Below are 143,217 nucleotides of genomic sequence, written 5' to 3' on the forward strand. Positions count from 1 at the left end.
TATATTATGGATTACAATTACAATTTAATCTATTGTGAATTTCCCGTGCAAGACACCTCATATGCTGTGCATATTTAATTAACAAGATTTAAAACAGGCATTAACAAGAACGAGTGATTTCATTAAACTGTGCAGTGTTTGTGTCATAATGCAAAAAGGCTAGCCCTGCGTAAATGCTAATTGCATCTTTTGATGGGATGCAGCTTCCCTCTGTTATCCATGTCTTTGTCTTTCTGAGCAGAAGGGGATAGGTGTGTTATCATGAGTCACAGCAACACAAAGCCATTCTCTTTGGCTCCCTGTACAATGACAGCCTCAATTCAGCCCAGATGTATTTGCTTTACCTCTGTCATTACGAGGCTGCCCTGACTTAAAAGCAATCATTCAACCAAGCAATGAATAAATAGTCTCTAATTTGTTTATGAGTGTATGCATATTTAACGCCTGGAGCTTTCATTGAACATTTGCTCTCCCACCATGATTGGAAAATATAATATAAGAAGAATAAGACATTTTTTTCAAATTTATTGCTGAATGCTTTTTAGTTTTCCACTTCAACACCACAGTACATATTAGAACAGATAGGTATGTAGAATCACATACATCTTGCAATTAAATATCAGTATAGCTCTCAAATGTGAAGATATATACATTTCTAAACGCAATAGGTTTCTACGCAAAATTGATGTTATATTCACAGTTGCAGTGTGCAACGCAACATATTCTGTGTGTGGGTGAAAAAGGAAGTCACACTTATCAGAGAGGTGCTGTGTGAATCATTCCACTCTCTCACGCATAGGAATACCAGGTGGAAAAATAGCAAAAACACCACAAGACGCATTCAAATAAAGCCACATTTAGCACTACTGCTGACTGGCTGCAATCGGCGAAGAATCTATCCCATTTTAGGGATACAGCCCCTAAATGTTGCCCTTGAGAATTGAAATATAGTGTACATGCTGTTCCATGCTTTCTCATCATGGGATCAGTCTAATACCTCTCAGATTTCAAGCCCTGGCCACTCAAGGCAGCATGAGAAGCTATGAAATGCCACATCACAGAATCTGGCTAAAAACTAAAATCATACACATATATTACAGCTGTTTTATAGCACACATTGTACTGCCAAACCATCAAGGAATAGCATGTGTTTGCCCCCCATTACCCCAGTGTAAATCAAGATAAATCTGCCGTGGTCTTCTCTAAGTTTTCTCTCAAAATACTGTACATGTTGCAGTTCTGTACAGAGTAAAACTAAGTGCATTGCGAAGGTCCTAACATAGAGAAGATTGGCTTTGTTCTCTCCAAAGCAAATCTGCCTTCCTATATATATATATATATATATACAGTATATACATATGTATTAAGACTCACTTTTCTGTGTTCAGTATTGATAAATTGTGTACTATGTTCTACCAGTGTACTAACTGTATTCTTGTATAATCTGATGTTGTTGATCATTTTGCATTTTGTCTGCCACTGTGCTACTGTTAATTGTTTCAACATTCAAGTCTTGACCATAAATGTTTATTTTTTAAGCGGGGTGGGGTTTAGTTTTTTTATTGACATATGATGTATTTTACACTTGACTCTCCTGAACAACATGGTTAAACACAAAATATATATTGAGCATGTATGAAAAACTGCACAGCAGGAGTGCCAGTTTTGAAATATTTGATACATCCTAATGGGCAGAACGTATGTAGCCACCAGTTATTTTCAGTCAGTATCATAAAGCCACAAGGAATTCAACAAGAAAGCACAGTGCTTAATTAGATTGGTGGCTATTTCAGGTGATGTATGGAGTCAAAGGTGAGTTCTCAAACGGATAACATTACAACAATTAAAGCAAGAACTTTTCTGTCTACAAGAAATGTCGAAGAATATTTTATAAAAGCCAGGAATGTAGGGAAATTAAGAGATCTCTCTACCCACACCAATGAATTCCTGATACACAATGGGGTTTTGAATGGATTTGAAGTCAGAGGGTAAATAAATCTTCTCAGGACTATGTCAGTTTTAAGTTCTAATGTAATACGATACACAAATGTTTTCACATTTGCAGCATCAATAATACTTTGGTTTGAGATCTGTGCAGTTCACAGGCCAGTTTCCATTTGCATTAATTGTACATTAACTGTTCTCTTAATGATGTAGTGGAAATTACGGAAACATCCCTGAGGTGGTCAGGCTAAAAGCTTGCTGCTTTAACAGTGTCCACAGGACAATAATGGAGATTTTAACAGCATTAAAAGCACTGAGTTCATTGACCACGGCTTCAAAGATGAGCTGGTTGGTCACTGCCATAAAATCAGAAAGGTCTCACAGCTAGAGTGGCATGGCTTTGCATGGTTCGCTTAAGAGCTTCTCTGACTGCAGGTTGGTGCAACCTAGTAGGCATTAAAGATAAAGAATTGCTGATCATTTGACTTAATAAAAAGATGAAGATTTAAAAGTTGTGAGGACTCCATTCTTACTGTCGTCTCTTACTATTTCCAGAAATCACCTGTGACATGATCCTATTTTCATTTGCTTCTAAATCTTTGTGGCTGATATCTCATGGAGTATTTTAAGGACAAAGCGGTGACATTGTGCCAACATTTCTATGACTAATGTTTAGAGCTACATACACAATAAACATAGTTACCATTTGGGGATACTTTAGATATAACGCCATGTATTTCCTTGGTTAGTAACTGACTACATTTTAGCTACATTTCATCAAAGAGCTGTACAGCAAGTCCGGTCTGCACAGATCACGTGCCACATATAAACTCCCTGCAAGTTATAACTGTTTATCATGCACAGATTTAAGCTTTTTATTACCTTCACACGACCACAATATTTACAATCTGTGCTTATATAACTTGGTGGAAAAGCTAAAGGTTCATCATGCTGCTTTTTCTGAGAACATTGATGGCATACCACCATCTAGTGGTAAAGTTAGGTAGTGACCTACTGTATGTAAACACTGCCATTTACTGGCCACATCTAAATTATTGCTAATCAATAGAGCTGACAACTTTAAACAGATTATTTTGCCTGGTTTATACAAGTGTACAAATAGTAGAAAATTCATTAATGTTTTTCAAATTGTCCATATTAAACTACTTTTGATGTAGGAATCTAGACTACAAACCTAAGCATAACACATTTTTAAAACAATTTTGAATAACTGAAATAACCTGTATGGATGACAGGTGCAACACAATTTTGCACTATAAAAGTGAAAAAAAATGCACTGTATCACTGATACACACATAATTAGAAATGAGGTACATTGTACCACATTGTATCACAAATGCACCTAATTCCGGTCTTCCGATTGGATCATTTACCCCCCCTCTTTATACGTATATATAATATACAGTTGTGTTCAAAATAATAGCAGTCCAACATCACTAACCTCATAAATCTAATTTTTTGGTAGAAGTGATATTTCTACATGGCAAATAATTTACTAGTAAGTGTTGTAGAGTCATAGCAAACCAACAGACCCATGCTGCTCATTCTGTGTAATTGAATCTGTAATTGAAAGGGGCATGTTCAAAATAATAGCAGTGTTGTGTTCAATTAGTGAGGTGATGGATTCTGTGAAGAAACAGGTGTCAATTATGGCCCATTTTTAAGGAAGGAAGGAAGCAAATGTTGTGCATGCTGGTTATAGTGCATTTCACACTGAAATACTCGGCAAAATGGGTTGTTCTAGACATTGCTCTGAGGAACAGCGGACTTTGATTAAAAAGTTGATTGGAGAGGGGAAAACATATAAAGAAGGGCAGAAAATGATAGGCTGCTCAGCCAAAATGATTTCAAATACCTTGAAATGGCATCCAAAGCCTGAACGACGTGGGAAAAAACGGTCAACTACCATTCAAATGGATCGAAGAATAGCCAAAATGGCAAAGGCTCAACCAATGATCAGCTCCAGGAAAATCAAAGAAGACTTAAAGTCACCTGTGAGTACTGTCAGAAGAAGGCTATGTGAAGCAAAGCTATCAGCTAGAAGCCCCCGCAAAGTCCCATTGCTGAAAAAAAGACATGTACTTAATAGGTTGAAATTTGCCAAAGGACACATTGACTGGCCAAAGGAGAAATGGGGCAACATTCTGTGGACTGATGAGAGCAACATTGTTCTTTTTGGGTCTAGGGGCCGCAGACAGTTTGTCCAACGACCCCCATGCACTGAATTCAAGCCACAGTACACTGTGAAGACAGTAAAGCATGATGGTGCAAAAATCATGTTATGGGGATGTTTCTCATACTGTGGTGTTGGGCCTATTTCTCGCATACCAGGGATCACGGATCAGTTTCAATACATCAAAATACTTGGAGGAAATGCCTTTGAAATGGGTCTTTCAACGAGACAATGACCCAAAACACACCAGTAAGTGAGCAAAGTCTTGGTTCCAGATAAACAAGATTGATGTTACGGAGCAGCCAGCCCAATCCCTAGACCTCAATCCCATAGAAAACTTGTGCGGTGACATAAAAAAATGCTGTTTCTGAGGCAAAACCCAGTGATGCAGAGAAATTGTGGAATGTAGTTCAATCGTCCTGGGCTGGAATACCTGTTCACAGGTGCCAGAAGTTGGTCGACTCCATGCAACACAGTTCTCAGAAATAATGGTTATGCAACTAAATATTAGTGCAGTGATTCAAAGTAAAGCAAACCCTTGAGACATTTTTTCAGTTCATACAGTAAATGTTTGTAAAGAAAAATGCAAATACAGCAAGAACAGCTTAATATTCCTTTTTCTTCACTTTCTGTAAAGTGATAACACAAACTTGATCAATTTTGGTCATGTTTTGATTTGGAATTGAATGTGCAGTGTTCCCAATGCATTGATATTATGGAATTAAACGCTATTCTAAGGATTTTGAGCATTGTTCACTTTTTTTAAACACACTGCTATTATTCTGAACACAACTGTATATACGTGGGAGTGTTGTAATGCTTGCATACACACTGAAATGTATTATTTAATTTTTTTTATAAGAATTTTAAGCTTTATCGTGTCTACCTGGTTTAATGGGGACAAAACAATGCTTTCTGCTCAACTACTCAACTAATTTTCCAAAATACCGGATAGCACCAGTGTTAGAAGCAGCAATCGGGACAATAAGAAAAACTTTCAAATGAATCGGCCAATTTTCATAGTTTGAGTAATTAATGTGTGAACTAAACTCACCAAAAAAAAGATTAAAGAATTTTTTATTGTTTTTTCATGGAATTACTTTTCACTTTAGCAGCATGATGAGTAGATTGAGGTATCTTTACATTCTTACAGCTAACAAACAGACATTTAGTCACTTAGAAAAATAGACATTTTGCAAAAATACACACAGACGGTAACATGCAGACAAATATTCTTTCCTGAAGTCTGTGCATAAAAATGTGAAGACATAAACCAACACACACACACACACACACACACACACACACACACACAAAGAGTTAAACTGCCGAGCCTGTTGTTGAACGCACCATCCAACCGGGCTGTGTCGCTAAGGGAAGATAGGCTACTTGTGAAAAAAGCAAAGTCCCATTGCTGAAAAAAAAGACATGTACTTAATAGGTTGAAATTTGCCAAAGGACACATTGACTGGCCAAAGGAGAAATGGGGCAACATTCTGTGGACTGATGAGAGCAACATTGTTCTTTTTGGGTCTAGGGGCCGCAGACAGTTTGTCCAACGACCCCCATGCACTGAATTCAAGCCACAGTACACTGTGAAGACAGTAAAGCATGATGGTGCAAAAATCATGTTATGGGGATGTTTCTCATACTGTGGTGTTGGGCCTATTTCTCGCATACCAGGGATCACGGATCAGTTTCAATACATCAAAATACTTGGAGGAAATGCCTTTGAAATGGGTCTTTCAACGAGACAATGACCCAAAACACACCAGTAAGTGAGCAAAGTCTTGGTTCCAGATAAACAAGATTGATGTTACGGAGCAGCCAGCCCAATCCCTAGACCTCAATCCCATAGAAAACTTGTGCGGTGACATAAAAAAATGCTGTTTCTGAGGCAAGACCCAGTGATGCAGAGAAATTGTGGAATGTAGTTCAATCGTCCTGGGCTGGAATACCTGTTCACAGGTGCCAGAAGTTGGTCGACTCCATGCAACACAGTTCTCAGAAATAATGGTTATGCAACTAAATATTAGTGCAGTGATTCAAAGTAAAGCAAACCCTTGAGACATTTTTCAGTTCATACAGTAAATGTTTGTAAAGAAAAATGCAAATACAGCAAGAACAGCTTAATATTCCTTTTTCTTCACTTTCTGTAAAGGTATAACACAAACTTGATCAATTTTGGTCATGTTTTGATTTGGAATTGAATGTGCAGTGTTCCCAATGCATTGATATTATGGAATTAAACGCTATTCTAAGGATTTTGAGCATTGTTCACTTTTTTTAAACACACTGCTATTATTCTGAACACAACTGTATATACGTGGGAGTGTTGTAATGCTTGCATACACACTGAAATGTATTATTTAATTTTTTTATAAGAATTTTAAGCTTTATCGTGTCTACCTGGTTTAATGGGGACAAAACAATGCTTTCTGCTCAACTACTCAACTAATTTTCCAAAATACCGGATAGCACCAGTGTTAGAAGCAGCAATCGGGACAATAAGAAAAACTTTCAAATGAATCGGCCAATTTTCATAGTTTGAGTAATTAATGTGTGAACTAAACTCACCAAAAAAAAGATTAAAGAATTTTTTATTGTTTTTTCATGGAATTACTTTTCACTTTAGCAGCATGATGAGTAGATTGAGGTATCTTTACATTCTTACAGCTAACAAACAGACATTTAGTCACTTAGAAAAATAGACATTTTGCAAAAATACACACAGACGGTAACATGCAGACAAATATTCTTTCCTGAAGTCTGTGCATAAAAATGTGAAGACATAAACCAACACACACACACACACACACACACACACACACACACAAAGAGTTAAACTGCCGAGCCTGTTGTTGAACGCACCATCCAACCGGGCTGTGTCGCTAAGGGAAGATAGGCTACTTGTGAAAAAAGCAACAGATCCCCAGCTGGAAAATAACCCCACATCTGGCACGCGAGCTGAGCAGGGAGAACTGGAGGAATATCTCAGCGCGTGATTAAATGCGTGACTGGATCATTGTCAGGCTTCCTCCTTGTGTGGAGAAGAAAGAAGAGAAAAGTTGTCAGGAATAGCTGTGCATTTTGGCGTTGCATTATTTGGATAACATTTGTCAAAAAAAGGGGGGGTGAGGAGTGACACATTACTTGCCAAGTGGTTCCAGGTGGTCTTTTTAAGGCTGTCCTCTTTATTGGCTGTGAAGTTAAGAGGTAAACAACAACAACAACTGTCACCTACTAATGCATTCAATGTTGTTAAAACATACAATCCAGTTCAGATCAAGAACATGTTCAGTGCCTTTCATGTCATTTTAGGCTTAAAGGGATTGATCCACATCATCAAAACATTGATGGTATGCAACCTACAGTATTACATGTCATTGCTAACTAGTCTACTCACTCTTCAGGAGTCTGATCTTTTCTCCAAGCCCAAAGCACGGGCGTCCCCGAGCGTTGACACTTGGGGGTTCTGGATAGTGAGGAGCCTAGGGGCGGTGACTCATTGCTGCCTTTGCGCTTTTGGGCAAGACCCTTGTGTTCGTAGCCTACCACCTTCTGCTGAATGCCTGGGGGCCTCCCTCTGCTGCGGGGGGGGCGGTGGAGAGGAGGACATGGCTTTTTGCCGTATGAGCAGGTACCATTTACTGGTCCTTGAGAGGAGGGGACGTGTGGCTGGCCCTTCTCATTGAGGGGAGGATCCCTGATATATTTGGAGGATTTGTCCTCACTGCTGTGTGACAGCTTGGCAGCTTTCTGTGCTGCGCTTGCATCTTGCATAAGCTCCTCCTCCCTCAGTCGAGCCTTGCTGGCTCGCCCAACAGGGTTGCGCCGTCGGCCAGGCCCAAGTCTTGCAGATGTAATGGAAGAAGGCAGTTTGTTACTGTGAGAGTTGTGCTGACCAGTTTTGGTTTCCAGTTGTCCCAGTGAGGTACACTCAAGGCTGAGGGAGCCAGTGGAGTTGGAGGGTCTGGCCCCAGTCCTGACCGGTGATCCTACAGTTGGAGGTGTTACATGACGTGACCTGAGACCTGATGATACTTGCGGCATTTTCCTGTAAGTAAAAGAAGAAGAAAAAAGCTGATTAGGATTCCTGTTTTTTATGTAAATGAAAAGAAAGCAGAACATCCAAGATATTTTCACTTACCCTGAACCCGGTTCTGTTGGATCAACTGCAGCATAATGTCGTTATAAAACAGATTATCCAAAGGCTGACCCCTCTCAATCATCACTTATGACCCACTAGAAGTGGCAGTGTCTGTATTGCAAAGACTCTACCCTCTGCCTGTATTTTCCCTTTTCTTATTATTTTGCTGTGTGCGGATGTTCATGGGCGTCAGCCGGAGCCTTTGAAACCTGCTCAAATAAAAGATATTTCTATAGTTTACAGTAGTAATACTCACTTCCACAAGTGTGTGCTGACATGGTGCTCCAGCATGGCACTGAGGGCAAACCGCAGGTGTTGTAAACGGCGATCGAAGGTGAAGATGCTGCAGCCCAATGTGCGGCATCCAAAAGTGCATAGCTACAGAACAGAAACAGTTTTATAAATACAGACGCACTAATGTGTCCTATTAAGAGGTGTAAACAGCGAGTTTAAAAATAATTCATAGTCAAATCCACTGAGCCCCACCTGTTGTTTTTTATTTTCATTGAGAAAAGAAAACTTAATTAGCCCAGTGCTTTTCAATCCCCAAATCCATACATCACGACTACTTAAAATTACATTTCTTCCACTTAAACAATCACATACAAAACTACTCCTGCACTCACCCTGAGTGGTTTAGGGTGCCATGGTGTGGCAGGTAGGTCTGTGGCTTCCTCCTGCTCATAGTCTTCGCTCTCCTCACCTGACAGCAGACTCGGGTTGAAGGGATATTGAGGGTGTGCCTGCACTTCTACAGTGCTGTCACTTTCCTCCTCTGGAACACTTTCTGATGGTTCCCCAGACCTGCTTAGAAGGCAATAGAATACAAAGAGAAACACATTAACATCAAAATGGTACCATCTCACCATTCAGAACGTGCATTTTTCAAATTGATTGATGTTTTGTCTGATCAACACAATCATTGTTTATTTTCTATGCTTGTCATGTTTGCCACTTTCACCTATTGTGTCAACTCATGATGCATAATAAAAACAGGTGTATGTAGAGATTGGTAGCAATGCTCACAGGTTAGCTGTTGGACCAGATGGACATTTGGAGATCTGCTGTTCTGATCTACAACATTACTTTGCATCACTATACGACACAATAAGTATGTAATTATGTTGTTTAGCTTTCATGTCATTGTGCCCTTGTTTATCTCAACCCACGATTTAGAGAATTACAACTTCATCTCCGGCAACAATTTGTAATGATTACTCGAGAGGTATTTTGGTGAATCAAATTAACCTTTTTTTAATATGAAAAACAAATCATATTTCATACCTGAGAATGTGACTGTTTTTACTGATCTGAGTTATTTTTTCTTTAAAGGCTTCCAGGTGTTGCTCTTTGTCTTTTGATTTGACAAGAAGCTGCTCTATATCTCGACCTGCAGAGGCTATTTTCTGCTCCTCTGCCAACTGATCAAAGGTCTTAGTCCTTCCCGATGCTTTCTGCTGCTGGTGGATGGAATCAGTCTGTGTAGAGAGAACAGCACAGAAGAGAAAAAAAGAGGCATTACATCCCATAAAATAATCTTCTTCGTTTTTGTATTGAGTAACAAATGCAACCTCTACGACAAAAGACACATATCTACGTTAATAATGAACAACAATAAAGATATTGGTAACAATATTGGACAAAAGGCCATGAGGCACTGAGAGTTTACATTGCATATACGCTCCTGGCTGCACAGCTTCTTTCCCTCTGGATCCCCAACTCTGCACTGTTTGTTCAGGTCACATTCTTTCTCTATAGGAAAGTAAACAAACACAGTAGTCAGTGAGCATCAGCAGGACACATACAGACAACATGATCCATGCTGGTGGAGAGATTACGGACCACCATATGGTCATTTTTCCAAAACAAAATAATAGGCAACTATTATGCATACAATCTAATTATACTATAATGTAAAAAAAAAAACTGCTGCATACAACATACCATACCCCGGCTAATACACTTAAAGTTGAATGGTCATTGACCGTTAAGAGACATGCTAGAAAAGCAGCAGGGGAAGAAACAACAGATGTACAAACAGAAGACTTACTATTGCTGTTTTTGTAAACTCGGCTGTAGGTTCTCGTTCCCCGCAGAGGACTGTGAGACTCACTGGACTGCCCAGCTGTGGGCTTCTGCACTGAGGGTCTCTCTGACGGTGAAGTGGAGGAGGAAGAGTGGCCAGGGGGCAGGGTTCCTGAGTGCCATGGAGGGACCCTGGGGCGAGGCGTGGAGGAGGAGTGGTGTGGGAAGGGAGAAATCTCCTGAGGGACCTTCTCCACTGAAGGAAAACTGCAGAGGTAGTTAGAGAAGTAAACTTCAAAATTAAGAGATTTATGCACCCCGACTGTTTGCTGTCCTGGCTCCTAAATAGTGAAATGAGCTCCCTATTGACATCAGGATGGTTGAAAGCATATGCATCTTTGGCCGAAGGCTAAAAACACATAAAAAATATTAATAATAATAATAATAATAATAATAATAATAATATACACAAATAATACACTTTTCCTGCATTGCTATGAACTAAACAATCTTCAACAGTACCTCACTGCCTCCTTCTGGGCCTTGCTAGGCCTGTGCTGGTGTACCGAGGATGCTGCTGAGGCGGGGGCACTGGCTTCATGACGTCTGCCATCTTTCTGTCGCTCTCTAGAGGAGGAATGATTTGAAGGAGGGCGGGCAGGGCAAGGTCTCTGCTGTGGAGCCAAAGTAGAAGACTGTCCACACATCTTAGTGAGAGGACCATGCCGCCTCTCACAGTGCTTTTCAAAGGCTTGAGGCTTCACCACCTGGCCACAGTGGCTGCACACCACCAGATAGATCTCATCGTATGCTGGGCATTTGCCAAATGTGTGCATATCTGTGGAGGAGAAAACAAAATGGAGTTATCGTGAAATACACGAACCTGAGGTGATGCTGATGCACTCAGACTAATTGGGTTTCATGAGTCACCTTCTTTCCTGAGGGTCATGGTCTCAGAGGGGTTGCTCCCATTCTTGCTGCTGTCTTCAATATTAGAACCAGCTGCACGAAAGGCAAAAAGAAGTCAGCATGACATATTGGGATGGGACATTCCTGTAGCATCTTACAAGAAGCAGGTTTAATGATATCTAGCTTTGCTGAGTAAAACCTGCAACAGGTCGTTTAAATCAGTCCGTGTCCCAGATTTGAGGGCGTTTCAAAGGATTTTACTCAAATTAAAAAAATATCCAGATAAAATTCACTTCTTGAAACCTCTCCCAATATACACTCACTGCCAGCAACTCGCTTGTTATGTGGTCCACTTGCACCTGTTGACTAGTACATTTTGCTGTTAGCAAACTGGACAAATCCTACTTAAGTAACATTAACGTTAGAGTTGTCGTTAACGTTAGGTGTGACCGTAGCAGCTAACATGCATTTACCTGTCCACAGGTAAGAAGTCCGCGTTGTATTTACTAGCTAATGTTTTATCACTACATTACAAAATACCAAAGAAACAATTATTTAATTAGTTTGTTTGTATGTTGCCACTTGCCAGTTAACATTCCTAGCAAACTCACCCTGCACTAGGACCCAGCGGGTCTTTTGTTTGGGTCGCCCTTTATGCCGCTCTATGTGTATGTAACGTTAACAACAAATAAATCACAGGACATGGGCACCGTGACATGATGAAGAACAGGTCCGGGGCAGGGAGAGCGACTCACCGTCAGATGGTAAAATATTCACCCTATTTACCCAACTACTCCAATTTAATCCGACAAAATCGTCGAGATTAGGATTTCGCCGATCCAAAGCGGCCATTGCTGCTCTTGCGCGTTGACGAGGTGATCCGTCAGTTCACGCGCATCACATCCGCGTCACGAAGCTCGCGGCCGCGAAAGTGTGTGGTCGTCGTGTACAAATAAAGGACACATTTACAAAATATCTATTCCCTTGTTCGTTACATTAACAGCGAAGGTCCCCCGCAAATGTAGCTAGAATAATATCTAATAAACTCAGTTTTAAAACTAGCAGAAAAAAATCTAGACACTATAATAGAGTGTGAGATACGTCAGTGGCCATTCATTGATGCTACATCTTTCTTTGTTCATGCAGCAGATAGAAATTAAACTATTTTCCTTGTTGGATTTTTAGGGTATATGTGCATCACAACAACCACTAAAGACATTTCTGATTATAAAATGTAATGTGGATAGAGATTGTACACACAAGCAGAAATAGGGCTATAACACAAAGGGCACTTAACACCGTACAAATACCTGCTTGCTGCTATTTTCTCAGTTGAAAAGCATTATGGATTTATTATTTTAGATATAATTTGTAGGGCTGCAATTAGTGAAAGTTTTTCATATATTTTTTCCCTGATTAATCGATTAGTCTATTAAATGTTGAAATATAAGTGCGCAATTTCACAAAGCTTGAGGTGATGTTGTCAAATTGCTAATTTCATCTGTTAAACCTTGACGCCTAAAGTATTAGCAGTAATGGATCAGGCACTGATGCTTTCACATCTGATAACTTGACTGGGGAGGGTCAGGAGGTTCATTTGAAGGGTTGTGTGTGTGAATGTTTTTGGTGTCAGAAGATGATGATGTCTGATGGGTGTCAAGCTGTATCACATGATACCTGGCCTTCCTTCCTAAAAGCCTCAACAGCACAAAATAACAAAACCTAGTTCAGCTCTTCAAACCATGAAAACCACAAAATGTGGCGTGACTGATCACAGTCCACTTTGTGAATGTTATGCTCAGTGGGTTAGAGGTGTAAAATCTTATTCACCTGTCTGATAAAAACATTATGTACAGTGTGTGTGTGTGTGTGTGTGTGTTTCCACCAGTGAAACAAGCAGGCCTAAAATCAGACACATAACAACAAGTCCACTTCTTCCTTTTAATGATGCACAGCATTTCATGTCCATGCAGTATCTTCCTGGACTTTAACAGAAACTGCAGTTTCTATGTGACACTTTCATCAACAAAGTGGTGGATCAAACTAGAAACTTTGAATCAAGCACGGCTATATCAAAGTAGGGAATCATTATGATGGCAGTAATAGAGAAAAACAGCTTGTCTTATAACAAAGTGGAGGTAGAAGCCAGGCAAAAACAAGAAAAACAGTTAATTAGTAACGGGTTAACGAGATCAATCAATTATTACTAACCACTAGCTGAGGCTATACAATTTATGGTACATCGTCTTTGAAATACTGTAGGACCTTTTGTTTTGTTTTTAGAAATGTAAATATAAACATCTACGGGAAAGATCCCAAATTCTTCCTAAAAAGTGTAATAGTCTATTTGCACCTGGGTGAGAATATTCACGTGGCGGCTATTTATACCTGGCCCCTTCACCCCCTGCCTCCTAGTAGTATAAAGAGCAAAAGTTGTTAAAAAGAAGCATAACTGACTTATTTTCGTAATTTGGTTTAGGCAACAAAACTAATTGGTTAGGTTTAGACAACAAAACTGGGTGCAATTAGCATTGTTGGTTACTGACACCTGGGTGCAAATAGCATCTGCCTAGTTTTAAATTTAAAATTCATAAAGAGCGAACATGCTCTGAACGAATATATCCACTACATTCAACATAATATTCAGCTGTTAGGCTAAACTAGCTACTGAATTTAGCCTTCCACAGTGAGATAAGACACAACGTTACACAAAAAAGATGCAATAAAATTGCTTTCACCCATTATAAATGATCTCATAATGGCAACTGGATTAATTTTCCAATTAACTACTATTTAACATGAATTCATCATAACTACATGTTGTACATGATGCCTACTATACGTTTTAGGATTAGACTGACATTTTAGTTTGTTTAGACTTGTCAAAAATAAATGCACTTCAAATATTTAATAATTTATTAGCTATACTGTATTTTGTACACTCAATAGCCCTGAGTTGTTTTTTGTTTTTTTTAAGAAAATGCTGATGGCAGAAATGATTCATGGTACAGAAATACTGTTGGCAGTTAAGAGGTTGGCAGTGTTGGCAAGTGATGATTCATTCTGATTTATCGCAAACAAGGCTGCACAGTCCACATCTGCAGTACCACTTGAGATAAGGGACACTTTGTTTTGGATACCTGGGTAAAAATATGTTAAAAAAAATGCAAACTGAGCATCTATGAGAATAACATTTTTGACTGCTACAATTTCCTGTATTGATGTGACTATGAACATCTTAAGTTTAAGTTCCTTTCCTGATTGTATTTGAGATATTACAGCCCTAAATGTAAAATTAGTAATTAGCAAAAAAGGAACAGTAAGTTTTGGAAATGTATATCTTCTAATCTACTTTATTTTTCCTAACAATTAGTACCAAATTGACTCATTCAATAACACTACATTTTCAAATGTGGAAGCTGGTGAGTTATGATGGCCCGACTCCCCCCGCCACATCTGCAGGTGGGTTGGCTGATTTGTGGAAAGGGGTTTCCTTGTAAATGAACCAGCAGTTGCCACCCCACAGGATGAGGTTAAGAAAACCAAAAATCTGCCAAAGAATAAGACATAAGTCAAATATCCCAGGCCGTTGTTATGTTTAAGCATGTCTGAAAAATACTAATTTGCGTACAACTTACCACAGAGGCATTTAGTCGGCCCATGTGAGGCACAGCACCTGAGGTGCACTTGTTGCTGACATCCGTGCAAACCTCAGATAAAGCTACAATTGTTGAAGGTTTGGTGGCCCACTTCACATCAGACAAGCCTTTAGCCCAAGCAGAGGATGATGCCAACCACATGAAGGTCAAGGCAGCAGTCACTAACAGGTCCTTAGAGATAAAATAATCAGTTTAAAACCATTAAACCGACCACAGTGATAGCTTTATTCAAGCAGCATTCTTGGACGGACACTACCTAGTGCATTATGTTCCTTAGTTGCTTGAGAACCACACCCTTCCCTCTTTTTCATTTACACAACTCCGTTAAATGCACTTTTTCTGACCTCCAGTTGTATTCCAGGATGAACTGGACTTATTAAAAATCCAGTGGCTGACGTCAGATGCAAAATTTTACACACAAAGCCATATAAATTCAAATATTGCCTGCACAGATAAAACTACATTCATCCATTCAGATCAGCGGTATCTCTACTGACACAACAGCTCAAAGAAAACATGCAACACTTTCCTGCTTCAAATACAAGCTCTTTTAAGTCCACACCATGTAATTTCATCTCACTCCATTTCTGAGCCATTTGTAGATGGAGAGGAGGACCTGGCTAAGCACAAGCATTTCAACAAAATAACTGCAGAATATGGAGAATCCAGACAAACATACCACGGTGGGGGCACGACTACTTTCTCTATACAAGTGCTGGTAGCCCAAGTACAGGACGAGTGTGGCAGTGGTGTAGAGAAAGGCCAACACGCCAATGCAGACGAAAAACTGTGCCGAGGATGTGTGGTCTCCAGTCAAGTAGTACTCAGTGGTAGTGGTTTGATTGATTTTGCAGTCAGGAACATTATAGGGATGCTGCATCAACCTGTGTAAACACATATGCATTTTTAATTATGACAACACATAATTAACACACACACACACACACACACACACACACACACACACACACACACACACCTGAATGGGTAGTTAAAGACTGCCTTTATTTCTTGACTGGGACTCCCATGGCACTGCACATTGATGCTGGTTGTGCCGCTGTAACCTCCAGTCGTAGCAAAGGCAAATATGGAGAACACCTGTTACCACAGACACAAGATAAGAGGAGACACAATGGCATACCAGTGCTGATTAAACTGTCACACACACTTTTGACAGGAAACCGTCTATATTACTGGATGCCATAACTGCTGAGTTGGCAGCGAACCATATCCCTAACTTTAAAAGCAGTAACGTTAGCTAAGACTAATATACGGAGACGTTTTATCTGAAAGGGGAAGCACATATAACCATACCGGTACAAATCCCCCCCTTAACTTCTATACGTGCAGTTTAGTGTCACAAATTCCCCATACAATGTCCTTAATTAATTATGAACCTGCTAAACCACCTGCTACCCTAACCCTACCCCTAACCTTAACCCAGGGCCGGCGATTGCTATAGGCGAACTAGGTGATTGCCTAGGGCGTCAAATGTGTTGGGGGCGCCGTGTCGCCCTTAGATCTACTTCTCATTAATAATAGAATTAGAATGACAAGCGAAATAAAACATGTTTATTAAAACATGATCATCCTAGGGCGCCCCATCAGCCACACGTTTACTTGTCAACCTGATTATTAGATTGAATTGATGATTATTGTCGATCATTTCCTAATTGGGGGAAAACTTCAAACTAATGATTTAGTTTGACGTTCCCGTGACGTGACGTTTCCAGTCTATGGGTCAGACTCAAACACACGGAGCTCTGAAGCAGACCTGTGCATCGCTTAGTGTCCACTCTCGCTGTAAAAATAGAGACGAGCATCGGCACAGACCACGGAGCTGCTGCAGCGCACCTTCCATGGTCTGTGCAGCTTCAGGTTTTATAATGGATAAATGCTGTCGACATGCTGCGGCAGATGTGTCCCGTTTGTGTCCCTCCGTGTATTTCTGCAGTAGTTTCGGTTTTCCACCTCCAATGTAGAGCAGCGTACAGCCACTTCCCTAAACTTTGTGTCATTCAGAGACAGACCAGAGTCTGAAACGGGGCTCTGTGTCTGTCAGGAGGTCTGAGATCTACCGTATCAGCAGAGCAATCACGTAATGCACAGCAGACTGTGGTGCAGGTGGATTTTCTGAAATATTGTGACTTTATTCTTATAATAGCCTATTATCACTTTATTTTTCTCAAAATATCAGGATTCCTCCAAATCTCAGAGAGCACAGATGAGATATATTTTGAATGTGCACAAAGTTTTGAACATGAGCAGAAATCTTGCTCAAACACATCTGAAATATTACAGTCCAGGGGTTTATTAATTCATTAAAATAATTCATGTACCATTGAGGTGAATAACTGTCATATGCACATTAAAGGAGGTTAATTCCCCAACAAAAGACGCAAAAGAGGAGGGAAGAGTAAATTATGCCTAGGCTACATGTGTGCTGACTCAGATATAATTAGAAAATTCGATCTACAGGAGAATAAATAGATGAACGCAATACAGAATGCCTGAGAGCCTTACTGCTAAATATTCCATTATGTTTTTATATTTGGATTGTAATCTAGGTTTCCCTTTACATAAAGATATTTCCAGCATAAATTGATTCAGAAAAAGGTAGAAATATTTGCATATAAATTCACCTGAATGCAGGAAATTAAGTGTTTAATGCTCAAAATGTTCAGGGGGTAGACCCCCAGAACCCCACATCATAAGTCACCATGCACACAAATCTGGAAACAAAACACTGGCCTTTGGGTTGCCAGACCAGTTATGATTAGACCAAATGTTGGTGCCATCTAACTTTACATGCAAGCTAGAAACTAAAATGAACATACATTGCTACTCTATCGCTGACACAGCACTGTGGAGATCTGGCAATGCGAGACAGGGGGGGCGCGCTATTGACGCTAACACACATTAGCTATCAGTTTGTGCCACATAGCTTGTAGCTAGCTAGTTTACAGCTAGACATTTTGATGATCTAACGTTAGATACTGACTGGCAGTCGCCCCCTGAACTAACGTTACATACCATATTTGACACGGTGTTACAGCTCAAAGGATGATCTGTCATAGCATTACCAGGCGTGCAGTGGGTCACAAGACATCAACAAAATCGATTTGTAAGATATTTTTGCTACCAGGAATCGACAGCTCATGTATAAGATACCCCGCCATATGACATATGGTAAAAAAGATTTTGAAAAAACGTACCCATTCTAGCAAACGAATGAAAGCCAACGGTTCTTTCAGAGGTCCCAAGTCAAGAGTGAATCCCGAAGACAGCACTTTCTGATGAGAAATAAACATACATTGTGAAAAAGACGCTGTAACATTGCAGAAGTCGCACACAAGTAGGCGTGTTTGCCCAAAAAACAAAAAAAGTATATATACACTTTATTTTTTTATATGCGCCATTAACCGTTTTTCGCGCTTCCTGCGCTGTTACCTGGGCGACGGATTCCATCGTGTGTTTGGAGATAAAGAACCGTTAGTATCGATGTCTCCTTTCTGGATCTTCAGCAAATCTCTAGCTCTCTTGAGGATCTTGTCAAACTTTTCTCCAACTTCAGCGAATCGTAGTGGACAACACGTGATCACTGACGTTCAGGGCAGGCGTCGATGGTCGACAGGGGCGCTGCTGGGACAAATATGTCACAATGTGGTTATGATTTCAGTATGTTTGAGTCTGTGTATAAGTGTAGCTAGCTAGATAATAGGCTATGGCTACTGCACGTTTTGTAAACTGTTGATCGTATTGGTACAGTATGTTTGTTTGGTTGTGTGTAGTGTGTAGCTATGTATGTAGCCTATGCAGATATATGCTTGGATAGCTGTTTATTTGCACATTTCTGCTGTGTTTTTTCCCCCCCAGTCTGAACTGCTTTTGTATCAAATGGGGATTATACAAATACATCTGAATTTGAATCACATGTAATAGTTTGTATTAAAAAAGAAGTGATAGGCCTACAATGTAAACCCAAGTAAAAGTTCTACAATCAAATTTGACCAGAGAACAGATGGATATTAAATCAGTTTTATTGGCCAAGTAGCCTATGTGTTACACATGGACAAGGAATTTGACTCCGGTTTTATGTTGTGCTCATTGTACATACACAGAAATAACATGGGCAAAGTAAGCATAAACATTTTACTATGTACAGATATAAATAAAGAGTATCTATATAGCCTATAAACCTCAATACAATGACATTTGTAGACAGTAAAACAATAGTGCAATGGTGCAGAGTTCAAAGGGTGCTGGAATGAATACAATTAAAATATATATATAGCACATACTACCACATTAATAATTAAACATGTAATTTAAGTATTTATTTATATATATATATATAATTTATTTTTATATATATAAATAAATAAATAGTTCTATTACATGTTTAATTATATGTATGAAAAGTAAATGTTCTCACTATGCGAATGACCCCTGTCAGAAATTAATGGATACATTAATGAATGAATAAATAAATACTATATCATTGCATTATTATCAGTAGTGGTATGTAACTAAGTGCTACTTTTACTCAAGTATCTGAATACTTCTTCCCCCTCTGATTATTATTACTAATATATTAGTATGCAAGCAACATTTAATGTTTAGTCAAAGTGGGACTAATTTAACACTATACAGTACTTACCTCATATTATATAGTTTAGGGATTGAAGACTTCCTTGTGACTGATACTATACAAGGTACAATATCAACTAAATAGGTTGTGTGCATTATTCTCTAATCTTGTCACACTGTCTTGTAGACAGGACCTTAGTTATTTTAGTTCATATTGTGTTCACATGTTCATAATTGAGTTTTGCTCAATCAAATTACCATAAACTGACACAAAGCAGACATGGGGCCACTTCTTACAAGCCCAGGAGTACTGGTTGGTTTCTCTGGTTTGTGTTTTTGGGTGTGCAGTTAAACCATATGTTGTCTTCTGTGTGAACTGTACCTATTTGGAACTTGGAGGTGACAAGGTACTTAGGCCTACACAATGCGCAAAGGACAGGAGATATGAGTAGGGGCTCTATCAGGGCCCAACAACAATCTTTAATCCTGGAGCCCCTTAACAGGTTAATCTGGCCATGGTACTACTCATATATTTGTTCAAGACATGATGATGGTAACAGCTGCAAAGAAACAAAACTCTTCATGGGGCTTCCAAAAAGGTGACATGCATATTTTAATTCCAATTTGCAAAAATGTCAATGCCTGAAATTATTCAGGTACAACATAATTTCTGTCTTAAAAAACAAACTCAGGGTGAATATGTGTATTGTTAATGATATCTCAAGTCATTTTAAAACAAGTCTAATGTTGGCAGAGTGTAAAATGTCCAAAATGATCGAGGAGTGCACAGTGTACGCACTGTAATGGTAATTACTTTTCACTAGAGGTCACCATTTTTAGAGACACTGCATGAGTATTACTAAACTAACCCTTTTCATACAAAGCAAAGCCTAGCCTACATGATTGTGTACTTGTGTTTCCAATGATTCCCATCAGTGTAGGCTGAACTCATTCACACACACAGGCTGTTCATGTAATTCCATTAGTTTGGGTCAATGGAAAGGCTTGGTAAACCAGGACATTTAGGTACGCTTGGTTCCATCCCTTAATTTGCCCACTGTCTCACAACACACTGTGCAGCCAAAAAGGAAAATATGGGTCCTTGTAGAAAGGCATGGTTCTCATTCTAACAGAGTATATCTTGAAGGAATAAGAGTGGCTTTGTTCTCCACCTTTTAATAGTTGGCTGGGCTGCCATGGGGGAGGGGCTGCATCTCCATTGTACGGTCCTTTGTGGAGGAATGCTGCTCTACAGATTAGATTGTTTGGCTTTCTGAGTGAATCTGGAAATCAAGAAATACACAAGCAAGACTTGATACATACAATTGGATATTCCCGATGCTCAAATGCACATTTGAGTGTAGCTCTGTAGATCCAAATTCAGGGCTTCACGGTTTTTAGTCAGGGTTATTGAAACTTGTTCAACAGCTTATTCTTTTCAGTTGTGATGTGATGACACCTTTTTGTTGTTGCAAGCGTGCAAACTTGTCGAACAGGTTGTGCCACACCAAAGGCTAAACATGAGCATAATCAAATACTCAGCATAACTCTAATCAGATCCTCCCATCTTCTACTAAACAGAGTTGCAACTGTCCCACTGCTGACAGGCAACAAATCTCATCCCGCCCAACTGGAAGTTCACAAAATACATGACCTGCTGGCACACTACACGGGAAAACTTAAAACTGTAAATTATTATATTTGGTGTACAGTTTGAGGTCTGTAAGGCAAGGCAGCTTTATTTGTATAGCACATTTCAGCAACAAGAAAATTCAAAGTGGTTTACATGAAACATTAAAGAGCAGTTAAAAATATAAAATTGAGAAAATACAAGAATAAAAGTTCAGTAGAAGTGCAGTATAAGAAATGTATTTGATACATTTGTATGAATATGTTCAATCAGGCCCATGGCGGCTATAGGGTACTGGATTTTTTTCTGCATCACATGACCAGTAGTCATGGGTTTATTATGACCCACTGTCCCATCACATGCACTAATTTAATCAAGAACTCATTGCAACCAACAAAATGAAAAAAATATAATTTAAGAATTCAGCAGGCTATACAAAACATCCACTCTAATTTATTTGCAGGAGTGAAGATAATATGAGGTTCATTTTCTACTTTGACCCTGTTCTTCTTAAATACGATGAGCCAAATCACAGCTCACTCTTCAGTTATCTCGAAATTGTTAATAATAAATATTGTCAAAAATATCAGCCATAAAAGGGGCCAAATAGTCATTTGTTACAAGACATTTCTACAACAAATGTCAATATATCACGTTTTTTTCTCCAGTGTTTTACTTTTCAATTCATTGATGGCAAGACGATATTACAGATTCAGTGTGATTTAATATATTTATTGAGCCTCCCAACATCACACCAGACCCAAATGTTCAATCCCTGACAAAGTGATGGCACAAGTATGAATAAATGATTCACGTTACACATTGTATATGTAGTTTAGACTCATTCAAGAAATTTACCTCATAGTCATTACACATATAAACAAAGGGTAATGAAAACACACCTTTTAATTCAAAGCATGTATGGTTTTTGGACATCTATTGGTTTTAATGTGTGGACATGTAAGATTTCCCAGGGACATTTTCACCTGTGAATTGTGTGCTTACTTTACTTACCTATAAACTATATACAAAATACAATAAACGAATACTATGATACGGCAGGTGGCCATATTAAAATAGGAAAGAAATGCCATTTCAGCTTTAAATGAAGTGGCTGGATGGAGTTACATGATAGTATTGCTCAACCTATATTTGACAGCTAATTGTGCAGCTCCTCTGTTTGACACTGCCTTTTCAGAATTGATCCAATCAAAACAGCGGATAGTTGGACAAGAACAGAAGATCAGCCAATCACAGCGGCTCCTCTCTGCATAGAGCGATACGACTCGCAGACACAATTTGTGCGATCGTTACACTGTATCATGTTAGCTAGGGAGTTGCAGTGCAATAATTGGTGTTAAATACTCCGGTCAATTTTGCAAAATTGCGATTGTTTTTTCTGTTTTGATCATTTTTCTGCTGTTGTGCAGGGAAAAGTCGGAGCTTTGAGGGCGCTCCGTGTTTTCAAAGCCCGAAATAATCGCTGTCAGGAGGACTACTGTTTTGTTGATGTCATCCACGGCAGAGCTGTAGCGACCTTCAATTTTTAGACAAGACTAAGATAAACAAAGACTGGTTTTGAGGTGGTATTTTTCGTCTTTGTTTTGTTTTATTTGCCAGACAACTGCAACGAGGATGGGACTTTTGCTGCACTGTGTCCTGCTGTTATCTGTTTTCACTTTCACAGCCAGTTTAGATGTTCAGCAGGGATCCAAACCCTTCGGACAGTCGTTTTTTTTGAAGCATTCAAACATTGGCAAGAGAGCTGCGAACATCGTAAAAAGGTCTCTGCCTGCCTGGCTGGCTGCATCACCAGGTCACAAGATAAAACGAAGAAGCACCGAGCAGGGCGACTCCTGCATAGCTCTTCAAGGATCTGACACCAAGTTAGCAGACAACACCCACAGTGTAAGTTACCAGCTAAGGTCCTGTTACTCTTCGCACGTCTGACAATTAAATGAGCCTATGATGCGCAGGTGCTAACCAGGTGCACGAGAATAGGCCTAATCAGCTACCCAATGTCCTCAGAAACCTAGCTACTGATGGGCTGTTTTTCATTCATCTGTAAGCCCTAGAGCCCGGGATAACAGTTAGTAGATAGGCCTATTGCACTGTAGATTTATTTCCATGCTGTAAAACAAAAACATGACTTCAGAGTGTGTCATGTCTTTTCCTACACATTTCCCCAACCTCAAACAGCCATTAAAAGTGACTGGCATCTTTCCTTTTCTGTTGGCTACCAGTTTAACTGCCATGCATATTTATTTATTTTTTTACCATTTGGTGCTGTGAAATACGGTGTAGTGAAACAGTTGGCTAACACCGCCTAGTTTCCTCATGCTTTAAGACCTACGTAGGCTCCACTGAAGCACTACCAGACTGGTTCAACCTCTCAAATGCTCCACTAATGGCCTTGGCCTATATGTTATTCTTCTCAAGGATGCAGTAGCTGTATTCTGTAGGCCTATTTGAGGATCCCACTGCCTGAATCTGCCTGAATGTTGACAGGGAAATTGGCCTAGTGGGATCCATGTGACTGGCTGTGTGGTAGTTATTTTGTAATTTAAAAGCTTTGTTTGTGTGGTAGTGAAAGCAGTTAGCAAGCAGAGGGCTATTTCACAAAACCAAGATAAGGGATTAAGCTGGGATTTCCCAGTTACCCTGGCTCAATTAAGCCTTGACTCGGTTTCACAAAAGCAGAGGCACCTAAGTTACCATGGAGATTTATTCTTTACAGCTAGCCTGCTCCCGACCAGGCTAACAGCCAGGATTTGTTAATCCTGGAGCCTTTTCTGTTCACTCCGCAGTGGTTTTACCCTATTGTTATCAGCCTGGATAAAAATACAACATGTGCATATTGCTGTTCATTTACATACTGTTATTATTTAAAGTTGTGCACATTATTTTTTATAATTATTAATGTGACAGTCATTGTTACTGTTATATTGCTGTATGAAGACTGCTGTTCATATTGTTGTTAGAAGTTTGGTGAATATATTATGGCGGTTGTTGAGATAATTAGAAAAGGCTGATAAAGTTGCCAAATGTGTGTTTTTTTTTTAAATGAAGTCAGTTACTAAGGGCAATATATAAAGTGATGTACATGTGTAAACACACATGGTGGACCAATGCACCTTAAATTATTTTAGTTGATTAATTTTTTTTGTATTCTTTAACAATAAAGGATTCAATAAATTGGCATTCTTAGCACACAATTTGTGTTGTCCAGTAAACTGGGACTATAATTTGGGAGGATTGTACAATTATAAAAACCTATCCTAATTGGAAAGGGAAGTTTGGGGTCCCCTGCTGGAGCTGCTACCCCCGCGACCCGACCCCGGATAAGCGGATGAAGATGGATGGATGGATGGATATCCTAATTGTACAATCCTCCTTAATTATAGTCTTAGTTCACTGAACCAATAACTATATAGTGTAGACTACTGTACATTCATGTAACAACAGGGAGAGGACACCCCAATGGTCTTTGTCCTTATATTTTGCTGGGGTGAAATAACTGATTAATATACTCTGTTACATTCATGTTTACAGTGTGCATTATATTTATCACTTAATTATCTTTATAGTTTCTAGATTTTAGAGTCCAATTTCTTCAGTGTCTTTCTTTTATGTCCATACATACAAGGGAGCAAAGCATATAATATGTAAAGAAGGAAACTCGTCCTATTTAAAAAATAAAAAATAAAAAAAAACACGTGAAAAAAAAGCAGATAATAGCGGACCGACTGAATGATAGTCTAAAAATATACATTTACGAAATGTACTTAACTGAAACCATTCATTGAGTCACTTGTCATTTGCAAAAATGAACAGTTGTACACTTTGCATTAAAAGCGAGCAGTGGAAGTTAATATGACTTAGGTAATTTATATTTTAGCCCATGAGAGAGAGGGAGAAACAATTTATTTACGCATCATATTCTAGAGTTGTAGAAAATAGATCTTCATGGGAAATTTCCTGAGTGACATTATCTTCTGCTTATTTTTAAGGCAAAGAGTACAACGGTTAATTTGTGCAAATGATTAGTAGCCTAATCCTTGAATGGTATGATTATGACGGTTTCAATTCAGAGCAGTGGTCAGTAAATGTATATTTTTAGGCTACATACGCATTCAGTCGGTCCGCGATCGTCTGCCTCGCTTTCTCTCGCTGTGTCATTACAGCGCCCGTGTTTCTTTTTTACAAATAATGTGTTTCACGTTATCATACTTCACCCCATAACTCCACAAGAAGATGCTGCTTACTCTGTATAAAGTATGAACAATGTGTATTCTCCATTTTAGCATCAGTAAATCTGTTATCAACCTTGCGGTCTGTTAAGGAAAGCCATGAACGTGCATCTATCCGAAATACTTAAGCATGGCTAGGGCTGGGCGATATGGAGAAAATCAAATATCACAATATTTTTTTACCAAATACCTCGCTAGCAACGATATTGTAGTGTTGACTATTGGTGCTTTCACAAAATATTTACATATATAATCATCAGTAATGTGGATATAATGTCTAAGTGGGTAAAGGCAAATAATAGAACAGTTACAACAGTCTGGTAAGTTCAGAAAATGACATCACTTTACTGTAATGTAGCCTAAAACCAGGAAAAGGCAACACTTATGCCAAATCACGATATTACGATATCCAAAATGTAGGACGATATCTAGTCTCATATCACGAAATCGATATAATATCGATATATTGCCGAGCTCTAAGCCTGGCTTGACCTAGTCGCTCCTCCTCAGCCTGGCTTGGCCTTCGTGAAACGCACCAAGCCTGGCTGCAGGGATTAGACTAGGTCAAGCCTCGCTTTATTGGTTATCCTGGATTTATAAATTCTGCTTTTGTGAAACAGCCCCCAGGGAGTCTGTTAGGATACAGAGAGCCTACAGTGTTTTGTTTTTACTTGCACTTAAATCCTGGATAGGAAAGTAGGCTAAATTTGGTCTCACCAGATGTGTAATGGAATTTACTGTTTTAGCAGAGACTTTACCCAGGAAGTAAACACATCCAAATTATTGCTGCTTAACTATGCAATGCTCTCCTCAAAACAAACAGGAGGCTGACCTCAGTAGAGTCTGTGCTGCTTATTTTCCTAGCTCCTCATTTCCATGTGATCAACTTTGCATTGCAGTCTTTGTATACTTGGCTCTGGTAATCTAAAGTTGACAGAATTCCTTGAGGCTAAGCTTCGTCGTTCCCCTCGAGGTTACGGTTGCAGGTCCCATCGGTACTGGAGCTGCTGAAAGAGACCTGCCTTGGACAGTTTGCGAATTTTCACATGGTTGAAAAACAATGGGCCACTGAATGTGTTTTTCAGGAATCAACTTTTCTATCAGGGAGCTGGACTCTAATAATGAAAGCAAAAGTTTTTTTTGTTAGAGCCACACTGCTAAATTGACGGGATTCGCACAAAACTATTGTCAGAGTGAAAGTCTGACCTCCTTCTTGACCTCAGTTTTTAAGGTGGTATTCAGTAGCTGCATTCAGAAGTATGAGAGCTAAGAGCAATTGGCTTGAAGCCTTGTGCTTTCTGAAATGCTTGTCGGGTCTGGGAAGTGGTACTTCACTTTTTACAGTTCATCTAACCTATATACTTGCTTGACCACATGGTGAGAGGAAACACGGTGCCAGTCAAAGCAAAAATACAGTTGAGGCAAAATTCACAAATAGGGTTTGACTGCTGTTTATACTTCATCCCTTCTTGCACGTTAGACTCAAACTCCTCTCTTAATTTAGTAGCATTCACACAGCTATTTAGTAAATCCGCTCAACTGGTGTTGTGATTATTAATATGTTTATATTTAATGTATTATAAATCTTTTCTCAGTATACCTTCAATGACCTGAGTGGATCAGTGTCGTTGGCCTGGGTTGGAGATGGAACAGGGGTGAGTGTTATTTTCTCACTTGTCTCTCATACAGTGTTGTTCCTTTGTGACATGAGTAGGACAAACTTGGCTGGATTATTCAGTGAACTGCATCTGCATGAAAGTGACAGGGTAGTCTGCCTGCAAAGAATCTTGTAGATTACATAATGAGTTCCCTCACATCAGGGTCTCATTCACATTAATAAATGTTCTATGCTCCACTTTCCTTAAGCTTAACCTTCTTTTCTTGGCAGGTCATCCTGGCTTTGACAACTTTTCAGGTGCCCTTCTTCATGATAAGACTCGGGCAGTCCAAACTCTATCGAAGGTAAGTCTTATGATCTCACCTGTTGGGGAAAAAAACACCATAGTTTGTATTTAATTTGCATTTAATTCGTCTGCAACTACTGTATTTTGTCTGCCAGTGAAAACTACGGGAAGACATTCGAGGATGTGACCAACCTCATCAACAACACCTTCATCAGATCAGAGTTTGGCATTGCTATCGGGAACTCTGGGAAAGTATGTCATTCTGTAATGTGTGCCTGCTGTAAAGAACCTTCATCATCTTGTACGGTTTAATCAGTCTGAATTTTGGACTCTGGCTTGTAGGTGATCCTGACAGGAGAGGTGTCTGGAGGTCATGGGTCTCGGATCTTTGTCTCCGATGACTTCGGAAAGACATTCACCCCGCGGGACCTGCCCTTTAACCCCCTGATGCAGATCACGTACAGCCCTGACAATTCCAATGTGCTGCTGGTCCTCAGCAACAGCGTAAGTAGTGAATGTAACAGAGCTAAAGATTTTGTTTGGAAAGTAACCAGTTTGGATGTAAGTTAGCTTGTCTACATGAACTTGAAAGATCCAGTACTGTTCTGTTCTGCCTCTTAACTTATCTGTCGATAAGTTAAGAGGCTAAGCTACTTTTTTCATGGCCTGTTGTAAAACTCTTAAGCTTAAGACTCCTAGGTAATCATTTGTTTGCACAGAGTACATATATTAAAATGGCTATGGTGTTTATGTGCAGCTCCAGTATACCAAGTTCTGTGTGACCTGTGTAAACAGTGGTGTCATTGCAGTTGAACCACGAGTTCATCATTTAATCAATCTTTTTTTCTGTTGTCAGTATGAACTGTGGCTCTCTGAAGATTTTGGCAGCAACTGGAAAAAGATCCACGACACAGTGTGTCTTGTGAAATGGTAAGAGACGCAACAAACTTTTTCATGTGCTTAGTGAACAAACAGTAATGATATTCAATAACCCCAAGTGTCTCAGGGAAATACTTCTATTCTTGGAGATTAGGGAGGAGTGTAAGAACGCCATTATTATTGGTCTGGTGTGCAGCAAAGATTTTAAGAAGTGATACGGTATCTGTTAGTCGTCTGTTTTCTAGACTTCGTTCCTCCAACAAGCTAATTATTACAGGTAGTTGAAGACCCTGAAGTTCTACCTCTCTCTTTACTGTTTTGGTGTTATTCGGTTTAATATGTAATAACCTTAGACAAACATGTCCCTAGATTTTCTCACGTAGACTTTTATTGTTGCTCTACCTTGGTAAAATAGGCAGTAAAACTGCATTGCAGTGCAGTCAGTGGCTGTTTGCCTAGCTCTGTCTTGACCAAGCCCTCACCACACTCTTGTGATATTAGAGGCACTTCCTGGTATGTATCGCTTAATAACCTTGGCAGCTCTAAATATCTTTTAGGCTGTGTTTTCAAGTTCACTACCTGAGAAAACTGTATGTATAAAAAAAACAGTCTTTCTTTCATTACTATGCCAAAGACATTGTTCTGAACAGGCTCCAGGAAAATGGGTCATTTTAATCTGGGGCAGTAAATATTTAGAAAGGGCTTGGCTGTATGCTGGTTGCGTTTGATAGGCCATGTCATGTGATGCTTACTTTCACAATGAAGCAAAACCTATAATGGGAATAGATGGAGAATGCACAAAAATAAATTGATTTATAATAATAAAATAAATATACATACTTTCCACTCTGATTCTAGGGGGAGGAAAAATACCATCTTCTTTACAGCCAACCACAACGGATCCTGCAGTAAGTGATCCCTTTAACCTAAAATGAAAATGTAGCATGTGTAACTTTTGTGTCTTTTTACACACACAAATGGTATCAAGATTTTTTCTCATTTAGTCTCATATTCCTTGTAAATGCTATATCTATTAGTTACACTTGTACATTTTCATAATTTTCTTGTCTAAGTTGTCCTTTTTAGCTGATCGGGGAATGCTGGAACTGAAAAGATCGACAGACTACGGTAAAACTATTAAGACTGTCGCCAATAAGATCTACTCCTTCGGCCTGGGTGGACGCTTCCTCTTTGCCTCTGTAATGACAGGCAAGGTCAGTATACAGTATGTGCATATCACTAGCAGATACAGAAACATGATCAGGCATCCAGTGGGAAAATATTAATTGTTTAGACCTTTTTATGTTTGTAAGAAAAAGCTTCAGTCTGCTCAATTTGAAATACAGTAGACTCTGGTGAGGTGAGATATATCGTGCTGAACCTCTAGATCGGGATCTCAACAGACCTCTGTAGCCCACTCCTCATCTCTGCTTGAGGCTAGCGGCTCAAGGCTACGTTAGCTGCTTCTAGCACAACACACCTAAATCTCCAGCCACAGTTTCTGTGGTTGAATTGCATTGTGGGTAATGTTTTCTCCAGGTTTTGACAAGGACGAAAAATATATATGAGCATATATGAATAGTTTGCTATACGTGTGCTCCAAGGCGAGCTCATGTGGTTATTGTTACACTCAAAATACGTAGCGCTCACGACACATATTGTGTTTCTTTTCCTTTGCCTGGTTTTATAAATGTAAGTTAATTGATTGCTCTTTTTCTCATTATTTCCTCTTTCTTTCTTTCTTTCTTTCTTTCTTTCTTTCTTTCATTCTCCCTGTTTTTCTTTTTTCCCGCCTCTTTCTCTGCAGGGCACTCTGAGGATGATCCACGTGTCAGTGGACCAGGGTGAGATGTGGAACATGGCCCAGCTGCCCCCTGTTGGTCACGAGCAGTTCTACTCCATCCTGGGAGCGAACGATGAAATGGTCTTCATGCATGTCGACGAGCCAGGAGGTCAGTCCATAAAAAAACCTCACCGGTTTGCAGTAATAATATTTAAGAATAGGGGGCAGTGTGTGTTTGCCTGTGTAGAGAATGCAATTTTTTAAATTACATGTACTTTTGGCCATGTAGAGAACTTTCACCATATAAACTCCAATATTTCATTATTTCAAGTAACCATCTCTGAAACTCTGCATCTGAATTATCTCTCCAGTATGTGTGAACTAATTTGTTTCTTTTCTACGTCCACAGATACCGGATTCGGCACCATTTATGTGTCAGATGACCGGGGCACTGTGTACTCCAAGTCATTGGAGCGCCACCTTTATACCACCACGAATGGCGATACAGACTTCACTAATGTCACCTCCCTGCGAGGAGTTTTCATCACCAGTGTCCTGGCAGAAGGTAGCTCTATTCATGTGCCTGTGCTTAGATAAAGGAATAACAACACGTGCCTGTACTCAACTTCCACTCAGTAAAACATACACATAACTTCTCCATACACAACTTCTCCATTACATACCGGGGGGAGGGTGTTAAGTAAATATTTAATTAGCTGTTCAGTGTTAGATTTGCTGATTTTTGATGCGGCTGACTGACACTTCTCCAGAAATACCACATCACCAGCTAAATCTTAACTCAATCATGTCTGCTGCTCACTGTATTTTCTTTTAAAAAAATCTCCTCTGTCTTTCTCCTTATATTTTAAACTACTCTTTTTCTTACCTCCACTCTTCTACACGACCATTCTGTGGTTACATGATTATTGCCAAGGTTTACTCTAGCTTACTTGTAATTTCGGGGCAACTGAATTTAAGCTTTATTTACACACATTGTTTTTTGTTAGGAGTATCAGCTAAATGCTTAAGACTGTATTGTATATGCTGCCTGCATATATGATGTCTTGTTGTTCCAGATAATTCTGTGCAGTCTGTGGTGTCCTTTGATCAGGGAGGGGAATGGGTTCCCCTGCGGAAACCTGCCAACAGCAAGTGTGATGCTACAGCCAAAGACCCAGACAAGGTAAGGAGAGGAAACTGGTGTGTCTGGAGAAAAGAACAAAGATGGAAAGTTGATCAGTCTTGATGGAAACTGTGTACTTTGATGAATTAAGTTTTGATAAACCTAAATTTACCAAATAGCCAAAAAGCGACCTCTAGCTCACCCAGTAAGAGAGTGCGCCCCATCTAGGCTGAGGCCTTTGCAGCAACGCGGGTTCGAATCCGACCTGTGGCCCTTGGCTACGTGTCATCCCCCATCTCTCTCCCACCTTTCCTGTCTATCCACTGTCACTCTGAAATAAAGGGAAAAAAAGCCCCAAAAAAATAATCTTTTATAAAAAATAAAAAAAAAAGGCCAAACAGTACATTTATCGTGGCAGTATTTGTTCTTTTTCATGTTATTTCTCCCCCCCCCCGCCTTTTACAGTGTTGGTACTATAAACACTCAGATACCAAATGCTGCTTGTGTTTGTGTCTTTAGTGCAGTCTCCACATCCACGCAGCCTACAGTATTGCTATGAAACTGAACGTCCCCATGCTGCCTCTGACTGAACCAAACGCTGTGGGTCTCATCTTAGCTCATGGTAATTTTCAGTTCAGAGTTTTCATACCAAATTTTACTGGAAGTTATTTAATTGAATAAACTACATATTTTTTGCCATCTGACCATTTCTGTGTATCTCATAAGGGAGTGTTGGTGATGCCATCTCAGTGATGAAGCCTGATGTGTATGTGTCTGATGATGGGGGGTACACCTGGATGAAGGCCCTCGATGGGCCCCATTACTATGCCATTTTGGACTCTGGAGGGCTGCTGATTGCTGTGGAGCAAAGCCCCACTCAACCTATCAACGTGATCAAGTGAGTTACAGTCAGAGGAGGCGTTTGTATTTGCTGATGCTTGGAGTCTGTTTTTCTTTATGTGATTTATATGTTATCTGAATTTAATTGAAATTGCATGCTATACAACTCCCTCTCACATGTTATTGCTTTACTTTAAAGTTTGTTGGGGTTATGCTAATGTTTGGTTATGCTTCAATGTTCTGACAGATTTTCTACTGATGAAGGACAGTGCTGGCATGTTTACACCTTCACCAAAGAGCCCATCTACTTTACTGGGCTGGCATCAGAGCCGGGAGCTCGATCCATGAATGTCAGTGTCTGGGGCTACAGAGACTCCCTGCTCAGCCAGTACTGGATCTCCATCACCATTGACTTCAGGGATCTTCTCACTAGAGACTGTGAGTGACATGAGAATATGTTTGATACAACAAACTGACTTTAATGCATTTGTGTAAATGTGAAGATGATTTGTCAATTTTCGGTGATCTGTTTGAGATTATATGTAAACAGAGTGAATATTGATGTACGTAGGTGATGACAAGGACTACGTGCAGTGGTTGGCCCACTCTGATGACATCAGTGACCCCAATGATGGTTGCATGCTGGGCTACAAAGAGAAGTTTCTGCGTCTCAGGAAGGACTCTGTTTGCTGGAACGGACGAGATTATCAGGTCAACACCCAGCCAACCCTGTGTCCGTGCACCCTGGATGACTTCCTGTGGTAAGACATTCCTTGTGTCCCAAATCCATACAACATACTAATTATATACAGCATATGCTACATGCCAAATGTCATAGTATACTGTTTTGCAGTTAGTATACAAAATAATTCATTTAACCACTTCTAACAGGAAGTGATGCAATCAATCGTGCAATGTTGGACGTCCATCGAACTCCAATTTTAAACTTCACAAATAGAAAACAAAATATATTTAGCCTTGTCACCACTATACACAATTTTGTTTTTCCATCATTGAGCAGCTCTTCCATTGCTTTTGTGCAATGCATTGTGAGAGAATATTATCCATCAACAGCAGGGCATTCAAAAATCGACTGTGTTTAGCATGCATTTCTGTCTGGTTTGAGTATACTTCACTTATACCAAAATATCCTGCTAACTGGCTGTGATAGCTTTTTATTAAAAGTAAAATTACTGGTGTAAATGTCCTCTCTGTAAAGCTCATTCAAATGTGATTAACTTCAAAATCTGACATGGCAGTGTTCATACAAAATGGATTCACTTTAAAACATTAAATGGAGCAACTTGAGGAAAAGTCCACATTGAACATGCCAAACTGGTATTCAATAGCAGTGTAAAAGTTTCCTGGAGAGGATTTTCCCTTCAAGTAAAAAGGAACTGTGAAAGTACTGAGCCAAATGATTGGTCATTTACAGACACTAGAGTAAAAAAGTAGGTTATTTCTTCCACCCTTGCTTACCATCCTGGCATCTTCCGATCCTTTGCAGTGATTTTGGATACTACCGTCAAGAGAACAGCTCGGAGTGTGTGGAACAGCCGGACCTGAAAGGCAAAGTGCTTGAGTTCTGTCTGCACGGCAAAGAGGAACTTCTGCAGACCAGTGGGTAAGTGAATGTGTTGACCCTTTCCTTTGATCATAGATGTGATGTCACACAATTTGCTTGTTGATTAGCTTCAACTTCTCTGTAATTGTGTCATAAATATTAATATTAAAACCGATACTGTGTAAAACATATATTGTACAAGGCCAACACCACTGCCACATTTTATGGTAGAGAGAGTGACAGAGAAGTTCTCGGTGTTTGTCAGAGGAGACAAGTGATGAGGAAGTAATTGTCATGCAGAAGTCAGTCAGAGATAGCAGATGGGGTGAAAGTGAGTCTCATGTTTTCAATGAGGAAGAGTCAATACTGCCCATAAAAGCAAAGGACATTTTTGGTAAATCGTGTTTGCTGCACTGCACACAGGCTGACTTAATAATAGTAAATGAATAATTGTTAGACAGAAGGTTATGAAAATCCAGTTAAACCATTATGTGCAATAGGGAGGGTAGGCTGTTGCAGCATTACAGCTTAATTTATATGTATGTAATTGTGATCATGAATACATTTGCATAATAATATATAAGACTTTGTATGATAACTATGAACCGTTTTAAACTGATTCGCATTTGAATGAGACAAGTATACAGTTTTTTTTTAGTCACAGTTGCAAACCTCCAACTAACTGTCATACACTCTTGATGTGCCTTTGGTCCACAGCTATAGGAAAATCCCTGGAGATAAATGTGAGGGAGGAAAGATGCCCGAGCGTAAAGAGATAGATCTCAGTAAGAGGTGTGTGAGTGACCTGGTGGGCCCTGAACTTCTGGTCAGTACCTCTGCCTGCTTCTGGAAAATGTTATGAATATAGATTTATCCATACTGTATGTTTGCATACAGTATATACATCTTTACCTACTTTTGTTGTCTGCTGTTGTTTTTTTACAGATAGACAGTCGCTCCTCCAAGTCTGTACCTATTGTGATGACGGTCATCGTCGTCATGCTGCTGATTATTGCAGCCGGAGTTGTCTTCATCAAGAAATATGTCTGTGGTGGCAGGTTAGTGTGTCTTTCCACAAATCGTCCAGTTCATAACCAAAACCCATCTATAGGAGCAAATGTCCAGGTGTTGAATGTGTTTTCCAGATGATTTTAAGTACACTGACAGTATTTTGAATGTGTCCGACAGGTTCTTGGTTCACAGATACTCGGTGCTGCAGCAGCATAGCGAGGACAATGCTGTTGATGGGATGGACGACCCGCTGGAGACCAACCACACTCAAAATGGCAAGATAGAGTTTCATGATGACTCGGATGAGGTACAGTGGATACCTTTTCCTCACTCACATTTGGGCTAAGATAGACACATGGGTACCAGGTTTTTCTTCTAAGACTGAGCAGTGGAACAAATAGCATGTGATATATTTTCAAAGCTTGCTGCTTGCTTGATGTCATGTAGAAAAGTAGTTAGACACAGTAAACAACAAAACCACGGGGCGACCTCTAGCTCACCCAGTAGAGTGTGCGCCCCACGTGGGCTGAGTCCTTGGCAGCGGCCATGGGTTTGAATCCGACCTGCGGCCTTTTGGTGCATGTCGTCCTGCCTCTCTCTCCCCTTTCCTGTCTTCAAGCTGTCCTGTCAATAAAGGCCATAAAAGCCCAAAAAATTATCTTAAAAATAAAGAACCAAACCAGACCCCAAATAATCTGAATCACACCTTGATGCTGAAGACAAATATCTTGAATCACTGTTGTTAACAACAACAGAGAATAATTGCTAAATCAACCCTAGAAACTGTTTTTTTTTCTTCTTGGGTTTATTGATGTAGAAAGAAAACCCTTCCGTGTCATGGGCTTAATTTCTCAACCTATTAAACATTAAGGACACTACAGTGACAAAGCCATGATGTCCCACAGTGCACTTCTAATGTACAGTCCCACTACCTGCTGTGATTGACGAACGTGTCCTATATAAGTAGTCAAGGTTTAGAAGGGAAGACTGCGACATAATATAATATGATACAATGATAATCTGATATTAGCTGATATTCGTTCTCTTAAGGCCCAGACACACAGATCGACAAAGGTCAGTTTAAAAGATTTTCATCAGATGTTGAGAGACTCTAGTCACGCTCATTCCGCTCCCCATTTCCGGGTTAGCACTCTACCAATCAGATGGGTCATTTGAGTCCGACTGCAGACCGAACAGACTCGAGTCACTGACCTCGCCAGACTGTCCAACGGCCGATTATCGGCTCTGTGTGTCCGGGCCTTTAATGTGACCAATGGTTACAGTGGAAAAAACCTCTGGTGGACAAACAAAGTAATGACACTGTTTCTAAAAAAAACTCTAACAAATCTTTGGCATTTCTGTACTGCAATTTGTGGTTATTTAGCAGTCGACATATCCACTGATACCAAAATAGCTCTGATAAGCTAACATAGCTGATACATCACCCTGGAATCAAGACACCTGGGGGGGGGGGGGAGTCCTGCATTGCAGCTTTACACTCCAAATTTCTGTCACATATAATTTTTTAACGAAAGTGAAACTGTTTGAATACGACCGTAATCGTCCAATGTAAGGGTGAGTCAGGGCATTGTAGCTTATATCGGAGCATGGTTTTATGTTATTGCTGCAAAGTGATGACCTAAACATGAATTCACCTACAACAAGGCCACTTGAGTAACCAAGTTAGGCACATCAGCTTCATTTCTATGTTCTTGTCTTTACACAGGACCTGCTCGAATAGCAGGCGCAACCTGCCGTGCAACTGAGCAACAGGTTTCCAGTTCCCTCTGTGGCCGGCCGCTGCTCCTGTAATTCTTTTGTCTCCAGCTCCTTCTTCCTTTCACCTTTTAGGTATGAGGTTTGGCCTCAGCTACCAAAAGAAGAGTCTGCATCACTCTGCTGTCATCTGTGAAGTATAATGACTGTTAGGAGGCTTCCTGTGACTAATGCCACAGTTGAGGAGGAGGAAGGAGGGGTTGTAGTGTTGTGCTTCAGTTATTAATTACAGTATGTTGATTGAGTTTGAATCTCTAACTTATTTAATTTAGGAAACAAAGTACTGATGCAGTAATTTGAACTGCTGACAGAGGCAGAGTAATGGGTTCTGAAGCCAAGCTAGTTGTATAAATCTACCACCATTGCATTACGGGTCCTGCCTCTCCCATCCCCTGGGGGTGCTCCTGGAAATACTTCTCACTTCTGTTGAAGATCTGTGTCCTTTTTTTCATGCACTTGTACATAAACCTGTTTTTCTTTGCCATTTTTGAGGTGGTATCAATTTGGTTGGTGTTGAAAAAGATTGCTGTTGGTAGCTGGTTAATAACTCTCCCAAACCACTTCCCTACTTTTTAACAAAATATTTGTTGGTCAAAATGTGTGCCCCAAACGGCCAAGAGAATGTAAATGTAAGGTTTTCAGCCTCCTTATTTGTGAAATCCCCTGTTGTAAACTATATTTGGAATACAATCCAGAATACTTTGACTCTGTGGCATTTAGAACCACGGGTTGAAGTAATAAGACGTAAGTGGAAGTGTCCATTTATATTAGTTTTGATAGCAATAACAATGTTTAGAATCATTATGTTGTCAATGCAAGTTAAGTAATCCTATTGGCACAATATCTCTCAAGAATCCAGTTTCTCTGTTTTTATGGATGGAAATGTCATTGCATGAAACATTTTACCCATCAATGTATAGGGTGGTAAAGTGTGTCTGTTTCAAGACAGGATTTGTTCCAAAATGTATGTCTGCAGTTCTAACTGCCTAAAGCACAATGTCCTTTGTAAGCTTAGTTTGTTTAAAAGATTAACGTGATAAGACTTTAATAATCACTGTAGTCTTATACAAGTCGTGTTTTATAACCATTTGAGCAGTTTTTGTACTAATGAACTTTTAAACTTGTGTAACAAATTGTGGTTTGAAGGTGTTCTGAAATAACAGAAATAATAATGGTTTAATAGTAAATATCTATAGATATTTTTACATCAAATTCAGATAACTTAGTACATTGATGTGATTCGGCGATAGAAGCAATAAGTAAAAACAATTGAATCATCTTACTGTAGCATAATTAACACTGAAGCCTATAAGAGTTAACAGACACAGTTGTTGGGCTGTTTTTGGTTTTTGAAAGGTTCTCATTTCACAGTGAACTGCTATTTCTCTTTAATCATCTTGATACTGCTGTCATTTTGAAGTTAAACTGGATTGGCCAAAGCCTCTCAACAGATGTGTCCTCTCTATCACGTCGTCTTACCAGGTTTTTTTTTCCCTCTTTTAAGCGTTTGTTGCACAGTTATTTCTCTGTCTTGTGTTAAATACATTGCTTTCATACAGGTTCTTATTTATTTGTGATTTGCAGGTTCAGAGTGCAGTAAATTTGGATGTGGTTATATAAGTGCCTGGTGTGAGGATATGATGCGAGGCTCTCCCAATGTGTGGCCAGCATCTATGTACTGATTATTTATACCAGCTGATGTGTAACCAGTTCCATCCAGTATGTCAGTGACACCCCAAAGTTGCACTTGTTGCCTATGATGAATCCTTGAGCAGTGACAGACGTGTGTTTCATACGAGCTCCCATTGAACTGCATGTTAACCCCCTCTAAATCCACAGAGCTTTGTAAAGAAAATTGCCTACAATAACCTGGTTATTCTCTCTTTCATGACTTGGCACGATACATAATTTTGAGTGAAACTATGAAAAAGTAAATACAGGGTTATTATGTAGCAGCTATACACTGGAAGACACTAGGTGATTTCTTTTGATGGTTTATTGCATTAAGTGAAGGTAACACATTTTTCTTGCAGTTTAAAACTGCTGTATAAATTAATAAATTGTGATGGTTCTGTAAATATACAAGGTTACAGATTTGTATCTGCTATGTTTCTTCTGTATATTTGAGGCAATTTTCTTTGGGTTTTCAAATAAATTTATGTTCCTCTATTTTTGTCACCCGATTCATATTTTACAGCACTGTAAAAAATGTTTACAAAGGGATCAGTTACCAAAACACATTATGGTTGTAGGATGGCTGCTGCAAGCAGGTTGAGATACTCTTTAACTAAAGTTTCATTTGTGTCAGTAATAATCTGTTCAGAAAGTTATAACAACCTGAACATCACACAGGAAGTTTTCAGATTCTATACAAAAAGTTGCCGTCTGCATCAAAGAAGTCATTCCCAACTTGCACAACAGGGTAAGGCTTTTCCATTTCCATAAACTCTTCAAGTTCTTCGTCTGTCAACAGCCGTCCATCCCAGCTATCCTCGTCCTCTTTTTCCTCCTCTGTAGGATTTGTGTTATAAGTGCTGTCCTCTTCTTTTGACCTTGTCACATGGACATCTTTACCAATACCAGCTCTGAAGGTTGTGGGCAGAAGAGTAACTGGGCCAGAACTCTTAGCCAGGAATCCAGAGCTTTCACCTCGAAGCATCAAAGTCTTGTCAGCCACAGGCACCATTGCACCTTCACTATTTCCAGATAGGAGTATGGCTGCCGTTTGGTTTCCAGGCAGCTTCAGCCCGGCCTCCCCTGTCCCAACACCTGCAGGCAGCACCCGCTGACCCAGTCCAGCCATTACTTTGGCATCCTGCTGGACTTTTCTATCAGGAGCGGGGACAAATTTGCTCCTGAGCACTCTAAGGATGACATCAGGGGTGACAGAGTAGCCCTCAGCGAGACGATCTACTGTCCACTCATCTGGCTGCTCTTGCTTCAGATATCTGAAAAGTAACAATTTAAGCCTCAATTATGCAATTATCTTGAAGACAGGAAAAGCTATTTAATGGGTGAGTGATTAAATTGAAATAACAAAGCTATTTACCTGATCTGCTTAATAGCATCCCAGGTAAGCTTCCTCTGTGGAGCTCCTGGTGTAGTCATCTGCCTTCTCAGTATATGATATTTCACATTCTTCTGCCCCTTTCTCGCCTCGCTGAAAAACATGGAAGGTGGCTTATTCTTTACATAGATTGTAAAGACAGCACACACAAAGCATTGTACATTATTGTATGAACTAGAATAATGTTGACTCTTACTCAACCAAGGCCTGGAGCTTGTCTTCTACCTCCTCGGCATCCTTCAGTCCAAGTTCATCATCAGGCATTTCATCGCTGTATCTTGGAGCACTGTTTGATACTCTGTCTCTGTGCACATGGCTCTGTCCCATCCGTGCATTGCTGGCTCCTCTGCTCGCAAATCGACAGCTGTTAATAGAAACTGAGGTCATCAATGACAGATCACCAAGCCTGGAGAGGAGGGAGAAGACCTGCAGAGATCGGGCCATGCTCACAGACAGTGTGCCCTCTCTTTTTGAGCCTATATCATGAACTTGTTTTGCCAGAGAGGAAGTTCACACACAGTCAGACACAAGTTTCCGGGCATTAACGCACGTGCAATAGTCAAACTGTTTACTGACAGACCTTGTTCAGACCCTGCTTGTTGTGCTCACTGCTCACTAAGCCTAACTAAATTTCTGAAACTCGTGGATGTACTTCCGCAAACATGACTCATAAACGGTGCGGTACGCGAGTATTTGTTTTCCTAGGAAGGCGAAGGCATGCGCCGCATCCATCTCACTCCCTGTATGTTTCTTCCGGTAATGTTAAGTAATTCCCCCTTTTTGGTTTGTTTTTGTTGTTGTTGTTTTTTTGCTTAGGTAATTCTTTCTTGTACATTGACAACATTTGTATTGTATCTACTCATGTATATTCTCTTTCCCCTACGAGTTTTGTATGTTGTTGTTTTTTTGTCAAATAAAAAAATTAAATAAAAAATAAATAAATAAAAGAAGGTATGTCCCGCTATACTCTGCCTCTGATTGGCTTACCCTGAATCGTTTTAACCCTAAACCTAACCAACCAAACCAAAGCAGGCAACGAGTACTAGCCATTCAATGGGAGATTAGGGCGGGTCAGGCCTTCGCCATCCTAGGAAAAATAAATTGGCCTTTGGCGTTTGGCGTGCGATGTAAGTTACTGTCATGGATGTATACTGCCCACTATCGGTATGGAGGTGCAGTTCTTTGCTAAGTGGACCTGCACGGAACAAAGAGGCGCAATAAGTATCACCCAGTATATGATTTAACGGCTACTTGTGTCATTTAATTTCCAAATAATGCGAGAAATAGACCTATAGAAGGAATAATATATCCCAAGGGAGCTGTCATAGAAAAATATATACCAAAATGGCGACATCTGCCGGGCACCAAGGCCTCTGCACCATTCTAAACCGTATTATGCAACCTAATCTGTCCCTGTGTCACGCAGCTGCGCACCTCCTCACAGGCGCCGTTGTTTCATTTGCGCCATTTTGTCCGCTCACTTTGTTGATTGGGCTTTAGCGAGCTGTACTAGAGCCAATCAGAGGGAAACCGGACAGCGAAGATACGGTAAGGGATACCCGATTGAAGGCATTGGTAGTTGTCAGCACGGATTGGTTTGCCATGGACCAACCAAATTACTAACCCAGCTAAATGCAAAAAAATCGAATGGCAGTTTGATTTCGACCGCTGCGTCCCAGGCTGCAAAAAAATCCTTGTTGTTGGCTCTTGTGAGGAAACATGATTGCTGGTGGTCGACACGCATTAGCTAACGTTAGCTAAAATATCAAATCTCAAACAAAGGGGTGGTTGATAACGACAACGTCTTCCTATCACTAAAAGCTGCCTAGCAAATTATCACCAGCCAAGTTAACGTTAATGTCATAATAAACAATCCACCTAAAGACAAACGTAAGCTATTTACCTGTTAACTAACCGCCCTTAACGTTATATGCTTTGTAGCATTTGTCACGCTTTTTAGCTAGCTATCTGACGCTAGCCTTGTTAGCTCCCACGACAATATCCTCGTTGAAACCCTCCCTGTAGAAAACACCGTTAAAGCTAGCAAGAGGCTGGCTTATGTCACCCAGTGTAGGTTTATACACGTCTATATCACCTCTAAATTTCAGACAACATTGACATATAGCTAGCTAGCTAATGACATAGCTACGTTTGCCTTATGAGTTAAGATGAAGGGCCGCTGGCAGCTAACGTTAGATATCGGTTGGAAATACATTGGGCTTTTTTATGAATGATTCAGAAGGTTGTGGGCTAATACACTTTAAAAAATACATGGCTAACAATCACATATCTAACGTTAGCTAGCTAATAATCTGTGTCTTTCTTTTGTCTCCAGAGAGGGTTGTGACAATAAGCTATGGAGCAGTACACAACTGCCACCACTACTACTGGGGAGCAGATAGTTGTGCAGACTTCCAATGGACAGATCCAACAGCAGGTAAGCTCAGGATTTACCCTAAATTTTGGTTTTGAGGTAGAAACAAGTCTGGCATGCATAGGCATACCATCAACAATTAAACCCTCTGCTATAAGATCACAGGTAACCTTTACCCAGAATCAAAGCGCTCCAGTGTAATCCAGATCCAATATTTTTTCCTGATAATTACTTGTCTGAGACTGTATTGTCCTGTATTATCCTGCCTTGCCTGCAGACACAGGGCACAGTGACGGCTGTGCAGTTGCAAACAGAAGCGCCAGTGGTGACGGCCTCAGGCCAGCAGGTGCAGACACTCCAGGTAGTGGTGTCACCGCCGCCGCCCTGTGTCAGAGTCACGACAGTGTTACAGCCTGCGAGTTTGCATGCTACAACCAGGGCTGTTTTTCATGACCCAGCTGTGTGCTGTTTGGTTCATCCTCCCTCCCCAGCATGTCTTACAGCTTCCTGAACTGCATGTTCCTCAGCACAGTGTAATGTGTGTCGGCCTCAGGTTTCCGCTTGTGCTCTCATGTCTACTGTTTGTCTCTTGCATGTAAAAGCAAATTGTGCAAGTTAGACATTGTTCTTCCCAATGAGGATGAACGCAGTTTGAAAAAAAAGTGTCTTGCGGATGTGTTTTGCAGTTAGCAGAAGCACCAGCATTCATAGTCATTACTGGCTGTCCCGTCTCATCATCTAGCTATATTTGTTATTGCTACTAGTTGCGAAATGGCAGTGGATTCCTTGCCTCTGGCATTTCTGCCTATGGTACAACTGCTGCCACAGGCTTTCAGTTGTCCATTGCGGTCACTCACTTAATTCATTATTGGATGCCAATTGGACCATCTGTACTTGTCAAGTTGCATATGTGAATGCCAATTATCTCGATGTCATCATGTTGTCTAATCATGTGCTTTTAAGCAAATCAAGTTGAACTGAACTTCATGTAACCTTTTAGTTCAGCAGCAGTATTCCAGTATACAAAACCACTGAATATGGAGTTTTTCTATTTTGCAATTGAAGCCGAACTTCATGACACAAATTGTTGGGAATATACTGTGTGTGTGTGTGTGTGTATGTATATATATATATATATATATATATATATATATATATATATATATATATATATATATATATATATATATATATATATATGCTACAGTTTGGACTTACTATGGAACTGGATGGTTTCATGTTTGTATAACCCAGAAATTACTCAAATCATCAAATGTTTTCTTTATACATGATGTGGTATCCTGGGTTTTCCTGATTTGACATCATTTGCTTGCAGTCTTGTGAGTGACACGTACGTGATGTTGAGATAAACACTGCCAGTGGTGCTGTAACAGCTTTCTGTATCTCTCTGTAGGTCCAGGGACAGCCTCTGATGGTCCAGGTGAGTGGTGGGCAGCTCATCACATCATCAGGGCAACCCATAATGGTGCAGGCCATGTCGGGGGGTCAGGGTCAAACCATTATGCAGGTCCCTGTATCTGGAGCCCAGGGGTTACAGCAGGTAAGAGATAAGGCTCTGTTACTAGATTCAAATTGTACATTATCATCTTGTACATGTCGCTGTTGACAAATGCTTCTCTACAAGGTTGTCTAATTTAAAGTTTATGTGTAGATGTTCAATACCATTTTGTCCTTCCCAATACTGATTCCGATACCAGATTGTCCATAATAAACTTGTGACTAATCACAAATTAATCTCACACTTTGTATCTGTTCTAAATGCACTTTAAACTGGATATTTATCAAAATTGTAATGCTTTTATTAACATGTGAGTGGACAAATATGCTTACTTTGCACTTTTACGATTCTTTGCTTTAATTACATTTTCCATTCGATATCAGTTAGGTTACGGAAATTTCAGTTAAAATACCAATTTTGCCTGGATATTTAAAAAACAGGTTAATGTTTACATTAAGAATTGACCCCCCAAAAAATGTTGTTGTGAGTTATACATCCATGGTGAAAACGCATATATTAAAAGATTGATTTGGAGATTTTATTAATCAATATCAGATCACTCAAACAAAGATAGATTTTTAATTGGAGGATCAATTATTTTAACCCAGCCCTACTTGTTAAGGTTAACTAAACATCCCATTTTTTTAAAGCAGCTCAACACAAAACAATGGACCTTGTGCGTTACAGCAACAGACACACTGTACAAGTACATTGGTCAGCTAAATGTAACAATGTAATTGTGTTAAACCTCACGTGGGAAAATAAAGGCTCACCAAAACATCTCCTAAGTGGGATCAAAACAGGGTGACACAAAAAATAAACTAAAACAAACAAAAAAGTGTGAGAGAAACTGTGATGGCTCGTTAGAGGCTATGTGCGACGCAAGGCATATGCTCGAACGGGAGTTTCCTGCGGCTGCATGTTGCAATCTCTCCCCTATCTTCATAACAGTCGACACATGCGACGGAATTTGACTGTGGGTCAAAATAATGTGCTGTGACTCCGAGGTAACTCAGCGGTGCTGAGTTGCTTCCTGATTGCCCAAACTCCAGAGCGACCCGGGGCCAAAATCATTAATCGCGTGTCAAAAAATGTGTGCCGTGAATTTTCTGATACTGTTATCAGTATCGGAACAACACTAATGTAAATGAGACAAGACTGGGATGTTCCTGAATCTGTGTGTGGTACCATGTGTAGATCCAGCTGGTGCAGCCGGGTCAGATACAGCTGCAGGGTGGTCAGACTCTCCAGCTCCAGGGCCAGCAGGGTCAGCCCCAACAGATCATCATCCAGCAGCCCCAGACAGCTATCACTGCTGGACAGAACCAGGTGTTAAATTGTGATCAGTTCATTGGCACATCCATTTACTCAAATAATTATTAATATGTTTACTGAGTGTCTTCTCTCCTTACTTGTGGCCCCACAGGGGCAGCAGATCAGCGTGCAGGGCCAACAGCTGGCACAGACAGCTGACGGACAGACCATTGTATACCAGCCCGTCAATGCAGATGGTACCATCCTGCAGCAGGGTAAACTAAAAATTTTTTTCTTTTTACTTTTTTCTGATTGTTTCCTGCTTTGTAGATTTTATAAACATGAGCACTGTTGAGTTGTCATTTTGCACAAGAACTGTGATGATAATCTGTTTACAGGAATGATCACAATTCCAGCTGCCAGCCTGGCAGGCGCCCAGATTGTACAGGCAGGGGGTGCCAACACCAACACTACTAACAGCGGCCAAGGCACTGTGACCGTGACCCTGCCCGTCTCCGGCAACATGGTCAATGCAGGTGGAATGGTCATGGTAAGACCCTGTACAGAGGTATCGAGCATCTTATTACCTTTCTTTTTTTAATCTAGACTCACACGGTGTGGTGGAGGTCACTTAAAGCAACATTGCTTAACATTGGGATTTTTTGCGATTTGGCGCCCCTGCAGTTTCAGAGTGTAATTCACTTATACACAGCTGACATAAATATGGACAGCTAAGGCTGGACGATATGACGGTAAATATTGTCAAAATCAGTGTTGTGCCTGAACGCGTTCATTGAACGATAGTTCATGAACTCGTTCATATTTTGGGCGAACGTGAACTGAACGTACTGTATTACTGCCTGATGAACGTTACTGTGAACTCGTTCATTACGGTGTCTGTGAACGGCACGCTCTCTCAGTTTAACTTCGTTCAATAGGGTGCCAGATTTCTATAGAGCCTTCCAGGCGAAAACCCGACTAAAACACACCGTAAACAGGCCTTAATATGTAGCGGAAAAAACACCCAATCTGGCAACACCAGCCACCGGTGTCGCCCCGCCGCATGCGTCATCAAAACAAAAAGCAGCATGGAGGCAACAAAGCAGCAAGGAGACGTCGTATGATCATTTAAACGAGTTTTATGACAAGGTCGGTGAGGATGGGAAAAATCTTACATTTCTGTGCAAACTTTGCCCGCCAGCTGAAACATGAAATCTGAGGCATAATAATTGCTGTCTGTGGTTCTATATGGGGTGTGGCAATGTTCATTTTTGGACTGAACTAGTTCATTTTAAAATTTGTGAACTGAACTTTGAACTAGTTCATGTAGAAAGTGAACTTTCCCAACACTGGTCAAAATGATTTAAAAATGGCTATCGTATAAATGTTTTTAAATCATAAAATTTTATTGCAATTTTATTCAGCAACTGAAAATATGCTAAATTGTGAAACATATTGTTATCAAGATATAGGATACCCTATATCGGGATAGAATACTTTGGCTCTTATCGTTGCCTCTGCCATGATGTGCATAGAGGCTGGTAAATCCAGTTCCGTTCTGGCTCCGGCGCCACTCCAGCGGTCCAAAGCTCCGATACTAGCAGTGTTCAGAGCTCTCAGTCATGGCAAGCAAGGTGAACTGAGCAAACTAGCTGACGGCAGCTTTGTTAGCATTACTTTAGTAGGCTAAGGCTTTCTGTTCATCAGGAAACTTGGTAAATCACAGAGAGTCAAAGTGAGCAACCAGGGGCCATCAGAGGAAAAACCAGAAAACATTTTCCTTATAAAATATGATCCCGTTTCACTAAAACCAGTGTTAGTGTAAAAAAAAAAACACTTCTCCCCGGAGATCGTACCTACTCACCAAAGTAACAGGTGATCCGGGCTCAGAGTGGGAATGACCAGAACCATTCTCCCTATTACAAGTCAATGTAGCATCAAAGTGATTTTGAACTGTTATTTTAAGGTAAAGTAGTTGTGCAATGTTGCTTTGAGAGCATCAAATTCAGTGTTTCAATCAATAATTTTTGTGCAAATCATAACTGCCTTTTTTTATCCATTGTGAAACTAGAAATGTGGTGTAGTAATGTATTTTTATTTTAGTGGAATCATATTGTGACGATAATACATTATTTGCTGGTACTTAATTCTGTTGTCTGAATTGGTAAATTTGATTGAAAAGCTTATGAAATTAACATTGGAATTTTTTTTGTTTAGTTTTTGTTCAGTTTGTTAAACCATGCCGTTACATTCAGTGAATATTACTGTTAATTTAAAGCCCCCAACACTCATTGCTCACCCACATAGGTATTTTTACTTATTTTGCCTCAATAGATGTCTTCTTAAGACTGGATGGGCGTTTACTGACTATGTTTGATTTACATCTCCCTCACCTTTATGATTCTTATTAGTTCAGGATATTTGGTGACCTAATGCAATTCCCAGCATAACTTCACCCAGTGTCAGCCTGTAGAAAAAAGGTCTATGACTAAGGAATGACTGAAAGCACCTGTATTTGCACAGTATCTACTTGTTTGTGTCAGCATGCCGATATACACGTGTGCTTTCCACGCCAGAGGCTCAAAACACTGTGTCCTGTTTGTCTCTCTCCCTCTATCAGATGGTGCCTGGAGGTGGTGCAGTTCCCACAATGCAGCGTATTCCTTTGCCAGGAGCTGAGATGCTCGAGGAGGAACCTCTGTATGTCAATGCCAAACAGTACCACCGCATCCTGAAGCGTAGACAGGCCCGGGCCAAGCTGGAAGCTGAGGGCAAGATCCCCAAGGAAAGGAGGGTAAGACGACAGCGCTCATTATCTTACACCACACAAACTTTTGAAACTTGTGAAACGTTCTCTTTCTCACTACCTGCTAAATGCAAGTGTACATGTTTTAAGCCCTTGTTCCTTTCTTCACCAGCTACTCGTTTATTTTGTCTATCTACCATGTCATACTGGGCTCATTCTGGATATCATTTTGTGCTGTGAAAATGGCCGTCCATGATTTTATTTTGGGGTCTTGGTGAGAGCCAAAACAGAGTGGACAGCTGCATGAAGCTGGGATTGACTCTAGCCCCCTTCGACCCTGTAAAGGAAAAGAGGTTATAGATAATGGCAATAAAAAATCATATTTCACCGGGGCCCCTGTGCGCCCAATGTACTAAGCCTCAGTCCTTACCACAGCGGCCTGGGTTCGAGTCCAACCCGCTGCCCTTTCCTGCATGTCATTCCCCCTCTCTCTCCCCTTTCCTGTCTTCACCTGTCCTATTGAATAAAGGCCAAAAATGCACAAAAAAATAATCTTTTTTAGGGGGGGAAAGGCATATTTCACCTATCTGTAGTGGTAGCCATGTAATCTCAGTGAAGGTAATCTCAAAACCTGGACAAGTAACTGCATGGCTAGATCCCTTTCAACCAGTACTGGTGCAGAGGTGGCACAATGTAATTACAATGTAAAACTGGTCATGACCCAATACTATACATACACTTTCACTCTAGCAGAAATACCTACACGAGTCTCGCCACCGTCACGCTATGCAGCGCAAGCGAGGAGATGGAGGACGTTTCTTTTCACCTAAGGACAAGGAGGAAATGGCTTTGGCTCTGGCACAGGTAAGAAGATGTGTGCCAAAAAAACATCACCCACATCAGCACTCAGTAATGAAAAATATATACTGACTCAAGCCTGTAAAGTTTATAAATTGTCAGCTAAGCAGATTTTTATTTTTATTTTTGTATCGAATTAGGTGTCACTTTGTTTGAATAGGTGATTTCTCATTTTGGAATGAAACCCATCATAATTTATTATGGTGATCTCACTGATGCTTCCTCTTCTTCCAGCAACAGCAGGAGGTAGCCCAGGCAGCAGCAGATGAGACGGTGGCTCAGATGATCCGAGTCTCATAGCACTTCTGTCTGTGAACTCTACCCTGAGACTCTTCACCCCAGCTAACCTGATCTGCCGCACCTTCTCCTCTGACTTTTACTCCCTCCTGCCCTGCCGTCATAAAGTACACCAAACCACAGCACCACAGCTGGGTTTCTTCTGTTTTCTCTCCTCTCCTATACTGGTCTTCCAGGGAGCTGACCATGTGGCTGCTGAGTCTGTGGACTTTACTGGTCTTCTCTGAAATGGAGGATGCTTTTACCCTCAGCTTATCTGGTTAAGCGTTGGCGACCAGCTTTTAATTTTCACAATTATTTGTTTAGACAATAATGAAGCATGGTGTTATGGGTTACCAGGACTAGTCACTCGGAGCAAGTATCAGCTGTGAAGCCATGTCAGACCCTGGTCTGTTAAAAAGATGAGAATGTGTCACCAATGGATACTTGTTGCTTTAAAAATGTTTTGTAAATGGTACAGATTTTTTTTTTTTTTTCCAGAGACACTCATGACGCATTGGTGTCATATCTTTTATGTGATGCCCTGTATTTTGACATTTAATTTTTTTCAACCCATGTACTGTGGGGGGTGGACTCATAAGTCCAACCTGTGTCCACTGAGCAAAAAACTGAAATGTGTACTGTAGCTAATGTGAAGATATTGTACAGAAATTCTTTTCTTCCCCAGTGTGTATTGGATGTACTTACTAATTTGCCCAATTCTGTGGATGCATTTTATAAAATGTTGCGTTTGTTTGTAGGCAAAAAATGACTGTTTCATCACATTACAAATTCTATTCATGTAGTTAATTCTTCATTGGTCAGTCCAATGAAGTGTTCTGTTTTTTCGATGTAGATAATAGATTTTTTTTTTTACCCATCAGATGCAGTTCTGCAATGTTATTTTATTATTTTTTTTTATAATGGGAAAAAGATTGGACATTTATGAAACCTATGTCAATTAAATTTTATTAAGTGACTCAAGGTTGTTGTTAGTGTTTTCATCATTCATTCAAGATATCTCATTATTCCTAGCCGTTGTAGTTAATTCTTTATATGCGTTTGAGTAGTTTAATCAATAACAATGTATCATATTTTCTAAATTGATCATATAGTTTGTATGTAAAATCTTAAAGTACCTAGTAACTATAGCTGTCAAAAAAATGCAGTGGAGTACATTTTTCTTTTATATTTACCCTTGAAATATAGTGGGATAGAAATATGAAGTAGCATCAAATGTAAATGCATGAGTAACTTACAAGTACTTCAAAATGGTTCTTAAGTACAGCACTGTTACAGTTTTACGTTAATTAATTCTATTTATTTTCCCTGAACCCAGGTTAAACGCTGTCCCGAACAAGCTCTGCCAATCAGACACTGCAGATTACAGACGTTGGACCACGGTCAGCCAATCATAGCGAAGGAGGCGGGACTTGTACGCAGCCTCCCCGACAGCAGCTATTGAAACAGAACATGTAGGCTACACAACTACTTGCTTCGACTGACAAGTAGTAACGAGTTAATGTAATGAACCTAAGCTAGCGCTACTCCTGATTTGAGAAACGGGCTTCAGTCGTTAATTCTCCGTATTCCTCCGCACCGGCGCTGATTGAATGATCACCGCCTACACACTGCCTAGCTACTTGTTCAGGTGACAGCTTCATCAACCCCCCCCCTTCGAAATGTTGCTGTCTGTGGATGACAGCAGACCTGGAGGACCGAAACAAGTGTCGGTGCCGCTCTTTTAAGAAATAAGTGAAGATAGAGAAGAGGTTAGTCTCTCTTAAAGTAGCTAGTCTATTTATTACTCCGCACCGAGGTCTAGTGGAAGTGCTTCAGCGACGGTTCGGTCATTTTAAGCCACGAAGCAGAAGGAGGAAGACGACGCACAAAAGCTAACTTAACGCTAACGTTAGTCTGAACTCAATTCAGAAACCGGCGCCTTTTTTTCTCCAGTAATAGCCTCAACATCTCCTGGATGCAATGACCGACTCGGTTGTGGACAGCAAGGCGGAGGTGAAACAAGCCACGAAATATGTCAAAGAGACCGAAAACGTTGCGGAAAAATATTCAGCGTTGACTGTCAGCAAGAACAGCAGTGATGTGAATATGAACGTTGGGGAAATGCCTTCCGCAGCGTTCACCGCAGTCCCCACTCTGAAATCTGTCAAGAAGGTAAGAACCGTGATGCTCGCCATCACTCACTGCCACAGGGGCAAAGAGACTGCGTGTACTGTAGGCAGGCACATGTGAGGAGGATAAATCCACTTTGGTATGCATTGTAGGCCTACTGCAGTGATGTACTACTGCACAGCAAGGCCAAGAAATGTAGGCTACTGTGTGTGTGAATTTATCAAGTATTTATAAGAGACAGCAGGGAGGTTAATGGAGCTCTGATGCGTAGTTGCGTGATGCTGCAGTGTCACTGAGAGATCCCTCCATCCCACGCCAAGCTGCGAAGTGAAAAATAAAATGTACCATTTCAGAGAAATTCGACTAAATAATCTGAGAAGTAAAGGCCACAAAGAAAAGCTTTGCTTCACTGTTTCACATGTGGTATTTGTCTAAACACTGCTTTTAGTATGTTATTATTACTGAGGTTGCAATTTATCATTTCAAATGAGCTTTCATCTAGACTGGATTATTGTTGAAAATCTGCCTTCATTGGGCCCTCCTGTTTGTTTAAATCACAATGTCTACATAATGCCAACTTCCTGTAGACAGGAAACAGCTAAAAGCCAAGTTGAGCTCTTAAATCTCCGATTCCAGGCCTGTACAAAGTGAAGTAATACATGGCCTAACATACCAACACAGGGGGTTTGCACACTACATATTCTTCTGAAGGCTTTGCGATCAGAATAATTTCAATCCGCTATAAATTGCAGTCACAGAGCTTTGAATTCCTTGAAGGTGTAGGGTCGTGCATTTAATTTCTAAAAATCATCATCATTATTAGTAATAACGGCATGATATAAATGTATTAGCAGCAAAAGGTGCACCTGGGAGAAAATGTGTTGAATTTCTTCAGCAGCACAGAACATAACAATGAAAGACTCCCTTGAGGTGGCTGCTCATATGATTACAGATCCAACACTGTGTGTAACAGCTGGCAAAAGACAGTGGATAAACATGGAACAGACCGTGGATTGAGGGCTTCTTTTTTCTCAGAACTTTTTGATACCATAATATTGTCAAGTTTGCCAACTCAATTGTATAACATTTTTATATCCCTCAAGGTGACCTCCAACTTGTTATGCTTGTCCTACTTACTGGTGCATTCTGTCTGTGTTTGACACAACTGATCCAGCAGTGTGTTTCCATATTATGGCCTGTATATACAAATATTGGTAAGTATACTGGCATGTATGTCAGCAGCTATCCTCAATTGTTATTAATTTGTTTTTTATTCATAGATATTTATATGTATTTTATTTCCACTGAGGCTGTACAAAATGTATTACTATGTTTACTATCACTGCTTGATACTAGCCTCACAAATTCAGTATTGGTCGGGTTCTACATGACACATTAAATAATTACGCTTGTGTGACTGACACAACTGCTTTTCTGGCACCGACGGCTGAACTTCATGTAACCATTAAATCTGACATGCAGGAATAGTTGCCACACCTCTGTATGCTGTTTGCTTTTTTTTAAATCATGATTCCTTCGGCTCATTACACAATTTGGGATGTTTGTGAAATTGTTATACTTCTGTACGTTGCCTGACGATGCCTTAAAACCCTATTCAAATGGTGATCATCAGACCTCTGTTAAACACATTGCAAATTGGTGTTCAGATTAATGTGACTCATGGGCTAGTTTAGTTGTGATTTACAATAGTTGTTTGAATTATAGGAGTATAAATCAGTCACAGGCATTGCAGAATGATGACATGTTGTAAATTGATTAATCTCAGAAGTCATGATGACATGCACCCAGCACAGGAAACTTGCAGTGGAAGGCAACTACTCACAAGCAGCCCATCACCGTTTTAATGGGGCATGCAAATTAGATTCACTCCGATATACATTAGATCTGTTGCATTGCTTGTCCTGTTTAACAATGCTTATCTGGTAGGGTCCCTGTTAAATAAACAAAAACAAACAAACCGCCTTAAAAATCACCATAAACTTGAATTAACATCTCTTCAGTCTCAACAAAACTACAAATTGTCAGCTTCACCAAACTGGCTTTTACTATTTGGCTGATATGTTATAATTAGGGCTGTCAAACAATTAAAAAATTTTAATTGCTGAAGTTCTGTAGTTAATCGCGATTAATCGCATGTTTTATCACAATTAAAATTCTATTATTTTGCATTTCAGAACTGTTTTTAAGTACATAACAATGGAAAGCAATTCTTACCAGTGTATCTTGATTGGGAATCAAATGAATGCAAAGAAAGTGACTTTACGAACTTGACTATTATTTATTTACTGTAAACAAATGTGTGAACCTGTCATTATTGCACAATTCCTCCAAGTACCTAACTAAAACACCACAGCAGTTGACTGAGATGTAACACTAACACGTTGCTTATACAGTACAAACAAAATGGTCCAAAAACCAGATGCCAAGGATTGAGAACAATTGACTGAGATGTAACACTAACAACCACCGTTAAGGCAAACGAGTGCAAGGTCCAGCCAGAGTCAATATAGTGTTTAGTAACTCCTAAATAATTTTGATTACTCACTGACGTCCAGTGATCACGTGTTAACGAGACAGCATTTGCACTTGGCAGCAGTTCCAGTTTAGCTGCTTTCTCCGTGTCATAAAGGCTGTGTATGTGTGAAACTACTGTCCCCCTCGATGGCAGTGTATAAGACGGGTCATAACATGTCAACCGTAGTACGTCTTTAAGACCCGAGTCCTCTACGATGCTGACAGGTCTGCAGTTAGTTGCCACCCATTTTGCAAGAGCTGTAGTAATTTTTTAGGATTTGGTTTCATCCACAGGTCGGCAAGTAGCACTCTCCAAAATAGTGCTTTGCCTGAGCCGGCTAGCATCAAACTGCGTCACGTCAATATGCTTAGCTCGTAGGTGGTAGCTCAAGCTTGACGTGTTTCGGTGATATTTTAATTCGGCTTTACACAATGTGCATATGGCTTTCGACTTGTCTACTGAGAAGAAAAGCGCCATTCAGAAGTGTGTTGCTGCTGTCTTTCTCCATGCCGGCAGCCTGTCTGCATTCTGCAGCAGAAGATGTTTTATGAAGAAGTTTGGCAGCGCCAAAGGGTCAAAATAGTAGCCGTTAGGCACGACGCAAAGTGAAGTGTAAAATAAATTAATCGCATGCTGGCATGCGATTAATGCGATTAAAAAAAATTAATCGCATTGCGTCGACCCTTAATCGCATCGCGATTAACACGTTAACGCTGACAGCCCTAGTTATAATGTAATGTAGGATGTACTATAATTGCTACTAGTCAGTAGTGTTTATTCAAAATGATATGTCGTGCCTGTGTAGCTGCTTTTGTGATTTTATTGCATCAAAGTAGAAAGAGGTGGACAAAATAATTTAAAAAATATCTATTTTCCCAGCAGCGGGGCTCACAGACTTCAGAATTTTAGCTCAGACCCCCTGTCTGTCAAGGCAATAATGTGTGGACTGCGAGTCGCCCCAGGGAGCCTGATTGAAAACATATTGGATGGTAGGAATGTGCACTCTGCTTATGAAAACAAAGCAGTGTATTATGAACAAATATGAGAGCCCTGTGTCAAACGGAGCCACCGGTTTGAATGTAAGAAATCCATAAGTAAAATAAATACTGCAAATGATTGGGACAAAAAAAGATGAAACTAATTAAAACCCCAGAAAATATCACACGACAAAAAGAGTTGCACGTCTGTTGAAGTTGGAGGTTGGTGCATGTCACACAATACTGAGAGGTGCTGTGAACAAAACCAATCAATGCTACAAAATTGTGTGTGTGTGTGTGTGTGTGTGTGTGTCACTGTGAAATTGTTCGTGCATCATTATCATTTTTATCTGATCCCTGTGGGCTGTTTTGCATAGATTCTTACAAACGTCCATACCTCATTTTCACTATCTCGTCTTGTTTATCTGCCAACATTATGACACAGATTTGTGAAGGTCAAATGCAGACTTTGTTTTCCCTTGGCAGGTTTAAAGGTGTGTAAATGTACAGTAAATGATATGAAAAAAAATCCACTCGCCTCAGACATTTTGGAAAAAAACTTAAACTCAGAGACAGAAAATACAAACTTAAAGCCCATACAGTACGTGTAGGAATTGCCACTGCTTTAAATCCATCTATATTTAAAAAAGAATATTTAACATCAGTTTCTTTCTAATTTATTGACACTCAGTCTGGCATAGTCCACACAAGTAAAGTACTGTGTTTGTTCCACCGTGGGACCCCATATTAACATTGAGGGAAAAGTCACCATAAGCTGAGAAATATAACACATCCATACTGACTAGTTTCATCATTCTCCGGCTGTGTTCTCAGTTGTGCCTTATGGTATTTAAAAAGGATTTCTCTAGTTTAACTACAGTATTTGTTATCAGCATTCTGCTGCTTTCTTATTTTACATTTTTTAAACAAAATGATATTGATATTGTAGATGGTATAGACTTGCATTCCCTTGTGGTGTCTGATTATGAAATATGCTTGTGGGTTATCTTGATGTATATTCATGGGCGATTTAGGTGTATGGTAATAAGTACAAGTTATAGTTTTTGCTAAAGGTCGCATAGGAAGGATTAGCATGTTTTTTTTCACAACACTGTGTAATCCGTCATGCATGCGTTGTTCTAAACAGGCGCCTTTGCAGACCAAAGGAAGTGCTAAAGCTGTCTGAGGAACTTATCTGCTTTACTGTCTATGTGCCTTCTGTCTTTGACTTGTTGAATGGGACCACTGTCAGTATTCAAAGATCTGTGTGGATTAGACTGTATTTCTTCTCAGTTAGATGGCAGTGTAGAGCACTAAGTAGTTAATGTCACCGTATGCCAGGCCCACATTGAAGCCTTTACAGCCAGCTGACAGTCACACCACAGCTTAAGTCTGTGACCTGGCCTGCTATCCAGGAGAAAAAGGGTATTTTTAGCTGGAGGATGGGACTGGATGGGCTGCTTATTGATGCAGCAGAAGGCTAATGGAAACAGGGTTTAATTCCTCTTGTCTATCCCCTTTCAGTACTCCACATCATGAGTACACCATAAAAGTAAAAGCTGCAGCAGAAGTGTTTTTTGTCTGTGCGTATGTGTTTTTTTCTGTTCTTATTTCTTGCTTGTGTATATGAACATATTTGAATCTTCCAACATTACATAGCTCTTTTAGCACTTAAAAAAGAGCATAAAATACAACCTACTGACTCTAGCAGCTGATTGTCAAGGGCAGAACCAGAGAGATCGCGAGAGAGAGAGAGAAAGAGAGGCTCAGTGGGAATCAACCTTCCCTTTCTCACTAGGCCTCTCTCTCTCTGACTCTCTTCAGGTTGGCCATTAGAAATCATGGTAATAGGAGGGAACCGCCCCCTGGCTCTGCCTGGGAGTGTTCTGGGATAATAGCATCAGGGACACCTAGTACTTTACCATCACACAGAGGACACACAGGCACAGTGAAGTAGGCTGGAAAACTGAAGGGTGACTGGCAGCCATGGCACACAAACATGGGCACGGGAGAGAAAGGGTGAGTTGCTACTAATGTATCACCGGGAACTCATCCAGCACACTTATTCTTAAAGATACTGCATATCCCACACACAGATGTGCAAGAGTTACCTTTGTCATGTCATAAGTTTTTTTTTGCAGTATTATTTATCTTATGCAACAATGCAGCCCACACAGAAGTGTTTTCTCTTGCAACACAAATGTTCAGCTGAAATGCAGTTAAAAGTACAATCTTCTCCTCAAAAGGCTGTGGTTACTCATAAAGTTCACCTCTGGGATAGTTTACTGTGTAAGAGTATAGCAGAAACAAAATGCTGTCTTAATAATGAATCAGATTAGCCTCTTGTTTTCCTTACTGCTGTAACCACAAGAGTAGGAGTCTCTGATTTCGATGTCTATGAATTTAGGGAAAGAACAACGAAGGAATTGAAGAGACTCTGCAGAAACTGATACAAAGCAAACATTTTGCAAGGGTATGAGACAGAGCACACTCTCAATTGTGAAAACAGGGACATGCAGAGATCTCCTCAGTTCACACTGTCTCACAAGCTTCTTGAGTTTCTTGACACAGTAGATGTTGAAGGTGTCACTGCTCATGGAAAGAGGGTTTGCCAGATACAAACACTCAGTGAATCAAGTTACTACTGTTTTAGACATTTCTGCTACAGTTACTTTTATTTGAAATGAATGACATAGCACTAACATTTTTCAAATTGTAGGTGAAAACAGCCATTTCGTTTCATATAAGGCAGAAGTATTATGGTTGTGTTAAGCTATTTTCCTTAGGGATCGTTTAGGGGAAATGATGTTGGTGCTGGCCCTATGAACCCAATTCAGTCAGCCTCGACTTCCGCTAACATTTGTGTGGTGACTACCAGGTAACTTCAGTCATGCATGCTAGTTTCACCCAGCTGTGAGCTTACACTCCTCTCAGTATTATGTTTTGACAGTGAAAATAATTTCTTTACATTAAGTATTGCTTTAATGCCATTACTCTTCAGTGCTATAATCACTGACACTAAGCTTCACCTATAAGACATCCCACTCAAATGTTATCCAACTCATTGTTGTTAGTCTGGAATTTATGTGTGTTTCTGGATTTATCAGCTGTGTGTTGTGTCAACTCTGCTGGCCTGCTCGTTCATTTTCAGTCCAAACACATTCTATGGACATTTAAAATAAGAGAACAAGGAAATCCCACAGCTGTGTCACAAAGAATGAAGATATTTGATGGATTGATGGATGGATATTGGATTTATCACGGAGACAAAGCAAGTGTTTGAGGAGGAGAACAAAGATACACTGCCGTTAAAGAAAAACATTTTGTAAAAGTCAAATGATCAGGAATTAGAAAGTCTAAACATCAAGAAGGTCTTTGAATGGGTTTCAGGGGTTTGATCATCCTCCACCTATAAAAGCACATGTAAACAATCAATACAAAAACATTAATATTCTGAAAACGTACTCTAAGACATTTTCACTCAACAGCCTTTAACATTCATGTTGAAAGTCTGCCCCTCACTGCATGATATTTTACGATGTTATGACATTATACAGTGGTGTGAGAAAGACAAAGTTTGAGCTTGGATTTGATCCAGCACACTTGCCACTAAGCCACCAAGATAGGCTGTAATTGTGATTTCATGGAAAGGCCGAGAGAGAGAAAGAGAGTGCATAGCAGGTCTCCGTGCAACACCTTATCAGGCTTGAGCAGAGTCAAGGTAACATTGGTTCTAACGTTTCTTTTATGCAAGATAATGTCGCTTAAACCTGCAGTAGTTGATCTGTTGCCGTCAGAAAGCGCTTTGCCAGATGCGATATTAAGTTTTGGAATACATCAATGAAAGTCAAAGCCATAGGTTCTAAAACTTAGGACATTTATGAGGTTTAGACCTGAAACCCACCTGCATACTTCCTATTTAAGTAAAATGCTGAGTAACTCATCTACCTCTGTCTCTGTCCCTGTCTCTTTCTTCCAGGCCTATTTATTTACAGTACCAGGTGTACGCAAAATACAGATACAGCCCACCTGGGCTTCTATTATGTGAAAATAAAGTATTTCTGAGTTTAGTTTGGGATTGTTTCTGACTTCTATTTATTGTTTATTTAAAATGGGGTATTACCTATAACATTATCACAACCAAATGTGAGAGATGCAAGGTTTTTATTGACGTCTAGCCTCTGCTAATTTGCAGTCCTTGTCCCTACATTTGTAATTGTTAGCAAGATTGATGTAGTTACATAGTTCTGTTGGACTGAAACTAGTAACTTCCCACTGTCCTAAGTGACCCAGTTTATTAGATTAGGTCTCCTACTGTTGACAACTGACTGTTAGTGCAGCCAGACTGTTACAGTTTTAGGGTATTGAAATGACACTGAGTGGATTTGTCAGATCCTTAGTCTAATTGTAGCCTGCCAAATTCACATGAAGTGCTGTTTTCTTTACTGTATTTAGTAGCTGAATGATAGGATTAAAAAAAATGTCTGTGGTTTGGTACAGTAACCCTAAATACTGGACATTTGAGACTTTAATCTTTGGTTAAAGGCTAGTCTACAACATAGCCAAGCTAGCTGTTTGTTGATCTACTTTATGTGTTTTTGTGTCTTTGATCTTGGGCCCTTTGAAGGGGCAGGTTGACAAGATGAACCACACCATCAACTGAAGCATGTGTTTTTGAACAGAGCAGGAGGGAGCATCTAAAAATAGGCATCACCTCCCTTCTTCCTGATCCACCTGTGATTTATTGTAACAGACTCAGGCGATTTACCTTTTTAGAAGGACAGTTTCAGTGCCTGAAACAGCTAATTGTTTCCAAATATAAACTAAAAGAGTGAACAAATGACCTAAAGCATATAACGGTGTGTTCATGTGTGATGATGATGGTACTTAATGTTCTTCGGTCTTCTTTGCTCCTCTGATTTCATTGTTGACACTTAATCAGTGCATACAGACAGAAAAAAAGTCAGTAATATCTGGATTTAGTTTGCCTTTTATGCTTACGCTGTGCACCACGTTGTTCTGGTTCTCTCCAGATCCAGTTTGCGAACACTGAGGACAAACAAGAGTTCAGCAAATACCCCACCAAGGCTGGCCGCCGCTCCCTCTCTCGGTCCATCTCGCAGTCCTCTACAGACAGCTACAGCTCAGGTACTGCACACCTGAAAGTTTCATTCCACTTCCATGAGATGTTAATACACCCGCTGTATTTACACAGACTATAAATAATTGCTGTTGACATTGAAGATGTTTTGATCATTTGAAAAAAAACTTAAGTCCTTTATATCATCTTTTGGAATAAATTATGTGCACCCATTCATCCACAAATGCAGCATGAAAGCACATATACACAAATAGAGCTAAATTCATATCAAGATTGCTGTTGAAATGTGTTTATGTTTAATAAATTGCGATCGGCTGACACATCAATATAAAAAAAAATGTAAACTCCCAAATGTCAGTATTGGCCTCATAAATCCATTATTAGTTTGGTTAAACACTCATGTTTGCAATAAACATACTTGTACATTGTACAGTATATGCACAGTGTATATATATATATATATATATATGCACATACATACATACATACATACACACACTCCGCACACACACACACACACACACACACACACACACACACACACACACACACTCGCAATGCAAACACAAGCTCCACCCTACACCTGATGGATTAGGGTATATATTTCATAATTGGCTCTTTTGAATGCTTTTCCACAATAGTGACCTTTTGAGTTCTCCATTTCACAGCTGCATCCTACACTGACAGCTCCGATGATGAAACCTCCCCCCGGGACAAAGCGCAGGTCAACACCAATGGCAGCAGTGACTTCTGTGTGAAGAACATCAAGCAGGCCGAATTTGGCCGCCGTGAAATTGAAATTGCAGAACAAGGTAAATCTGACCTGATGGGCACATCAATGTTTTAAAGATCTTTGATTTTCTTTCCCATTTTTTGTTTTTGTTTTTGTTTTTTTTGTTGAGAATTTCTGTTTTATTTGGTCTCTTATAGAATCCCTTTCACTCATGTCCATGCTATATCAATCTTAAAAGTTGGTTTCATATATTATTTCTGTGATTTTATTGTGACACAGTTGAACAAGACACTTACTATCATTGCCATTTATACAAAGAGAGCTTTGCTACCTGTTGTGACTTTGTTCCTAGACACATATCCCATGGCATCTGTTTTGCTGCTTAGACTCTATTTGATAAAGGTCCCCTCCTCCTGATTTCAAAATAGTTTATGACCCAAGGCTGAGGCAGTGTCAATATTATTCTCCAAACATGATCGGAGCTCGTTCTATTCATCCCTTCTTACTTATTTTCTTCCTTTACCTCATTTTCCTCTCAGGTGTTTTTGTTTTCTTGTGTACTCCCAGTCTCTGGCTGTTTACATTGCCCATGTGAGTGATACTAAGGCGTCCGTGCTTGACGAGTGTTCTTTAGACTTAAAGCTTGGGTGGCAACAGCTGTCGCTGACATTGTTGTTTAATCAGTCTCCATTTTATAGTACATCCACCTAGTGGAAAGGGCTTATTTTTGTTTTAAGAATGTCCCCTCATTCTTCTCTCTCCCAAAACAAAACCTGATGTTTACATCCTTTCAGTTTCCACTAACTTGCGCTCAATCTGTTTTTCCCCAGACATGTCTGCCCTGATTTCCTTGAGGAAGAGAGCCCAGGGGGAGAAGCCGCTGTCTGGGGCGAAGATAGTAGGCTGTACCCATATCACTGCTCAGACTGCAGTACGTCCGCTCAGTCTGTTCGCTGCAGATCACTGATTGTTCTGTCCTTCTCTTCTTTACCTCTGCGACCTGTTCATGTATCTGTATCGTTCCCTTTTAGGTCCTGATCGAGACTCTGGTAGCCCTCGGGGCCCAGTGTCGCTGGACTGCCTGCAACATCTACTCCACTCAGAATGAGGTGGCCGCTGCTCTCGCTGAAATAGGTAAGAGCCTTTCCTCTTTAAGGCCTGCGCTACAGCGTTAGAACAAATCACCATTATCAAGTATTATTAAGTATAAGTTTAGTCATGGTTTGTGAATTAACATATAAAACATATATTTCTGATAACTAGAAAATCTGTTGGAATAAAGTTAATTTAAGCATTCGTATGAACCCTAATGCCTGTAAAGCAACCAATCTGTGCATGTGCATTCACTGTGTAATGTTCCCCAAATGGACCTGTTGCTCATGCAGCTTGCCAGTCCTCCTCTCCTCTGCTGTCTGTCTTTACCATTAGGTGTGTTTTGTTTCCTGCAGGGGTATCTGTGTTTGCATGGAAGGGTGAGTCAGAGGACGACTTCTGGTGGTGCATCGATCGCTGTGTCAACACGGAGGGCTGGCAGGCCAACATGGTATCAACCTGCCCATGATACATTTAACACCAATCTTAGACTCTTATCTTCTATTTGTTCTATCCCTGGGCTCTACTGTGCTATCATAAACTGTGGAGGTTATCGTTCATGTCGTTAACTCTGCTGTGTTGTTTTTCTTAGATCTTGGATGATGGCGGAGACTTAACCCACTGGGTGTACAAGAAGTATCCGAGCGTCTTCAAGAAGGTCCGGGGCATCGTAGAGGAGAGTGTCACCGGAGTGCACAGGTGAGCTGGGGCTTAGATTTGATGAGTTTTGGGGTTTTAAAGGAAGGAAGAAAACATGTTTTTGTACACCTTGTGTCTGATTTTGGTTTTGGCCACCATTTGAGACACAACGACTCTTTGATGTTGATTAATAAAGTGTGGATGGTGGCCAGAGCTATGAATGTTGCCATTAATGGCCTAAAATGTAAGAATAATATAATTGATATTTTGGTCTGCAAGAAATCACAACATTGACATGTCTGTAACACAGCTTATGACAGCCCACAATGGACTATAAATAATAAAGACTGTGGCAGTATTTTTTGAGTTATTAGTAACCCTGAGAGTTATTTTATGGTAATTTTGTTTGCCATTAACACTAAAATAGTGATAATCTAAACTGAACTAAAGGAGGTCGACAAAACAATGCAAACACTTCATAAATAAGGATGTGAGATTTAGAGTAACTGTTCACCAATGCAAACAAAGGTGGCTCATGTTAAATTACATGCCATTCATCAGTATCTTTCATCCTTTTTCATAATGTATATATCCCACTTACTCTCAGGTAGTTTAACTATGTGACTGCTGTTTATCTTCTGTCAATGCAGTTTGTGTTTAGCATGTTTTCGTGACTTTTAGCAATGTTCTACTTGCTGTATAATATCATTTAGCAGCTTTTTTAACGGATGCATTTCTGACAGATGATTTGGCCTTGCTGGAGTTCTGATTACCAGAAGCTAGTAAAGCTAATAAAAACCCAATAAGATGTGTGGCCGGGTTGGCTCAGTGGTAGAGCAGGCGCACATATACTGAGAGGTTTATGCCTTGATGCAGAGGTCCAGGGTTCGAATCCGACCTGTGACGATTTCCTGCATGTCTTCCCCCTCTCTTTCCCACCTAGCTGTCCTGTCAAAATTAAAGGTGGAAAAGCCTAAAAAATAATCTTTCAAAAAAATAACCCAATAAGACCATTTGTTGTTGCACTGTTTTTAACTAAGATTAAGCTGCTTCTAAAATCCTTTTCCGTGAAGTCTTTTGTCCTTTAGATGGAGCTGAGCTGGAAGCAAACCAAGTGTCCTGATGAATGATATATACTGTATCAGCACAAACAGCATTAAGAGCAGTTATGACAATATAAGTCATAGTAGTATTTAGACACGCTGACACTGTATGGAACCAATTAGCCAGATGTTCCGGAAAGCATAAGGTCCCACAGGACTGTAACTCAGTTTGTGTGTGGATATGTGCATGTGTGTGCCTGAACATGTTTCCTCATGTGCTTCTCAGATTGTACCAGTTGTCTAAGGCCGGCAAGCTGTGTGTCCCTGCTATGAATGTGAACGACTCAGTCACCAAGCAGAAATTTGACAACCTTTACTGCTGCCGTGAATCTATCCTGGATGGGTGAGATGAGAATTTAATCATCCAGAAAGCCAGCCATTGTTTGCAAACACTTGTGTTGTGTGTGTGTGTGTGTGTGTGTGTTTTTCTGTGTTCGAGTCGTGCAGATGGATTAAAGTGCGTCATTTTGTCTCTGCTAGCTTGAAGAGGACCACAGATATAATGTTTGGAGGCAAACAAGTCGTCGTGTGTGGTTATGGAGAGGTGAATCATTCTTTGATTTCAGATTTTAAAAAAAATCTCACTTTTGATGGAATGACTGAATTTTCACTGGCGCAGCAGACCTTCTTTTACATTATTATGATACAGTATTGTAGATTTCTGTTTACAACCATTGCACTCTTCTGTGGTGTGTAGGTGGGGAAAGGCTGCTGCACTGCTCTAAAGGCCCTTGGAGCCATTGTGTGCATCACAGAGATTGACCCCATCTGTGCCCTGCAGGCATGGTGAGTCACTTACCATCGCCATTCAGCACTGCTCCATGTTGTGCTCCACTGTCTCTATGTTGTGCGTCAGATTAGCTGTGATTCCGAAAAAGACAATGTAATACTATAATTTGTTTTAGGCTGTTTTCACAGTGTTTGCGCTGCTTAAACTGATCTCCCTGTGTATCCACACAGCATGGACGGCTTCCGAGTGGTAAAGCTGAGTGAGGTCATCCGGCAGATGGACGTGGTGATAACTTGCACTGGTACTGTGCCCCATGCGGGGACATCCATTACTTCTGCTTCGATAATCAGTGTTTTCAGCTGCTCATTGAAATATCCCAGTTAAGGTCTCTGGGTCGCAAACAGACTTTATATCTGACTGCTAAAGGGTTTTTTGTGTCTGTTAGTCCGTAATCACAATCCCATTTACATGTAGCTGTAAATCCATCCTGAACAGATGCACTCTGACTTCCTCTCACTTGTCCTCTCGCAGTGACTTTGTTTACACGTCATATTACTTTTTTTTTTTTTTTTTTTTTTTTAAATAGGCAACAAGAATGTCGTCACCAGAGAACAGCTTGACCGAATGAAGAATGGCTGCATCGTCTGCAATATGGGACACTCCAATACTGAGATTGATGTGGTAATGTGTCTTTTTAAATGTATGAGTGTTCTAACTTTGAGAACACACACACACACACACACACACACACACACACACACACACACACACACACACACACACACACACACACACAGCATTTTAGAATTTGTTTGTTTAGCAGTCTGGACCATAGAAATAGAATTATTCTCATTCTATTTCTGTGGTCTGGAGTCTTGTTGTTGATACATGAGTCTTCAGAACTGTTTGCATAGTTTTCATTTTTGTGTGTATACAATGGAGAAAAACTGAAATACAGGATATTTCCCAGGGGTATGTCCCACCAGACACCTAGTCATAATACTTTAAATATACAGTATAAATATTTCAATACTTTCATCAGTAGACCAGAGCCTACTTCTGTAAATGTCAATCTTATTTTGACAAACATGCCTTCTCAATTGCTATATATTTTAGACTGAATGCTACTGGATAGATCTCTTTTTTGTTTTTTACATCTTTTACTTTTATGTTCCGCTCTGCTTTGTTTGCATTCTCTTGATGTTTTAGTATGATTTTACATGGACATGTTAACAAATAAATAGCACCCTTCGTGTTACATGAAATCCTCTCACCTCTGTTCTTTTACCTGTATTCTATTTCTATGTCATGCAGTTGTAGGACTGACCTGTCTTTTATGTGCTCAGGCGAGTCTGCGCAGCCCGGAGCTGACCTGGGAGAGGGTGCGCTCTCAGGTTGACCACATCATCTGGCCCGATGGAAAGAGGGTTGTTCTGCTGGCAGAGGTAATGTCCCTCGTCAGCACTATATCTTTACAAAATGCGTCCCTTAAAATCTTAAGATTAGTTTTATCACACCTAATGGCTTTTAACACTACTTTTAAACCTGCACTCTTAGCCTATAAACTCATATTTAACCCGGGCTCAGAAGCATTTTATTGTCAAATGTTGTGGTGTTTGAATATTAATATGAAGAGTCACTGTAAGTCAGCCAACAGCTACTGTGTGCTCTGCGTTCAGACAGCAGTTGCATATTTTCATGTTATCACTTATTGTGTCACTTTTTTGTGTCAATTTCTACCGTGCAGTTCATATTTGTATGTTATTTTTCAGGGCCGCCTCTTAAATCTGAGCTGCTCCACAGTGCCTACGTTTGTTTTGTCCATCACTGCTACAACTCAGGTTAGTAGTTTGGCCTGGAGGACAGTTTCCCCTCTCACTACACCACCCTGCTGTTCTGTAGTAACATGTAGTTTCCTCATTGTGGTTCTTACAACCATTGTGTGCTCTGTGTTGTCTGTAGGCCCTGGCCCTGATTGAGCTGTTCAATGCTCCAGAGGGCCGTTACAAACAGGATGTGTATCTGCTGCCTAAGAAGATGGGTAAGAAAGAAATTAGCTTGGCTCATGTACATTAGTTTAAAAAGATGGTGACAGTTTGTTGCTCATTGTTGCCACCTTGTGACTTGACCTAAAAATGACACCATCCAGTGGGCCAAAGGTAGTCTACTCCACTTCAGGGATTTCTCCATTGCGGCTGAAAAATCCGCCGGATTTCACTCATTTAGGCCGGATATCCGTTGCCTTGGGCTTCCTTGTTGTGGATGTGTTGGCATTTTAAACTCTGGGTCGATTTATGAGGACTATGGTTAACCTTTTCTCAGATCTCTGCAGGGTAAATCCAGACAGCTAGCTAGACTATCTGTCCAATCAGAGTTTTTTGTTGCATGACTAAAACATTTAAACATACACGTTCCACCAAAACAACTTCCTTCTGCCTATTTTGCAGCAGCACCGCGGCTTTTTTTCGGTGCTTAGCACTGCCCAAGACGATTGTGATTAGTTTAAAGAAATGGCAATAAACCAGAGCATGTTTTCCTCCCATCCCCGAATGCTATGTGGAGTAGCCAGACCCTCCTCCAGCACACTTTGGAGGTGGGTCTGGCAAAGCGAGACTAGGCCAAAAGTGATGCACACAAGAACAAATATCTTTCCAGAAAGTGTAGTTTCCAATCTGTCTCTTTCCTCCAGATGAGTATGTGGCCAGTTTGCACCTACCAAACTTTGATGCCCACCTGACGGAGCTCTCTGACGAGCAGGCCAAGTACATGGGTCTGAACAAGAACGGCCCCTTCAAACCTAATTATTACAGGTAGGTTTCACCATATACTGTACATCTTTCACTCTATTTGATTGTCTAGCATTTCCTATATTTTTATGATGTGTTCACATGTGTACGGTAACACTGTGTATTCTGTTCACAGGTATTAATGAGAGTGTCTGTTGCTGTGTTCCATTACACACAGTTGTCCTGGGATAAACAGAGATATCTATTTTATTTTCTAAATTGCTACAAAATGGAGGAATTATTTTAATTATGCTGAATGTAACTTATTAATAACCCTTCATACATAGTTAAATATGAAAAATAAGACATGTAGGAAACATAATGTATAATGTATGTTAAAAAGAAATAGCCTGCTTGCATGCTTTCATGTGTATGTACTTATTTAGTTGCTAACGCCTCTGTTGCTAGATCACAAAGTTGTTGATTTGTTTGTTCACCCTATTTACGCACTGTGCCAAATGATGGCTATAAGAATGGAACAGAAACCATGTATTTTTTGTGTGTTGACATTAAGCTTGTATTAGTACATTTCACAAGACAGGGTTTGGGCTGAGCCAAAACAAACTGTAATAAAATACATTATTTTAGAAATGTTTTTTATACATGCTTTAAATAATATTGAATGGTATCTGCATACATGCTCTAAAAGTTATCAGCCAGTCACCCTTTTTATTACAACAAAGTATAGTGATGAAATATAGCACTTGTTCTTTATTATAACAATTTATAACAGCCTGTGAAAGGCTGAGTTCATTCTAAATTCCAGACTTGGTGTTGGCATTCAACACTCACCCTAAAATGATCTTAAAACACCCACAGGTTCTCATTTATTAAATTTAAATCAAATATATGTTTTATGTGCTAACAACAGATTAAGATGTTATGTTAAAGATAACAGACTGTACGCATTCCTAAAAAGGAAGTAATGAAGGCTTGAAGAGTTAAACATTTTAAAATTACTATAACTTCCTTTTTTTTTTTTTATATATACCAAGTTTCCATTTGCTCACTCAAATTCTCACTGATGAGCAGCGTGGGTTACAAAGTGTTTTGACTGGATAATATCTTTAAGGCCATGATATGAATGTGCCTTTTTAAATCATTCACAACACGTAAATATCAGCACTGAATTAAATAAGCATTCCTTTTTTTTTTTTGTAAAACCATCTCTTAGTGGTACATTTAATGTCCTCCTTCCACGGCTTCTGGTATTAATTGTGTAATATGTGTTGAGAAAAAATATTTGACTTTTATGTTTGCTATAAGATTGTCGCTGTCTTAATTTGATCCAATAGGGTCACCTAAAGTAAAATTTCATGTGATCAAAAATGCACAAGTGTATTCTATGTATGTAAAATAATGCATTAAATCAGCAATAAAGCAAGTTCTTTTAACAGAGAAAAGTTCAACATAAAAAAGTCAATGTGTTTAAACCAAGAAAACTGAAACAGAGAGGCCTCTTAGGGTCAGTGGTTGGGTAGTTACAGTACGTGTTTTTTCATTATTTGGGGGAATTAAAGCTGCTACATTCTCTACATTGTGTTCCCTCGCCGTCAGCCCTGCTGGCCGAGTGTCAAACTTCTGTCCCACTCTAGAATATTCACCGGCTCTCTCGCACCAGGCCAGCTGCATTTTATGCTAATATTAACAGATGAGTCACTGAGCTTGGAGGAGGAGGAGGGCTGGGAACCTTCTGGAAACCTGTTTGTAACTATAAAAGCAATGGGCCTGAGTCAGTCCAGGCATTCATTTAAGAAGAACCACATAAAGGCAAAAACTGCCACAAAGGAAACTACTAGAGGAGACTGCTGAGATCCTTCACATATTTAAGCAACAGAGAGCTCTTCGCTGAAAGTAAGTACTGTAGCAATTTATTATCCCATTCTGGCTAAATTAATTTAAATAAAAACATCAGTGCCATTTTATTTCATCACATCTCTCATGGAGTAGGTTTTCATCTTCAGGCATTAGTTTAATCCACTTATATCCATAAGTGGATTAAACTAATGCCTGAGTATGAAACATTCACCAGTACTAATGTATCAATTCTGCTTTACATTGTCTTTATTAATGATGATTTCATAGTGCAATAGAGAAATAGTTGAATTTGAGTATCTAATTATAGAAAAGTGTTAAAATTAGAGACATTTTCAATATAGAATTCTTTTTTTTATTTAGGTAATACATAAATCAAATAAGGGAAATCTATTTTAATTACATATATGAGTAAGTTTTTATATATATATATATGTTTTAGTAGTAGAGCAACTACATTAAACATGCCATGAAACTGCTGTGCACACAACTAATAATACATTTTTTTAGTCTGTGTTTACTTAATTTTAACTGCACCACTAACGTGTCTGTCTGATAATTAGATGAACAAAAATTGTGGCACTACACACATTTTATCAGTATTACTGACTCACTCAATCTAGTAATTTTGAATGATATTCAGTTGCAGTGATCAATGCTTTCATGTGTAGCATTAGAAAATTAAAATGTGCTGTTCCCCCATTTTTCTAGGAACTGTAAAGCAACAAGCAAGATGTCCTCAGCTAAGGGAGTATCTATTGGCATTGATCTGGGCACCACCTATTCTTGTGTAGGGGTTTTCCAGCATGGCAAAGTGGAGATCATCGCCAACGACCAGGGCAACAGGACCACTCCCAGCTATGTGGCCTTTACTGACACAGAGAGGCTCATTGGAGATGCTGCCAAGAACCAGGTCGCTATGAACCCCACCAACACAGTGTTTGATGCCAAACGGCTCATCGGGAGAAAGTTTAACGATGCTGTTGTCCAGTCCGACATGAAACTCTGGCCTTTCAAGGTGATCAGCGATAACGGAAAGCCCAAAGTCCAGGTGGAGTATAAAGGGGAAGCCAAGGCCTTCTACCCAGAGGAAATCTCCTCCATGGTCCTGGTCAAAATGAAGGAGATTGCTGAGGCCTACCTGGGATATAGGGTGTCAAATGCAGTCATCACAGTTCCAGCTTATTTCAATGACTCCCAGAGGCAAGCCACCAAGGACGCCGGGGTGATTTCTGGGCTGAATGTTCTCAGGATCATCAACGAGCCTACAGCAGCAGCCATCGCCTACGGCCTGGATAAAGGTAAAAGAGGAGAACGCAATGTGCTTATCTTTGATCTCGGTGGAGGCACATTTGACGTGTCTATCCTAACCATTGAGGATGGCATCTTTGAGGTGAAAGCCACCGCAGGAGACACACACCTTGGCGGTGAGGACTTTGACAACCGTATGGTCAACCACTTTGTAGAGGAATTTAAAAGAAAACACAAGAAGGACATCAGCCAAAACAAGAGAGCAGTGAGGAGACTGCGTACCGCTTGTGAGAGAGCGAAGAGGACCCTGTCCTCCAGCACCCAGGCCAGCATTGAGATTGACTCCCTTTTTGAGGGCATTGACTTCTACACCTCCATCACAAGGGCCCGCTTTGAGGAGCTCAATTCCGAGCTCTTCAGGGGAACATTGGAGCCAGTTGAGAAGGCTCTACAAGATGCCAAGCTGGATAAGTCCAGGATCCATGAAATTGTCCTGGTCGGTGGCTCCACAAGAATTCCAAAAATCCAGAAGCTCTTGCAGGACTTTTTTAATGGCAGAGAACTGAACAAGAGCATCAACCCAGATGAAGCTGTGGCGTATGGTGCAGCAGTCCAGGCTGCTATCCTCATGGGTGACACTTCAGAGAACGTGCAAGATCTGCTGCTGCTGGACGTGGCTCCCCTGTCTCTGGGCATTGAGACTGCAGGTGGAGTTATGACGCCTCTAATCAAACGCAACACAACCATCCCCTCCAAACAGACCCAGATCTTCTCCACATATTCGGACAATCAGCCAGGTGTGCTGATTCAGGTGTATGAGGGTGAGAGAGCCATGACCAAGGACAACAACCTCTTGGGCAAGTTTGAGCTCACTGGAATCCCTCCCGCTCCACGAGGTGTGCCACAGGTGGAGGTCACTTTCGACATAGATGCCAACGGCATTCTGAATGTGTCCGCTGTCGACAAAAGCACCGGCAAAGAAAACAAAATCACCATCACCAATGACAAGGGCCGCCTCAGCAAAGAGGAGATAGAGCGGATGGTACAGGACTCTGAAAAGTACAAGGCTGACGACGACATGCAGAGGGAGAGGATTGCGGCAAAGAACTCACTAGAGTCATACGCCTACCACATGAAGAGCAGTGTCGAGGACGAGAACATGAAAGAAAAGATTAGCGAGGAGGATAAAAAGATGGTCATTGACAAGTGCAACCAGGTGATCTCCTGGCTGGAGAACAACCAGATGGCAGAGAAAGACGAGTATGAGCATCAGCAGAACAAACTAGAGAAGGTGTGCAAGCCGGTTGTGACCAAGTTGTACCAGGGAGCAGCACCGTCAGGAAGCTGCGGCAGCCAAGCAGGAGGCAGCTCCAACGGCCCCACTATTGAGGAAGTGGACTAAAACCACGGACGTCAGCATTTTGTTTACAGAAATACTTTGGCTGTATCCCTGTTGTTTGGTACCAACAATGATGTAATGTCACCATTAATTTTCCTGGCTTGTTATAATAATAAACACTCAATTCAAAAAGTGAGCTTCAGTGTCTGTGGTTTATTTAGTGAGGCTCTACTAATTAGACTACCATTTTATTTATTTTATAGCTCTGGTACTTATCAAACTCACTCTGCAGACAGGCTTGGGCTGTTGGTTCCAATAATACATTTTGAGCTTAGAAAGTTTGCTTTCAAATATGTTGCTCCAGCCTCCAGGAATCATTTTTCAACATGTTTTGATACTTGATATTGATGCTGGGCTTATTTCAATAAGGGAATGTTTTTGCTAAAGATGCTTGATTGGTACTTTCCCCCATACTTCCATTTCTACTCATTCCTTTGTCTGTGATCTTCCTTTTTCTTGTTTTTGAATATGATTTATAATTTACAGATGTGTGTATTACAGAAGACACACTTTACAACTAAAAGTAGCAAGCTGTTTTTAAAACGTGTGTAGTCTTCCTAAGAATTCTACTAAGTAAAATGTAACTAGGTACATTTACTCAAGTACTGTGCTTAAGTACAATGTTGAGGTACTTTACTTTTAAGTATTTCACTTGCATGCTCATTTATACTTCATTACAGAAGAAAATATTTTACTTTTTACTCCACTACATGTATTTGACAGCTGTAGATACTTTGCGAATTAAGGCTCTGGTTGATTAAACCTCTTGTCAGGTGTAAATTGGGGGGAGCTATGCTGGGAATTATGTGATGCCACCAAGCTATACAAGACTGATAACAGGCTAAATTGTCCCGCCTCACCAGGTCCCACAAAACCAACAGAGGGGTTGGGGACATGTCAATCAAGAGCAGTTTGTAAGGCCACACAGTCCTAAGAAAGCAACATACGTAAAAACATCTGCATGGTTCGCAGGAGTTTAAGTCTTAAGTCTGACACTGACAGGGTCCACTCTACATGAGTTGCACTTTATAGTAGCCTATATCCAGATATTTATTATTGCATGTATTCTACTTCCTCCGAAACCTGGTGCCTACATTACCCACAATGCAATTTGACTGTTGACAGTTTCAGGTGTGTTCATTTCTATGGGTGTTTTATGCTAGCTGCCAATGTGGCCTCAAGCTGCTAGCCTCAAACAGAGATTAGGAGTGGGAAACAGAGGTCCAGTAAGATCACTTTTAACTCCAAACAGCGGTGGAGGGAGTGGTTGCTTTACTTATTCTAGGTAAAAGTATCAATACCACAGTGTAAAAATACAATTGAACGCATTGCATTCAAAAGATTACTTAAAGGGTAACTTGACTGATTTTACACATCAAAGTCTGTTTACAGGTGTTGGGGAGTAGCCTTGTCCAAGACTATGTTAAGCTACTTGCTTAATGCATATGTGGGAAAAAAGTTGAACGAAACCTTTTGTTGCTCCAGAACAGGAGCTGCGTGAAGTCTGATGAATTGTTGGGATTGAAGAAGACTACCAGGTTAGAAATTTAAAAACAACTGTTAATTTACCAAATGATAAGTCTTTACTTCTGCATGTTTTTTTCAAACAGGCTAACTGTTCACTGAATGATCCACTAGGTGGCAGTCTAAGTTTGTGTCAGCATGAGCTCTTTAAACGCACTGAGGCCTGAAAGCTAACTGTTTGATCACACTTTGTAGTTGCTTAATAATACGATAATCGTGGGTTTTTACTGGAAATGACAGTAAAATAACAGCAAATGTTAACTGTAGTAGTGCCTGGGCACTTTGTCTATATAAAGTGGTAGCCTAGTCCTTCAGTTTGTGCAAGTAGGCCTCCAATATGCCCCTTACATTTTCACATGCAGGAGTGAACATATAGGCTATCAAACACCTGTACCAGTGTGCGCGCGCGCACACACACACACACACACACACACACACACACACACACACACACACACACACGTTCTGATTAGAGGGAGTGGTTCAATAATGCGCCAACCTCCGCCAGCAGCCAACGAGTTAAACTGCCGAGCCTGTTGTTGAACGCACCATCCAACCGGGCTGTGTCGCTAAGGGAAGATAGGCTACTTGTGAAAAAAGCAACAGATCCCCAGCTGGAAAATAACCCCACATCTGGCACGCGAGCTGAGCAGGGAGAACTGGAGGAATATCTCAGCGCGTGATTAAATGCGTGACTGGATCATTGTCAGGCTTCCTCCTTGTGTGGAGAAGAAAGAAGAGAAAAGTTGTCAGGAATAGTTGTGCATTTTGGCGTTGCATTATTTGGATAACATTTGTCAAAAAAGGGGGGGTGAGGAGTGACACATTACTTGCTAAGTGGTTCAGCCTTATAGGCACGTAGGCTAGGCTACTGCCAATTATTTTTTTTGCAACAAACCAGCGGAAATAAGTGAAACATCTGGAAGCATTCATTTAGCCTAAGTCACATTGTGCAATCTATTCGACGAAAACATTTAAAAAAAACACATTAAGTGAGCCTTACCACCTGCGTTTTGTTGCGACAACAGACGGAGTTTTGTAACAGGTGGTTTTTATTGAGCGTCTCACTTTGACGCTGTTTGGACCGTTTTATGCTGTTATTTTTGGAGTGGGGTCTGAAACGAGTGCGGACGGACTTTGCGTTCATTTATTGAGTTCTTTGTACGAGTGGACACCAGCTTGTAACGGAAGGGCGAGCAGCCAGAAGGTCCCTGCTTCTAAATGATAAGCTCGGTGTGCGTTTCGTCTTACCGGGGGCGCAAGTCAGGCAACAAACCTCCATCTAAAACATGTCTGAAGGAGGAGATGTACAGATGGGAAGACTCGGACAAAATTATCATCAACGTGGGCGGCACTCGACATGAAACCTACAAAAGCACCCTCAGGACCCTGCCGGGCACCCGCCTGGCATGGCTGGCAGACCCGGATCTGCAGGTCAACTCGGACGCTGCGCCCCCGAGTGCCGAGTTATTCTTCGACAGACACCCGGGCATCTTTGCCTACGTGCTGAACTACTACCGAACCGGCAAGCTGCACTGCCCGGCCGACGTCTGTGGGCCGCTCTTCGAGGAGGAGCTGGCGTTTTGGGGGATTGACGAGACCGACGTGGAGCCGTGCTGCTGGATGACCTACCGTCAGCACCGGGACGCTGAGGAGGCTCTGGAAACATTTGAACCGCCGGACCCGGAGACTGACGACGACAGAGAGATGCCGAGGCGGTTCGGCATCGAGGACTGTCCCGACAGGTCGAGGGGATGCTGCGAAGTTTGGCTTCCAAAGGTCTGGGCCTTGTTTGATGACCCATACTCGTCCAGAGCAGCCAGGGTGAGTTCACCAGGTGTTTTTTATACTTTAATGGGCACACGTCAGTGCAAGATCATAAAACCTGCAAGTGATTTCCATTTAGGAAAAAAAGGCCCACATGTCTTAATCAACACACCTGTGTCCCTACGAAGTTCAGCCAATCAGGCATCAGTTACAGCTAACCTCGTATTATTCGTCCATTCGTTTTTCAAAATTCAATAATGAGGAGGATCTTTTAGTAGCTGGTTTTAAACACAACCTTCAAGAATTCCTTGGCTAACAGGCTAACATTTCACACAGATGTCTAATAGGATAAAATTATGAAGTGATGGAATTTAATATCCATAAGGTCAATGTTCAACTTTACTGTGACATCATAATTTTCTGCAAAAAAACACTTTTCTGGCCATTATTCAATGCCATTTCTCAAGAACAGAAGGGAGACTTTTGGTCGGATACTGACTTGGTGACACTAATTTTGAATCTGTAGTGATTGTATAGATCTTCTGTGCTGCCAGGTTGAAAATGCCAAAGAATAAACTTAACTTTTATTAAAGGTCTTTACTACATATAAATTAATTATTTAAGTCTGGATAGACATTGATGTAAATCGAAACTTCACCGACTGGTGGAGGCATACAACTGCAAAGCAGTGATTCTAGTTTTTTTCTAGTCTTTGAAAAAACTCACTCACAGACAGAAATCAACAGTATTTTATCTATGTAGTCACTTGTGTTTGGGGTCACTCCCTAACTATTAGACCTCTTATGAACAAACCATCCAAATAGATGTACTGGGTTTGGGAGAGGTAATGCAGTGTTAAAATGTAACCATGATGTGACAATGTTTCTGTAGAGGCCTTCTAAAACATAGTAAGCAATGACATATCAGGTTGATAAAACAATGTTAAGTATGTTTTTTGAGCTGTTCAAAAGGGCCTTGGACCCCCCCAGGACCCTAAACAACATTAAAGTTAATGTATCTTTGTGCTAATTCAGCTTCTTACTTGTCACTCTACACATTTTGTTGTTAATAGTTAAAAGCCATAAACAAGTGCATTTATTCAGCTCCCAGTTCAAGTAAAAAAAAAGTAAAATCATTTTTCTTATAATGCATTACAAAGCCTGCACTCTCTCCAGACAACTAAATGTTGCTTTCAGTCATGTGAATAGCAGGTTTTCAGTTCTCACTCATATGTTATGAAATTGTACTAAAAATGCTGAAAATAAAGAAAATGCTATTTCATGACAAAAAACACAGTGTTGCTGAAGTGTTCCTACACATGCTGGTCAAGGTTTTCACTCAGGTCCTTACAACATGAGTGTTTGAAAGGCTACAGGAGTGTGCATTCATGTACAGTGAATAAGCAGAAGAATGGGGTGCAAATACACCATCCATCCATCCATCTTTGTCGGGGTTGGGTCACGGGGGCAGCAGCTCCAGCAGGGGCCCCGAAACCTCCCTTTCCCGAGCCACATTAACTAGCTCCAACTGGGGGATCCCGAGGCGTTCCCAGGCCAGGGTGGAGATATAGGGAAGACCCAGGACTAGGTGCAAATACACATTGGCAAAAATAAAATCCATTGCTAATTTGTGAATAGTCATGTCAAAACTTAAATGACATGTATTTATGATTTTAACATATATACAAACACCTCAAAAATCTATCTCAGTTTCTCATTTCATCACGACGAACAAGATACACTTCTGTTTGGTTTATCGATAAAATAAATGTTTCTATGTTGTAAATTAAAACAAATTTGCTCTCATTTCTTCCACAGGTGATATAAGCCATTTGTAAGCATTTCAAAGTATGCTTTGCCTAATGGCTTAGCAACAAAAGCAGCAGAGAGCCTAATGAAGTAAATATGAAAGCAAGTATCGAGTGTCACTATAGCAGGAGTTGTCAGGCAAAGGGCCAGGAGCTTCCATCGGTCAAAAAGAGAAAGAGAGTGACTGATCCTCACTCTAATTTCTTTTGTAGAGTTGAATGGTCTATTCAGAGGCTCCCACAGTGTTGCAGAAGTGTAGTGTTCTTATTACATGCCAGTCACAATACAAACATTATTTTGTTTATTTAAGCTTCATGTCCAGCTGTCATCTGAAGATGACCACGCACTGCCTGCCAGTTCATCACGTCTGTCTCTCACCATTTAATATTTGTAAATGAATCAATCAGGATTTTCAAAGTTCTATGGCGAAACAGCAGTGTAGATATGCATTTGGAAGTATGTAATAACGAGTGATGGCGGCTCCATATTGACCCGGTCATAATGTTCTTTGTCCATTTCCTCTCCAGCTGATTCATGTACGCATGTTTGCTCTGTGTGCATTCTGAGAGGATGCAGAGTGCATTTTGAGGGACTCATGTTACCTTTATGGCCTTTTTATTTCAAAGAGCCTCTGAGCTTCTCTCAGGTAATGTGATTCTTGAAAGCCGGAGGGAGGTTAATCTGTCCATCATTCCAGCCACATCCTCCTCCACTATCAACCAAGATTTGAGGTGCAGCTCTGTAAAAGTCGCCACATGAAGCCTCTATTCTGATGATGGCACCATTTACAAATCGACATGAGACGATCACATACAGCTGCTTATACAGAAGGTACTAAAACAGTAATGACTGAAGTGCTGACTCTCAGCTGAGGGTGTGTACATTCACATCAGATGAACACTGTATGAATTGTAGTCCTTGTTGGCCATGCTAGGCGCCCCTGACCTTTCCTCAAGCGCCACCATGAGGTTGACATTTGTGGTTTTGAGTGAAATGCTTCAACAACTCTTTGATGAATTTCCATTGCTAGATATTGGGGAAATAACTTTGCTGATCCCCTGACTTTTTTTCATTTAGCGCCATCAACAAGTCAAACTTTTACTGCTTCCAATCCTTTTTTTATTATCGAATATCTGCAAAACTAGCCTAATGACATTCCCATCAACCCCAACGGTACATTGTGTTAGCATGCTACCATTAAACTAAGAGGGTGGCAATGACAAGTAAACATTAAACCTGCTAAATATCAGCATGTTAGCATTGTCACTGTGAGCATATTGGCACACTCACGTTAGCATTTAGTGCCACAGAGCCACTAGCATGGCTGTAGACTCAACACTTCTACAATGTCTACAAGGGGTGGGTATCACCAGAGGCTTCACAATACGATATCATCACAATACTTATGTCACGATACAATATTATTGCGATTTTTTTTTTCCAACTTCAAATTTTTCCCAATTTCAAAGTTTGTCCCTTTGTCTTTGTCAACATCTGTTTTATCTAGAAAGATACATTTCTCTGTTTGTTCATCTCACTTCAATTTTATTGCTACAAAATGGGATTGTCAAGCAGACAAACATATATAATAAAAGATCAATACTTGGCGTCTGTGTATTGATACAGTATTGCCACGGAAAATATTGCGATACTATGTTGTATCAATTTTTTCCCCCACCCCTAATGTTTACCCTGTTCACCAAATATGGACGTGAACACTCTCAAATATCTTTTAAAGCTGAAGGTCAGACCATTAACTTCATAGTGATTGTTTTAAATTTGCTGAAGCACAGAGCCAAAGCAATAAAAACATATCATTGTTCTAATACTATGGACATAAACACATTTAAACACCTGGAGAGTTCCATGGCACTGGAAGTGTACTAGGCTTTGTAATCTCAGTTTAGTTACATGTGACAATTAGACTTGACATTAACATGCTCAGACGAGATAACTTTTTTTCCCATGTGCAATATTTCATTAATTCCACGGCACTGCTGCCTGTAATTAATCACCACTGTGGTAATGGGCTGCAACTTATTATCAGTGGTGAGCAATTAAAACTCCCTTTCCCACAGAAAAGACCAATGTATTTTATCCAACATAGAGAAAGAAATCCATTTGTATTTGTCGGGAGGATCAAGGGATTAACTGTTGTGGGATTGTTGAGGTCTGAAGCACATTATGTGGCGTCTACATTTCCATCTATTTGGCAATATAAAATGCTGTTTTACTTTTAATCTGTTCAGATTTTACACATTATCACTGATTGACATTTACATTCTGATTCATTAAAGGAGAATTTCGGTCAATTTCAACACGTAGCTCTGTTTGTAAATTTGGAGTGCTGTCAGTAGCGAAAAAAACCCGAAAACAATCGGTGTTGCCTACACTGTGTTATCCTCCTGCTAGCGTTAGCACCCAGGAAGCTGAAACCGGGGCAAGTTTTAAATTTTTTTTTAGCCTCTTAACATTCGAAATGTCATTACAAGTGCCTACCCATGTGAAGTGATTTCTTCCGAGTGAACCCAGTGAATCTGACTGCAGTAGATGTGAAAGAAATGCATAAAAGTTGTACTAATTCAGCTCTGTTTAGTTCCGGTGTTGAGACGGCAAGACGAGTGCTTCTGGACCGTCTACAAAGTACAACACCGAAAAAAGATACAAAAATATGTATTAATTTATTAATTTAATGATTAAATAAGGTAGTGTCTCCAAACTTACTTCAATTATAACTTGTCTCCTGCTAGTTGTACTACAGCACTTACTAGCATATGCCTATTTTTGAAAATATTTTTGTATCAGTATTTTACTAGTATTGATACATTTGTAAAAATATTATTGGGTGGAAAGTCCAACCCTAATAAGAACTAAAATATAGACATCTCTCTTTGTCTTAAGGGAACATCAATGTATTAATTTATGAAATGTCACCACATCTTCATCAGAACCTAATTTCTGCTTTTAGGGCTGACTCAATTTAAAAAAACAAAACATATCAGTCAATATCTTTCAATAAGCCCAGCTGATAAATAATAAAGGAGCATTTTGAGCAGAACCTCTAGTTCCTCTGGGCCCGTCTTTCACTGCGCTAAAACTTTTTCTCTGCTGCTCGGCGAATGGAACACAGGATTTGACTTTTCAAATGTGAAATGGTGTATTTGAATATTTCTACATACTGGGATCCCTAAATGGACTTGGAGTTGCATAAATTGGGTATGACTGGACAGCTGAGACTCTTGTGGATTCAATGAGCCCAATTGTATTCATATGTCACTGTATAAAATTACCTGTTGTGACCTCTAGGATAGTCTCGCATTGCCAGCCCTATCTCCACATCTTCAGGTACCCAGCGTTCAGATGATGTATACCACTTCCTTGTGGGATATACTGTTGACCTGCTATCTTCACCTAAAGATCCTGTCCCTCCCCAAAAAATCTCAGAGGGTTAAAGCCCTTTTGCTCAAAAAAAGTTCATATTTTTACTTGATTAAATAATTTGATATAGAGCATTCATAAAATATACAAATAGCAGCTTATTCATCAGTGTAGAAGAGTGGCCAAGCAGATTTAATAGTGTTTTTATCAGATTCAAACCCAAGCAGGATCGTAGAAAGTATATTGGAGAGAAGGAGTATGTATGAAGGAGAGATATGTCATATAAGTGCAGTCATTACTGTATTTTAACTGAAAGGCTTTGATTGATAACCAGAGAATGTTCAATGATTTATTTACATTCCAGCCTGTACTTTTGTTTTGAGACAGAACATTCCGCTTGTTGAAATTTTAACATACTCTTAAACCACGATGCACTCAGTGTAGCCTATCCAGTAGTCTTTGGATTTTGACAAAATAAAGTTTCAGCTCAAGGTTAATTTTCTGGCTTTTTTTTTTTTTTATAGAACCTTCAACTGCAGTAAATCTCAGGGTCTTCATCAGGATAGCTTATGCTCAGTTGTCATCTCAAGTATGAAACGTAAGTCACACAATGGTGTATTGAATAGATTGTTTGTATACGGGGGAAGATCATAGCCCCTGTCTCTGTTCAAAAATGGTCTCTGCCTTGGATGTGGTTGACCTGATCTTTCTCCGGTCGTCCACTGACTCCTGGATGATAACCTTTGACCTCTTTTCAGTCGATGCTGCGACCGGCTTTGGTGTGGTGTTTACAGACAGCTGATGTTGCTCTCATCATCAACATCTTATACCTATTGGCCTAGAGTTCCCCCCTCTCTCTATCCTCCTCATTAATGAGATGTTCTGCTCTGTGTAGGAAGGTCTTCAGCACAGATCTTTTATGTTGTAGGTGGTGATTTGGCAGACTCCTATTCCTTCTGGTTGATAAGGTTGATAAAGATGAAAGTTACTTAACTTCACATTCCTACCATTTCCCCCGCTTCTGGTTCCATGAAATATAAACGTGTGACCATGAATTACTCATTTACAGATACCCAGGAGATGCACAGCTGACAGGCTGAGTAGTGGACATTAGTTTTCCTCCATCCTCAGGTGGACCGACTTTAAATAAGTGTGACATGAATTCCAAGAAATCATCAGAAGTGGCTTTGCAGCTGCTGACTTCTCAGAAGGCTTGTTGTTGTGGTTCTTGCGTATAGCGTGTCAGTGTTAGTAACTGAGCGCAATGCTAAACAGCTGGAGGTGATGGACGTGATGGGACTCCCCAGCTGCTGCACACTGACGCACAGCCTGCTGCCCGTCCTGTCTTGCTCCCTGCCGCTCTGATTTTCCCAGCTGGGACCGGTCGGCTGTCCCCTAGGGGGAACCTCGGGTCTGTCTACACATTGACACCTGATGACCTTGGATCGATGTCTTTTTGGCACCAGTGTTGGCATAACATATCCTCAGAGGCTTCACTATGTTCTACTCCTGTACGTATAGTGCTCAGAGACTTTTATATTATCTGTATCATCATTCATAGATCATTCATTATTTCAGTGGTGAGATTTATTGGATGTTTTTATTAAAAAAGTGGTGAAAGAAGTATTCAGATGGTTTATTTAAAGCAGCTATAATCAATATGCTATTATTAAGAATGGATCATGGGTCAATGGATGTTTTTGTGTAATATGAAATGTCTCATTCATAATGATGAACTCAGATAATTATCACCAACTCTGCAGTTTCCCTCAGCTCTATGGAGATTTACAGTATAGTGTCTTATAAGAGTATATCTTTTTTTTAATTAGAAATATGTAATTGAAGTATGAAACTTAAACACTCATTATGCATATACATGGGCTTGGTTGGGTCCCTTTTCCCGGAGCTTTCAATCGGATCTCACAGTCTTTATCAGCAGATGTAGGTGGTTCACATTGCTGTCTACATCTCAGCTGTTTAAATAGAATGAATGAAGTGAAACATAATGGCAATTCAGTCTGATCATCAGCTGTAGCTGTCAAAATGTAGTAGTATAAAAATGTAAATAATGGCCACTGACATGTAGTGGATAGTAGCATAAAATGGGAACTGTCAAAGACACTGTAAAGTGCATTTACCTTAAAATTGCAGTAAATGTACTGTAAGAAAATCTAAAATACAACTTTATTGATCCCCGGGAGGGAAGTTTACTATTACACCAGCACAGGAAACCGACTATGGAGGAAGTAACTGGATAGAAATTAGTAGAAAAGATATACTGTACACAAATAACAAATACGTTACATAGATGTAGTGCTTGTATCAGCTATGTATACATTTACATTCCTAGGAAATCTCAGTGTGAACATTCATCATAACATTAGCAGGCTCAGCTGACTAACATGGAAACACTCTGTGGTGGCAAAGAGACATTATGGCAATCACTCCAACACTGTGACTGTGTTTAAAGTTCCCCCCATTCAGCCATAAACATGATATTGTGGTCTCCCTTTGTGTCAGGCCTTAAATAAACCATACAGACACATTTAAATGCTGCAAGATGTATTGAACAAGACAGACTTGCAGACATGGACACACACAAATAATAAGAATACAAATAGCCAGAGAGACAAACACTTCACTAAAAAACCCAAAATACTTCCAGCAAGAGAAGAGTCATGCAGACACCTCCAGATGCATACACACGTGTGAGGTCAAGCTTTGTGGTGTTATTGTTAGACCTTGTTGTGCCTTTTATGAGCAGAGCAAATTGTCGTCGTGCCAGGACCTCCAGCACCTTCCCTGCAGAGGTGCCCCTGGCTGCAGATACCCAGCTCTGTTTACTTCTTGAAAAAAACGTTGGGCATTTGAGTAAACTAAATGCTGTCAGGCCCTGTTGGGCTCTTTAGAAGCATCTGAACAGTAGCAGGACTCCGAGTTTTTCGTTTGGTAGCTGCTGGTTTGTTGTCCTACCGAAGAAGCCCTTTCTGTGTGATGTGTTTTTGTCAAAATCATGAAAGTGTGAAAATATGTTTTGCTGCAAGAAGATGTTTAAATGTTTATACTCACCAAAATGATTCATTCCACTTGGAACGAATAGATACATGAGACCAATACAGAGATCTGATCGACGATGTGAAACAGCTGGACAGTTTTTAGAAACACATTACACGGACACATTCATTGAGGCTTTTGTGTAAACTGAACCTACAACCGTAGGTGCATTCCAACCATAGACTGTATAAAATAATGGATGTAGCTAGAGGTGTTGGAAAGAATAATTTCATGTAAGAATCGCGATTCTTCTGAGCATTTTAATTGATTCACAACTTTTTTTAGCTTAATAGTGCTATCGGGAATGCTGCTGTCCTAACAGTGTTTCCAATAAAATCATGATGTTGCAGTCCATAATGGTGATGCGCAGCCACAGTCAATCCATTTCGTCCGCCAGATACTGTACATTGGCGAGAAAAAATGCTGCTTAATAAACTGTGTCTGTACACTTACAAAGTTCTCAATGCTTCGGTTTACATGTAGAGACCGTCATAATGCTACCATGGAAGTGTGGTGCTATTTTGAGCCTTGTTAGTGGTATAGAAATAGCGATTTCTTTTTACTTTACCTGTGCCCCGACGACTAGCGTTATAAGGTAATTAGCGGTTTGCGATAACACTGGTCACATTCGATTAGCATGAAAACATATCCCAGAGAACGGTTGACTCGGTACACGCGTTATTAACCCCCTAGGTTCATTTTGCGCTGGATTTGTCCTTTAACACTTCTTATTCTGATGTTTACACTTGGCTCCACTATTCAGGTTATTCTTCAGGTCAATTGTGCAACAAGTGAAGAACCACCGTGGGACTGAAGAAGTCCAGAGAGGACTGGTGAAAAGCTGGGGCAATTATTTTATTAATTGACTTTGAAAAAGGTCTTGCTGAGGTGCTTCAACAGAGGGTGAACCCTCTCGTTTGGTAGAGCCCACCTTAATTATTTGGCGCTGATTGTATATCTGGCTCCTTTGTCTGTAAAGCTTTCCAATAGGAAATCATGGATGAAAGGAGACAATGAAAACATATTTTGCATCTGTGTGTATGTGTTAGAGAAACTGTGAGTGCATGGTAATGAGTACTTAATTAATTTTTCGGTGAACAAAGGCTGGTGAAACTAATTCATTGTCACTGAAACACATAGGATTTTCAGATGAAAGCAAGCAATAAATCCACAGTCTATTTTACAGATGGAGGATTTAAAGATTTAATAAGACTTAATAATAAATAATTAAAAAATTACATGAAATATATACAACATGTATATGTTGACCACTGAGCAGTGGTAACAAGTACATCGCCAACAGTATGTAAAGTAGTTAAGATAAAGTCTGTTTGATCAGTTACATCATTAAAGGTTAATGAATCCGTAATAAGTATCCATTATAATATATATTAATAAAATACTGACAGGGACATTCTGCTGTATAATGAGTAGTGTTACTTTTAATACTCATGCTCACAATAATTCTGGTTGTAAACTTGTAGAGAAGTGTAGGAAAATCCTTTTACATGGTTAAAATCCTCATCTTCAGCCACTGTAACATGCTGAAATAGTAACTAATCCAGCTGTGTGCTCCTGTTTCTGTTAGTTTCTACTGAATGCTGTTTCTCTGCTGTTTGGCTTGTTGTGATATTCCCCGCGACTTAGCCCTGTAACACACACACACACACACACACACACACACACACACACACACACACACACACACACACACACACACACACACACACACACACACACACACACAGACACACTGTGCACAGCCTTAGTGATGTTCAGCAGGGAACAGGGGAACTCTGAGCTCCTCTTGGGGCAGAGCTGAGGCTTCCCTCTTGTCCTGCAGCTCAGTCCTCATCTTCTCAGGGGATCAGAGCTGTGAGCGCCTCAGAGCTCACTGAAGAAAGTTGTCAGGGTAGAAAGCTGCACATTATCTGGGTGCACAATAGAGCTGATCTCACAATATTCTTGACCAAATACCTCGATGCCAATATATATAGAGATATATATTAGGACGATATTGTAGGCTTGACAATTGGTGTTTTAACAAAATATCTTCACAATTAGATTTTAGATAAATAATGATCAATAATGTGGATATAATGACTAAGTGGGTAAAGGCAAATAATAGAACAGCTAGAACAGTCTGGTAAATTTAGAAAATGGCATCTCTTTATTTTTTTCAACAAGTGTGTTTATTATTTTTTTCAGAAAATAATAACACTACAACAAATAATACAGGTGCAAATCAGAACTGTCACAGTAAGGCTCATCTTCAATAAAATAAACATAAACATGACAGGGCTGTAACATGCGATATTTGGCAGAGTAAGTCAACATAAGTCATCCTTAAGAATCACCGGTGGTCCAAATGTTAACTTATCCCGAAGTTATCCCGAAGAGAAAAGCACTTCAGATAAAACTAAGCAACGACAAACAGGCGTATAATAAATACATAGCAATACTCATTTGTTGATGGTTGACATATACGGAGAGCATGCCTCCAATGCTTTCCTCCCCTCTAAGAACACCATAAAAGAACTCCACATATTGTCAAAGACGAGATATTTACCCTTTAACGTAAAAGTGAGTTTTTCCAGTGCAAGAGAGTCTGACAGTCCTGCAAGCCAGACATTAACACTTGGTTTGATAGTGGATTTCCAAGATTTGGCTATGGTATATTTAGCTTGTAAGATGCAGAAAGTAATCATAGATTTATTTGCCTTGCTTAGATTATGATTTACGGGAAAAATGCCAAAGATACACAGTTTGGCGTCTAATAATAGCTTTATACCTGTGACATGTAAAATCATATCCATCACTTCGCTCCAAAAAGCCTGGATTTTTGGGCAGTCCCATAGGCAGTGATATAATGTGCCCTTTCTACCACATTTGTAGCACGTGTCAGGATTATTGGGGCTGAATTTATTTAGCTGAGTTGGTGTTACATATGTTCTCATTATCCACTTATACTGAAGTCATTTAAAATGGGTATTTATTGTTTGTGTTTGAGATTTTAAGCAAATCTGCCATTCCTCAGTTGAGATTGCGGAGTTTAAATCCTCACACCATGCCAATCTCTTACTCTCTGAGGAAACCTTTGATCCATCCATGATTATTGCATAAAAACTTGACGTCAATCCCCTCTTAGGGTGTTGATTTGTTGCTATTTCTTCTATACAGCTAAGATTAGGTAGAGATAAAGATTTCTGTATCTTAAATATATAGCTTCTTATCTGCAGGTATTTAAAAAATTTTTTTGGTTGGATGTCATACTTTTGCCTCAAATCTTCAAACGACATAAGAATGTTATTGTTAAATAAATCTGCAATTTTACTTAGACCTTTGTTTGCCCAAATTTTGAAGCCCATATCTTGTTTGCCAGGTGTAAAAGCGCTGTTACATGAGAGTGGTGTAAATTGAGATAACACAGGTATCTCACCAGTACGTTTATGAACCTCATACCATACCATAATCAAGTTTTTAACAAAGGGATTATGTGTTAATGTCTTTAATCCTTTTAATTTAGCTGAATATAAATATGACTTGAGTGGTAAAGGGGATGTCATGTTTCTTTCCAAACTCATCCAGAAACGTGGCGTTTCTTGTGAGAACCAACAAGAGGCAGTAGTAAGTTGGGCAGCCCAATAATACCATTGGAGGTTTGGGAGTTTCAAGCCTCCTCTATCATAGGGGAGATAAAGCAAAGATAAGCAAAGTCTAGCCTGTCTGTTGTTCCAAATGAAATTACAGAACATGCTTTTCATCTTTGAAAAAAAGTGAATAGGAGGACCAAGAGGAATGGAATGAAAGAGGTAAAGAAATTTCAGAAGAACATTCATTTTAAGTATATTGATACGCCCTATCATGGAAATTGGTAACATGGACCATCTATTAATAGATTCAGAAACCGACTCCATTACTGGATTATAATTTGCCTCTACTAAATTGTCAATGTTAGGGGTAATTCTAATACCAAGATAAATGAAGCTCTCTCTAACTATTTTGAATGGTGTTTGAACTGGGGGATTTACTCTTTCAGAATGCTTAAGGAAAAGCAGATTTGTTTTCATTCATTTTGTAACCAGAAAGCTTACTAAAAGAAGTAATGGTATTAAACAAGTGATGTAGTGACTGTTCTAAGTGGGATAAAAAAATCACAATATCATCCGTGAATAAGCCTATTTTGTTGTCAATCTCATTTATTTTAATACCGGTAATATTCTGATTACTCCTAATGGCAATAGCCAAGGGCTCAATTGACATCACAAACAGAAGAGGTGAAAGGGGACAACCTTGGCGTGTGGCTCTTGAAAGCTCGAAAGGTTTGGATATAATATCGTTAGTTAATACTGATGCGACAAAACTTTAATCCAATTGGAAAAATAATTACCTAAGCCAAAACGTGCAAGTACTTCGTGGAGATATCGATGCTCAACTCGATCAAACGCTTTCTCTGCGTCCAACGAGAGCCCTGCTGTATCAGGATGATCTGCCTTCGCATAAATAATATTGAGAACCCTGCGGACACAGTGGAAAGCTTGACGTCCCCTAACAAATTCATTTTGCTCTGGATCAGAAAGAGAAGGCAGGTGTCTTTCAAGCCTTCGTGCCAATATTTTAGCAATTATTTTAGCATCAGAATTAATCAATGAAATTGGTCGATAGGAATCACATTTTGTTGCTGATTTTTCAGGTTTCAGTATCAGAATTATAAGTGTATTACGCAAGGATGGTGGAAGTTTGCCGGAATTAAAGCTTTCTGCAAACATATCAAACAGTGATGATAAAAGCTTGTTCTTAAAATGTTTATAGATGTCAATAGGCAGCCCATCCGGGCCAGGGGCCTTTCCCCCTTTCATTTTGTCAATTGCTTCAGAAATTTCGACTGATGCGATAGGGGAATCTAAATCAGCTTTAGCTTCTTCACTAAGTGAAGCTAAGCGTTAACTGACCAAAAAAATCTTGAAGAGATTCATTAGTAACTAAACACTCCGATGAGTATAGCTGTGTGTAATATGATTAAAAAAGTGTATTAATTATTTGAGGGTCCGATGATTTGTCTCCATTAGCAGTCACAATCTCTGTGATAGTTCGTTCATTTTGATGTGTTTTTAAGCGCCATGCAAGTAATTTCCCTGCCTTCTCTCCCTGATCATAATAGGTCTGCTTCAGTCTAATTAAGCCTACCAAGGCTTTATTGGTAGATAACCTGTTATACTTTGCTTTTAGAATTGCTAATTTTCGTTGTTTTTCTCTATTGTTATCACCAGTTATTTCTAATTCAAGTTCCTTTATATCCCTTTCCAGCTTCAAAATCTCTAAATATTGTTTATTTGATTTATTTCTTGTATATCCCATCATTTGACCCCTAATAAAAGCTTTGAAAGCTTACCATCTTATTGAGGCAGATGTTTCAGTTGTGTTCAACTGAAAATAGTCATCAATATTTTGCTCAATGTAGTCAAGGAATTTGGGATTTTGTAACCACTGTGGCTTTAGGCGCCAAAGGGTTTTTCTTTGGACAGCAGTTGAAGCTGAGCAATTAAGCAGAAGTAAAGCATGGTCAGAAATGAGAATACTCTTGTAAATACAACCACTAACATTAGGAGCAAGCGATTTGGACATAAGAAAGTAATCAATGCGACTATAAGTATTATGTGTAGCTGAATGACAGGAGAACTCTTTTTTTGCAGGGTTTTCTACTCTCCAAATATCAGTTAGGTTAAGCACCTGCATAAACTGGTGAATTATTTTTCTGCCCGTTCCATGAGTTAGATCGATGCCTGAAGAGCGGTCAAGTTTTGGGTCAAGGGTGCAGTTAAAATCACCCCCAATTATTATGGCCCCCTGTAGAGAAGATATTAGTAAAAATACATTATTCTAAAAGTTTGGGTCATCATTATTAGGACCGTATAAATTCACAAGAATCAAGTCTTGGTCTATTAACGAGGCTTGTATAATAATGAATCTGCCTGCTGGATCCAAAACAGTCTTTTGTATATGAAGAGGAACAGACTTATGAACAAGCACTGTAATTCCCCTGGCATGTGATGAAAAAGAACATGTGATTACTTGACCTGGCCATCTTTTCTTTAAACGGCCTGTTTCATTAGAAAGCAGATGTGTTTCTTGTAAGAAAACTATTTTTGGATGATATTGCTTGAGCCTATTCATAACTTGCTTCACTGTAACTAGTTTCCTTAGGCCTCTAACATTCCAGGAGATTATCTTAAGGTCTAAATTTCTATCTATTTATTAATACTGTGATTATGGCATGGCCCTGTTGATAACATTTTGCCTTTCCTGTGAAAAAGTGCACCTTAAAATTCAACAAAAAGAACATTAAAACACTCAAATCTAAAGACGATATCTAGTCTCATATCACAACATATCGATATACTATCAACATATTGCCCAGCCCTGGTGCTCAATAGAGATCAGATATGTATTATACTGTATATTTACATGTGCAGTATTGCTGTTCTGAATATGGGCTTCCAACTCTCTGAACTCCATAAGCTGTCCTGTTCTTATTTGTTTTATTTGTTCCACAGTGAATTAGTGTCCCCATTGGCCCTTACATGCTTTATTTGTTTTTTTTCTAATCACAGACCCAAACACTATAAAGCAGATTGACATATGAGAGGCCCTCGGAGGGAGAAAACAGCTGAGTGCATACAAAGCACATTTATTCAGCTGAAAGATTAGAAAGGTTTGAGATAAATTACAATTTGCCCAGGCTTTAGTAAACAATAAGACAGGAATGGATATGAGTTAGCACACAATGTTAACACAAACACAGACAGGCATGGCCATTGTGCTGAATTAGGTGGATGCCATGCAGCCACATTGTTCAATATACCTCCCATCAGTTGTAAAAGTGGTTTGACTCACTCACCATTTTGTTTGCATTTGTACTTTTAAGACAAATCATTTGTTTTACATTATATTGTATTTGTTTTAGAGGGAACACAGCAGTGTTTCACTCACTGAAACATGTTGGATAAACCTGACAACAGGGCAGGTAACTGTAAGTCTTTCATGACCCAGCTCATTGTCCAGAGTCTTATAACTCGCTGTTCTGTGTCGTCTCTTCACTTCCCTCTCTACTTGGGGTTGGAGACGACACGTGTTGTCACCAGATTAAGCAAAAACCTCCTTTGTCAGAACAAAATCGAACCATGAGACTATTTTATGTGTGATATATATGAAACACAACTCGCACAGTAGCCCCATGGTTGATGTATATATAGCACATTTCAACAAGGTGCAACAAGTGCTTTACATAAAACATTAAAGAGCAGTGAATCAGAATCAATCAGAATCAGCTTTATTGGCCAGGTTTGCGCAAACAAACACGGAATTTGACTCCGGTTAATCTTTGCGCTCAGAGTACAACACTCACTTAACATATAAGAATAAAAACAGAAAGGACAGTGAGAATATAAAAAAAAAGAAAAAAAGTTAAAATAGCGTTAAGTATACAGAATAACAATACAACAGAATTTAGAACAATAAAAAAAAGAAACAACAATTGAAGAGAGGGAAGGAATAGTGCAATACCAGTAGATTAGACCTGAGATTTAAGATTTAAATATAAATATAGTGCAAGGCAGTTCAGTGCAATGGTGAAATATTAATAACAACATTGTAATAATTAAAAAAACAATAATAAATAATTAAAATCAATTAAAAAAAACATTTGTAAAAGAGAATATAATAGGAGGATAGGATGTCATGAGGAGGCACAGTGGAAGTGATGCTGTAAAGTAGATTATGTTTGATGTTTTTTGGGGTTTCCACTTGGGCCGCATGGTTGGTATAAAATGACAGTATCAAATAATTGCCATTTTATGAGCTTAATTATCAATGACACTCTTTTTGGAATCATCACAATAAACTTGCATCCTTCCTTACTTAGATGTTGTCAAAGTTTGTGTCTTATCATATTTCTTTGTGCCTGACTTAAAGTGTTCTCATATCAGTGTGTTCATTATTTGAGTCTTTGCTTACTGTCAATCACCTGACACTCACTGACGCCGCCAGAAAATAATCCATCAACACATATGCTGCTTTAAAGACTTGATTGGCACATCCATGTCTTTTTATTGATGATACGGTACAGTTTGATAAAAAGAAGTCTTGTATAATTACACATGGCATAAATTAAAGAATAGTTTCCCGGAGGCATACGCCATGCAGGCAATGGTTTTAATGGAAGCACAAAACAATACTTGATATAATAAACACAGTATTGATTTCTTATGAATTTGTGGGATGGCATAAAAATTGTGTTGATTAATTGTTTCATCTGTCTCGTTCAGGGAGTGGCGTTTGCTTCTCTATTTTTCATCCTGGTGTCCATCACCACCTTTTGTCTGGAGACCCATGAAGCCTTCAATGAACTGCAGAACCGGACGGAGCAGGTTGTCGTGGGCAACGTCACAAACAATGTGCAGAGGCAGGAGATGGTGACCAGGCCCATCCTCACCGTGGTGGAGGGTGTCTGTGTGGTCTGGTTTACATTTGAATTCTTGGTGCGTATCGTCTGCTGCCCAAACAAGGTGGTCTTCATCAAGAACACGCTCAACATCATTGACTTTGTGGCCATTCTGCCATTCTACCTGGAGATGGGCCTGAAGGGTCTGTCATCCAAAGCTGCCAGCGACGTGCTGGGCTTCCTCCGTGTGGTGCGGTTTGTTCGGATCCTCCGAATCTTCAAGCTGACACGGCACTTTGTAGGCCTACGCGTGCTGGGCCACACACTGCGGGCCAGTGTCAATGAATTCCTCCTCCTCATCATCTTCTTGGCCCTGGGTGTACTCATCTTTGCCACCATGATATACTACGCTGAGCGCATTGGAGCCAGTCCCAGCGACCCCACAGGCTCCAACCACACACACTTCAAGAACATCCCGATCAGCTTCTGGTGGGCCGTGGTCACCATGACGACACTGGGCTACGGCGACATGTACCCAAAGACTTGGCTGGGCATGATGGTGGGGGCGCTGTGCGCGCTGGCCGGGGTGTTGACCATCGCCATGCCAGTCCCCGTCATCGTCAATAACTTTGGGATGTACTACTCGCTGGCTATGGCCAAACAGAAGCTGCCGAGAAAGAAGAAGAAGCACAACCCTAACCCAGACGCTCCGACTGACTCAGCCTCGTTTGGGAAGTCGGAAACAAACTCACACAGAGACAGCACTCAGAGCGACACGTGTCCGCTGGCTGCTGAGGAGAGCGTCAGCAGGAACCACTCAGGTCAGGTCACAATGCAATGTTAAATGGTCACTTCACCCAAAGTACAGAAGAAACATTTTCTCACTTACCTATTGGGGGATAGCCATGCAGATAGTTTTGGTTTTATATGCTCAAGTTTTAATTCTCAGCTTTTCTGATGCCAATCTAATACAAAAAGATGATATTTGTGGTGCTCACATTATTGAAAAAATACCTTTTAATTTAAACAATTATGTCTCCATTACCACAGTGTTACTCACAATAATCTACAGACCTCATTGTGAACAGCTTTCTACCACATAAATATTATCTTTAAAGTGTTTTCTGTGGATTATCCAGAGTAATGGGGACATTGTTGCTGGTAAGACATGTTTTCATTTTTAAATAATTATTTAAAAATCCATATTTCAGTGTTGTTAGCAGCACAGATACAATTTCAATTACCAAAACTATCTGCATGACTAAATACCTAGTTACTATTACTTTGTAATTTGGGTGAAGTGACCTAATAAAGCTAATGTTACTGATTATTGCATTTATAAATTAGGTTTTTATTTTGTTAATCCTGTTTGTTTAATAAATTATAAATTTTTTAGCCTAATAGTAACATAGCAGCCACTGTATTTCTAGTCTTATAGTTCCTGAGGCTTTTCAGAGTTAGTCTGACAGATGAGCCACGCTTAGTCATATTTACAGTATTACACTGGGATGAAATTACTCCTTATTAGAACATCTCAGACAAATTGAATTTCATCACAGAAAAATTCAGATTTTATGCAATATACCAAAGGTCTGGGCCCTCGGGGGAGTCTCAGTAAAAGCTTTGGCATTTACGTCGCCATGTGTTTTTGTCTTCCTGTCAGACTCCAAACAGAATGGGGATGCAAATGTGGCCCTTTCAGAGGAGGAAGGCTGCAGCCTGACCCAGCCGCTGTCCCCCAGTGAAAAGTGGTCCCTGCGGTGCTCCAGAGGGCGAGACAAGACGAATAAGGAGGCCACCTGCTTCCTCCTAACCTCTGGAGACCCTAACGTCCATACTGGTAAGTTACATACATATCAGTACACACCTCAATATACACATTTACTGTTTGTAGCGTTGCACATTGTACTGCTGGCTTTTTATCTGTACTTTGGTTTTAATTCACTTCTCTGAGAAAATTCAAATTTGGTTCTGTTGGTATGATGTCAGGTGTTTTGTGTTTCCTCCGCTGGTGCTCTCTGGGAATTGAACAGTGTATTCAAGAATATTCTGATAGTCAAGACCAGGTTTAAGCCATATATACAATTAGTTACTGACACTTATTACATGTGCTTAAAGGGATAGATTGACTTTTTGGGAAGTCAGCTTTGCTTTTTTTGCAGAGTTGGATGAGAAGCTTGATACCACTCTCATGTCTGTTCTCTACACATCAAGCTATAGCCAGGGCAAGGTTAGCCTAGCTTAGACTTGAAGCAGGAAGAAACAGCTAGCCTGACTCTTTCCAAAGGTAAAATAAATCTACCTACCTCTAAAGTTAACTAATTAACATGTGATGTCTACAAAAAAAGGAAGTGCTTTTTGGGGGGTTATTAATGTATGATTTCCTGGCCAGGTGCACATAACTCTGTAAAACCACAACGTGTAGTTTTTACACTTTGGTACCAAACAACCTTGTGTAATATGTAAGAAAAGCCCTGTATACTTAAAGCTTTAGTGTGTAACTTTTTTTATATTAATAAACATCCGTTACATTCAAGCCATTGCCAAATGAGTTGATACAAAACTAATTAAGACTATCAGCTTCACAAAACACTCTCTGTATTTCTCAGCATGGCTGTGTTTAGAAATTGTTGTCTTCCGGCGACTTTCGTGCGCAGAAACTCAAGTGAAGATAATCACCTCTTCTGAAGAGTCCATCATGTTTTTTTAATCCTCTGTGTCCTCCTTGGCTACTAGCAACTGCGTGGAGGAGGGGTGGGTGTGCGTGCGCGATTATGGAAGGCTTGTGTCATGTGGATGCAACAGTGGTGTTGTCATTACTTAGAATTCCTAATGGGGGCGACAGAAACTACCCACTATAAGTACATTATTTCAAGTATAAGTGTTTGTAATGCAAGTTGGATTCAATCAGTCATCTTGCAGACATCCAGGTTGCTTCTCAGATGTGACCTTATACAGTCTATGGCGATTACTTAAATTAGACATTGTTCAAATGTAATACCAATATTCTGTAATTTTGACATTTGAAAGAGCCATCTGTAACAGGTAACAAGCTCCTTTTAAGTCCCTCAATTGACTTCTGCTGTCAGCCTGCCATCCCTCTCAGCTTGAATGGCCGCTGGATCTCACATCTCAGCTTCCCAAAGTACCCAAAAGCCCCTTCTAAGAAGAAGAAGCTCTATATTTGGCAGTCATGGATTCATTCCTGACATCCTGAGTAGACATCACATCCAGTCAACATCCTGACTCTCGTCTGCAAACAGTCCAACGACAGCAAAGGTGTTTTCCTGCAAAACTGCACTTTACAGAGATGTATTTTTCTACCAAAGCTCATTAGCACATCACTGTCGAAGAAAAAACAACACATAAATGTGGCATTTACTGTAGCTTGGCTGCTATAAAATTATATACTCATCCCTTTTCTTGATAGCCCATTACAAGGAAATTGTATTTGAATGTTTGTTGAAGCCTTGTCAATACCTGAATGTGTTGAGTGTTGTAAATTGGTGTCGGTTAATGGCATGTTGTTACACAAAAAACACAGCCTCAGTTAAATCTGTCGGATAAATGAAGAAGAAGGGATGTTTGTGGACATGTTGTGTTGCTCAGTGGAGGAAATCATCTGTCAATATGCCATTTACATTCACAGTGGAAAGGAAACAAACACAGAGAAACACAAATCGCCACCAGCCTGCTTTTACTCTGACTTCTCTAATAATACGCTAAATTATCTGGTCAGCTCATGAAATTGCCAAGCGAGCTTCTTCTGATCGCAGAGACAAAAACAATGGGAAGCTGAGAAAAGCCAAAACACCTCAAAATTAATCAGAGAGAGAGAGAGAGAGAGAGAGAGCGAGCGCGAGAGAGAGAGAGTAATTCAATTCTGAGCTCTGTGCCTGGTGAGTATGTGGATAATGACATCCCAGTTACAACAGAGAATTTCACACATATACAACACATCTTTGTACACATTACCTGCAAAAAGGGTTTAAGTGGACTTTCACTGTTTCCTAACAGTGTTGAAAATTGTTGCAGCAGAGTTCAAAATCAAAAACTCAATGTTTCAGAGTTCAAAATCAAAAACTTGTTGTTTCTGTCCAACATGCAAAAGGCTGCTTTTGTGTTTGCAGCCATTTTGAGCTGGTTAGATGGAGATAGATTATGACACAGTGGCTCTGCTCTTCAGAGCTATGCCCGTCGGGGATGGTGTTAGGTTAATTCCAGGGTTACAGGATATCAGGTATAGATTATATTTCACCAGAGCAGTATGGCAGGAAGTAGAGAGAAGAACAGATGGATGCAGCAGGTGTGAAGATGCTTAGATGGTTATCAGTGACAGGAAATGGTTGCCCGCCCTGCAGTGGGAACAAAATATTGGTGGATTCGAAGTGATTACAGTTGTCACAAGGATATTGATACAGTGTTAGGCCTCAGTGTCAAAATGTATACATGCAAACACTGTCCTGGTGGAAAGCACTTTACCTCAGCAATATGACAACCGCCAGCTAGTTTCCTTGTGATGAGTGCAGAATGGTGTGGCAAACTGTTCAAGTACTGCTAAAAGGAGCAGTAGGTGTTATATACATCCATGGGGTATACAGACAAGCAGAGAAAAGGCTTCTGAGCTCGAATGAGCCTCCATATTCCCAAGTGGCTCCTCTGGATGATTGCTACTAATAGGTTTCCATTAAAAACATGGGTGGTCATAGCAAAAGCCTCCTGCTGGAGCAGCGGTGGTTAGAGAGTGAGGGAGCGCTGTCAGTGAGGACAAAGTTATTTTCTGATTGTTTGATGGCGGTTACGTTCTAAAGCACAAATAAAAACACACACCTCCGCGGGTGGGTGCCGCATTGTTGGATTATGAGTGAATGCAGAGCATTTTGTCTGTTCCTCTGTGTGTGTGTGTGTGTGTGTGTGTGTGTGTGTGTGTGTGTGTGTGTGTGTGTGTGTATATATGTGTGTATATGTGTGTGTGTGTGTGTGTGTGTGTGTGTGTGTGTGTGTGGGTGGGGTAAAACAGACACACTGGCAAAAGAACGGGCTGCACACCCTGCACGCTGTTATCAGCTGGGGGTTACACACCCATGGCTCCCAAAGGCTCTTTGCCACAAAAAATGAGAAAAGAGAACTACAGGCAGATGGCAGGGACTCTGTAGATACACACACAGTAGATGCAGTAGTAAAATCCTGCATATTATACCCGCAACCAGGAAATTATTAACAATTTTTTATTTATTTAACAATTTTCATAATTGATTAATCAAAGTTATTAAGTCATTTATCAAGCAAAAATGTCAGACAGTCCCTGATCCTCAAATGTTAGTATTTTACATAAATTTAATTTCTTTGGGTTTTGAACTGTTGGTCAGACAAAACAAGCATTAATAATGAAAATAGTTATTAGTTTACAGTGACGGGTTCACAGCCTGAACAGGGTCAGCTTTTATACAGCAGAGATATTTCAATACACTATGTCAAAAACTATTATACTCCAGGTGCATTTCCTAGGTCTTTTTTGCTCATATCATAAGTCACCGTGTTTCATTGTATTTCTGTCCTTTGTGTTTCCTAACAGAGAGCTGTAAAGACATCCTCACTGACACTGGAAACTACGCTCAGCCGGAGGTCACCACGCTGACCTGATGCTGATTGGCTACGGAAAGGAGAAAGATCATGAACTCTCGGTGGAGTACATGCTGTGCAGAACTTCTTTTTTCGTCCTGAATAAACTGCAGTGCAAGATTTTTTTTTTATGTAATACATCCAAAAGCCTGTAGTAGAAAATCAGTTGTGTAGCAGATTTAGCATATGTACACTCATTTACATGTTACAAGCATTTTGCATGTGATGCATGATCATTGTACCATTGTATAATGTATGCCATTAATATGTTTATCATTTAGTGAACATGTCATAGCCTGTCTTAAAGGCCCTGAAAAGGCTTCTTGTTGTGGCCAAAGGGGTCCTACATGAACACAATTTTCTGTGATTATTGGAACAGTTTTGGTTATTTCACATCACAGATTTCTGTTTCTTTTTTTCCTCTGTGCTTTTCTTGCGGGTTTGAAGTGGGCAGGGCTCAGTTGGAAAAAAGTGATGTAATGTACTTCTGTGCACCAAACAGGATTTAACAACATTTGAATCTGATGACAGTTGGTGGGTTGTTTGGTCACTGTCAGACACACTGATCAAATCACACCCACACAATCCTGATGTAGCAGATTAGCTGGGTTTTTGGGTCGTAAACCCTTAATAATATTACTATTTTGGTTATTGATCAACTTTGACTGTTACTTATTTAGACATGAATATTTAATGTTATAGAGGAATACTTTTCATTGGTTTTAATCTGAAGTGAGTATGTTGTAACCATATGGCAACATTTTTTGCTAATGAGATGTTGCATTATGTGCAGAAATAGTCAATTTTTGGGACAAACAAAACAAAACAAAAAAATTCATCGTCAATTGGATTAATGTCTTTAATCCATAAATGTTGTTAACTGTCGAGTAAGAACACCCAAAAACTTGTTAATATGGATTTGTACAGCAAAACTGTTACTGTGAACTAGGATTAGAAAACATACCCAGAATTCTTTGTTGATCATCCGGTCTTTGCCTTCTGTCGTGCCACTACTTTTTAACACTGACCACAGGGACAACATGCAGATATTTTGTCGAGACACAGCGTGGTATGAATGCTGCTCAGGCAACACATTATTTTTAAATCCTTGTACAATAAGAGAGTTTAACAAAAGAAGAAATCAATGGGGCAGTACTGACTGTCTATTACATTAGCTGTATCAATTGATGCATCACTGCTGGTTGAGTCAGGACCAAATGTTGACTATTAGATTACATAGTAGATTTTTAGTGCCATCATTAGTATAAAAAAAATAGATACAGTGCAATGCCATCAGTTTCACTTGTGCCTCATGTTGAGTAATGGAGCTTAAGTGTGTGCGGTAATGTAATTAGATTTGTTCCTTAACACTTCTGGTTGTGTTGGATCTGTAGAAACCCTGTTACATGTTTCCACGGAGGAGAGAAGCAGGAGGAGTGTGGTTTCTTTCACTTGTGACTTATAATATACTCCTCATGGTCTACCATAGTGGCCTTATGTTTAATAAACAAAGGGAAAGTTCATTTCATCTTCATTACACTCCAGCTCCATTTCTATGCTGACCCAGAGGTCTGTAATTATGTAGAAGCACAGTTGTATATAGCACAATAGAATATTCTGGATCATTCCTTTTATCAACTATTTTATCTTCTGTGTATATGACATGCTTATGCACCATGAAATAGCTGTTAACTAAAAATGAAAGATTATTATTTTGATCATTCACTTTTTTAGCCTAATTTCCTGTTTTCCCTGTTGTATATCTTGAATGTGATGAGAAGCACACAGCACATCAGTTTCATATCTAGCCATTATGGATTGTATAGGACTGTGATGGAATTCAGGTGGCAACTGTCAGGTGTGTGTGTGTGCGTGTGTGTGTGTGAGTGCGTGTGCGTGTGTGTGAGTGTAGGCATGTGTTTCTATGCAGAAATAGAAATAAAATCCATTTTCCCTCCTGGTGTTGAAAATAAACTCCTATTTATTTATTTTCATTCACAGCTTGCATCATGGAATCTGTTTGCGGCTGTATATCTCTGCTGCTGCTGTGTCACCTACTTTATGGCTATTTATAGTGGTGACAGAAGTGGAGTATGGTGGTTGATCTTGTGCTGGCTCAAAGTGGTGTAACGGCAGTCACAGCCGTGCCTCCTGCTCTCCTGTGCCTCCATGATTATGTACCGAAGATGTAGATGGCATACAGAATACATCACCATGGAGATTTGGGATGACGGGCAACACTTAATACTGCTCTGCTGCCTCCATCTCCCCTCTTTCACACGCAAAGAAACACCACTCTCTCTCACACACACGCAAACATACTGTACTCACCTCAGCTCAGCGTTATCATTACTGTTGTTGCTCATGAGGAACGTTTTGATGTTCAGGGATGTATTGTGCAGTGCACTGTGGCGATGAAGGGAGGGCAATATGTCATGGGTGAGTTTAAGCCATCAAGCATGAATGAATCTGAAAGCAGACACCATGTTACTTGGAAAATAGATATCAATATGTCCAATTAAACAACAAGAAGTCTGATTTATTGAGGGTTACATGTGGGGTCCCACAAGGATCAGTGCTAGGTCCAAAATTGTTTATATTGTACATAAATGACATTTGTAATGTGTCTAAAATATTAAATTTGGTTTTGTTTGCTGATGACACCAAACCAGCCAAGTTTTGTTTTGGCAAAAACATTGAGCAGCTTTTGGATACAGTGGAAACTGAACTAGAAACTCTTTAAAACGATGGTTTAATCTTAACAAGTTGTCACTGAACATAAATAAAACTAAATACTTAATATTTGGATCGGAAATTCAAGAATTTCAGACATATTATGTTAGATAATATTGAAATAGAAAGAGTATATGAGAACAGATTTCTGGGAGTTGTCCTAGATCACAAAATATGCTGGAAACCGCATGTTAATCATATTAAAATCAAAATATCAAAGTCCATAGCAATTCTGAACAAAACCAAAGATATTCTTAATACAAATTCGTTACTTTTATTATATCAATCTCTCATATTGCCATATGTAAATGGTGTAGAAGTTTGGGGGAAAACATATAAAACAATCACAAATCCAATTTTCTTACTTCAAAAGAGAGCAATCAGAATCAATATATCAAATAAATGGGGCTAATTATCCACAACCGAATTATCGTGAACCGACAAATCAGTTATTTATAAACTTACAGGTACTTAAAGTTAGTGAACTTGTAGACCTTACAATAGCATCACTAATGTACAAAGTATATAATAGCATGTTGCCAGACTGTATCCAGAGGCTGTTTCAAATAAGAGAATGTCAATATGAACTGACTTTGTATTTTCACTAAACCAAATAGCAGAACAAATGTAAAACAAAGGTGTATGGAGTTAAACTGTGGAATGAATTAGAAATTGACATGAAAATGTGTAACACAATCAACCGATTAAAAAAATGATTTAAACATAAACTGATTAACAAATATAAAACAGAAGTGTGAATACCAGAAGGTACACAAAACGTATGGGATTGTTTTGTGTTGTACTGGGTTATATAGTGTATACTTAGTTTATGTAATTTTCATCTTCGTATGAAAGAATATAATTCATGTAAAAATGGTAGGTGTAATAAGCTAAGGCTTCAGCCTACACCTTTTCGGTTCTGTTTGTTTCTTGTATATATATATATATATATATATATATATATATATATATATATATATATATATATATATATATATATATATATATATATATATATTAGTATTGTTGTTGTTTTTTGTTTGTTTTCTTGTCTGTTCATTTTTTGTTTTGTTTGTGGAAGTAAAAGCAACAATGTTATGTTTTGTTTGTTGCATGTTATCAGTGCATTGACTATTGTGGGTTACAGATGGCCGAAAAAAATAACAAAAAAATGTGTTCATACCAAAGCAGGGAGTCATTCACCAAAGCTAAATATGGACTGAGATACTGGTTGGTCAGATAGAAGCAGGGTTATGACAAGTAGATGCTCTTATTGTCTCTCAAACTGTATTTTGTTGCATAGGGGATGTTGTCATTGTATCAATGTTTTGCTGCTTCCTGTTGCTTTTCATAATTTGTGCATGCAGAGAGATTTGTCCTTTGCATAAGGAATGGGCATGAGTCAGTATTCATATAGAGAGATGAAGTCCCTCCCCTTCCGGTGGACCTCATGGGACTTTTTTTCAAAATAAATATGTACGGTAGTGAATGGGGAGAGACAAATCATTTTTTGATCCCATTTTAATTGAGCTATTAATTACACATATGATGTCAATAGAAAATATAATTTTGCAAGTGAAGAAAGTCACAGTTTGTCGTAGGTTTGTCATAGTACCACTTGTGTGAAACCGCTCAGTGAACTCTATCTTGTCTCTCACAATATATGTCACCTTGCTCGCTGAGCTTCTTAGCTAGCTAGCTTAGCTATGTTCCACAACAAATGTTACGTTATTCTTACCTGATGTGTTTTATCCAGTATCTTTTATCAGCCGAGAAGTGAAACTTACATCCTGGTACCAAACACACAGGCATCGTAGCTTCAGTAAGATGTCACCTATGCGACTTTGGGGTGAGCAGTCTTTCTAATTACTTATTTTCACAGTCTTATACATGGATTTCTCTGCAACGTCATCACTGCTTGCGCACGCAACCGGGGGGCAGAAAGAAGAGGTGTTTCGTGTAGCTAGTAGTAGTAGCAGCATAGTGTAAGTCAAAATGCCAAGGAGTTGTTGCGTGGTTAATTGTACAAACAGAGCCAGTGATGGGTGCCTGATATTTAACATACCTAGTGGGGAAGCATGCTTTTGCCAATAACCTCCACCAGTTTTTGGCTTGAAGCCATAAGAAGGGCAGATTGGGGTCATATGCAAGAGTCAGGCTCCCATTGTATCAATCAGGAAAGTTGCAGCTTGTTCAGTTGTTCAGCTAAGTGATATCTACCTGTCAGGGCTGGAGTACTCGAGTCCGGACCATAGACAGACTCGGACTTGAGACTCGAAGTTTAGACTGCTAGCTAAAGCTACGCCGATGTTTTGCTAACGTTAGCACAACAGCGTTAAGCAGCCTAGCTGCTAGGTAAATATTCCGACTGCCTTCGGAGTTTTTTATATCTGCGTCCACGTTGTCAACATAAGACCTGTGGCGTTAGTGCTCCTTTTGTACCATACTTTTATTGAATGAAATATTAAGCTTCGCTCCTATGAGATGGGTGGGTTTTTATTACGTTACACACAAAGCTAACTGGCTATAGTTAGCCTGTATGTATGCTAGCGGACATTAGCTAACGTTGCCTAGACAGCGGCAGTAGAGTTTCGGCAAGCTAACCAGGACAGTGCTGTCGCCCTCTCGCCCACAATCAACCTCTGCTGCTAAAAACAGTCAACCTGCAGTGATGTTTTGAAATGGAGACACGCATATCGTACCTTTTCCCATAAATCCTGGCCATTATTTTAAGGCATAAACCAACCATAGGGGTACACTCAGGGGTAACCCTGCTGCTAACATTGGCTATTACATTAGCCTAAAATGATAATTATAGCCATACATATATATCACAGTAACACTGCAAAATTAAAGACAGACAAACAGATCCAACTAAAATCACGTTTTATTGAGTCAGCAGTTATATACAAACAATAAGGAAAGCTTCAATACTTAAGGTTGTTGCAGTAGCGGACCAGCTCACCAATCTGGCTTTCTGCCCCTGGTATGCGCACGCCCCCAGTAATGTTTGTAAACAGGAAACCCGTGTATACTACTCCAACAGTTTTACGATAAACTCAGACTTTCTTGACTTTCAAAATTATCTTTTAAATTGACGAACATGTTGTTACGCTGTTTGTGTGCACAAAGACAGTGTAATGCGTTGTTCTAAACTGGTATTGCTAACAATGGCTAACCTGGCTAGAGCTAATGAAAACAATGAAAATCCAACTTGTAAATGGAACGCATTCAACTCGGGTGTGACGTCATTCCCAGCTTCAGCTTCCAAGTACCGAGGGAAATGGAACGCACGATAAGGTCCCATGGTGGTCCACCGGAAGGGGAGGGACTTTGCCTCTCTATCAAGTATTCGCTTGTCTCTTTCTTTCTTTTTTAACTGTAAATTTCCTACTACATGGCTGGCCTGCCTCACGATTAAATTCGCCACATAATGTTAACTAGAGTATGTTAGCTGTATGGTTAGTCGATTCTTCTTAGCAAGTTAACGTTACATTAGGTTACATTACTTGCAGCTATTTTATTAGAATGATATTACATAATGTGAATAAACATGGATAAATGTAACGTGAATAAAACTTTATTTACATTAACTTCATAATATAATAATACATTATTTCTGCCTGAGTCACGTCAGATAGATTTTAATCTACAACTCATTTTGGACTTTATTCTTTCGTTAGAGTATTTGAGTACTATAATAATTTATGAGTACGCAAATGTGGAAATTACTTAAAATGCCCATCCCTTCTTTGCATAAAAACAACAACAGACACATACTTTTAGAAATTCCCAGGTAGTCCAACTTCCCTGCTTACTTTTTCCCCAAGATAGCTCCTATTTCGTCTGGTCTCTGAACAAATAATAAGGTAGGCTACTGTAGAGATCTGGGTGCCCACAAGGAGCTTTAATTTGTTCTTTCATTTCTGATTCAATGTCAGGAAATCAGGAGAATCTAAACACTGATAGGCTTTTGAGACACAACGTCACATGAATTTCTCGCTCGAGTTGAAATATTTGGCCTCGTTCGCATCAGGCAATTTTTGTTGGTCTTTGCAATGACTTTGAATTTAACCGTGTCGGCGAATTTGCGCGAAACAAGGGTGGTGTGAACGCGCCATTAGACACATCTGTGAAAGATGTTGCACTTAGGTATATAGTGGATGTTGGGTGACGATTGATGAATGAATGAAAGTATTTTACAGCTGTTGACAAACTGCCTTTAAATGTTTTCATTTTTGCTTTATTGTTATTTGAATGCCATGGTCATACATCACAAGTATCATTATTGCCTGGTTTTAACAACTGTAGATAACATACAATACAAATGATCTGGGGGAAATACCACCTTAACAGTCCTCTTTAAACTTGTGTACGTCTCTGTGCCCAGAGGGGATAATTGCCCAGCTGGTTCTTTTGATTTGGTTGAATGCTGTATTTTGATGACTCAATCAACACAAAGCAGCCATCATGCTAGTAGCTGATAGTTTTCCACACCTTGATAACTCCATTAGTGAAGCAGCACCTCCCGCTCAGGGGGCCTGGAGGAGAGATGATTGACAGATGTGCGAGGCTGTGATTCATGAAACTAGATGAGCTCAGGCAGAAAAGGAAGAGTTGGAGCTGGAAGTCGAGAGAGAGAGAGAGAGAGAGAGAGAGCGAGAGAGAGAAGATGTCGGCTTGTCCTCTCATCAGTGATTACCCCCTTTCATTGTTTCCCCTCATTCCTTTTTTTTCCTCCTCTGTTGAAGGTTGTCATGACAATATTGAGCACAGTTTCCATGGAGAAAGGCTGAGCCCGAGCCATTTCACCATTTCATTCATTGATGCGACACTAGAAAAGGGACCATCCTGACGTCTTATCTTGTCTGGTGGAATAACAAACTTTCATTTATTTATGGCTTTATGTGGATATAATTTAGACGGTGACCAATAATAGGCAATGTGGACTTTCCACTATATATAAGAGAGAAATAGCTTCCATGTAATGTATAAAATATGTATCATTATTGGATTGTTGGGGCCTGAAAATGCCAGATATGTGCAAAGTAAGGTTTGAATCAATGTATTGAACTCACTTTGTGCACTTATAATTGAAAAAAAGACTGCTATTAATTAATCCATTAATCTGCTTGCAACACATTGTTGTTTTTCTGTTATGAATCAGAAGGGATACGATTTTGGCTTTTACTTCTCTCTTCAACAACAGGTACAAAATCATATTTTCAAGCAGAATTCAGCTACTTTAAAAATAAAGCCAAAGTTAAGCCACAATGATGCCACGTCAAAGCAATTGTGACCCTGTTTGACAGTATTGACAGGCACATTTTGTAAGTCCAGCTCCACTAGCCTCTTAGTGATAGATGACACAATGTTGTTACTATGCAGATAGGGGTTTCGGGCTCTGTTTTATTTTTCTCTTTTTTCTGTCTAATTTCCGACTTAGAGCGTTATCCCCATTTGGAAAGCTAACCTCTATTACCCTTCAGAACATGAGTGGACGTGCAGCCACAGGAGCTCTTCACTGCCATCATTACGAGGAGCAGAAGATTCTGTCATGTTGTTTCTGGTCTGAGCTCTCAACTCTTTATTAGGGATGTTTTATTCACACGTTTTTCACAGATTGGGTAGTCGAGTTCCAAATCGAGTAATCGCACGGACAATAAATCTTTGTATGACGACTCTGATTATAAGTAAAACCGGAAATACTTCCATTACAGTAAAGCATAATTTAAACCCCACGTTTGTGTAGCTTGTCTATCAGTCATACACTCTCACACTCTGTCAGGCTCCAGACGCCAGGAGCCGACAGGGTGAGAAACGTAAGCAGTCATATATATATATATATATATATATATATATATATATATATATAAAGAGAAAACAAAGTCATACAGTAAAATTATCATTCAAATCATACATAATTTACAGTCCGACTTCCAGGTTTACCTTTGATCTGCTGTCAAACAACAGTTTTCCTGTGCAATGAAAGATTGTTAATAATATTCACTTTCAGTGTACATATTATCTGGGTAACTTGTTGATTTGTTTACAACCTGTCTGACTGTCTGGTTGCTTGTGTTTCTTAATTGTTTTTCATCTTCCTGAATCTGCAATGAACTTGGTGACCAAAAATGTTATCGTAACCATTTGAAATGATGGTAAAAACTATGAAAATAAGAGCCAAGCTGTAATAAACCAGTATTACAATTTACGTAAAGTAGAACTGAAATGTCCATTTGCAACTATAATGTAATCAGGGCACCAAGTTTCAACATTTTCACAGCTGCTCACAGCCGTTTGGGCCAGAGTGCTTTCTGATCATGACTGTCTTAAAGTGAAAACACTGACCATAACAAAACCACAAATAATATGTGAAAACAATCCAAACCTGTGAGCGTGGATGGAGACGTAATGATCTGTGAAGAGCAGAATAATTATTTCTCAGTCAACTGTCCTAAAGGGACTTTCCCCTTGCCACAGAAGCATTATGTGTTCAGCACAAGGCCAGTCTCTTGTGGGCCACTAATGGACAGCACTCCCTGCTCTCCTGTGCCCCAGTGTGTGTGTGTGTGTGTGTTTGTGTTTGTGTGTGTGTGTGTGTGTGTGTGTATATATATATATATATATGTGTGTGTGTGTGTGTGTGTGTGTGTGTGTGTGTGTTTGTGTTTGTGTGAGTGTGTTTGTGTGTGTGTATATATATATGTGTGTGTTTGTGTTTGTGTGTGTGTATGTGTGTGTGTATATATGTGTGTCTTTGTGTGTGTGTGTGTGTGTGTGTGTGTGTGTGTGTGTATAGGTGTGTGTATATATGTGTGTGTGTGTGTGTGTGTGAGAGGAAGAGACAAAAAGAGAGAGAGGGGTAAAAAGTGGGAGCTCCATCAGCAAGGACCCTGGTGATATATGACACCAGTTCCCCCACTCCTGCCACAGCCACTGCTCTCTTGCTTAACCACCTTCACATAACGATCACAGCAGCAACATGACACTGTAATCACAAACCATCTTTAATCTGGTAGATTTTCTAGTCTTGTTAACACTAATGTGTGATGACGGGCCATTACTGACACTGAAAAGTACTGATGAAGTTTATTGTAAGTAGCGCCAAGAGAAGAAGAAGACATACTTTATTGAAAGTAGGCCAAGAACAGTCATCAGGGCATATAGCAAACAGCTGAGTCACTCAAAATAAAACAGGAAATGTTTGATCAGTGCCGTTTTATCACTGTTGAATGCTTCCACATAGACATGGAAATAATAAAATTGTTTTAAGACTGAATATAAATGCCTGGCTGTTTTCTGTTTACTGTCCAGAAGACTCAGATGGTGCATCCACATCTTAATGAGTGATCGAGGTACAGCTTGCAAGCCAATGGAAAGGCCAGGCAGCAGAGCCGCTTCATTATAAGCTCATTTGGCTTCCACTGATGGAGAAAAATATGAGAAAGTGTGTCTGGATTTGTGATGAGGAATCTGGTTCATACAGCTGTGTTTCCAAACCACTTTACGGGTCTTTTCCTCATGATGCTAAACCTCATTCAAGAAAATATCCATATTTAATTGATAGTCAACATTTTGGGAGAGTTAGATGAGAAGATTGACACCACTCTCATGTCTGTCAACAGACAGTTGGCCAGGCTGGAGTAGTCTTGTCATCACCATGAGGTTGCCAGGCAACCAGAGCAGATACCAGGAAGTGACTGCGCCCAGTTAAGAAAAAAAATTAGGGCTGTCAAACGATTAATTTTTTCTTAATCGCGATTAATCGCTGAAGTTCTATAGTTAATCGCGATGAATCGCATATTTTATCACATGATTAAAATTTGATTATTTTGCAGTTTTTACAGTTTTTAAGTACATAATAACAATGGAAAGCAATTTTTACCAGTGTATCTTGATTGGGAATCAAATGAATGCATAGAAAGTTACTTTATGAACTTGATTTTAAGATTTGTAATTATTTATTTACTGTAACAAAAGAAAAATGTGTGACTCTGTCATTATTGCACAATTCCTCCAAGTACCTAACTAAAAAAACAAAAAATCCCTATCCTTACTAGAGTCAATATAGTGTTTAGTAACTCCTAAATAATGTTGATTACTCACTGATGTCCAGTGATCACCGGTTAATGAGCAGCTCATTTCTGCACAAGTCCGTGTTAACACAGCCCATCTCCACTCTTACCCGGCGACAGAGAAACAGGCTGGACAGTCCAGTACACTGTTGTTTCCACAACAACAAAAACACAGCAGTCTCTGAACTTGCGTTGGGAGTTTTGTTGAAGTTGGATGTAGTCCAGTTTTTGTCTAATGAGCGGACACTTGCAAGCAGGATTGATGGAACAGCTAGGTTATACTCCAGCCCCTATTCGCGTTTCACCACTGAGGATGTCCCCCCGTGATTGCCCGCTCCAGCCGCTGCCCGCTATGGCCACTGCAGCTGCTGCTGCCCGCTCCGGCCACCGCTGCTGCCCGCTGGTCAAACTAACCTGTCACCACAACCTCTTATTTCCGAACAGTCATCTCTCCCCCGCCCCCCGAGGGCCGGTGGTCTAGCATCACATTAACTGTACTACTATGCTTAGCTCGTAGGTGGTAGCTCAAGCTTGACATGCTTCGGTGATATTTTAATTCGGCTTTACACAATGTGCATATGGCTTTCGACTTGTCTACGAGCCGTCCGGGAGTTTTGGAAAATAAAAAGCGCCATTCAGGATTTCATTGCTTCTGTCTTTCTCCATCATGCCTGCAGCCTGCAGCAGCAGGATGTGATACGAGGAAGTGGCAGCTTGATGATAAGTAACGGTGCTGCAAAGGGTCAAAATAGTAGCCTGTTAGGCACGACGCAAAGCTGAGTGAAGTGTAAAATAAATTAATAAATGCCGGCATGCGTAGAGATTAAATAAATTATAAATAATGTGTTAATAAGTGAGCGTTAGAGTTGCTGGTAGGTGGACTGTGTTACCTTTGGACAGAGCCAGGCTAACTGTTTCTCTCTGTTTCCAGTCTTTGTGCCAAGTCATTTAGTTGATTGAGCCTTTATATTTTGTATTTTCTAAAAGAAATATCTGTAAATGCTTTAAAATAAATTCAGAATTATGACAATTTTTGTATATTTTAAAATAATGAAAAATAACCTAAAATGTGTAATAGTATAAAATGAATGGAAACAACTGAACATTTATTGCTGATATTTAAACATCTTATGCAAGAATATACTGTAGCTTTTCACATCCAATATCAGATGGACTATGTGTTTTACACATTTCGCTTTGCGTACTTGTGAAATGATGATCTACATATAAAATAAGAAAAACATACATTGATATTTCCCATAATATAATAGTATGAGCTATATATAATCTGAACCATGTGTACGTGACCTTTTACCTCTCAAGTTTCCTGATTGTCGAACATGTTGGTCGTGATACTGCTCTGGAAGTCTCAACAATCAACCTTCACCAAGTGACCCGGCTGATTGGATTTGTGCCAGCTGGTGAAAGCCAGCTTCTGAGAAGCCAACTCCTTGTACGCAGATATCTCCCAGGTGGATTGCGTGTGTAAACAGTACAACAATCATGGGGAGTTTCTCTAAGAAACATGTATGTATCTTGAACAAACTTACAGACAATATCATCAATCAGAGTGACAAGTAACTAATTGACTGATGATGTTTGGGTGACATTTCAACTGTGGCTGCTTATCTTTGTTTTGAATCTGGAGTCAGCAAAACAGCAGCAGGAAAGTTTAGAAAAAAAACTTTGAGTGTTTTCTGGACACCCTCTCTTAAAGCTCTTTACTACCATTTAGTAAAAAGTATGCTACTGATGGATGAGAAGGGAAGTCTAGTGTAAGAGCTTGGCCATTATGTTTAAAGACAGGGGAAATAACACAACCATTAGTATGTGCATTTGCCTCTTTACTATGCTCACTCAAGTCTCTGATATACTAGATACCCATGAAGTCACTTCCTGACATTTTGAAAGGGAATAATAAAAAAATTAATAGTAGAGGTGAAAAGTTCTCATCTCTTTACGGTAACACATTGCAAACCTTCAACCTTACAGGATGTCATTACTTATGCATAATGAGGTCTTCAAAAATTCAGAAATCAATGAGGAGTTAGAGAATAAGAACATGCATTCCTTCTCAGCAGCAGCCTAATCAGTGCCCACTGCTCCTTAGCTGTCATTTCAGAGCTGCACTCCAACAGAATGGATGAATGGGTGCAATCATCCCTTTTGACTCAGCCAGTGCACACTAAATGGCTAATGCATTAGTGATGAGGCCTCCCCCAGGTAGCTGCGGAATCATAAGGCACCATCATGAATTATTGTGCTACCTTCCACTCCTCTGTGAACAATCTAAAGTTGTTCAATATTTGTTATCGCTGTCTATTTACTAATTGTAGCCTTTGATTGCATGTGGGTGGATTATCTTACTTTAAGCTGGGTTTCACTGCTCTAGGAGCTGTACATTGGAGACGTGAACTTCAGTGAAAGTTATTTAAAAAGGGTATATTCTTGCAAATTACAAACAAGAGTCTACAGCCATGCTAGGGGCTCGAGTGAGGCTGTAGCCTACTCAGGCACAGCAGTGCTTAGAGCTAAATGCTAACATCAGCATGCTAATGTTCACAATAACTGCGCTAATGACAATGCTAACATGCTGATGCTTAGCTGGTATATGTGAGAAGCCTTATAGGTATAATGTTTACTGGGTTCACCATAATTTAGCGTGTTGGAATTCTAAGAAAAGCTAATTAGGACTAAACACAAAGTACAGCTGAAGCTGATGGGAACAACATTTGTTTTCTAATGATGTTACTAATAGATGAAATCTAGTCACCAAAGTTATTACAAGTTATATTCTGGAGATGACCAATATTTGTTACAAATCTAGTAGTTGTTTGTTTACATTTCACTCAAAGCCACAACCTCATGGTGGCACTAGAGGAAAAGTTAATTGATTTCCAAAATCATTAGTAGACATTGTTTGGAAACATAAATGTAGTTGCACAGGCACTTACAGGAAAAAGGCACATTGAATTTCCCTTCATGTCCAAGACTTTCTTGAGGCACCTCCTTTAAACATTGTTAGGAAATCTGACTGAGAGCGGAGAGCGAGTGCAACGAGACCATGAGCAGACCACAACAAACTTGTCTTCTGGGAAGGTACAATATGTTTTCTGCTTTTTTTTTTTGTGATTAGCCATTTAAATGTTTACGTAGTGTAACAGTAGCAGGGAGGAGGAATCATAAAGTCAGCTTGACTGATCCAGTACTGTCAGTTACACAGCAATATCTATGTGTATGCAACAGGCAAGCCTTGCATTCCCACACAGCTTGAATATACTGCATAACTATTAGCTCTGTAAAAAAACAAAAACATGATTAGGTTTTTTATTAGGTTTAGGTTTCACCTTAAAACCAAGAAGGTTTAACTGCAACATCATGTTTGTACATTAGTCATCTCCATCTGGGTTATTTATTCATTGGTGGTGATTTCCCTTCCTTCATTCACACCAACCTGCCTGGTGTGACCTGAAACCATAGCAACCAATGAGGATTTATATAGAAGCAGCAGTGATCAATGCAACAAATCAGCCTCCTCAATCATTTGAAGACTCACAAAAGGTAAACCACAATACCTGATCCCCCCTCCCACTGTGGGACAATAGTCTTTCAGCTCTGGTAATCTAGCTGTCACAGAAACGGAAAAAAACAAAATTCTGTATGAATGGTTCATGTTTAACACACCTGAAGTCATCATTCAGCTGCAGTTCTTATCTGTTTGTATATCAGTGTTTTACAGCACAACCTTAAACCCATCTCTTGGAGTAAAATACAATTTCTGACATTTTTGAAGAGGTAGGAAATCAGAGATAAAAATCACTCAAGTGGTAAATACAGTATGTCTGCCTTTGAAATTGGCGAGCCATCACTGTCACACCATGATAGGATGTTGTATTTTCAGTTAGGTGAGATCAATATGAAGCATATGAAATAACAAGACATCTAGAATATTTCCATTTGATGGAAGGAGGCAACATTAGGAAACATGGAGTCTTGGATTTGAATATTTCAGTGTAAACATTATAGCTTCAATGAAAAAATGTCAAGCACACTCACAAAGATTCAATGAGGTACCCCAGGGCTCTGTACCACAACTCAAGTAATCCTTTGCCACAAAAAAAGGTTCAGTATTCAATTTCTACAGCAATTAGAGGTGGTTTTGCATTCTCTCGCAATATATTGCGTTACCTTGTAATGTGTTTTGCGTTACCTCGCAATACTTTTCTTCTTCCATTCCCCATACATGGGTCTATTTCCACTCAGCTGCCCAGCGCAACACCACAAAATGGATCAGCTCGTTGAATTTTACTTTGAGCTGGGAATGCTGATATACTGCTCAATGGGCACATTCATATCTGTTCTATAATCAATTCCTAAATGAATGAAAAGATAAAGTGCGTGTGTCGCATGTGGCGATGAACCAACTCTGATCAAATTATCACAGCATCTGCAGCTCCCCTCTGAGTTTTATAGAGGCTCCGCTCATGTTTTGCTAAGTCCATTTTATTTCTATGGTTGTATCAAATTAGACAACTAATAGCCTATGTTCTTTATCAGACAGTAAACAAACACGTACAGATAACCTATTTAGACACCACCTAAATTAGAAACCGCATATATGCTGCAATAGACCCAAATGTAGGGTATTAGGCACTATAAATTTAAAAACAAATATCCTAATAGGCCTATTTGTAAATTATTATAAGACACCATTTTATCTAATTTGAAATCAAATACTATGCTATTAGATCCCAAATGCCATGCTACCAAATTGTAGACACCACTTTTACCAACCATATAGCTTAATTAGACAGCAGGCTGTTATCAAAAGAATGTAATGCCATATCGGGCATAGCCTTTAGTCAGAACCCTCAGAGCTCAGAAGATAATACATTTATTTGGCCTTTATTTAAGTTTCACTTTCTTATGAGTCATTTGTGGCTCATTAGAAGAAAACTGCCGTAAACTAAGTCAAATCACATCAGGTCACATCTGGTCGCTACTTCACACGTCCCTTACAGCCAATAAGACACCAGACCGTGCAGTAATTGTTGATGTAAATCTGATGTGATTAAACGGATTTGTCCCACACAGTAGCCTACAGGAATACAGAATATTACAGGTAGAAAATGAACATATAGGCGACTGGAAGGGTTGTAGCCATAGTTGATTGTAACCGCAGTGCATTATTTTCATGTTTTTGTCCCTGAACTAATGTTGTCTCGTTGTAACACTACTAGGAAGCTGCAGATTCTCTGATAATTCAGTGTTTGTTCATCACTACATCATGCAAACCTCTGACATCGCACATTTGATGTCATGTCATGTATGAGATATAAATCTCCCATTAAGCAGTATATCTGCATAATTCCCAGCTCAAAGTAAAATGCAACGAGCTGATTCATTGCACTGGGCAGCTGAGTGAAAATAGACCCATTGCTCAGAAGGAATGGAAGAAGAAACGTTTTGCAAGGGAACACAAAATATTGCGAGGTAACGCAAAAGTAGTCCCCTGAAAAAAATCTCGCTGTGACCCTTTCGGGGCTCTGTACATTACCGCTTTTGTCCACAGGGGCCGCCAAAAATCAAGACAATATATTGTAAACAATTGAGTTGCATATTAAACTGGGCCGAATGGATGAAACAAAATGGATAGTATTTAACGTTAAACATACATGTGGAAGGCACAGTGAATCTTTAAGCCTAACTGTATGGCTACCATAGTGGCTACCTTTTTATTGCACAAATAGGCCAATTTATCTTTGCTATTAGGTAATATGTTAGATTCACATCGATGCATATTTTCAGACATATTTCATTTTTGAAAAAAGAAACTTTCAAAAAACATATTTTTTAAAGATTTTGGCGGCCCCCCTGCAGTAACTCTGAGGACCCCCAGGGGTCACGGACCCCCGTTGAAGATCTCTGCTTTAAGGGATTAAAACATAATAAACACAGTAGCTTGAAGAACATTCACGGGCAGATCCATATATTTTTGTCTGATTAGTCTACTCTTAGGACAACTTCTATTTATCATCATTGAAAATGACATCTTTGTCTAAAAAAGGTTTGCTTTAGTTTTCTTTTTTTCATTAAGCACAGTTAAAGGGTAATTTTGATTTTTCAACCTGGACCCCATTTCCCCATGCATTTGTGTCTAATAGACTGATGTGACCAAAAAAATCTTGCTCAATACTGGACCAATTTGAAAGATTTTTGGTCACATCAGTCTATTATACACAAATGCATTGGGAAATGGGGTCCAGGTTGAAAAAAAACGAAATGACCTTTTAAACGTATTGCCTCAGTTTACAACAAGAGTTTTCCGGATAGACTTCCATAATACTAAGAAATGACTGATGAGGTCAGATGGCAATGTTTGTCTATGGGCTTGTTTGACTATTCCCATGACCTCAGCCCTGCTCAGCTCGATTGGTTGGGGTTAGACATTGACCTTGAGTGGTTAAGGTTAGGATAGTCGATTGGTCATGGGATAGGACCTGAACAAATTGGGTTACGTTATCTTGCGTAAGCACGGACGTCTGGCCAACAGTAGTGTGTGAATGCTATTGATGGGCGGGTCTTGCCTAGAAGTTGCGTGGGTTCCATAATAATGCCTCAGCCCTCCCCCTCTCTCTTCCTGGTGCATCAAACATCTTCCTGTTTACCTATGACTCTTCAACTTCACAGATACAGAACTTTTATGTGAAGATGAATGGAAGTACTTTGCATGTGTATTTGAACAATATTGTAAAGAAAGGAAACCAGCTGAGCATTTTCACTGTAAGGAAGTGCTGTTTTCTTTTAACTTCCTATGTTCACATACTTTATATCCATCAACAGCTGCTTTTATACGCCAATCTGCCGTGCTTGGTCTTGTTGAAAACACAATCATCTATCCTTATTGTCCGTCCAGAGATATTTCTGGCTCTTCTTTAATGCAGCACAAGCTCCAGTGCAAGTGAAACATGAAAGGTTCACCTTTTCACAGTTCGTGGAAATGCTGTCGTTAATAAGTGGGTGGCTGGGGCCACAGTCGCCTGCCCTAAACCATCTAATTGGGATTCAAGAAGACAAGGTGCATTGTGGTCTAGTCGAGCTTGGGTGTGGAGATAATTGCTGTCCATATGCTCTTAAGTTTTTCTGTGAGATGGTCTGTGCAGCTACATCTTTGCATCTAACATTACTATTCTAATGTAAAGATCACTGTTTTTTAAATAGCTATATCATATACATACATACTGTATGTCTGATAATATTTCTGAAAAAGATTAATTTCTCAAAATCTTCAGGTCATTGCTTCCTGCTTCCCTTTACTCTGCGTCAGATAATTGACCTCTCCAGCTCTTGCAGCAGTACATGTAGCCCTGCACACATCTTGTTACTCATCCAACAGGAAAAAACAAATGGAGCGGAAACAGTCTTCTCTCATGACCTACTCTACCTGTTTCTCTGTGTCTGAATAGTCTTCCAGCTGATTATGACTGCTATCTACAATATATGCCTCACCACTTAACCTGCTCACTCTTCTACATAAAAGTATTTTAAATAGCTTGCCAGGTTTCAAAAGTCTCTAACTACTGAAATTAATTCTGACATTGCAAAAGTACACTCTGGAACCACTTCTCCATCTGAGTCTCATAGTAGGCTAATGGTTTAAAAAAACTCTGTCTATCTGGTGGTAGAAATTACCGAACGTGCTGTGTTTCCTTGGCCCAAAACATGCTGTACCTGTCAACTCAATGTGATGGAATTGCATTTACAAGTTTAAAAATATCCTGCTGATAGACACATGTAGATACAGTGTGAAAGAATCATGTTCCAGGTGGAAGAATTAAATGATAGCAGCTCAAACAATAAAAAAATATGAGTTACAAACAGGATGGCAAAACATTAGAGCGGCTAAAATGTGTTTTTTGTTATGTGTTTAGCATTTGTCAGTAACTTTGCAGTAGAGTTCTGTTGACTGAAACATGAAAGATAAATGCTAAATGCCAACATCAGCATGCTAACATGCTCCGAATGACAATGCTACATGTTGATGCTAAGTGTGTATCAGGTAACCGTGTTTACGATGTTAGTTTAGCATGTTAGCATGCTAACGTCAGTGAAAATTCATGGTATACCCAGAAGTAACAAGAACTGTTGTGTGGCAGGGAATAATAGGACCCAAACGCAGACAGCAGGCAGGCAGGCCAGCAGAAGGCTTGAACTCAAGGATTTATTGAAACAAAAACACAAAAATAAATCAAGGGAGTCCTGAGGCTTCAGCAGGCAAACCACACTTCCAGAAAGGAGTAAAAGGGAATCCAAAAAAAACAGAGAAGTACAAGAAACCAGGAACTACAGAACTGACACGGGGACCGCACACAAACTAACCAGGCAAGGACACAAAACTATCTGACACAAGACACAGGGAACACAGGGGATAAATACAAGAGGTAATGAGCAAATAAGGGACAGGTGATACAACAGGTGAAACACATTAGGAGAGGCAGCGTTATCAAAAAAGGCGGGAAAACAGGAAGTAAAACTAGACAAGACAAGACAGAAAACTAGACTATCAAAATAAAACAGGAAACAGAACATAATACAAAACAAGACCATAAATTACACAATCACAGGGAGACAAAACATAAAACCAAAATACAAGATACAAATTAGAACAGAAAACAAAGCAAAAAACTGAAACCATAACAAACTGACTGGTTCTTGAAGATGTTTCACCTCCAATCAAAAAGGCTTCATGCAATGCTTGATTTTTACTTTCGCTATTTTTTTCATTATCAATGAATTTGAATAATCGGTTCATTGCTTGATCTATAAAATGTAAAAAAAATAAATAAAAAAAAAATAGTGAAAAAATGCCTGTCACACGTTGACATTTTCAAATGATTTGTTTTGTCCAACTAACAGTCTAAAATACATTCACTTTAAAATTATATAAAACCAACACAACCAGCAAAACCAACAAAACCAGAAAACATTTGCTACTTTTCTGGATTAAAGAAACTGTAATACATTTTTTTTAAATGGTGCCAATTGATTGACATGGGCATCCCTAGAGCCTATCCTACCAGCATTGCTAAAAACAGCTCTACTTTATTCATATAGGGAGCTTTTGTTAAGTGGGATGCTTTACATGCACATGGTTACACATTCCCATTTTGGAGCTTTGCAGTTTTTATCCACTGAGCAGACAGTCCAAGGATTCAGAGTAACAATCTATTTTGTGCACATCTCTCCAACCTGCTGCGTTGTCGACTTGTGATGTTACAAACTAACATGTTTAGCTGAGATCTGTATTAAGGTTGGTCTTTTAAATGGATCAGATTAAAAGTAAGTGAGAAAGAAAAAGTCCATCTCGAAAGCATGAAACCACTGTTGGTCTTTCTACAGAGCAACATGTGGCCTCCTTCTCTGGGAATGTTGTGAAAGCTCAGCGTTGTTTGCAGCGAGACTAGCTGGTCAAACAGTAATGAGCTGTCGTAGATGTCAGGGCAGTCCTCTGAGCAGGCCTCACAGAGGACCATCTGGCCTCTGCTGTAGAGGCTGACAGCAGCTCCAAGAGCCATCTGAGAATATGACTGATGGATTTCTGCCCACACAATCTCAATTTGCCAGGAAAATGCTGCTCAAAGTGTGAAAAATGTCCACCGACACAGTCTTTTCCTGGATCAGGTGGCGGGGCAGTGGGACAATGGGAAGCGGCCTCTTGGCTGCGTGTGCTTATTTTAGATAAACATCTGTAAGGGATCCTGCAGGTGGGATTCCCATTAATGTGTCTTCATATACAGTACACTCTGTGTGTGTATTATCAAGTCACCTCAGCCTTTTTGTGTACTTCATGTGTTACACTGTGTTGGGAAATGATTTGTTTACAGGATACAGCATAGTGAGATGTTCTTCAAAATGAACCGGATAGCCGAGTCAAGAAAGGAAGTGTGATGCAGCCTGTGAGACAAATAGCTTGACATTTATACACAACAATCTGTGAGGCCCAAACCAACACAGCAGCATCAGCTTCTCCTTTATTGTAACTCTGAGTGCATGCTGTCCAATACCAATAATTAACTAGAACTGCAAGCAGTTATGACGGGGTCCAAGCCTCCCCAGCGCCAGTCCCCCCTGGCGCAAGTCGCCCCTGACGACGCTAAGAGCCCAAGAAAGCGGAGCCCACGAAAGGAGAACCCAAAGCACGACGGCGGTGAGGCAAAAGTCAGGAAATTTCACTAAGTGTGAGTTCCAAAGTCTGTAGTGAAATGCAATAGCAAATTTCCCATTCATTGAGTAAAAGGCCGCTTAAAAAGCTTCTACCTAAATTATAGCACCTCCTAAAGGCAGATCATCACCAAATCTGTTATAGAGCCGCAGAGTGGCATGTAGAACAATAATCTCAAGTTTTGTGATGATAGCATTTACTGCGGCAGAGATATTGCTATTGCAAATTTCCCTTTTAAATGCATTGACATATTTGCCAAAACGTGTCTACGTTCATTGTAGTGCCCCCTAATGACTGATCTTCACAAAATTAATTTAACAATAATACCAAGTTTTGATCTGATACCTATTAATTTGGCCAAGATATGCTAAAGTTTGTGTTTTGTGGCTAGCTACGAAAATTTGTTTGGTTGTAAATTGCGAATACTTTAACGTAGCAAAATACTTTTCAATAAATAACTTTTCATCAGGTCCATCTGGAGATGTTACGTACCAGTATGAGTTGGTTTTGCACATTGCACGACATTGCGAAATAACTTCTTAGCGGAAATGGGCATGGCCTATATCCTGTGATTCAGCTTGATTCAAGGAACACGTGGATGTAAGGTTTTCTAATGTGCAATGTGTAATGTGGGAGTTATAGGCAAAAATACGTTTGACATCATTATAGCGCCACCTAGTGGTCCATGTGTGTAATATTTGGTATGTGAGGTCCATGAACCATTCTACATCTACACTGTAAATTTGAAGTTGCTCACATTAGTGTAAGCGGTGAATCCAAACCTGGGGCCACGAATCAGTACCCCACTGCAGGCGTTGCCTCAGGAGTGCCCATAGATGGTAGCCTCAAAATTTTGTAAAAATTGGATGAGCCTTTAATGATATATAAACTTGTGGGACTAATGGCCAATTTTCGTAAAAAAATGGTGGGGAGCCCCAGAGGGTCATGGCAAACAGGAATCTAAGGTTTCAGGTTGATAGCATTACTTTTGGCCGAGATATGGCAAAGTTTGTGTTTTCGTAGCTAGCTACACAAATTTGGTCGTGCGTAATTTGCGCAATTTTTCTCCAATAAAAATTCTTTCGATAACTTTTTGTCAGGTCAGTCTGGAGATGCTATGTACCAAGTTTTGTGCAGATTGGTCGCACGGTCTAGGAGGAGTTAGAAAAAGTAGGTTTACGATAAATCACAATTTTTCGCGCATAAAAGTCTAGGCGTGGCCTATATCAGGAGATTCAGCTGAATTCAGGGAACACGTGGATATGTGTATTTTTTATGTGTGATGTACGGTTTGGGAGTTATAAGGCCATAAGTGGTGCACATTTCTTTTGTCCGAGGTCCTTGCAGGGATCTGGACCAGTCCTGAAAACGGCACCCCCCACCATGTACGGTTTGGGCTGTAGCATCAGTTTTATCAATGGAAAAATAAAGGAAAGCAATAGGGTTCCACAGCCCTGCTGTTCAAACGGCGTAGCTTTGCTACCGCCAGTTGTTCCAGACTCGGGCTTGGACCCTTAAAAATAAAATCACTTTGTAGACTTCAAGATGGCCTGTGTGAAGTGAAGCTACAATTAGACTGAAATACTGATCTTGGTCATTATTCAATTTGAAGTACATGATGACAACAAGAGCCACAGGATATTTTCACACCATTGTGACCACTGATGTTCAGCAAATGTGTGTCTTGCATGACCCTGATGTAAATCTGTACCACCTGACTGCACATACACTATGAGCCACCGTGAGCAGCTGTAAAGAGCCAGCAGGTGATGGACCTCGCAGCTCAAAAGGATGATGATGTGTCCCTGTCGACAGTCCATAATAAGTCTGCGTTGCAATGGCTGTATGAGCGTGTGCAGGCTTTACTCTGGCAGAAGGCCCAATATTTATCAGTGCTATTAATGCCTTGATCTGTGCTGCACAGCTCTACACATGCGGCAGTTTGGTAGGCTGAACTGGACATGGTGCAAACCACTGTGGGCTACCAAACCAAATTGCTGCGTCCATTTCCGACCAACTGTGAAAAGCAATTTAAGCAATTTAGTTGTGGGAAGATGTTCAAAAATAGCCGCATGAGTGAAGTACTCCAGAGGTGGGGGCTGAAAGTGCAAATTAACAAAAAAACAGCAATTGATTATCACTTTATCATTACAAGAGGGCAAATAAACATTCAGACAGAAACCTTTCTTCAAAATGAGAAATTGTAAATTTCATATTAGTAAAAAACTTCTTCCTTCACTGTTTATAGCAAGAACTAACACTATTGTACAAACAAATGCTCTTTCACACACAATCATTTTGTCACATACAGTAGTTAGAGTTACTGTTACTACATGAAACGCATTCAGTCAGTAATTGTAATGACTATAATGGATTAAGGAATTTTGTGATTATACCAAATAACATTTGTTATATTCCCAATTAAGCCACATGGAAATTTGGATCAGTTAAAAATCAATATCCTCTCTATAGATCTTATAGATTTTCAGAATTCTTTTCCTAATGGTCAGATATTATATATTACTACCTTCTGTCTTTTTTTTGTTTTTTGGTCATACTACATAATGCAACAATGCAGTGTAAGAGATGAGTCAGAATTTCTTGTGACTGAATTCTATAGATCACAATCTATATGTTCAAGCTGTGGTATGCAGTTTAATTTTGGCGTCGTTGGGCAAACATTCTATAATATTATTTCAACATAATGTAATTCAAGTGGTCTGAGAGAAGACTAGACTTCTGTGCCTCCTGTTGGCTCTGTTTTCAGGCTCTAGAAAATCTATCCCGTGACGGGAGACAATCTCAGGTCATTTCATAGAGAGAGAGAGAGAGAGAGAGAGAGAGAGAGAGAGAGAGAGAGAGAGAGAGAGAGAGAGAGTTCCTATTGGCTGTTCTACAAATACAGATTTGCATGCACATCCCTTCAGGGAAAGTTCTGTTTACTGTAGCCAAAGGCTCAGGACTGCAACTAATTCAAGGCTAAACTTTTAGTTAAGAGACTTTATTGTCATCTATCTATATCAGTACATACAGGAATTAAATTGTGTAAAAAAGAAGAAGTTCAGTTTACTGTACGCGCCTCTCCTTGTTCAGGTGGCAGCATTAGCCTGCTATGTGGACCAGAGGCCGAAGTCGTGGCTGGGCAGACAAGCCCGTAGATTAGCCTTCTGCTAACCCTAGCTCACGGCTGCAGCTAATTCAAGTTCATGTTTTTGTAGGTGACTAGAGCCTTGATTCACAGTGTTCAATTCTGACCTGTGGCCATTTACTGCATGTCTTCCCCCTCTCTCCCCCCTTTCCTGTCTACAGCTGTCCTGTCTAATAAAGGCTAAAATGCCCCTAAAAAGAAAAACACATCTTTGCATTTGAACTTTCATCAGAATAAATGAGACAAACATAGTCTATTTAATAAAAGTGTTTATTTTAATTTCCTGTTTACTTCATCCTTTTTGTACAGTTCATCACTCTCTTCAACCAAAGAACTTCAGTTTCTGTCTCAATGTTATAACAACGTGAATCTTCACACACAGATTCCGACTGAACAATCAGAAGGAAATGTTTGACTGTATATACTCCATATACATTTCCTTCTGATTGTGTTGTCAGTTTTGTGCTGGAAGCTGCTGCACTTCCAGTGAGAAACAGAGCAGAGATTGCTTATATTAGTGGTCCCAGTTCACTGTAACGACAGGATTTTATCTACTGGATTAGATCAGCAGCACACAACACCGAGAGAGGAGAAAAAACACACACATTTAAACACCAAAAACCTACATATACTCTTACTTTATATACACACACACACACACACACACACACACACACACACACACACACACACACACACACAGTCGCTCAGCTATTTTGATTGAGAACAACCACAACCACACACACAGAAACCAACAGACAGCAAAGTAACATTACCTACAGTACAAAAATCAAAAAATATATCAAAATATCCAATTATTATTTACAGCTCAAGTATACACCCGGTCACTCTTACTATATGCTATACTATACTCAGTGTGGATTTATTAGAATGTACATCAATATGTACAGATTAAATACATCTCATGTCTTTAATACTATAAATATAACTATGGATTTGGTCACATAAAGACTATTTGCACAGTTAAATAAAAACACTATTACTCTATTTTTGTTGCTACAGCAATTCAACTGAGTTACAGTAAAAAGAAGTTGCTTTGTAGTACATAATGCAACACAGCCGACACATGGACAAGACAAAGACACCCTGGAGTTGGAGTTTTCAACAATACATATCCAATATCAATAGCCTACTAAATGCCAATATCTTTTTACTGAGCAAATTTGAACCAATATGATAAGACATTTTTCCACTGGGCAGAGTATTTCAACAGTGTCTTTAATGTTAGAGGCAAGACCTGTTGTGCCTGGTGTGGAGAAGTGGGAACTCCTTGGCGAAATGTGGCAAACTGCATCATGTATTGAAATAAGCCAGGGGTTTAAAATTAGATTGTTGTTTTCAAAAGACTCTATGAACTCATGTGTTTTGATTGTGCTCTTTACTCCACACCAATATAAGCTCAGGTTTGTCACCTCTCATGTATTTATTGTGCAGATCAATCTATAGTTAGAACAAACTATAATGGTGCAGTTTAGCTTCTTATGTAGATGGCAGTGCATTTCAGTGTGCAGACTTGTCCTCCAGTGACCCCTTGGAGGATGCAGGAATTAGACCATAACTAACATAATCTATAGGTTTCATCATCCAGATCACCCACACTGACTCTATTTTTAACTGATTGACTGGAGCTTGCTCACCAAGGCATGCATCTCCTTTGTGCTCACTTTCCTGTGCTTCCATAAATGTGCTTTAATGTGCCCTGGTGTGTCAGAGCTTTTAAGCTGCAGGGGAATTCAGGAGAGTGCCTTCACCTGAGGTTATGTGTCATTTGTGTCATAAGTCAATTGACCAAAAACATCTGGTTTCTTGTACGTTATCACAGCAGTTCTGCATGTTTTTGCACACTCATTTTTAGCAACTGAGCAGGCTATACTCTGGCTAATGTGTGTTTACATGTTCATTTGTAAGATCCTAATGCATTCAGGATGGAGAGCAACCACCTTTCCTGTGATTTAGGGGGAGACCCCATTGTTTTTCTATTGTTTTGTTTTCACTGTGGTTCACATACTGCCCTTTACTCCCTGTAATGTAGGCTTTCACTACTTAAACCCTCACATTATTATTACAAAAAATAACATACAGATCTTTGAGCGACAGGAGGGAAAATAAAGGATGTAAAGGTGTTTCATGGTAGATCAGTAGGGAATTATATTCTTCATCACTTCAGTATAGACCAAGCAATATATCACAGCTACTGTAGGCACTACTAAGTACTAGGTACTGTAGCCTGAAACCTAAGCAGATAGTAAGAGCCATGTAACAGCGTAGGCGTTGGTCAAGACTTATATTACGTAAAATAGGAGGACCTAGGAGCTAGCCAATGGCATCAATCAACACTGGTGTCATAACAGGGCAAAATTCAACGCATCAACACGCTCTTAACATTATAAGATGAAACATTATTGTTAAAATGCTCAAATTTTACGGAAAACAATCTGCTTAACTAACACACAAAAAAACAGATGTGTTTGACAAAGTGGCTTGTGATACATTTGTGTATTGTGCATTTCGTAGACATTCTGCCCTCAGTCTGTCACTATATATAAATATTGCTAACCAATACATATTCTGTGACAGCATTCTTGTGATTAATGACAAAGCTTTTGTCCAACCTGCACTTGACAAACAACTCCAGGGTCTCTACCTAATTAAAGTGCTCAAGTGAATGAGATGAACCAAACTGACAAAAAGCATAAGGCAGACAACAGAGATGCTGTTCAGGCACCAAACAATGTGACTGACTGTGCTTCACACTACATCTGTTCATTCTCAAGTATTGGTGTTGTCTCAGGGAGGGGCCACAAGAGACAGAGAGTCATTGGCTCCTCTGCTGGCCAACAGAGACATCCAGTGATGAAATCCGTGTATTACCACTTAGTCCAACTATTTATATCACTGCACAATTTCCATATTATACCCCTAAACATACATTGTTATTCAAGATTATAGACATTTTTTATACAAAAAAAAAGGATTAAACTTTTCACACCTCAATTCACAAAAATACATCAAAGTGTACATTTTAGTGCTTATGAAATCCGTAGTGGTTACAATTTGAGGAATGTACAACAATTAAACCCAAACATCTTCCTCTTAGGGGTGACGCATGATAAATCCACAACGCGGCACGGCAGTGAACCTCTTACTCAATGCACTGTAAAACATGAGAAATATATTCTTGTAGGACCTCAACAGTAAAATATCTTGTGTGTATTGCTGAGTACACAGCTGTGCAGGTGGAGCAGACAAAGCAAGATGTCCACTCTTCTCTTCCTCCTTCACATCAGAAGAGGATCTGTATCTATGGTGCGTTGCCACAGCTTACCCTGGGTAACGCTGCTCTATTTTTAAAGAGGCAGGGTCACCGGGAGCTCTCATTCAGCAGCAGACGACACACTGACGCACGCACACTTGCACAGGCACGTACACAAACTCACATTTTCCAATTCCTTCTAGGTCTGCCTCATTAACACACAGACAGACGACGAGCAAGATGCTGCTCTGCTTATCTCTACTTGTGCACTGCCACCTCTGCCCTTCTAGGGCATTGATTAAAATAGAATCGCTTGATTAAATTGATTGATTCAAATGGAAAAGCTTTGTCTAGACCAGCTGCGACTGGAACAGCAGCGAGACAACGTGTGCAGTGCTGTTGGCAACAGCTCCAGAGCCTTATTTGTCAAGAAGAAAGGTTGTTTAAAAGAAAAGTGCTGCTCTGTGTTAAGGCTCAGAGATGCTCTAAAACGATAGTGGGTGTCTGTGCTTCGGTATTCATGGAGAAGAAATGAAGAAGCGAATACTTTTGCACTTCTGTGATGTATATACACGATTTACGGTGACATCTCAGACCATTGCACAACACATATTTACAGTATTCTACATCAGTGGGGAAAGTAGGGATAGAAGGAGATCCACAGTTTTATGAGGACCCTACTTTGACTGGTTATTATTGCTGATGCATGATAGGCACAATAAAGATGTAATGTGCTTGTAACACTGTTTACACTGTAAGACTTACTTATTACCTACTGATATGAATGCATTTGTAATAAGTTTGCTTTCTAGATGAGAAATGTTCTCATACAGTGATACTGATTATGAAAATAAGTTTTCTTTCTGAGTCTCCTTCCATCCATCCTAACCCCACAAATCATGTTCTACAACTGAACCAGAATAATAAGATGTTACCAACATCTGTCTCAAAAAGAACCTTCTCCAAACTGGTAAAGCATTTTAGCGCTGCACATACCTTAACCTTGGCCAGAGCTTATTACAAAACAAAGCTTGTAGTATCTAAGCCCTCAGTCAACCTTTCTAAGCTTCACTCCCTCTGTTCCTGTCTCTGTCCCTCTCTCTCTGCCCCTGTTTCACTTTGACTAATGGAAAATGTCGTCATATCTGGTGGGACTCGCATTCCCATAATCCCTTCATTACAGCTGGGATTGACAGGCACCTGGCAGCACGGATCCTATGGCGGGGAAAAACCAAAGGCGAGGAGGGTAGGGGCGGAAAAGGGGGGATAGAGAGACTCAGTTCTGGGGGGTTAAAGTGTGATGAACGCTGCAACAATCAACAGTGGATTTTCATTGCCTCTTGACTTCCTCTGTTCCTCCCTTTCTTCCTCTGTCTCCCTCTCTCTAAGCAAGGCTGGGGTTTAATGGATGGGAGGATCTATGAGCTCAGTGGATCATAGCTCAGACTCGGGCGAGCCGATGTTCTGGTAGCCGGTCTTGGTGCTGGTGCCGTAGTTGGTGTTGGTCATCTCTTGGGTGCCGCCGGGGCCCAGGTAAGCACGGTGGGCAGGCATTGGGGAAGGAGCCTCGCTGAGCTTCTTGCTGAGGATGAAGCGCTGCTCGTCCTGCTCTTCAAGGTTGGAGATGTCCTTCATCATGCCTTTACGGTAGGAGACGGACAGCTTGTTGGAGCCGTCTGAGATCAGGTTGAAGTGGCGAACAATAAAGACAAGGGGTAAAGGCAGCATGGCCACCACGATGAGGGAGTAGGCCATGGCTAAAGCCCAGGGAGGGTAGCTGTGGAAACGCTCTGCGCCCTAGCAAACAAAGAGTGCAGAGGGAAGAGGATGAAGAAAATGACATAGAGATTTAAAAACAGGGGAAAGAGGAGGACATTTATGGAATAATCAAGTCTGGTCGTGCTTTCATTCTTTGTTTATCCAAGAGCCACTGAACACAGACCTCAGCCTCCACCCAGGCGTTGTATCCTGCAGGACTGACGGCCATCTCGATGACAGTGGAGATGATGAGCACCACCAGGACAGCTGGCGACACAAATCTCCACATGTAGTAATAGAAGGCGTACGGCCTGAAACCAAGCATGTCCTCCAGGTCCTGCATGAACCTGCGAGGAAGTGAGAAAAAATAAATAGTGGGAAGGAGTTCCATCTAAGGATCCCAGTTGGCCATGCCAATGAGCAAACATGCACAATAGCAGAGTCCTAAATGGACTACTGCACCCATCATCAAAATTATTAATTACATCTTTGCTTTTTATTGATGACAAGTCAAAATGTCTGCTGTGAAAAAGCTCTATTGTTTGTTGTTATCTGCCCTGGCTGTGTCCTTTATATAATGGACACTCAGTAGTGAGCAGCAAATTCAGATTTTGGACACTTGTGAATCATCGTCATTTTGTATTTATTATCATCACTCACAGGTGGGTGTCACAATGTGAAGCATTGCATTGTGGGATTGATAGTAGAAATTATGTGCACTACTTATTTGTGTACTTTATAGTACATACATTTGCATAATAATAATAATAATAATAATAATAATAATAACAATAATACATTTTTAATTAAACGTCATTTACAAAGACATCGTAAAACACTGAAGCTAATATTTTGTCACTAGTAACCTACATCTGTCCTCTGTCAAATACAGTTGCATTTTCAGCTCTGAACGAAACCGTTCGGGAGTTATATAAGCAGAAGTCGGACGTGTGTTTCATTCGTCCCTCCTGGCCTGGACGATTGAAACAGGCATAGGGGACGAAAGAAACGTACAGTTTAAGCTATGTACACTTCCCACAACTTCAATATTTGGCAACATATCATGAATGGTACTTCAGATAGGTGTTATTTCAGATAAATTGCTGCAGGGCTATACGTCTTGGTGAATGTCTGTTAACAACTCATTATGGAAATACCATGCACTATGCCATTTATATAGCTAGAATAATACATGTTTCCAATTACAGTTTCTATAGTACAAAATGTTATTTCACTCTGTTCTTATGTGGGTAAGAACACCGCACATCCAAATAAGTGCCATGTTAACCTATGTCTCCATGGCAAAACTCGACCCCCTACCTGATAGCCCGAAATATATTTACATCTTTCTAAAACCACTTTTCCATGTCTCACCTGCATAAAATATAGTATAAACACAGATATGTGTGGAATGTATTTGGCTGAGCAACGGAGGTTAATATGTTCAATGTTTTGTCCAAATGATGTCTGTCTGGTTGTTGCACTCGGAGAAAACTGTGTTGTCTTTTTGTTTGAATGTTTCATTCGTCCTCCATTTCAATAGTCCAGGTTGTACCCTAATTGTTACGAGCTACATTAGCATTTAGTGGCTGTTTCTTTGTTCTACGAGCCCAGGCTAGCTTAGCTGTGTAACAGTGTTAGCATGCTAACATTTGCTAATAGCACTAAACACAAAGCACAGCTGATGCAGATGGGAATGACATTAGTGTTGCAGGGCTTGAGCCCCTTGAGCTGCTAGCATGGATAAAATGATTTGGATTTTGGTGAAGGAGAGAGAGATAAGTATGGCTAGTTTGGAAACAGATAACGGCGCTCTTTTCACAAATTGACCAGACACTGCAAATGTCTACAAGCTGCCTTAAAAATAATTCTATCCAAATATGGCTTCAATCTACATATCCAGTTGAGTAACCTCTTAGTGCCGTAGATCCAGGCTACAGAGATGTTTTCCAGGATCACCACCACAGTGAGAGGCAAACCAGCTGAGTAGTCATCAAACATTGTGACAAAGTAGTTCCCCGAGCGCTGCACAAACAGCAGGCCTAACAGAAAGGCTATGATACAGCAAGCCACTGAGAAAGAGAAGAAGAATGAGAATCACAAACACTTCAATTTCATTAAGCACAATAGATATGAGTTACAGAGTTTCATAACCAGAATTAAGAAGAATAGAAGTCAGCTCACCACATAGGATCTCTTTGCGGATCTTGAAAGCATCCAGTATGGGTGTGGTGATGCCAGTCATGGTGCCGATCATGCTTCCCAGACCCAAGTTGATCAGCATGAAGAAGAACATGACAGACCAGAAGGGACTGCCAGGGAAATGTGTCATGGCCTCTGTGAAGGCGATGAATGCCAGACCAGTGCCCTGAACCGCCTGGAGGATAGAGAGAAGGAGCTGGAGGTCAGAAATGGCCAACGATGGCTAATGATGATGTGCTGAATTAAACTGAGTGATTCTTTGTGAAAAATCACTCACTTCAGTTCATAGTGCAGCTATTCAAGGTAATGTGCTCATCCCAGAGACACTTAAAATGAATGGATTAGTACTGTAGATTATGCTTAAAATAAAAAATCCTTACATCACAGGCCACAAACAAGTAAAAAATGGTGCCCTGACAATATTCCCATGACCTCTTAATGATCTTTGCAGTAAAAGGTTCTCTGGAAATATTGTGTATTTTGCCTGTGGTAAGTGGTCATTGTACAGGGGCAATAACACTCTAAGAATTGTCCTGCTATGAAAAATAACAGACTCTGTAGAGGGAACTGGTGCTGCAACTAACGATTATTTTCATTATCGATTTGTCTGACAATTATTTTCTTATATTACATAAATTATGAATCATATAAAATAAAAACAAAACAGTGAAACATGGTCATTATAATTTCTCAGAGTCCAAAGTGATTGTTGCTTGTTTTATCTGACCAAAGACGTATAATTTACTATCGCATCTGAAAAAAAGAAAAGCATCTGACTGAAGCAATTAACTGATTGTCAAATTGATCGATTGATTAAACGGCTAATCGTTGTCACTCTAGAGGAAACACTACTTTGCTTAGCATCATGGTATTTTTAACCTCCCCTGTCTCTGTTATTTTTTATATATAAGAACAACTTGACGTGCATCATCACTTAAACACAAACTACGTCTTGATAGCGTAACACACTTCTGATTATGTAGAAATACTTAACAATCACATTGTCATTTCAGCTTGTGAATTTTCCCCCTCTGACCTTGTTGAGTTCGTCCTCCAGCACACAGGCGTCCAGGCCCAGCTGGTCGAAGCTGTCCTCCTTAATCGTCTTAATGACACCGTACATCTCTGTGTAGTCCTGGGCGGACAGGTGGGAGAAGTTGATGTGAGGAGGGATGAGCTCTTTGCTCAGCACACCTGTGTTTAGGAAGCCCAAAATCTTCTCTGCATTACTGCACATGGACAATAGGAGATGTGGAGAAGATGAATGTGTTAGCGAGTAAGTAAAGGTCACAGTAAAAACGGCTGCCAACAAGAGATTGGTCAGGTAACATTTGTTAAAGTATGACACACTCACTCGACAACACACTTCTCGTTCATGATGTTCGCCTTGAACCCCAGGACCGCAAACACAACTAAAGTGGCCAGGATGGAGGTAACAAAGTTAATGATGGAGACTAGCGTTGCATCAAAGTGGCAGTTGTTGTCTCGCTTGTTGTAGCTGGAGAAAGCGATGACGCCTCCGAAACCAAGACCGAGAGCGAAAAAGACCTGCGTGGCTGCTTCTCTCCACACCTGCGGCTCCAACATCTTTTCCAGCTAGAGAAAAGTAAGAGGAAAATGTGAAAGTTTAGGTCACGTGTATTGTCATCATTTTATCCTTAAAAACCCTTTGAACATTAATGTTTTGCCCTCAAGTAGCTTCATGACATTTTGTATATTCTATGTATTCTGCCCCGTTTAACGCTTGATTGAAGATACTGAGAGAAATACTCAAACTGATGACTGATCACAGTTGGCCTGATATAACAAACTGAAAAACATGTTTTGTACATTATTTTACATTTGGAATTGGGAACAGGATTAAAAATATAGTTATGTGGTTTTTGAGCAATTTCTGGTCATGCAACAAGACACACACTGTGGCAACTGAAAGTGCAACTTCTACAAACAATATCTTATCTGGTCTTATCTTTAATTTAGGATATCTTTTAAGTTTTAATAATTCATAGTGTAATAGTAACAGATATATCCATGTGTTCACCCCTGTTGTAATATACTGCACTGACATTTGATGTCAGCAGATAGCCCAACTACACAATCATTCACATTGCATGATCATATGATGCGATACAGGTTCAATTTTTCTATCTTTTTCTATGTAATTATACATATTCACCACTAGAGGGGAACATCAACCCAACAAAAAAAACAATGTGGATATTAATGACATATATGCATGAGTGGATCTGAATGGCCTTGGTGGTAGAGCAGCTAAAACCATCAACCACAGCTGAGCAGCTTGCATAGAAAAAGTGTCACTTATGTTACATATCTGTTTGGCTAACTGACAGTGTATAAATGATTAGGACCAAGACAGCAGCGAACATTTCCCCTCCAGCATACCATAATTACACTGTGGACAACCACAGCAAAATATGGCATATTGTGTTAATTTTATTGTGAAAGTTTTCCCTATTTCTGCTGAGGCAACCCTGTTTTAGAGTTGCCACTTTTTTCTCTCACCTTAGGGGTGAACATGTGAGCGATGCCATCCACCGCTCCCTTCAGCATCAAACCTCTCACAAGGAAACAGAAAAGCACCACATATGGGAAGAGAGAACTGAAGTACATCACCTAAGAAAAAGAGAGAGAAAGTCAAGTCCATTGTTACCATGGACACGCGTTTCTAGGCCTCACACATTGAACGAGAACCAAAATGCAACCATACCCGCATGCACGCACGCACACACAGACGCACGACAACAAGCACACACACAATGAATCAATTCCAAAACTGCTTTGTGTTTGCTTGGCACTGAGTCTGATAAATCTGACCAAATGTGGAGAGGACTCCTTGAGGTTTGTAGAGATGAGTCAAAAATCCTTCCTACAGTATTTCGGGGAATCATTGCAGTACTATTTCAGGGAATCACTGCAGTACTCACGATGATAATTGGATTACTACGTTTAGTGTTTAAAAAAACGTGTCCGACCTTGGCGATCCGTGTATTTTCCTATTGAAATATGGGCTGGATGTTGCGCTGTGGTGTATGACTCACTCTCTGGACCGAGATTACAGGATGTTGTAGCAGTTGTTGCCAAACGAAGCATTTTTCCATCTGCATCCTTTGCTTGGTACAGATTAAGCTTATTAATGATGCATATGTCTCTCTTCCATAATATAGATGAGATCTGAAAATAGACTGATGAGAGGCTTTAGAAACCCTACTTTTTTTTTTTAAGATTATTTTTTGGGGCATTTTTAGGCCTTTATTTAACAGGACGGCTTAGACATGAAAGGGGAGAGAGAGAGAGAATGACACGCAGCAAAGGGCCGCAGGTCGGAGTCAAACCCGGGCCGGCTGCGTCAAGGACTGAGCCACCGTATATGGGCGCGCACTCTACCAGGTGAGCAACACAGGAGCCCAGAAAACCTACCTTGGACTGAAAAGCATTAGCAAAGTGAATAAAACATGGCGGAATCATCGATTAAAAATAGATTTTTAAAGCTTTTGTTAAAATGATTTATTAAGTACATACAGTATTCATATGGTGTGGTAATCTCTCTAGTTTGCAGGTTCTGCCTGTGCTGTGAAGCCATGGAGACCACGTACCTTCCCAGAGGACTGGATGCCCTTGATGACAGCCAGGCAGACCAAGATCCAAGCTACCAGAAGGGACAGGGTCATCTTCCAGTTCAGGCCGCCGGTGTCATCGATCGAGCTGGTGATGTTGAGAGTCTGGCGGTACCAGAAGTAAGTGGTGGCCGAGCTCTTCTCACACTCCGGCTCCACGACTACAACAGCAATGAGGAAAGGGAGGGAAATGGCATAAACAGTGCTGCAACAGTGGAGATATACAACATAAATTATGGACATTCAATTTGGTTGTAAGTTTTGCTGGAGATTTTTATTTATTTATCTGTCAGATAAATGTATTTGTAAATAGCCAATGGTGGAACAAGTTTTTGCTTAAGTTAAAGTAGCAAAACCACAATGTCTTGCTTTTACAATGTGACTAAAAATTAGAGTTGGGTATCGTTTGGGTTTTTTCCGATACCGGTGCTAAAGCGATACTTTTAAAACGGTGCCGGTGCCTAAACCGATACTTTTTAAGAAAATAATTTCACTAGTAAATTGCTGTTGAACAACAAAAACAACCACCAGTTGGGAAAAGCAATAACTTTGAATGCACCACGAGGCTACCAGTTTCAGTGAACGCACCATCTGTGAGGCATCTCACTTCTGTAACATCTTTGTTGGGAGTCGCACATGCGCACCAAGTACTGCTAGCTTGTCAGTTGCAGAGCATGAGGGCGTGCCATGCTAGCAGCTAAGCGAGCATTATAACGGGTGTTACAAAGTGACACACGTTCGTCACAGAAGTAAAGGCTGGACTACAATAGAGCTGTTCGGAGCAGTTTGTGAACAGTGTTTTCTCTGGAAGATGGTAAGTCCCTTTGGGGTGGACTTTGGGTTTTTTCACTTTGTAAACCTATAATGTGCACAAAAAGATATATAACACAATAAAGGGGAAAAGCCAAAAAGAATAATATGAGCACTTTAATGTTGACTGACAATGTTTAGCTAAATAAACTATACTGCTATGTGCTTGAAATAAATTAATGACTTTGTTAAACCTTAAACCGCAAACATCTCCATTCTCACAAGTCTTTTTTTTAATCTATTATTCGAGTCGAAAAGCCTTATTTTCACAAAACAAACTTATAAAACCAAGTGTCATTTTTCTTGATTCAATGCTGCATTATTCTTTCGTATTTGAAGATACTGACACTGATTTCTCGAAGACTCTTAAAATAAGTAAATTCATACTGGAGAAGAGTTGAAATCATCAGATTTTTTCCACTTTTTGACAAATATGACCTTTTAAGGAGATTGTTCAGTGTATGTTTTGAATGTAAAATCTTAAAGGTGTCCTGTGCATTTCTTTTCTAATAAAACATTTTTTTAACAATTGTTTGAACACTTGTTTACATGTGTACTAGCTTACGGTCTTCTTCTTCCCTGCTTTTGCTGATGAATTACTGTGTTTCTTGGCGCATTACTGCCACCTTTTGTTCAGTGGAATATTGTAAAAACAATGGCAGGAATATGTATCGTGTCACCCAGATCTCTATGTGCATGAACGCAAAACCCACTTATTAAAACATTGCTCTATAGCACTACTAGTGCTACAAAAACTCTACAGGGTACCTTTAATCTGCAAGGTACAAAGTAGAAAAAATAAAGATAAAGTACAAGTACTTTGTAATTTGAGTAAATGTACCTAGTTACTGTACATTCCACCTCTGCACATATTTCAACAGAATCCTGTTGGACGCTCCACAGCATCCCGCTGCATCCATAATCATAAGCATAGTTGACATCCTGCCCTCTAATGTTAATGTAAGCTGATGCCCTTTACTCTGCCAGAACCTGCATGTGCCTCCACCACAGGCTACCTGCTGCCAGCCATTCGAGGTACTGACACTTTTGGCCGGGTCATACTATCTGACAGGCCTCGCCAACAGAGCTGCTCTGTAGAATGACTTGCAGGGCCATCCCGGGTAGAGAGACACCACAAACACTTTTCTGTTAGCCTGCAGAGGCACTGCTGCTTGACTGCAGAGCCACAGCGAGGCAAGCTGTTTCAATGCAAAGACACGTTCTGCAGTTTTATGCACCGCCCTGCGTAGCACTAGGCAGCCTGTGTGCATCTGCTGAGATACTTTGCTAAATATGGAATTGTCTCGCAGGACTCTTTCCTCTATTTGTTGAATGTATAGAGAGTTAACACCTACCAAAGTCAAATTCCTTGTGTATGTAAGTATACTTGGCCAATCAAACAGATTCTGATTCTGATACATGGTGCAGAGGGCTTTACAAAAAAAAAAGCTCTTTTGTATGGGCACTTGTCTTTTGCCGCACATCTCTGTATAGTTGAAGCTGTGTGTGGTGCATTGTGTTTTGCACTTACTGGCTTGGGATCCATTTCTCTGGATGGGGCATTCAGCCCAAGGCAGTGGATACTGGAAAGACTGGAAGAAATAGAAGATGCTCCAGCCGATAATCACATTATAGTAGAGGCCCACAAAACCGCAAACCTGAGGGGAAATGAGATAAAACAGCAATATTTATCACTCCTAAAAAACAATCACTATCTTACAACACACATACACAAACAGCACAAGGGACAAACAGCCTGCAGTTTGTTGAGGTGAACGCCTCTTCTTGAGAGGGGGCACGGATGCTGAGCACACAGCTTAAGTCGGAGTGTGGATAAATTATTGAGCTGTTTGCTCTCAGCAGCAGCCAAGGCTGGGGTCCTCTATAATAAGGTATTTATAGCTGCTGAATCTCCCTCTGCCACATCTGGGCTGCCACACGCCTTACTGCCCCAGGCCAGGCCTCTCCCTCCCCTCTTTTGCACTAGATTGATGAAATCACTATCGAACGACTGACAAACAGAAACACTGACGCAGTAGATCAGTGACTGACTGACTGTTTTAGGCTGATGACGCTGATTGGATGGGTGCATGATGGTTCACTACTCCTGCAGATGATGGGGACAGATTATGATAGCTGATCTTTGCATGCCGCTTGCTGTAAAACAAGAGGAAGTAACACGAGCAGGCAGAGACCAGTAGACTGAGTTCTACAGCACGTTTGTTGTCCCAATGGCTGACTGGAAAACAGATGTCATGTTTTTTTCACTAATAAGAAGACTTTAGATATTAATAGGTCATTAATAAATTCCTCTCAATCTACTTCACCAATGGATATGTTCCCCTTTGAAAACCAATGGATTAACTTGTAATTGACATGATTTCATGCTGACCTTGTGAATGAACGTACAAACCATTTTAAGCCTTCATTTAAGCCTACATAGTGTTAGTTTTAGTGTTTGATATTTCAAGGGTTTGGGTGTCTGGGCCGTATCACTTTACATGTGGGGTCACAATCTGGCCGTGACAATGTTTTAATTATAATTGTAACAGCAGACCTGTACATACCGACTGAAATATCTCAACTACAGGATGGACTTCCATGACATTTTGAACAGACAAACATGTTCGTCAAAGGGTAAAATGCAATGATTTTGGTTATCCTTTAGCTTTCATCTAGCAACACGATTAGGTGAAAATTTAAATGTATCCAACACCTTGGTTTATGACCAATTACATAAAAATTGAATGACCTTCCCATCGTCCTCAGCTGTACTTTTTTTGTAATGTGCAAACAAATGTTAGCATGCTATTCTGCAACATGGATATTGTTAAAAGAAAACAATGAATAAAATAAAATAATAAAAAAAATAAAAAATAAAAAATATAAAAAATAAAATAATGAAGAAAAACAGTTCCAGAAACAGCATCACTGTTATATAAAATAAAATACATAATAATATATATATATATATATATATATATATATATATATATATATATATATATATATAAAATATAAAACATCTTGAATCATAAATGCATGTTGTAATGTGCGACCAGTATGATGAGTTAATTGATTAACGGGCTCATGTTGGTGCTTACCATCAGACTGGAAACCCCGATGCCTCCCAGCTGTGGGCAGACGTAGTTCCACACCCCGATGCTGCCACGTCTGATCCTCTGTCCCACTGCCAGCTCCAGGAAGAACAGGGGGATGCCGATGAGGAGGAGGAGAATAAAATAGGGCACCAGGTATGCACCTGAGACAGAGGAGGCAAAGAGTGCAGCAACTTTGGTTATCTGAATGTTTGAAATTCATGTATAGTGAAGGTAAAAAGCTCATTGTAAAACAGCAGGAGGGACATTGCTAAATTCTTTTTTTGTTTTTGGAGTCTATTCTCTTTATTATCCTCCACCCCTCTAATTCCACTCCCTTCTCTTCCTCATTTCCCTCTCATACTTCATCGTCCTCCCTACTTCCTTGTCTCCATCGTCAACTGCCATTCACCACTTCATCTTTTTTGCAGAAGGGACAATGGAGAGAGAGAGAGAGAGAGAGAGAGAGAGAGAGAGAGAGAGAGAGAGAGAGAGAGAGAGAGAGAGAGAGAGAGCAGCAGGCACTCAAAGACAAGTCTGGTCCAGTCTGTCCTGCTTATGTCAGGACATGAAGGGGCACCATGGTGACAAACCCATCCACAGCCAGAGAGCATAGGCTCATACTGACAGGCAGCTGGGAGGAGCAGCCTGCTTCCAGACTAAAAACAGATGACGTTTAACTTGATCAAAAACACTGATCACGTCGTGAGTGGCTATTAGAGCTAGCAGCAGACAGAGGAAACAAAGACAGGCACACAGTGTTGTGTTACACAGTGGTATTATTATCTGGACCGTTAGAAGTGGCTTCTGTGTTGCTGCCTACTTTCACTGATCTTTGATGTCTATTTTGATCTTTGATGTCTATTTTGAGCAGCAGACACACATAACAGAGGAAATCAAAACATGTTGGTGAGGGGATCAGGACTAGCTCAGTAAATGGTCACATAGAGGATGATTCCTGTTCATTTGAACTACACATTGAAAACATTGAACTTGATTGAAGTATTCATGGCACAATCATAGAGATATCAATCCAGAATACATACAATTTCAGGTTAACCTCAGACTCTAGGATATAGATCTTCATGATTGGCACAATGAGGTCTATAGTGTAGCAGCCGCAGACTATTTAAGACTGATCGATTATCTGACTTGTTTTTTTGTTTGCTGTTTGTACACAGCAAATCTGTGTAAATTTAGGTGTATTAGTCATAATCTGTCAATTTCTTAGAAGAGATATTTACGTGACTACATTGTAAAAATGTGTACTTGTGTGTATGTTTATTTTATGTGTATAATTAAGAATATCAAAGAGTTAACTAATCTAACTAAATTGGTTAAATAATACTGGAAGTAATTACTGAATATTTACCAGTGTGATTTATTTTTCTTTTTTTTTCTTTATAGTAGCATATCATATCAACATCATATTTACCTGTTACTGACCAATCCATGTCGCTGTCCCCTTACTTTATTTGTGTGTTTTTTGTTTTTTTAAGTGCAACTATGTCCACATACCTCCTTGGAAAAACGTCAAAAAAGTCTCTGGCACCACCATCTGGTCAATAAATACTAATGGTCAGACTCCTGAATGAAATTAGTAGTAGGTATTCATGCTCCTCAGAGGCTAAATGGTCATCAAAAAGGTTTACTTGGTACTTTTGTCTTGTCTGGACTACTGTGCTCTACACTGAAGACAAATGTTAACATACATTATGCAAGTTCCACCAGGAGATACAAGCAAGATAGTTCAAATTAATGACTTAAATTATTTATTTGTAGGACAGGATAAATTAGTTATTTAAATGCTCCACTGAGGCAGACTCACGCCTGTCAACATGTTCTTTTGTGTTTCCATGTGTTTCATTTTGTTGCAGACTAGCTATATAACATTATTTTGTTTGTGATTGATTGTTGTTAGTTTTCTTAAAGATGGTATTTGTGATGAAAGACAACAATGTAAACCTTCACTTGACTAGAAACGATGAAAAAGCCCAGACAAGACAATGCAGCACCTTCCACTGAGTCAAAATCCAGCGGAGGATACACACTCATTATTGCACACACTCAGATTAAAGTGCCTTGTTATATCATGCCTTTCAAATACCGGAATAGTTTGACATTTTGGGATCTTATCTTTTTTCTTTCTTGCCAAGAGTTAGATGAGAAGATTGATACCACTCTCATGTGGGAGAAAGGTATCAATCTTCTCATCTAACTCTCTATATACATAACATGGTAATTTGAACAAACATAAAAGTAAACTTTATCACGTCCTGGATTATTTTAGAAACGTTTTTTTGCAGTGTGTAAACATTTTCTTTTCACTATCCTAACTCTTTTGAGCAAATCGTCAATGGCTCAGAATAATGCAGAAATCTGTCTGTACTGTGCCAAAATGTTGTGGCAGTTGACAAGTGCAACATTTTAGGTGGTTGAAACTGTCACTACAGTGGTCTGTCCTTGGATGAAATGTTAACTGGTAAGACTACCTGGGTTATTTCTCTGTGTGTCAGATACAACAGGTAACAGAAAATACACAACAGTACTTATTGACTAAGGGACTGTTCGTTATTTATTTAAGGGGCTACCGGAGGAGTTTTGGGATCTTTAGTCAAAATAGACTTGACCCTCCCTTCGCCAGCAGTACATTTTTCTATGACCCTCCAAAATGATTGGGAAAAGAGGTATGACCCTCCCCAATAATGTATTGATGCCTTCTATACTGGTTTGTGCTTGGCAAAAATGCACAGATAACCACTGTTTTTTTACAATCATGACATACATGACTTTACCTCTGCTTTCTCATCTTACACATCACACGCCACTGTTATGGTGGCCATTTCAGTAGATTTACTCACTAACATTGTTGTGGAAACAAGCATGGAAACTAAATGCACACTTCCTGCATTACTTCAAATAGTAAGTTACTCATCTAGTAAACTAGTATTCACATGAAATAAAACAATAAAACATTGAGACCACAAAGCACACTGGGTAATAACAAATTCAACACATGAACTGGTTGCTAAGGACTCGTCACTAGGCTTCCTCAGTCATTGTATATTTTATCATATAGGTAAAGCTGCCGAAGCTGAACATTATCCAAAACTCCATTTCTCAGACAAGCGTCAATTTGGGAGCTTGCATGCCACCACTCCTTCCTTCTCAAATGCCTTGAAAAGGCTTTCGTTTGCACAATTTCAAATCACCAGGACGGAAAGGATATTTGATATTGGCGCCAGAAATCACATTCGCTCTAGAATCTTTGCTAGTGCCCTCTAGAGGACCCTCAGTCTCTCCACTTGAAAGCCACAGCGCAAGGCCTTTATTTAACTCCCCCTACCCTGCAAGAAAGAAGGAAATTAAGGATAAACGTGGTGTGCAGAGGGGTAGGTGCCTGAAGTGTGAAGAATGCAAGGATTACGACCTGCCAGCACAGGGCAATGCCTGCAGCTACTGTGGATGCACACCAGTACACCACCTGCAAGTCCCAGAGACCGAGTTGGGTCAGACATTTGAAAGTTGCCAAAAATTCGACCAGGTATTAGTTATGTTACTTACATTTGACATGGTTTATGTTCCTAGCATTTCTGCTGTTGGTTTGAAGCTTTCAACGAATATTTAGTTGCTAGGCAACGTGAAACCTTTTAGCTAGTCAGCTTCATTATATTCCAGCTTCATGTCAGTGACGATACTTTGGCAACAGGTGGCGCAGTTAGCTATAGGGTTTTTTGTTGGGTCAGACCCATCTGCTAGCGATGGGGGGCCGAGACTGAGAGCTACATGGAAAAATATGCACCAAACAAGCCACTTTGAAATGTTGCTGTTTTCATGAATACAAAAGTTGGGTGACCACCCCCCCTAGACTAAAAACGTTGGGTGACCCTCCCCTCAAAAAAGAATGAGAAGAGATGACCCTCCCCTAATTTCCTCCGGTGGTCCATAACTGGTGGAGAAAATAAGTTGGATTAGTTGAAATCGCAGAGGTATTTCTTTCTGTAATACAAATTAAGCTTTTATGAGATAGAGCAATTCAGCATTACATTTCACACCAATGACAGAGGCCAGTGGGCATTCTCAATCACATCAGAACAGTATCCTGGACAAGACTGTGGATGGAAAAATGCAAATTTCATGCTCAAACAAAAGGATACAATCAAAATTGTTACATGCTATTGAGTTAACTACTACCACCTGGCCACTTATTAAATTGAGGATTTTACACTCATAAAAAAAAAATCACCTCATTAACAGCATTGACTCAGCACAACGTTTCTTTGTTAACAATCACTCAGCACCCTGAAGGGGACACATGTACACTATGGGTGTCCCAATTAGGAATCAACTTTAAAACCCAGGAAGTGTCTACACTTTTCACATACACAAAACGTTTGAGAAGTGTTAAAATGCACCAAAACAGCCATCCATCCACCTACCTCCACCATTCTTCTGGCACAGGTAGGGGAACCTCCAGACATTACCCAGGCCAACAGAAAAGCCCACCTGGGCCAGGATGTACTCCAGCTTGTTGTTCCAGGCCGGTCTGCCGTCCTCGGCGTCGGGGTCAGGGGAGGGTATCAGGGCCTTCACTGGAGCGGTAGAGCCAGGACTCAAACCCATACTCATCTGACTGCTCTTATAGTCCATGGGGTGCTCCAGGGACAGCAGGTCAGCCACCGACTCAGTGACTGGCTCATTGCTGTGCTCCCGCTGGGTCACCTTGGTGTTCTTTGGCATAGCTGCAACACCGGAGCTCCTTCAGGATGAAGGTGGTGGAGGTGACTGACTGGAGGGAGATCAGGAGGAAGCAGGTAAAGAAAGTTGTGTTTTTTTCTTCAATCTGCGAAGAGAAATAGTTGGAGACAAACACAAAATGTAAAGTATTTCTTTCTTCCATAACTATCAAATGTAACATTGAAAAATAAAGCGACTTTGAGTCCATGAAAAGCACTTTACAAATTCAATTTATTATTATTATTATTATTATTGAGTGTATGGGATACAAAATTTCTGTGGTTTCAGCTACTCAAATTTGTATATGTTCTGATTTTCTAGCTTGATCTTAAACAAAAACATTTGCTGGTTGGACAAAAAGCGAGTGATGTGCATTATTTCTATTTTCTATTTTTACTATTTTCTAATTTTTTATATACCAAGTGATTATTAGAGAAAATAATCACATTAATAAAAATAATCACTAACTGAAGCCATCTACAATAACATCACCAGTGACTTTTACCATTTTGGTTCAGAATCATGTGCTCTGCTTTTTCAGTTTGATAATTGGCAGCCTACATAAGTTTCTTAAAATGGCAGTAAAACTTCAGCACTTTAGAGCCATAAGTGAAGTATTTCAGTAATCCACTTCATTATGGTGAATAAGACACAAAGAATGAATTACAATCCATTTCACAGCAGAGCCCTTTATACCAAAGTTGAGTCATGTGAATAGCATTAAAAGCAGTGTCCGCAACAGTCTGTCTATGGGACTGCTGCTCTCAGGAGAACACTAAAAGCTAAAAACTTAAGCCTAAAATTATTAATGTAACGTATTTTTTTCTCATCAGCTTCAATGTCTTGTCTACAAGTTTTTTTTAAATTTCAGAAGCTGTGATGAAAGAGTCCAGGAGTCCAGTGCTCCTGAAAAGAAAAACCTGTCTGGAAAGTTAGTCTCTCCAAGTTCTCCGGTATGCGTCCCCTTTTTAGAGGCCCTTTGCAAATCCAATCCACTAATAATCCAACAATCCTGTGTGCAGTGCCTCCCCAGAGGGAAACTGGTGTAGATAACAACATAAGAGCTTGTGTGGTCTGAAGGTCATTATCTCTTGCATAAATGAGTTTTACAGTTTTTGTTTTAGCAGAGGCGGTAAGCCACCCAGACTCTGACACATCTCGTCTTGTGATCACTTTAGTGAGTAGATAATAGGCTAAACAAATTGAGACACTGATTTATTTTTTTGAAGTGTCAAAATCGATGCAGCAAAACAAGAGATATTGCATTTTTTATTACATCCTTTCTTCTTCTTTGTCAAAACCTGGCATCAACATTACCCACAATGCAACTCGACCACTGACAGTTCAGACGGAGATTCAGGTCTTATGCTAGTGGTGGCTAATGTAGCCTCAAGCAGAGCTCACTTCTTCCTAACTCCCCTCTCCCACGTTTTCAATTTTAAACGTGTAGTCTTCAGCCCCAACCGACTCAAGTGACATCATCTGAGGCAACCTGGGATTTGAGAAGACTTTCACGTTTTCACATAAACAGTAGTACTCCCTAAGACATGTTAACAGACTTTGATGTGTAGAATTGGTGAAGTTCCCATTCAAATGGTATCTCCTAAGTAAAATAGCATGTGTGCCCTTTCATGATGTTAGAGGAGGTGGTCTTCATTTTGGCCCATCTTCACTATAAAACACTGTGGGGAACCCTGTAAACACTAATCCCTTTAAATTAAAAAGGAAATTTGTAGCTGCAAGCATTAAACACTCAAAATGACAAGACCATTGACCCTCAAAGACATTGTGAGACAGTTAGCATTTATTGCACATTACCTAATTAACTAAAGGTCATGTTAACAGTGAATGATGCAGGCAATCTTGGTTAAATACCCAAAAAGCAGCTACTGTACAGGAGCAGAAAATGACAGAAACCAGACTTTGAAGAGAGATTTCAGGTTTGGGACGAACCAGATCTGACTTTCCACTCTGGCAGCTCAAGAGCAGAGAATAGAGACCAGAGGTGTTTGATCTGGAGACGAGACCTCTAATTTGAAAACAAATGCAGCCCACTGAATTCACAGTCAGCAGCGTGCACATTCCAGCGCCACAACAGTGGCGCTGAACCCCCTACAGTCACGACACGCAACAGCTCCGAGGCTGAGAGCTTGACGCAGATCCCAGAACAATAGTGACCACAACAGTCTACTGGCTATAATACTGAGTCACCATCAAACACTCTCCAAATGAGGTATGAAGCAATGATATGCATGTTTGCAAACAACATTTTTCGGCCACACTGTAGAGTTTTGAGGTTTTTAACGGTGTGTTGAGTTGTTTTGCCCTACTTTTCTTATGAATGGAAATGTTGCTTAGTAACAAACGGTCCTACTTACTACCTATTGGGTCAGGATGATTGTAGCGGATCACACACGTATGGTCGATAGGATTCTCAGTCTGACTGTCTTATCATGTGCAGTGAAAGTTTTCGATGTTGATGCAGAAATCAGAGTTTCACAGTCAGTGCTGACTAGGGGTATGAGAAAAAAATCAATACACTTGAGTATAACGATATTTTATTTTGCAATAGGGGCCTACTGTATCAATTTTCAAAAACACAATATTGATTTAATGTAAGACAGTAGTTCACGTTTATGTTGTGTTTAATGTCATAGTCTGTCAGGAATGGCTTTGACCCAAATGCAGTTTAGATGATTTATTAAACAAAAATGAAGTACATACATGTCCAGAAAGCAACAGGCAAAAACTAATTCCAGAACAAACAGAACAGGATCTCAAAAACCGGAACTCAGAGACGAAAGGTAGACGCCAGACACGAACACACTCACAGAACACACAGCAACAGAATACACGGCAAACAGACTGAACAGCAACAGAAACGTAATGCTCCCACACAAGACAAAGACAACACAGATACTAAATACACAGGTTAATAAGGACTAACAAGAAACAGGTGACACAACAGGTGAAACAAATCAGGGCAGAACAATCAAACAGGCGGGAAAACAAAAGACAGGAAGTAAACTAGATAGGACAAGGGAGACAAGACAGACTTCAAAATAAAACAGGAAACAGAACATCACAATCATGACATTTAAACCCACTACCGCTAGATGGCTATGCTGAGACGAACCACTAGTGTCCTCGCCGAACAGTGCCTAGCAGTGCCTAGCAGTTAGAGTGCGGATCGGGCCCCATTTTTCTGTCTGAGCCCGGCTCGTGTCCGACAGGCATTAAAATATTTATGTCCAAGCCCGACCTGAACCCGACACAGTTAAAATCAATTTTTTTTCTCATACTAATGAC

The 143,217-nt window shown here is 39.9% G+C and overlaps 9 protein-coding genes across 18 annotated transcripts; 5 read left to right on the forward strand and 4 right to left on the reverse strand.

The window, feature by feature from the left end:
- Positions 1-6,721: 6,721 nt before the first annotated feature.
- On the reverse strand, positions 6,722-12,177 carry atxn7l2b (ataxin 7-like 2b). 3 transcript variants are annotated; one of them, XM_078254853.1, is made up of 11 exons: positions 11,978-12,177; positions 11,244-11,315; positions 10,836-11,151; positions 10,339-10,580; positions 9,958-10,040; positions 9,573-9,766; positions 8,915-9,092; positions 8,545-8,666; positions 7,545-8,195; positions 7,292-7,339; positions 6,722-7,178 (listed from the first exon to the last, which is right to left on the reverse strand). In XM_078254853.1, exons 1-10 carry the CDS (start codon positions 12,072-12,074, stop codon positions 7,333-7,335), a joined length of 1,962 nt encoding a protein of 653 aa, XP_078110979.1. In that variant the 5' UTR covers positions 12,075-12,177; the 3' UTR covers positions 6,722-7,178; positions 7,292-7,332. The 3 variants fall into 3 exon arrangements, with proteins under 3 accessions (XP_078110979.1, XP_078110978.1, XP_078110977.1); XM_078254852.1 differs by having other exon boundaries at positions 7,296-7,339; positions 8,915-9,095; XM_078254851.1 differs by having other exon boundaries at positions 8,915-9,095.
- A 972-nt stretch (positions 12,178-13,149) lies between these two features.
- Positions 13,150-18,487, reverse strand: sypl2b (synaptophysin-like 2b). Its single transcript, XM_078254854.1, has 6 exons — positions 18,332-18,487; positions 18,097-18,174; positions 15,861-15,979; positions 15,561-15,765; positions 14,861-15,052; positions 13,150-14,772 (listed from the first exon to the last, which is right to left on the reverse strand). The coding sequence occupies exons 1-6, from the start codon at positions 18,347-18,349 to the stop codon at positions 14,650-14,652; spliced, it is 735 nt and encodes a 244-aa protein (XP_078110980.1). The 5' UTR covers positions 18,350-18,487; the 3' UTR covers positions 13,150-14,649.
- A 3,901-nt stretch (positions 18,488-22,388) lies between these two features.
- sort1b (sortilin 1b) lies at positions 22,389-38,400 on the forward strand. Its single transcript, XM_078254855.1, has 20 exons — positions 22,389-23,009; positions 26,947-27,006; positions 27,240-27,313; positions 27,411-27,507; positions 27,598-27,759; positions 28,112-28,185; positions 28,993-29,042; positions 29,221-29,348; positions 29,942-30,086; positions 30,327-30,482; positions 30,994-31,100; positions 31,560-31,662; positions 31,767-31,938; positions 32,128-32,318; positions 32,452-32,641; positions 33,388-33,504; positions 34,162-34,270; positions 34,390-34,502; positions 34,633-34,762; positions 36,182-38,400. The coding sequence occupies exons 1-20, from the start codon at positions 22,737-22,739 to the stop codon at positions 36,194-36,196; spliced, it is 2,466 nt and encodes an 821-aa protein (XP_078110981.1). The 5' UTR covers positions 22,389-22,736; the 3' UTR covers positions 36,197-38,400.
- ngrn (neugrin, neurite outgrowth associated) lies at positions 36,716-39,991 on the reverse strand. The gene is made up of 3 exons (XM_078254857.1): positions 39,495-39,991; positions 39,281-39,391; positions 36,716-39,179 (listed from the first exon to the last, which is right to left on the reverse strand). Exons 1-3 carry the CDS (start codon positions 39,740-39,742, stop codon positions 38,591-38,593), a joined length of 948 nt encoding a protein of 315 aa, XP_078110983.1. The 5' UTR covers positions 39,743-39,991; the 3' UTR covers positions 36,716-38,590.
- Positions 39,992-40,735: 744 nt separating this feature from the next.
- Positions 40,736-49,309, forward strand: nfyal (nuclear transcription factor Y, alpha, like). 6 transcript variants are annotated; one of them, XM_078254868.1, is made up of 10 exons: positions 40,736-40,846; positions 41,634-41,735; positions 41,950-42,036; positions 43,087-43,233; positions 44,389-44,520; positions 44,618-44,720; positions 44,844-44,995; positions 47,066-47,239; positions 47,945-48,055; positions 48,284-49,309. In XM_078254868.1, the coding sequence occupies exons 2-10, from the start codon at positions 41,655-41,657 to the stop codon at positions 48,347-48,349; spliced, it is 1,053 nt and encodes a 350-aa protein (XP_078110994.1). In that variant the 5' UTR covers positions 40,736-40,846; positions 41,634-41,654; the 3' UTR covers positions 48,350-49,309. The 6 variants fall into 6 exon arrangements, with proteins under 6 accessions (XP_078110994.1, XP_078110988.1, XP_078110990.1 ...); XM_078254862.1 differs by lacking the exon at positions 41,950-42,036 and having other exon boundaries at positions 44,844-45,013; positions 47,942-48,055; XM_078254864.1 differs by lacking the exon at positions 41,950-42,036 and having other exon boundaries at positions 44,844-45,013.
- Positions 49,310-49,808: 499 nt separating this feature from the next.
- On the forward strand, positions 49,809-67,549 carry ahcyl1 (adenosylhomocysteinase-like 1). Of its 3 annotated transcripts, none has more exons than XM_078254859.1 (17): positions 49,810-50,500; positions 59,005-59,119; positions 59,741-59,884; positions 60,636-60,736; positions 60,837-60,939; positions 61,254-61,348; positions 61,490-61,596; positions 62,866-62,982; positions 63,120-63,183; positions 63,337-63,425; positions 63,600-63,670; positions 63,956-64,050; positions 64,716-64,814; positions 65,142-65,210; positions 65,332-65,410; positions 66,059-66,179; positions 66,292-67,549. In XM_078254859.1, the coding sequence occupies exons 1-17, from the start codon at positions 50,309-50,311 to the stop codon at positions 66,296-66,298; spliced, it is 1,668 nt and encodes a 555-aa protein (XP_078110985.1). In that variant the 5' UTR covers positions 49,810-50,308; the 3' UTR covers positions 66,299-67,549. The 3 variants fall into 3 exon arrangements, with proteins under 3 accessions (XP_078110986.1, XP_078110985.1, XP_078110987.1); XM_078254861.1 differs by lacking the exon at positions 49,810-50,500 and adding an exon at positions 55,881-55,990; XM_078254860.1 differs by lacking the exon at positions 66,292-67,549 and having other exon boundaries at positions 49,809-50,500; positions 66,059-66,183.
- Positions 67,550-67,652: 103 nt separating this feature from the next.
- On the forward strand, positions 67,653-70,736 carry hspa1b (heat shock protein family A (Hsp70) member 1B). Its single transcript, XM_078254858.1, has 2 exons — positions 67,653-68,009; positions 68,682-70,736. Exon 2 carries the CDS (start codon positions 68,704-68,706, stop codon positions 70,621-70,623), a length of 1,920 nt encoding a protein of 639 aa, XP_078110984.1. The 5' UTR covers positions 67,653-68,009; positions 68,682-68,703; the 3' UTR covers positions 70,624-70,736.
- A 2,298-nt stretch (positions 70,737-73,034) lies between these two features.
- On the forward strand, positions 73,035-98,177 carry kcnc4 (potassium voltage-gated channel, Shaw-related subfamily, member 4). The gene is made up of 4 exons (XM_078254869.1): positions 73,035-73,968; positions 90,476-91,412; positions 92,255-92,431; positions 96,167-98,177. Exons 1-4 carry the CDS (start codon positions 73,366-73,368, stop codon positions 96,232-96,234), a joined length of 1,785 nt encoding a protein of 594 aa, XP_078110995.1. The 5' UTR covers positions 73,035-73,365; the 3' UTR covers positions 96,235-98,177.
- A 25,607-nt stretch (positions 98,178-123,784) lies between these two features.
- On the reverse strand, positions 123,785-139,911 carry slc6a17 (solute carrier family 6 member 17). Its single transcript, XM_078253945.1, has 11 exons — positions 139,611-139,911; positions 135,178-135,335; positions 133,605-133,731; positions 131,243-131,424; positions 130,152-130,262; positions 128,983-129,224; positions 128,665-128,857; positions 127,611-127,803; positions 127,339-127,498; positions 125,611-125,773; positions 123,785-125,465 (listed from the first exon to the last, which is right to left on the reverse strand). Exons 1-11 carry the CDS (start codon positions 139,909-139,911, stop codon positions 125,103-125,105), a joined length of 2,193 nt encoding a protein of 730 aa, XP_078110071.1. The 3' UTR covers positions 123,785-125,102.
- Between the last annotated feature and the right edge of the window lie 3,306 nt (positions 139,912-143,217).

The sequence above is a fragment of the Sander vitreus genome, chromosome 7, assembly GCF_031162955.1.
Source record: "Sander vitreus isolate 19-12246 chromosome 7, sanVit1, whole genome shotgun sequence".
Classification (NCBI taxonomy): domain Eukaryota; kingdom Metazoa; phylum Chordata; class Actinopteri; order Perciformes; family Percidae; genus Sander; species Sander vitreus.

What these genes read in the sequence shown, in the direction of transcription:
- ngrn (XM_078254857.1), bottom strand. Translation starts at nt 39,742, where the DNA reads ATGGCCCGATCTCTGCAGGTCTTCTCCCTCCTCTCCAGGCTTGGTGAT. An exon ending in AAGCTCCAGGCCTTGGTTGA is followed by an intron (nt 39,392 to 39,494) that starts GTAAGAGTCAAC and finishes CATGTTTTTCAG; the next exon opens with CGAGGCGAGAAAGGGGCAGA. An exon ending in GATGCTATTAAGCAGATCAG is followed by an intron (nt 39,180 to 39,280) that starts GTAAATAGCTTT and finishes GTTACTTTTCAG; the next exon opens with ATATCTGAAGCAAGAGCAGC.
- kcnc4 (XM_078254869.1), top strand. Translation starts at nt 73,366, where the DNA reads ATGATAAGCTCGGTGTGCGTTTCGTCTTACCGGGGGCGCAAGTCAGGC. An exon ending in CGTCAGCAGGAACCACTCAG is followed by an intron (nt 91,413 to 92,254) that starts GTCAGGTCACAA and finishes TCTTCCTGTCAG; the next exon opens with ACTCCAAACAGAATGGGGAT. An exon ending in AGACCCTAACGTCCATACTG is followed by an intron (nt 92,432 to 96,166) that starts GTAAGTTACATA and finishes GTTTCCTAACAG; the next exon opens with AGAGCTGTAAAGACATCCTC.
- sypl2b (XM_078254854.1), bottom strand. An exon ending in TCATTCGTTTGCTAGAATGG is followed by an intron (nt 15,980 to 18,096) that starts GTACGTTTTTTC and finishes CTGTGGTAACAG; the next exon opens with GTGTTCTCCATATTTGCCTT. An exon ending in GCCGACTAAATGCCTCTGTG is followed by an intron (nt 14,773 to 14,860) that starts GTAAGTTGTACG and finishes ATTCTTTGGCAG; the next exon opens with ATTTTTGGTTTTCTTAACCT.
- nfyal (XM_078254868.1), top strand. Translation starts at nt 41,655, where the DNA reads ATGGAGCAGTACACAACTGCCACCACTACTACTGGGGAGCAGATAGTT. An exon ending in AGGTGCAGACACTCCAGGTA is followed by an intron (nt 42,037 to 43,086) that starts GTGGTGTCACCG and finishes ATCTCTCTGTAG; the next exon opens with GTCCAGGGACAGCCTCTGAT. An exon ending in ATGCAGGTGGAATGGTCATG is followed by an intron (nt 44,996 to 47,065) that starts GTAAGACCCTGT and finishes TCCCTCTATCAG; the next exon opens with ATGGTGCCTGGAGGTGGTGC.
- ahcyl1 (XM_078254859.1), top strand. Translation starts at nt 50,309, where the DNA reads ATGACCGACTCGGTTGTGGACAGCAAGGCGGAGGTGAAACAAGCCACG. An exon ending in CTCTGAAATCTGTCAAGAAG is followed by an intron (nt 50,501 to 59,004) that starts GTAAGAACCGTG and finishes GGTTCTCTCCAG; the next exon opens with ATCCAGTTTGCGAACACTGA. An exon ending in CCAATACTGAGATTGATGTG is followed by an intron (nt 64,051 to 64,715) that starts GTAATGTGTCTT and finishes TTATGTGCTCAG; the next exon opens with GCGAGTCTGCGCAGCCCGGA.
- atxn7l2b (XM_078254852.1), bottom strand. Translation starts at nt 12,074, where the DNA reads ATGGCCGCTTTGGATCGGCGAAATCCTAATCTCGACGATTTTGTCGGA. An exon ending in GCCCAGAAGGAGGCAGTGAG is followed by an intron (nt 10,581 to 10,835) that starts GTACTGTTGAAG and finishes CTACCTCTGCAG; the next exon opens with TTTTCCTTCAGTGGAGAAGG. An exon ending in GCCAGGAGCGTATATGCAAT is followed by an intron (nt 9,767 to 9,957) that starts GTAAACTCTCAG and finishes CTCTCTACACAG; the next exon opens with ACTGATTCCATCCACCAGCA.
- slc6a17 (XM_078253945.1), bottom strand. Translation starts at nt 139,911, where the DNA reads ATGCCAAAGAACACCAAGGTGACCCAGCGGGAGCACAGCAATGAGCCA. An exon ending in GTGCCAGAAGAATGGTGGAG is followed by an intron (nt 135,336 to 139,610) that starts GTAGGTGGATGG and finishes CCTCTGTCTCAG; the next exon opens with GTGCATACCTGGTGCCCTAT. An exon ending in AACGAGAAGTGTGTTGTCGA is followed by an intron (nt 128,858 to 128,982) that starts GTGAGTGTGTCA and finishes GTCCATGTGCAG; the next exon opens with TAATGCAGAGAAGATTTTGG.
- sort1b (XM_078254855.1), top strand. Translation starts at nt 22,737, where the DNA reads ATGGGACTTTTGCTGCACTGTGTCCTGCTGTTATCTGTTTTCACTTTC. An exon ending in CCTCTGTAATGACAGGCAAG is followed by an intron (nt 29,349 to 29,941) that starts GTCAGTATACAG and finishes CTTTCTCTGCAG; the next exon opens with GGCACTCTGAGGATGATCCA. An exon ending in GGGTCTCATCTTAGCTCATG is followed by an intron (nt 31,663 to 31,766) that starts GTAATTTTCAGT and finishes GTATCTCATAAG; the next exon opens with GGAGTGTTGGTGATGCCATC.
- hspa1b (XM_078254858.1), top strand. Translation starts at nt 68,704, where the DNA reads ATGTCCTCAGCTAAGGGAGTATCTATTGGCATTGATCTGGGCACCACC.